Source organism: Solanum verrucosum, unplaced genomic scaffold, assembly GCF_900185275.1.
Source record: "Solanum verrucosum unplaced genomic scaffold, falcon-dt-bn FXZP01000284.1, whole genome shotgun sequence".
NCBI classification, from domain to species: domain Eukaryota; kingdom Viridiplantae; phylum Streptophyta; class Magnoliopsida; order Solanales; family Solanaceae; genus Solanum; species Solanum verrucosum.
The window spans coordinates 2605594-2748212 of record NW_026019936.1 but is presented as its reverse complement, the minus strand read 5'-3'; the positions used below and the strand labels follow the sequence as shown (position 1 = coordinate 2748212).

The 142619-nt window shown below is 33.9% G+C and overlaps 20 protein-coding genes, 3 non-coding genes and 3 pseudogenes across 24 annotated transcripts in view; 22 read left to right on the top strand and 4 right to left on the bottom strand.

The window, feature by feature from the left end:
* The window catches only part of LOC125837305 (transcription repressor MYB5-like), a 1963-nt gene extending 188 nt beyond the window's left edge, over positions 1–1775 (top strand). Inside the window, exons 1-2 of the mRNA XM_049516455.1 lie at positions 1–111; positions 1054–1775. The exon at positions 1–111 is cut by the window's left edge and continues 188 nt beyond it. Of these exons, the coding sequence (XP_049372412.1) occupies positions 1–111; positions 1054–1666 (724 nt within the window). The 3' untranslated portion in view covers positions 1667–1775. The remainder of the gene's footprint in view (positions 112–1053) is intronic.
* Positions 1776–5969: 4194 nt separating this feature from the next.
* Positions 5970–7118, top strand: LOC125837776 (BTB/POZ domain-containing protein At3g05675). Its single transcript, XM_049516853.1, has one exon. It carries the CDS (start codon positions 6015–6017, stop codon positions 6891–6893), a length of 879 nt encoding a protein of 292 aa, XP_049372810.1. The 5' UTR covers positions 5970–6014; the 3' UTR covers positions 6894–7118.
* Positions 7119–12574: 5456 nt separating this feature from the next.
* Positions 12575–17455, top strand: LOC125838181 (cytokinin riboside 5'-monophosphate phosphoribohydrolase LOG8-like). The gene is made up of 7 exons (XM_049517258.1): positions 12575–12775; positions 12892–12989; positions 13784–13814; positions 13905–14004; positions 14644–14714; positions 16443–16586; positions 17154–17455. The coding sequence occupies exons 1-7, from the start codon at positions 12680–12682 to the stop codon at positions 17229–17231; spliced, it is 618 nt and encodes a 205-aa protein (XP_049373215.1). The 5' UTR covers positions 12575–12679; the 3' UTR covers positions 17232–17455.
* A 704-nt stretch (positions 17456–18159) lies between these two features.
* LOC125838166 (uncharacterized) lies at positions 18160–20586 on the bottom strand. The gene has a single exon (XM_049517233.1). The coding sequence runs from the start codon at positions 19997–19999 to the stop codon at positions 18338–18340; it is 1662 nt and encodes a 553-aa protein (XP_049373190.1). The 5' UTR covers positions 20000–20586; the 3' UTR covers positions 18160–18337.
* A 932-nt stretch (positions 20587–21518) lies between these two features.
* On the bottom strand, positions 21519–46136 carry LOC125838147 (uncharacterized). The gene is made up of 3 exons (XM_049517211.1): positions 46087–46136; positions 23580–23992; positions 21519–23493 (listed from the first exon to the last, which is right to left on the bottom strand). Exons 2-3 carry the CDS (start codon positions 23933–23935, stop codon positions 21594–21596), a joined length of 2256 nt encoding a protein of 751 aa, XP_049373168.1. The 5' UTR covers positions 23936–23992; positions 46087–46136; the 3' UTR covers positions 21519–21593.
* LOC125838138 (receptor-like protein 9DC3) lies at positions 27182–29792 on the top strand (annotated as a pseudogene).
* On the top strand, positions 43439–50869 carry LOC125838119 (receptor-like protein Cf-9). The gene is made up of 2 exons (XM_049517176.1): positions 43439–44819; positions 49576–50869. Exons 1-2 carry the CDS (start codon positions 43487–43489, stop codon positions 50850–50852), a joined length of 2610 nt encoding a protein of 869 aa, XP_049373133.1. The 5' UTR covers positions 43439–43486; the 3' UTR covers positions 50853–50869.
* LOC125838192 (receptor-like protein Cf-9) lies at positions 48381–49254 on the top strand. The gene is made up of 2 exons (XM_049517269.1): positions 48381–48915; positions 49223–49254. The coding sequence occupies exons 1-2, from the start codon at positions 48417–48419 to the stop codon at positions 49252–49254; spliced, it is 531 nt and encodes a 176-aa protein (XP_049373226.1). The 5' UTR covers positions 48381–48416.
* Positions 50870–55242: 4373 nt separating the features above from the next.
* On the top strand, positions 55243–58029 carry LOC125835946 (receptor-like protein Cf-9 homolog; annotated as a pseudogene).
* Positions 58030–63840: 5811 nt separating this feature from the next.
* On the top strand, positions 63841–66417 carry LOC125838127 (receptor-like protein Cf-9 homolog). Its single transcript, XM_049517189.1, has one exon. The coding sequence runs from the start codon at positions 63841–63843 to the stop codon at positions 66415–66417; it is 2577 nt and encodes an 858-aa protein (XP_049373146.1).
* A 1632-nt stretch (positions 66418–68049) lies between these two features.
* Positions 68050–71928, bottom strand: LOC125838175 (putative pentatricopeptide repeat-containing protein At1g10330). Its single transcript, XM_049517246.1, has 3 exons — positions 71843–71928; positions 68674–70250; positions 68050–68415 (listed from the first exon to the last, which is right to left on the bottom strand). Exon 2 carries the CDS (start codon positions 70231–70233, stop codon positions 68830–68832), a length of 1404 nt encoding a protein of 467 aa, XP_049373203.1. The 5' UTR covers positions 70234–70250; positions 71843–71928; the 3' UTR covers positions 68050–68415; positions 68674–68829.
* A 4272-nt stretch (positions 71929–76200) lies between these two features.
* On the bottom strand, positions 76201–78995 carry LOC125838155 (IQ domain-containing protein IQM2-like). The gene is made up of 7 exons (XM_049517223.1): positions 78519–78995; positions 78318–78432; positions 78153–78218; positions 77973–78061; positions 77794–77884; positions 77455–77694; positions 76201–77345 (listed from the first exon to the last, which is right to left on the bottom strand). The coding sequence occupies exons 1-7, from the start codon at positions 78950–78952 to the stop codon at positions 76482–76484; spliced, it is 1899 nt and encodes a 632-aa protein (XP_049373180.1). The 5' UTR covers positions 78953–78995; the 3' UTR covers positions 76201–76481.
* A 16373-nt stretch (positions 78996–95368) lies between these two features.
* On the top strand, positions 95369–99781 carry LOC125838199 (uncharacterized). Its single transcript, XM_049517278.1, has 10 exons — positions 95369–95443; positions 95531–95646; positions 95736–95845; positions 96457–96575; positions 96677–96774; positions 97829–97916; positions 98032–98166; positions 98400–98508; positions 99056–99204; positions 99405–99781. Exons 2-10 carry the CDS (start codon positions 95585–95587, stop codon positions 99447–99449), a joined length of 915 nt encoding a protein of 304 aa, XP_049373235.1. The 5' UTR covers positions 95369–95443; positions 95531–95584; the 3' UTR covers positions 99450–99781.
* A 1118-nt stretch (positions 99782–100899) lies between these two features.
* Positions 100900–107098, top strand: LOC125837000 (serine/arginine-rich SC35-like splicing factor SCL30A). The gene is made up of 6 exons (XM_049516138.1): positions 100900–101002; positions 104090–104252; positions 104611–104688; positions 105613–105780; positions 106036–106143; positions 106593–107098. The coding sequence occupies exons 2-6, from the start codon at positions 104110–104112 to the stop codon at positions 106840–106842; spliced, it is 747 nt and encodes a 248-aa protein (XP_049372095.1). The 5' UTR covers positions 100900–101002; positions 104090–104109; the 3' UTR covers positions 106843–107098.
* LOC125838935 (small nucleolar RNA Z102/R77) lies at positions 102931–103010 on the top strand. The gene has a single exon (XR_007443639.1). It is a non-coding gene; the product is annotated as a small nucleolar RNA Z102/R77 (small nucleolar RNA).
* Positions 103251–103331, top strand: LOC125838928 (small nucleolar RNA Z102/R77). Its single transcript, XR_007443638.1, has one exon. It is a non-coding gene; the product is annotated as a small nucleolar RNA Z102/R77 (small nucleolar RNA).
* LOC125838921 (small nucleolar RNA Z102/R77) lies at positions 103584–103661 on the top strand. Its single transcript, XR_007443637.1, has one exon. It is a non-coding gene; the product is annotated as a small nucleolar RNA Z102/R77 (small nucleolar RNA).
* Positions 107099–109129: 2031 nt separating the features above from the next.
* On the top strand, positions 109130–115240 carry LOC125836841 (glucan endo-1,3-beta-glucosidase 4). Of its 2 annotated transcripts, XM_049515998.1 has the most exons (6): positions 109506–109646; positions 109744–109800; positions 110943–111083; positions 112621–113868; positions 114707–114734; positions 114983–115240. In XM_049515998.1, exons 3-6 carry the CDS (start codon positions 111011–111013, stop codon positions 115137–115139), a joined length of 1506 nt encoding a protein of 501 aa, XP_049371955.1. In that variant the 5' UTR covers positions 109506–109646; positions 109744–109800; positions 110943–111010; the 3' UTR covers positions 115140–115240. The 2 variants fall into 2 exon arrangements, with proteins under 2 accessions (XP_049371964.1, XP_049371955.1); XM_049516007.1 differs by having other exon boundaries at positions 109130–109800.
* Positions 115241–116313: 1073 nt separating this feature from the next.
* Positions 116314–120309, top strand: LOC125837087 (constitutive photomorphogenesis protein 10). Its single transcript, XM_049516236.1, has 4 exons — positions 116314–116560; positions 118465–118538; positions 119439–119586; positions 120059–120309. Exons 1-4 carry the CDS (start codon positions 116335–116337, stop codon positions 120154–120156), a joined length of 546 nt encoding a protein of 181 aa, XP_049372193.1. The 5' UTR covers positions 116314–116334; the 3' UTR covers positions 120157–120309.
* A 616-nt stretch (positions 120310–120925) lies between these two features.
* On the top strand, positions 120926–122673 carry LOC125837050 (extensin-1-like). The gene has a single exon (XM_049516192.1). It carries the CDS (start codon positions 121075–121077, stop codon positions 122671–122673), a length of 1599 nt encoding a protein of 532 aa, XP_049372149.1. The 5' UTR covers positions 120926–121074.
* Positions 122674–124390: 1717 nt separating this feature from the next.
* Positions 124391–126620, top strand: LOC125837098 (extensin-1-like). Its single transcript, XM_049516246.1, has 2 exons — positions 124391–125135; positions 126018–126620. Exons 1-2 carry the CDS (start codon positions 124480–124482, stop codon positions 126400–126402), a joined length of 1041 nt encoding a protein of 346 aa, XP_049372203.1. The 5' UTR covers positions 124391–124479; the 3' UTR covers positions 126403–126620.
* Positions 126621–127234: 614 nt separating this feature from the next.
* LOC125835936 (extensin-2-like) lies at positions 127235–129735 on the top strand (annotated as a pseudogene).
* Positions 129736–131708: 1973 nt separating this feature from the next.
* Positions 131709–133356, top strand: LOC125837059 (extensin-2-like). The gene is made up of 2 exons (XM_049516203.1): positions 131709–132755; positions 133218–133356. The coding sequence occupies exons 1-2, from the start codon at positions 131720–131722 to the stop codon at positions 133334–133336; spliced, it is 1155 nt and encodes a 384-aa protein (XP_049372160.1). The 5' UTR covers positions 131709–131719; the 3' UTR covers positions 133337–133356.
* A 1606-nt stretch (positions 133357–134962) lies between these two features.
* On the top strand, positions 134963–136181 carry LOC125837069 (extensin-3-like). Its single transcript, XM_049516216.1, has one exon. The coding sequence runs from the start codon at positions 134984–134986 to the stop codon at positions 136106–136108; it is 1125 nt and encodes a 374-aa protein (XP_049372173.1). The 5' UTR covers positions 134963–134983; the 3' UTR covers positions 136109–136181.
* A 1678-nt stretch (positions 136182–137859) lies between these two features.
* LOC125837076 (extensin-2-like) lies at positions 137860–138813 on the top strand. Its single transcript, XM_049516227.1, has one exon. The coding sequence runs from the start codon at positions 137860–137862 to the stop codon at positions 138811–138813; it is 954 nt and encodes a 317-aa protein (XP_049372184.1).
* A 1903-nt stretch (positions 138814–140716) lies between these two features.
* Positions 140717–141667, top strand: LOC125835928 (extensin-2-like). The gene has a single exon (XM_049515039.1). It carries the CDS (start codon positions 140717–140719, stop codon positions 141665–141667), a length of 951 nt encoding a protein of 316 aa, XP_049370996.1.
* Positions 141668–142619: the final 952 nt, after the last annotated feature.

Genomic DNA, 142619 nt, shown 5'->3' with positions numbered 1-142619 from the left:
GAGTTGTCGCCTTCGTTGGATGAACTACCTCCGCCCTTCCGTTAAACGTGGACATATTTCGCCGGAGGAGGAAGATCTCATCCTCCGCCTCCATCGCCTCCTAGGGAACAGGTCCTTCAAAATTAATTTCAATTCTTCAATATATATATCATCATTTTAGGGCTTATAATTGTTTGTTAAAATTAAAAAGAACAAGAAATGAAAATGAAAACCCTTATCTTGATTTTTTTTTGTTAAGATTTGCTAGTTATTCCACTAGGGTTTCCTTTATCCTGCGCGCTAACCTATGTATTTTGTTTCACATCTGGTGTCTGATACTTGTTGTGGGGCTGATTAAATTTGTATTCGCCTAAAAAAAAAAGTTATTTTTTGGAGAAATTAGGAACTTCTCTAAAAATTGTTCAAAAGTAATTTTTAATATATATATAGATATGTATTTTTTTTCTCCTATATTGCATTGTTTTTTTGGTGTATGTTCAACTGACCATCTTTTAATCTGCTTGTTATTAATTAGGGTTTTTTTTTATCCTTTGTTGTGACCTATATATTTTGTTTCATACTCGGTGTTTGATATTATAGTGGGGCTTGATTAAATTTGTATTCGTGCTGAAAGGTGTCATTTTGGGGGAGAAATCAAGAACTTCACTAAGAATTGTTTAAGATTTAGTATATGTTTATATTTATAAAAGTAATTTTTAATATATATTTTTCGATAAATATATATTAAAACACTCGCCAACAGTATATTTATTTCTCAGATTCGAACTTGAAATATTTAATTAAGGAGCTAACTGAAGGAGTCATTTTGGTGATTAATAATATCAACTTTAGTTATATATTTATTTTTTACACTCTACCATCTGGTCTGTTTTGTTCCTTAATTAGGTGTTATTTTTTCTTGTTGTTATTGTATTTTTCCATGTTACCATATTATATGTGCTATGAAGGTTTATCTGTCATTGTAAGTCAACTTAGCTTGATGGTGTAAGAAAGTTATATATATTAATATTGCACAAAATTTAAACTCACTTTTTTAATCGGAAATATTTGTAGGTGGTCATTGATAGCAGGGAGAATTCCAGGAAGAACAGATAACGAGATAAAAAATTATTGGAATACTCACCTTAGCAAGAAATTAATTAGCCAAGGAATAGATCCAAGAACACACAAACCATTAATATTAAACAACCCTAATTCCTCTAGTGATGATAATCATATTATTACAAACAAAGCTAATTCTTCTTCTCCTTCTTCATCCTCAAAACTAGCAAATGATTATGATCTCAACACAATTAATACTCCAAACCCCATTTACAATCCTAATTTCCAAATGAAAGAACCCTTAGGAAGTAGCATCAACAATAATAACTGTCCTGGAGAAATTACGAGTCTTGATGATGATTATCAGTATCAGAGCAGTAATGTGATGCTTGCCAATTATCGCGATGATGATATGAACATTGTGGTTCATGATGAGGGAGACGATGGAATGAATTGTTGCGCGGATGATGTCTTCTCCTCCTTCTTGAATTCTTTGATCAATGAAGACATGTTCATGAATTGCCAAAATCAACAAATCAATGATACATTGCAAGATTTTGATCTTTTTATGGCTTCATCTACACCTTCATATGATCAAAATAATCTCAAGAGAATGGATCAATAATGAAAGAATGTTTGATTACATATATATATATATATATATATGCCTTGTTAATTAATTATCTTCAAATGTTTATTTATTTATATATATATATAATGGATTCTTATATTGATATTTGTAAGTCAAAACAATTTTTTTTTTCTCTTGGTGATTTTATAGATAGACTATATTGTCTTCAATTTTTTTTTAATGTGATTTATGAGTGATGATCAATCTTATTGATCTTGGGGATCCACATATGGACATATTTTTTTTTTTTTTTTTTTTTATATATATATATATATTATTTGATAATATTAATTACTACCTCCATTCTAAATTAATTGTCATATTTATTCATTTCAAAAATGTATTTGACTGATTTTCAAAACTAAATTATACTAAATCAACTCTATATTTTACATTATTAAGGGGTCACAATATGGACCAATAGCTCATGCATAGGTTATAGGACTATATATCTAGCTAATAATTGCCGGACAATAAAGTAATTCCTAATTTATCTGCTAATAATTCTTCACTATGTTAATTGTTGATCAATTAATATATGATAGCAAAAGTGAATAACTAATCGACAGTTAAGATTTGTTTTAATAAAACTCATACATCTAATAATTCAAATATAAAACTAAAAAATTGAAATATTTTAGATGTGTTTTCGACCTATCAACTTTTTCTTCAATTGTCAAGCATTTGGCTACATCTTCCATTATGTTTGATAACAACATGAAATACTACATTTCGACCAAATACTCACAACTACCAGTCTTTTTTTAAAATTTAATATACTGCACATGTGATTGGTAGGTAACTAACTCTACATACATAATATGCGTTCATAATTTCTTAGTGCAATTTCAGAGTCAATAATAATTCTTAACTCAAAGGCAAACCTAAGATTTTGAATTAAATTTCAAATTTTGAAAAGAAAAAGTTATATAGTAGGTCGCTCAAAAATATTAATAGTCGACTATACACATCAATATTATATATCCGTCTGCTATTTTTTTGTAAATTTTTTAAATTACTATAAAAAAGACATGATTTCCCGATTGATATTATTATTAGAAATGTGGGATTTTCTACAAAAAGTTCATCAGGAACGTTTCCAATGAGCTAGTTTATCTGTTTTTTTTTTAATAAAATAATAAATAAATAAATAAATATATAGTGGGAATGATTATAATATTGAATTGAAATGATTTATATGGAGTAACTATATGGTTAGTAGTTAGAATATATATCCGACACCCGCTTATTTTGGACTAAGACGTAGTTATTATTATTGTAATAATCATAGCGATACGTGTTATATATATAATGGTCTGAAATTAAATATAATTATGTGTAGCATGCACTGCATTTTTTAGTACATATATAATTAATATGATCATATAACTAGTCAAAACTACAAGTTGACATTTAGGTAGCTAACATATGCGTTCAACTAATTGATTTAATCTACTAATTTAACAAAAATAGTAATAAAAGAAGAAAAAAAATGATTACCAGCCAAGCATTTTAAAAAAAATATATAGCTTGAAGAAATAAAAAAAAAATGTAGTCAACAAACACATAATAATATAGAACTATATGTACATGAGAGAATATATGTGTTATCTAGAGTTTAAAAAATATATGAAAATAAAGACATGAAATTTTTTCTTCTAATTAATACCATTTTACTAGCTCTAGGATTAAACAAGATTAGTGACAAACAATTTCTATCAATAAGAACAAAAAATTCATCGTTAATCTTATCTAACAGTGAATAATACAAAAAAATATGTCAGCTATATATAGACTATTTAGAGACAAATATGAAAAACAATTCTAGAAATTAATTAAATTATTTGACTCACCCGGAAAAATTGCAGCAATTGCCATATTTTCAGAGAAAAATACATATTGTAAAATAAAATTGAAAATTTTGTAAATGGAAAAACAAATGAAATTTTAGGAGAAAAATAAGGAATTTTAGGTTTCATTAATTTGAAACCAACTACTAGAAGAGAGAAATATAAGAATGATAAAAAGAGCTTCCAAGTGTTAAACCACTATTTATATTGCATGGGTTTAGTAAAATAACAATAAAATGACAAAAAATAAATAAAAATGGGTTGAGTCAATGATATTTGGGAACTAATTCTAAGTTGAATATTAGTTGTAATATAAAAGATATTTTTGCTATTTACGACCAAGAATAATGGAGCATTGTGAAAGTAGTTCTTATTTTTTTCCTAGAGAAGAAAATAATAATAAAAAAATTATATATATATATTTATTTATTTATTTATTTATTTGTTTGTAATTTTTTTTGTTATAATCAATTAGTGATGTTCCTTTTAAAAAATATTTTATTTCGTTTATTTCGGTTCTTTTATAAGATTGACCGGTAGTTCCCTCTTATATTTAAATGTGGAGATCTTGGTAAAGATTTTTCAGATTGGTGTTTGGTTAAAATCAAATTGAAAGAAATTTATCTCTACTAAACTAATTAGGCCATCTATGTGTAATAAGTTAACCCAATTCAGTAATTTTGCTGTAATTACTAGCCCGTCTTGGGGTATGTTCTATCTAACTCTTATGTAATTTCTTAGCATATATATATATATATATATAGTATACATTAATCTTTATGTTATAACATTTTCTCTATGATTAGGAAAAACATCTCTATCATTTTTCAACTCATAATCCATTTAATATATAATTTTCATGTTTAACAAAAAAAAAACCAATATAATATGGAAGGTGCCTCAAAAATTAAAAAGGGCCAAAAGAAAGATATTGGGGGCCTAATTTAAAAGCCCATACCAATGAACAAAAAAAGGGACTCAAATTTTGACCCGAAAAAAGACCAATTTCAATTAACTCCATAGATTTTTTCTTCAGCTTGAGCTCTACTTAACCTGCAAAAACCCCTTTTACCAAGTTTATTTTTTTTTATCAAATTAAAGCTCCATTTTTTCTTAATTTTTAACTAATTAGTTGCATTTGTGTCCTAATTGGCTCTTAATTGATGTTAATAATAGTGAAAAGTGAAGCTTTGGTGCAACTTAAAGTTATCAGGTCACGAGTTCGATCTGTGGAATGAGTGTAAGCCCCTTTTCTATTATAAAGTAGTGTTTTTAAACATTATTGTTTTGTTGTATGCTATAAAAATTAAATCTTGATATCTTGATTCTGGTGTCCTGTAAAACTGAAGGACTCAATTTTTTTTTTTTTTTGTATATCCTTGTATAGCTGGAGATCTGTTAGGAGATCAAATTTGATTATTGCATGTTTAGTTCATATGTGTTTGTTTTACTCTCTCGATTTCAATTTGTTTGTCTGGTTTTGACTTCGGATGGAGTTTAAGAAATTAAGATTTTTGAATTGCGTGGTCTTAAACTTAAGATATGTAGAATGTATCGGAATGTAGTTCAATCTTGTGGTGTTAAACATATCATGTGTAAAGTTGGAATTAAAGAAGTTTTGACTTGACACGTAGTTTAAGAAATATGTAGAATGTATCAAAATGTACTTCAATTGGAAGGGAAGGAGTATTTTAAAATGTTGATGATAGAAGTTAACAAATAGGTTATCTGAGAGGAAGTTACTTGTTTTCGTTTGTGATTTGTTGTACTCCAGTCTTTTATTATGAGGAAAAATAAAAGTAAAAGAGTGGTCTTTTGCTTTACAGAGTTACCCCCGGTACTTGTGCTGGTGGGAGGTAGTTGGTACCTTGTGGAATTAGTCGAGGTGCGCAAGCTGGCTCGTATACCATGGTTATAAAAAGAAAAATCTTTAAAGATGATTGTTTTTATCTTAGTTGCATAGGTGGATTATGTTATTAGTGTCTAGTGTTAAGTTTCACAACAGGGGATGTGGTGACTTTGACTCCTTATATGGACTTCAGCAATCATCCTTCGAGCTTTTGGGATTGAGTTAGGCTCAAGGTTCATTTTTTTACATCTCGTATATGTTAAGCAGATGATTTGGTCTTGTTTCTCCCATTTATTCCGGATTACACTTGAAGAGTACACTCTAGCTAGTAATCTGGTTATGCTTTAGCTTGTCATAGAACTCCTTTTGCAATCTGCATTTCGTTTTTCGGTTTTGCAACTCCTTCTCACAAGTCTTGTTTCTTTCAAATCTTTGTTTTATTCCTCTAGATTGACCGTTTTCCGGTTCAGGTGGACTACTCTCTTGCATGTGCTTTTGATATTTTTGAAGTCCCTGATTCTTCAAATTAAGGAGATTCTTTGTAGCTCAGTTGTTTGCTTTTCCTCGGAGAATAAGGAGTACAAGATAATCTAATAAGGAGTACAAGATAATAGGAACTTTTCAGAAACTTAGTTCTTATACCATGCCCATATTTTCCGATATACAAGAAACAGAATTAAGTGGCACAAAAGAAGTTTTCCTGTCTGCCATCCGCTATGCCACTTCAACTGGTGATTCATTCCCTCAATTCGAGGATGATCTAAGAGCGTCAGCTCAAGAACAGGTTGAGTTCATGCTCGAGGACGATGAAAAGATTCCCTTGGTCATAGCTGATGATGAAATAAAAGTGGAGACTAGAATTGTGGTGTCTAAAATCTTTTCTTCTTTTGAAAATGAATTATTCTCGTTGATTTTGGAGCCTGACATTGCGAACATGGAGATGGAAAAGAATATAATGCGGAGTCTATCTGACCTCGAATGGATGCATAACACTCTTTTGAAGATGGATCTCATGAAGGACTTTGTCACTCACTGGTCTAATATATCGAGCAATTTACTGAAGGTCATCGAAGATAAAAGACTTGATTCTGTCATGTGGGATTTGAAGATAAAGTTAATAGAAGTGACATCAAAAGTATTGGAAGCAGTAGGTTACGGAACTGTAGTTCTTCCAGCAGAAAGTCGAGTAGAATTGCTCAAGACATGGCTTCCATACATAAGAAAAATGAAGTCCCTTTCCGATGAAATGAGCACAACGGAGGCTGCATTTCCATACAAGATGAGTGATGACCTTTGCCAATGTGTCGAGGGAGCAATAGTTTCATTGGTTTCAGCATTACCGTCAAATGATCAAGCTGACATTCTAGCAGATTGGATAAGTGCTGAACAGGTTAAATATCCAGACCTTAGCGAGGCTTTTGAGATATGGTGCTACAGAACCAAGTCTGCACAACGAAGATTAGACGAGGCTTTGACAGAGTCAGCAATGCCAATGCCATTGCCATTGTCACCCTCTACTTAATTTCTGAAGACGAAACATCGCCTCATAAGCACCTTTGGCTATTGCTGGTTCACGTGGTAGCGTGCTCAACATATTCCCTGGTGAGTTAACGCTTCGAGAAAATATGGTGTTTTTGTATCTATAGTAATTTGATGTGTAATTGTAACCTTCTTATTTAGTTGTAATTGGAAACTTCTTTCATATAATAGACATCTAAAGATAAGAAATGATTTATTTCTCCTCTGATTCCTATTGAGTTGTCCTAAGGCTTCTCTTTTGACTGTGCTCGTTGGGGCGTTAAGCCTAGGTTTGGTACCTTTGCTTGGTGCAAGTGTTTTTTTTTTTTTGATGACAAGGGAAACCCGCAGCCACTATCCTTTGGGTGCGTACAGGGTAAAACCTCCGCTCCTATGCAATAGCTCGCAAACCACATGGGAGAGGTAACCTGCACTAGGCAAGCCCGGTGCGACGAGCTTGACCCAGAAGGCAAACCCCTTGCTTTCGCTGGCAAAGGGTTTTGAACTGGAGACCTCCAACATGGAAGTCCCAAGCCCAAACCACTGGGCCACCCCGAAGGGTGAGTGTTTTTCTATCAATATCCGGTGATCACGAAGAGAATGGGTAAAGAACCTCTAACTTTAGAAGTGTTCAAACAAATGGCTCTAAAACCATTGATCTACTCATTGTGTTAAGCTAATGTTCCTTAATATGTTACTCCATGTATTGCAATGTCCCCATCTTTCTCCTTTGAATTGCTGCATTTGAGTCAAGTGTCTTTCGGAATTAGTCTCTCTATATCCACGAAGTAGTGATAAGGTCTACGTACGTTCTATCCTCCCAGACCCCCACTTATGGGATTTCAATGTTGTTGTGAATAATTTGCAGCCAAGATAAAAAGATTGGGCCTGTTTGGAAATGATTGGGCTTCTGGATGTGGTAGACTATTTTTTTGTTTTCATATAGACCGTCGGTATCTGCTTTGAGATTCGACTAATTTGGATTCGGATTAAAAAGTCGTTATTTGAGGGTAACACTTTCCTATTAAAAGATACTTTCAATTAATTTAAATTTATATCGAAACATTTTATTTTGGGATAAAGTGATTCATACTAAAAGTGATTTTATTTAAAACTCATCGAACTCAAAATTTCTGACTAAGGTTGAAAAAGTACTTATGAGTTACGACTAATAATAACATTTGATAGTAGACTGATTCAGTATAGATATTAGACGCCGAGTGATTTTATTTTTTATTTTTTAGTGAAACTCAATGTTCGAGGGACACATATAGGGTCATATAATTAATTATGGTATACACAGCATTAATGGGATTAATTAGAATTATGAAAGGCTGTGGCTGCACGAGTATCCAGTCATTATCACTAATTCACTATAATTATAATTTTGGTCAAAAAGCACATAATTAATAGTCATGTTTTTACTATTTTATTTACTGTTTTAATTATTTTTTTTATAATTCGTTTAATAAACAATACCCTTCGGGTGGCCCAGTGGTTTGGGCCTGGGACTTCCATGTTGGAGGTCTCAAGTTTGAAACCCCTTGCCAGCGAAAGCAAGGGATTTGCCTTCTGGGTCAAGCTCGTCGCACCGGGCTTGCCTAGTGTGGGTTACCTCTCTTATGTGGTTTGCGAGCTATTGCATAGGAGCGGGGTTTTACCCTGTGTGCACCCAAAGGGTAGCGGTTGCAGGTTTCCCTTGTCATCAAAAAAATTCATTTAATAAACAATGTCTCATTTCTAATTAGTAATTTTTTAATTCTAATTTTTCACGTGACACGTTTAAGATCACAAGATTGAAGGGCGTTTTCATACATTGCACATATTTTTGATTTATTAATTTAAGATCACAAAATTCAAAAGTCTTTTTTATTTTCTTAAACTACGTGTCAAATCAAAATAAGATAAATTAATTGAAACTTATACAAGGCAAGTGACTTATTTTTATCTAATTAAATTAATTATAACATATATATATATATATAATATTTTTCATATGGTATTAGGTTTATTTTGTTAACCAATTTGGTATTAGGTTTACTTGTTCTTGCTCCTAGAAGTGTAAAGTAACACATCTTTAAAATGCATGATCAAATCCAAAATACTTAACTAATTAATCTAAGCTTTTTCAAACACCTTTTTGTTTCTAGAATGCATGATTATACAACTAGGGACGGATCAAGAGGATTGGTTACACAGTGGTGTATACAAAATTTTCATTAAGCGGTGTCGATTTTGGGATACCATCTTCAAACTCCACTTTGTAGGACCATAATGAATATATTGTTATCGTTGGTGTCGGTACTAGAAAAAAAATGGGCACTATATCAAAACATCAAGAGGCGTTCATTGTCAATTAGTGTCATTTTGTTCATTAATGTTGTATCACTCTATGCATAGTATTAACAATACCTCAATTATTATTATGATATTAACTTAGAGATTGCTATAAGAATACGTAAATTTCAAATTCTGAATCCATTCTAATATACAATATAGCAAATTTGTCCATATGTTTTCCACAAGAAATTGAACGAATCATAGCCATACTCATCATTTCATTGGTGAATGGTGGTTGTATGTGGATGCCAATTTTTTTACTTTTTGATATAATAATAAGTTGCTCAAACAAAAGAAAAAAGCAACATGATTATATTTGCAACTAACATAAAGCATGGATTTTTTTTTTAATTTTATTTTTTAGAAGAAAAAAATATGGGATATATATGATTTAATTAGTGGTTGTTGAAGTGGATGATAGGCCCTTCTTATCATCATAACCTTGATTGCACGCTTAGAAATTAGTGAATTCGAGCTTTGGGTATGGAGTCATTTTTGATAAAAAATAATGTAAAATTATTTGAAGCTAATCCAAATAAGTCAAACTCTAAAACAGATATATATACATATATATATATATATAATATCATTCACATAATAATTACGTTAGAGTCAATATTAAAATTTGAAAAATATGAATTTTGAAAATGTTCTTGTAGCTAGGTATACTATAATACTAGTAGATAATAGAAATTGATTGTGTGTGATTACAAAAGGGATATTTTATATGCCCTTTATTAATTATTATTAGTGAGGACTAGTCAAACAAAGATTAAGCCCTAATGATTTAAGGTTTGTTTGCAAAGCCATATATATAATATCACAAAACAAAAAATTAAAAAACATTGAAAAAGACCCCCACCCACTATCCTAGAAGAGAAAAAAAGGTTTTGGAATTTTCTTTTCATTGATTTGACATAATATTAAAATCTTTTTATCTAAAATTAATAATTAGTACGATACATCTTTTTATCTAATTCATTATTAAATAGAATTGTCTGTCACTAATTTCTTATTTTGTTTGTTGTGAATATATAGGAATATTATAAAAATTAAATAGAAAGAGAGTTTTGTGAATACATAGGAACAATGACAGGTATATAATGCCTATAGGAACCAACTTCATTATCAGCATTTCTTATCTATATAATAATATAACAAATTGTATGGTGAAAAGCAAACATGATCTGCTGTTATTGGTACCTCTAATAATTCTACAAAAGAAAAATAATTTTTGGTTCTAAATAATTCTATTTTCATGACTCGAACTCAAAATATTTTATGGTTTAAATTAAAGTTATAATTAGGGCTTTTTTTCTATCTCATCATACCCGTTGATAGTATAAATTATAATAGACTCTATTTTTGTTACCCTTTCGATGTTCAATACACTCTTTAGGCTCCGTTAATTTATATTCATTTGGAAAGCCACACGTGGAAAATAAAATGATGCGGGTCTTGAATTCGAGACTTTTGATTAAAGTTAGAGCAATACTTACAACCCTATCATATACAACCTCTAGTTGATGTATAAATTGCATTTATTTGTCATGGATGATGCAAAAAAAATTATGTTACCTATTTTGTGTTAAGTATCTGCTTTGAGTCTTAACGATATTTTGAAAAGTTTTGTTTTATAATTAAAGGTAAAACACTCCATAATAAAGGTGAATTCGTCCCGATGCATATTCAAAACATTTTCTTAACATTTACAAATTGCATTTACTTGTCATGGATGATGTAACTCTTTTTTTTTTTTAATGTTTTTTTAATAAAGTCAATAGTTGTTAGCACTTGGTATCAATTGGATTCTCAAAATTAAATCTCAATGAATATTCACTACCATTCTACTATTTTATATCTTAAAAGAAATAAATTAAAAATAGCACCTATACATAGAGACTATAGAAAATTATAAAGTATCTACTTTAATTTAGTCAAAATAATTAAATAATATGCTTGGAAACAACATTGCCTTTCCTACTTGTGGAGTTGATTAAACACTTTTAGTAAATATGGTGTTTTTAATTACATGCTTAATTTTAATTAAACATGAGAGTGTATAGTTTAATAAGAGTACATTGACTTTCTTACAAGTAAATGACAAACTTATTCTCAACTTGGATTTATTAAATTAAAGTGAAGAAAATTAATTTAAAAAAGCTATATTGAATATACACAAAGCCAATAGCCACCTCAATAGAGTTCTAAAGGACAATATAAGACTAATTTCAAAGAACTAAAAATAAATAAATAGAGGAGATGAATTTGATCCAAAATTCCAAGAAGGTGCACCCACCCAAAAAAAACAAAAAAAGGTTGAGTTTGAAAAGGATAAAAGTGATAATTTTGTTTGACTTTATAAGAATAAACAAATAAATAAATAAATATTAACAATAAAGAAGAGGTAAAATCCAAAATAGGAACTTTCAGTCCTTATAATTAAAAAAAAATAGTTTATCATAAAGTTCTATATTCCACTGTGAAACTTTAGGATATTATTATTGTTATGTTGTTTTATATGAGGAATTCATATCTCCTTGTAATTGTGGGTATTTTATATATATAAGAAAAATAATAGGAACACCAGTTGATGCAATTTCTACAAAAATAATAATTAATATCTTGGAATTATTTTGCAGAAATTGAATCGAAAAGAAGAAAACCTACGTAAATCTCACTAATTTATGAGCTAATTATTTAGATACACTTTAGTTTAATTTGTAATATTACGAATCTTACCAGATTTTGGTGTATTCATATACGTTCAACTACGTCCATATACATGTATCTCGAGATACATGAGGTCAAGATTATGTGTAATTTGTTCTAGAGACACTGTATCCAAGTAGATTCACGTGTATCTGTGATACAAAACAAATCTCGCTCACCTAGCTCCCCCCATTTCGCTGCCACTCTCCTATGTATCTGGTCAAATACATGCAAGTCACACCAGATACATAGATACATGTATCTAGTGTGATTTGCATGTATCTTCGCTACATATAACAAATCTCGCTCGCCTCTCTCCCTATTTTAATATATCTGGTGGGAAACATACATGTATATCTAGGTGTATCTTCCTTAACATATGATAGAAAACTCAATAAAATACATAATAATTTAAAAGTATAAATAAATAATATATATGATAATGAAGTATGTCTAATTACGTAATTTTTGAAAGAAAAAGTAATCCTATTAGAAAAATGGGCCATGGACCTTGCGTTACCTACATGTCATGCAGGCCTATCATAATAATATAACTTTTTCAATAATTATTTAATTAATATATTTTCTTATTATTTATATATCTAATCATGTGGCGGTTGACCACTTAAAGTGATCAAACTCTATCATAGTACTCAAATAAAATCAATCTCTAGTTGTTTCTTTTTGAAGTACTTTGTAGAATTTTTTTTTCATATACATCATATTATTCATATTCATATGGGTAATTTCAAGAAAATTTGTGTATTTTGTGGAAGTAATTCAGGATATAGAAAAATATTCAGTGATGCTGCTCTTGATCTTGGAAGAGAATTGGTAATTTTTTCCCTCTAATTTTTCTTTATATATTTGTTTCAATCTTTTTTTGTATATTTTATTGAAAAATTATATTTTTTTGTTATAATAATTAATTAAATTATTGTTTTAATTAGGTGGAGAGGAAAATTGATCTTGTTTATGGAGGAGGAAGTATTGGACTTATGGGATTAGTTTCTCAAGCTGTTTATGATGGTGGATGCAATGTTCTTGGGTAAGGCATAATTAGTCCTTCAACCCATCGATCATGTGGAGAATCTCTCTCGTTACTCAGAATTTTTCTCAGTTAATTCAATGTCCGCCCCCTCTCCCCTTTATTTTTTTTCACTACTAGAAAAATGCAAATTTTCATGAAGTTCGTTAGAAACTATATTTTCGATGACCTTCTAAAGAGAATTTCATAATTACTTAAAAAAAAACGATTTTTTCATGACTCGAGAAATTCATAAAAGAAAATTAAATTTTTAGTAGTGTTTTTTCTATATATTTTTTTATTTGTAACTTGTGGAAAGATAGGAGGGAAAGGAGAGGAGGAAAAAACTTATAAGAAAACTCATCACAATTGATGTTTACATCAAATTATAATTTCTTATAGTTACTTAGGTGATAATATTGAAGTGAGAATATATAATTTATCGATTCCACAATAAAAAATTGAAAGGATCGGATTAATTTTTCAACTTCTCATGATCATAATATTTCTTGCACGGAAGTGAAATTCGAGATGAAAAATTTCAAGCAACTTATTTTCTTTCGAGACATAGTACATATGATTAAGACGAATGTCATGTGTTCATTAGATTGATGTAAATATCGCATGAAATTAATTTTAATTTTTTCTTGAAGGAGGATTTATTGATGTTTAGACAAGTGAAAATTTATTTTTTTAAAAATTAGATAGATATGTGTGTGTTTTTGTTTGCATTAATACAAGTATGAACCAAAATTCTATAATATATATGATTAACTTTTATTAATTTTCTCTTCTTTTTTTTTTCAATGGAACAGAATAATTCCAAGAGCTCTTGTTTCAGTAGAGGTATTATTATGAATTTTGTATAATATATGTTTTTTTATATAAAAATAATAAAATTGTTATTATATTATTTTTAATAATTTATTTTAGCAGATTTCAGGCAATGCAGTGGGAGAAGTATTAATAGTTTCAGATATGCATGAAAGAAAAGCTGAAATGGCTCGTAGAGCTGATGCTTTTATTGCACTTCCTGGTAATTATTAAAAACCCTAATTTTAATTTTTCGATACTGGTCGAGCGTCTATCGGAAATAATATTTCTATCCTTTATAGGTAGAAAGATCTGTGTACATGTTGATTACACTGATATATTGTTATTGTTTGTTATATAGAGAAGTAAAATATAACCTGAAAAATATGTTATAGATAAAATTTGGTTGTTATGTTGAAATGATGTTACCGCAATAGGATATTGACTGTGTTCTAGAGAGGTAAATATATATTACATGAAAAATCGGTTTCAAAAAAAAATTAGTTGCTATATATATAGTGAAAAGTTGTTATGGAGTTGTGGTTTGTTGTAGAGAGGTAAAATGTGACATGAAAAAATCGATTCAAAAGGAGAACTTGATAACTATAGTGAAATGTTGTTAGAGAAGATGACAATTTATATAAATTGGTATGATGTGAAAAATAGTGTTATTATAAAAGAGGATTATTGTTATAGCTGAGAAGTAAAATACAACGTAAAAAATTGATTTTATGTAAAATTTAGTTACTACGATATGTAAAATGTTGTCATAGATGATGATTGTTTTATATATATATATATAGTCTGATTGTATATATTATATGGGTTTTTTTTTCATGTTAAAATGATGATGATATTAAAGGAGGGTATGGAACTATGGAAGAATTGCTTGAGGTGATAACATGGTCACAGCTTGGAATTCATGAAAAACCAGTAAGAATACTTAATCATTTGAATATATATATATATATATATATATATATATTCAAATTTCAAATCCATAATATCTTTTCATTCGATGCTTGTTACTTTTTATGATGTCTCAATTAGTCACATACATAGTGTAATAATTAAGGTTCATTAAAAGAGAAGTATCTCGTACGATTTTCTCTATCCTAAATCTGAAACCTCTTGATTAGATTTTTTTATTGAATAAAGAGATATTATTATTGATAATAAAGATAGGACAAAAACAAGATAGAAAATGTTGGTATTATGATGGCCTTTGAGGGGTCTCTTTAGTCCCTACAGATAAGTGGTGGTGTTTCTCTTTTATTTTTTATACATAAACTTCGGTTTTTTGATATTTATTGGCTCGATTAATATGAATTTATGTCACATGAGGTTCATTTGATTAAAAGAAATTGTTTTCTACCAAGAATTTAATTTCTCCATTTTCATAACTCAAATTCAAAATTACTGATTAAGAACATAGAAATCTTATTCATCTCATTACACTTTCGTCTGCATATAAATAGTCAACTTCTAATGCTTTAATTAAATATATTGAGGGAAGATGAAAAAAATATATAATTCTTAAACACTATAAAACTTTAGAATATACTTTTTATTTGAATATTCTCTTGTTTTTTTTAATAAAGAAGAGAACCACCACGTCACGCAAAAGAAAAATTAATTAATTCAAATCAAATCAAATAATATAACCAAGATTTGGGATCCACATATTATGCATTTTTTTCCCTTTTCAATTATTTAACTAACAATAATGTGATATAGATATACATTAGTTAGTACAAATAAAACTTAACTCAAATTAAAAATAAAAGATCCACACACGCCATAAAAGAAAGATATTTATCTGTATTCGGTGTATATACAATAAAAAAAGTGAATAATACGTGTATTTTACATATGGTTAATTTATTATTTAACTTTAACTTTCTTAGTTAATATATATTATTATATCAACTTATTATTACATAACCATGGGAAATTAACATACTTTTAGTTTATTTAATCATATAGCCAAATCTGCCTTCATGTTTCACACCTAATAAACTCACTCAATAAGAAAATAAATTAAATAAATCTAAACCAAATGTGAATCCAAGATTTTGAGAACTATTTTCTAATTATTTTATTTTTATGTCATAGATGTAGTTAGTATGTCACAATTTGTGAATATTATAAAGAATACCATGCATATAAGATTTTTGAATTATAATAATCAAATTGTAATTAAAATAACTAATTTCAACATCCAATATTCAATGATATTGACATTAATCCAATTCCTCAAAGTTAAAGATTTAAATAACATTACCGAAAAAAAAGACATTTAGTGACAATACATTTCTCTTTTGGCAGTAATATTTATTGCAACAAAAATATTTAGCGCTATATTGGTAAGTTAATGTTATTGCATCCAGAATCGCTAAAGACTATAGCGATATTTATATAGAATGCTTGCTGGTTATAAATATTCATATTTATTATTGCTGCTATATCTTTTATCTATTGTAATGAAACTCGACCACTTTATGCTTGGAAGATCATTTAGGATTGAGACATACTTGATTGATCGATTTTTTTTTCACCTCTGTATTTTGAGCATATTTACACTTATTTTATTTTTATTGAGACATAATATAAATATCGAGTACGAATAAATTTTTACCGGCATGATCAATGATGAAACAGGTTGGACTATTGAATATAGATGGATATTATGATTGCTTGCTTGGATTATTTGACAAAGGTGTAGAAGAAGGATTTATTAAGCCTTCAGCAAGAAATATTGTCATATCAGCTACATCACCCAAAGAGCTTTTGGAAAAAATGGAGGTATTTCTTTAATCATAATATTTGGTTAAATAGTAAGAGCGTAATGCATGATGTACAGATTAAACATACGTCACACGTTTGAATTCTGTCATGAACAAAAGTCTTGTATTCAAGTGGAGAAAGATAAAAGGGTTGACCCCTTATCTCCACTGAGTTTCAAACTATGTGTCAATTGGCTCTTGAGAATTCTCAGTTATCATAAAAAAAAAAAACTAGAAGTGCCCTTAGACTTTGGTTCAACTAGTAAGAGCGCAACGCGTAACGTGTGGATTAGACACACGTTACTAATTCAAACCCTATCGCGAACAAAAGTCTTATATTCAAGTGGAGAAAGGATAAAGGGGTTGACCCCTTATCCCCACTAAGTGTTCAAGGAAGAGAAGAAAAAACAAAAATGCAACTATTATTAAATATCGACTATATATACATAAAATTATCCATTTCTCAACCAAAAAGTATTCAGATGAATTCTCTTCTGTCACTCTAGCTCCGCCCCTGGTTATGAGTCTTGTTGCTTACAATAGCAAGAAAGTGTACAAAATCTAATATTGTTCTTTTTTTTTCTAGGAATATGTGCCAATACACAATCAAGTAGCACCAAGCAGAAGTTGGAACACTGATGAACCTGTGACAAGAAGTTTATAATTTTCTGGATTGATCTTGTCATAGTACTCAAGTGTGAAGATTGTATTTTCCTATTGTTTGACAAAAAACTTTATAATTTTACCATTCACATGAAAATTTCAAGTGAAAAAAGGAGCACACAAACGAAAAAAAAAAATAGTTTGGTTTTGAGTAGCAAGAGAGATGTTGTAAATTTGGTAAAAAGAACATCTGATTTGTTTAGAAATGGAATGAGATTCAACAAACTTAGCTCTGTAGTTGATTTCTTAGATGATCAGTTAGCTTATAGTTATTATCTCAGAGTCATTTTCTTTGTTGAAAAAAGTCGAAAACAAGAAGAAAAAAAGTCTTTCTGAGATATAATAACTATTAATTGAGCGAGTATATGAGAATATTTTTGATGATCGCGGTGTCCGAACCAACAACAGATCCCAGGTAAATCAAGAATCACCTAGTATTGTTTGTCTTCGCTGAGTTTTGATCCTGAAACCTCAGGATTCTCAAACCACTTCATTGACCACTAGGTCACACCCTTAGGTGTGGTATATGAGAAATTAACCCCGTGTTCTTGATCACATTTAAATGTATGTTGCTAGACTCTTCAAAATATGTCTGTCGGTCGCGTATCGAATCCTCCTAAAGTAGTGCATTTCTAAGGGATCTAACACAAGCATGACAACATTTTTGAAGAGCCTGAACAACATAGTTTACACGGGCATGACAACATTTTTGGAGAGCCAACACCCTCATTCAAATAGGTAGATAAGTTACTTCTGCTATGAATCAATATATGCACATGAGCAAATTCAAGAAAAAATGGCACTTGTTAAATTTCAGTGTTCCAATTCTTGAACATGATGGTAAAGAACTAGAGCTTCGATACCCGTCCTTGGAGAAAATGAGAGAAAAGAACTTTAAAAAATGAAAGATAAAGTTTAAGGAGACGATATAGAGGCAACGAATCTCAGACGAATGAAGATTTATGGTACTGAATATTGTACAAATATGTTACGAGAAAAGCGTGAAATAGCTCAAACCTCCAATACAGAACAACTAAGCAAATTTAGAAACAGCGGAAACAAGTGTAATTGGCGTATACAGAGCACTAAAGGATATCACCTTCCGGTCTAGCACGTATTAATTCCGTCCTTGCAATCTTTTGTCAAGTTGTAAAATGTCTCGACCCTTGATTTTGCTCGAAAAAGGACTTCTGTGTCAACTTCAACTCTCATATACCCGTCGAATTCAACTGGAGAGCCACCATTCAGTTGTGTTGTTTCATTATACCACTCACTTGTATTACTCCACAAGTAGTTGTAATCATCAAGCAAATGCACCTTGTAGTGAGATCTAAGCTTATCAAAATAGTTATAATACGGCTCGTTTGTGGCAACATACAGATTCCTCCAAGGTGTGATAATTCCTTGAAGCTTCGTGACAAGGGAATCGGGGGATGTATCAGCATCAAGATGGGGCCACAACGCCTTATTCTGTGCTTTCTCTCCACGAACAACATGAACAGCATCGAAATCCCAGTCCATGCTTCCACTGATCTCAGTTACTATATTCATCAGTCGCTTTGATTTCCACACTGCATGCCACGGTCTCTGGATGTATTTGGCAGAAGGCCCTTCACAGACCCGATACCAATAGTTCTCCGGTTCAGGGGCATCAAATTGCCTCCATATAATTGTGCTCTTATCCTTCAACAGTTGGTCAGGGGACACTTTGTAGTCCTTAACCTTTCTTACAGAAATTTTCTTCTTATGTGCCTTATTCCATTTCCTCCAATCTTTATGAAAGTCTCCTTCCTCGACAATGGACGCGGTCTCCTTCAAATGTTCGAAATCAAAATAGAACCTGAAGTCTTTCCCTTCTTCATCCTTGTGACTACTAGTGTGAGAAGATGCCAAACAAATACTTAAATCCATCACGAATGTGCGATTCAAGTACTGAGCCTCACCTAAAGCACACAGAAAACTCCACATGTACTGGTTCATTCCTTTACAGTAATCGCCACCCCGAGAATAGTACAAGTATCTCCCATTCTTGAAATCTGAATCTGATCCCATGATTGGAATGGTATCATTGATCTCCTCATCTATAACTGGTGGAGCAATCTTGGCTCTTGTACTAGTTCTAGTGGAATTAACTCGGATTCTTGGACGACGGGCATTAACTCCTGAATGCCAGCGACCTGCATGTACCACTTTATAACTACAATCATCAGTAAAGCCAATCTTAAACCTCCGGAAATCCCTGTACTTTCTCCAAGATCTCTCTTTCTTGTTCCGGAACCTCCACGCCACATCACATTCATTCGGTTTCGACCCGTTAACAGGCGTTCGATAGTCCAAAAATGCAATGGACTTAAAGATCTTCAAATTAAACCTCTCGATTGTGAACAAGACTCGAGGATCCGAACAATTCACTACATTCACATCCTCACATCCTGATTTCAAAGTCTCATTCGACAGATTCTCTTCCGATTTCTCGATAATAGCTTCAGTAATCGGCACTAAAGTAAAAACTCCAGCAGGAGCTTCAGTAGGGCTACTAGCAACATCCTCACCAGTTTTTAAGACAGAATTATCAACTTTGAATGTGGCGTTTTCGACTTGAGTAAACACCCTAGTTAAGGCTCTAGATGATTCCCATGGATCAGGGGGTTGGTATGTAATAGCAATTACAGTAATTATAAGCACAGAAAACACAAAAACTGAGAAACACACATTGCTTATAACCTTTATCAAATTTTGCCCAATTGGATCTGTTGTTGAATCCTTCATTTCTACAAAAACTCTAAATTCTAACAAAAGATTACCAAGATTAAGCTAAAAAACACATCTGAAACTGACCCTTTACTCAAAACTACAAAAACAACAAGAAAAATTGGATCTTGATCTCTAAAGTCTCCAAATCAAAGTATCAATATTAAGCTAAAAATGAGATTTTAAAGCTAAAATCAAGAAAATAGCTTACTCACCTCTAATCTGAAACTGACCCTTTATTCAAAAACACAAAATCAACAAGAAAAATTGGATCTTGAAGGAGATAAGCACTGTATAAAGAATGTAAGACTAAAGATACAGATATAACAATGAGATTGAGAGGGGAAAAGGGTTAACTTTAATTACCTTCAAAACCCTCAAATTTCACTTGCAGAAAAGATAGGATCTTGAATAAAAATTCAATCTTTATGAAGAAAAACTGGATCTTGAAGAGGGTTTGTAAAAAAAGAGTGTTATTTGGTTTTGTTAGAGGAAATGAAAAATGGGGATTAAAATAGTAAGCAGACGAATGGAACAGATCTGTGTAGATTTTGATATGATAAATCTTGTGTCTTTACTCTGAAGATTTTTGGGATTTTAGCTAAATATTTAATTTTTTAGTTGTATTTTAATTAATATTTAGTATTATTTTTAGTTAGATTAATTAGTGTCTACTTTAGTAGTTTTGTCTGTGTGAAAAGTAGCTGTTAAGTGAGCTGTCACTTGTAGTTTGTTTGAGTGTTATGTCAGCAAGAAAAGGGACCCACAAGAAAAGGAAAAAAAAGAATAATCTTTTCTTTTGTTGGAGAATAATGGAATTTAATTTCCATCACATTTTTAACTACTTTTATAGTATTATTTTGAAAAAATTGTGTCTATGATCAATTATGTTTATCAATTTTTTTAACAAAAAAAAGAGATTGTAAATAGAGATTATGATTATTTTTTTTGTAATGTGATCATGTTTCAATAATAATTTACATTCGATTCATCGATTCAAAAAGACAAACTCCTTATTCTTCATGATTAACATAGTGATAAGCGATACTAGAAAGTTGGGAGAGCAACCCTTAAAACAAAAATAAGAAAAAAAGGGTTATCAAGACAAACATGGAATGTATTCATCTATTTGGATGATTGATAAATGTTTGAATGATGAAAAAATTATTAAATAATTATGAGTCACAAGATAATTTCAATGTGTTGAAAGTTGGAAAAAAAAAGATGGAACTCGATAAGTAATGTGTATTCATTTATCTCAATTGTAAAGAAGTTGAAATCAACCAAATGAATCGTCACTGAACATGTCACTCAATTTAAGCTCATCTCACGTCAATAAAAAAGATAAAAAAATACTAGAAATTCTCTATATTTTCTAATAACATGGAAACACATGCCTCTATAAGCACATCTCGATAATATATTCTGTAGTGTGAGAATTCATCATACATTGACTAGTTTTACTGTGGCTAGCAGCCTATTACAACCTCGGGATCGACAATGTGACCGAGCTCAAACAGGTGGACTCAAAATTCTAACTGCAAAGTACTGCCAACACTCAAAATATGTCTCATAGTTCACTGATAAAGTAGTTGATACCTTGAACAATAATTTACTGTCCTACAGAACTACATTTAGTACGTTTATTATGTCCAACGCCACCACATTTGGAACAACGAATGGGTCTCTTTACAGTTTCAACTTGAAGTCCTTTGGGTTCTTTCCGGGGACGACCAGGAGGTCTTTTAATATGGGGTGAAAGTGGACATAGCACGACGTCATTACCTGAGGACGCAGAAGAAATGATGTCATCTGGATGTGGTATATCAAATTTCGCGAGTTCATCCATAACTTCAGCATATATATGTTCTTGTGTCTCCCTCTTGTACCAATCCGCAACGTACTGATAGATGTTCATACTTGTCATAGTAATCGCGTTGCAGGCATGGCTGCATGGAATGCCAGTCATTTGCCACTCTAAACATGTACATGTCCAGAGTTTGAGGTTTACAACTTCTTCTCTACCCTGCAGTTCCTGTAATTTAAACTCAATATCTGATAGAACCGTCATTGCTAGGTTATCACCGGCCTTTTGGTTTTCAAAAATCTTCTCAGCAACCCGAGGACCGATTGGGAGGTTCCATTGTTCAATCTTGAGCTTGTTACTGTGTAATAACATATAAAGCTTCTCATGATAAGCCTCCATCAACTCTAGGACATGTACAAACTTCTCTTCCTCTATAAAAGAGTTCAGAGAATCCGTAGATTTACAATTCAGATGATCCCACCGAGGTTTCCTGAACAAGGCATTAGACCAACGTTCTGGCTGGCTGGCTATCACCCAATCATACAATTCCCTGCGGAAAGAACAGATCTTGCCTAGAGCTTCATTATAACTATCTAGTGTTCGTGCGTAGGCAATGTCACTCAAGTACTTAAGTGCAATCTCCTTACCTCTACCCTGCACTTTAAAGGCAGTATTACCATCGATGAATTTATTAAAATTCTCTTTCACGCAATGAAAACAAAAACTGTGGTTTTCATCACCAAACATTTTGTCCAAGCTGGAGAGAAAAGGGAGACTCGTGCCAGAAACTACGACGACCTCGCGGTTCTGCACAACGACCTTTAGCTTTTCTAGAAACCACAGAAGATCTTCCTCGTTCATAGACAGGAGAATGCCATAAGATAGAGGATACATCTCATTGTCTGCATCCAAAGCAGAAGCAACTATAAAGGAGCTGTTGTGCAGCCCATTCAAGTTGTAAACATCAACAAATATCAAAGGTCTGCATCCAACATCGAACCCACGTATTGAGCAGTCATATGACACGAAGAGCCTCTTGAATCTGTTTTCTTCGGTGCAGGACCATGTAGCAATAGTTCCGGGCATTGCCTCAATTAAGCGATTGCATAGCCAGGGAATCAGTTTATAGGATTCACCTGACTTCTCATTGATTGCCTCCCTAATCCTCTGCTTCACACTCCAAGCCTGACGGTAGGTCAATTTGATAGCCAAATTCTTCTCAGCATCCTCACACACTTTACGAGGCAAACAATCAGGACTGCCCAATATGTCTTCTTGCATGATTCCCCCCAACCACTTCATCCTGATACGAGGTTTCAGTTGCGATGAATCTAGGGGAGGATGGGAATGAGAATCAACAAATTTCCTAATGGAAACATTTTGAGATTTCTTCTCAATGCCAGCACTTACTTTCCAAGGGCAGCCATCAGCAGCACAATGGATGCTAATATATCTAGGTTTATTGTGCAAAATTCTGTAGTGAAATCTATTCGCAATCGAGAACTTGAAAACTGCAAGCCGAAAAGCATCTGCATTTTCAAAAGCTTGTCCTTCCCCGACAAGTAATTCACTCCAGTTGGCAGCAGCATCTGGAGTTCCATCAGTGATCCATTGGTTCGACGGTGCAGGAATTGGTGTATCAGCACTCACTTGTTCTTCCTCAGCACTTCCGAGAGAAACTGCTTCAACCTCAGTGGTTGAAATCCTGTGATAAAATATATAATCAAACTATAGGTATTCACAGAACTTTGCATGATAAGAACTTGTGGACCATTATAAGATGGCTATTACCTAGTGGTAGCCATATTAGGAGCAACTTCAGAATTAGGCTCCTTCTCCGAACTTGATGCATATACATGGGCAAAACCATCATTAAATTGTAATAGAGTATTTACACCTTCTTGGTCTCTAAGCCGTATCAATTGGGCCCTATCAAACTTCACTGTAAACTGCAGAACCTTATCTGAAGGATCAATGCCTAATCGGTCAAAAACTGCATTCACAAAATCATTGTACTTTATGCCTGTCTTCACAATAATCTGATCCGTAATTCCTCCTACATACGAAGTGGATCCATCTGGAAGCACCTTATTCTTCCCACCCCAATGACAGAAACAAAACAGTGTCTTATCTTCAGTTCCCATCATGTAGTAGTGTACATGACCACAGAGCCAAAAAAGGTAACAATCTTCAAAACTACAAACCTGACCAGGAAATAAAATGAACTGTAACCGAAGTTTCTTATGAAGGCTGAATGTACTCAAATCACAATCCATAGGAAGGTCACAATAGCACAAGGATTAACCAAGCATCTTCAAATACAAGATTAAAAGCAGTGTTTTCCTTGTAAGTAAAAACATCTCAAACTTTACGATCTTGGAACAAAACCAAATTCTAAATACAGGATAGGAATCAACAACCAGTACCTAAAAAACAAGATGATTTTAAAAAAATGGTTGTAGGAACAAAAGCATTACCCAAATATGAGTCACCAAAAAAGGAAACCCACCTACATAGGTTAATCTCAAACAGAATAGTCTCCAATCTCTGATATCATTACAAAACATAAAATAAAAACATATGACGATAGTGTCAACAAACAAAATATGTTTCAAACTTCAACAAAGAATCAGAAATTTTCATATTGGGTTCAAAGATAACTTAATACACTTTTCATGATATTATTTGCTGTGAAACATGAAATAAGCAAAGAAGGCAACCACATTAACCCATACAATTTTATCAAATGCAAAAGGATTAACAAAATCATACCTCAAGTAAACAATAAAGTTCCAAACTTTAACAATCAGAAATTTCCAAAATGGGTTCAAAGCAGGGGCAAAGCCAGATAGGGCCGAGGGGGGCGGAAAATTACACTGTTTTGGCTTCTTCCATTGTTTACTTATTCATATTTTGAACCCCTTAGCGAAAATCCTAACTCCACCACTGGTTCAAAGAATACGTTTACCCCTCGACAAATTTCATGGGAAGCTCAGCATTTTTTGCTTGTAAAACATGAAATCAGCAAAGAATTCCATCGAATACAAAAGGGTCAAAACACAAACCCCAGCAAAGCAAAAAAAAAATCTAAACTTTGAAGCAAAGTTCAGAATCATTCCAACTAAAGATTAAAGGAGAAATAGGAGCTAGTTTTGAGTACCAAGATTCACCCTTTCTGTTTCCGAATTCAATACTTCAACAACATATCATTATACTATCAAAGAAAGACATACAGTTAGCTCATTTTTGAACAGAAAACAGAACAAGAAGATTTTTTTCTACCTTGTAGCTATAGATTCTTGAATTTTAACAAATGGGGTTTCTCTACTATGCTATAAAAACAAATAAAAATCACCTTTAACCTGCAAATTCTTGATTTTTAACCAAATGGGGTTTCTCTACTATGCTTATAAAACATAAAAAATTCACCTTTCAACTGCAGATTCTTGAATTTAAACCAAATGGGGTTTCTCTACTATGCTTATAAGTTATAAAACATAAAAAAAAATTACCTTTCAACTGCAGATTCTTGAATTTCAACCAAATGGGGTTTCTCTACTTAGCTTTTGAAACTAAAAAAGTAAAAAAAATAAAAATTCCCTTTTTGCTTCACTAATTTCACTGATAAATTAGGGCTTCAAACATTCAATTGGGTAATGGGAAATAATCTCCCTGGGGGATGCCGGTAATCTGTTTATGATAGTAATATAAATGCTAAAATGGTCCTCAAACTTTTCTTATGTGAAGTTTGTCCCCTAGATAATTTTTATTTGAAGAGTGAAACAGTTTTTTTTTTATTAAAAAAATTTAGAAATATGTTCTTAATAGTAAATTGGGGGTTTCTAGTACTTTTATGTAATGTTTTAAATATATAAAATTTTGTTCAAGAAGAAAAAAAAGATTATTGTTTGAAGTTAAAATTAAAATGACAACTTTCGTATTTCCACTATTGATTTAGGCAGATCTTTGGAATTTTATTTATTTTTTTGTGTCTTGCTTTGTTTTGGCGCATTTATGTAACATGCTTGTGTGATCTCGAAAGTTTCGTAACTTATAAAGAAAATAGAAAGCATTATTTCTTGTTATAGTTAGGTCAATATGGTCGTGAAATTTTTCATATTTTTTAATTTAAAATTGATGTATTTGAAAATAATATATTTATACAAATAGGATCTATTTCAAAAATGATTATTAAACTTTATCCGCCGTAACAGTAAAGTCATAAAAAATATTTGCCTTAAACTTACTGCACATAGGAGTATATTTGCTTCTGATTAATGTCTATTAGTCTCCAGGATACAAATATTTGACCTTCAAAAGCAAACTTTTTCTCTCCAAAAATACAAGTTTTATTTTCATCTTAGATTGTTATTATTACTTGTTGTTTCTTTAGCCTCAATTTCTATATTATCTTGTTGTATTTTCTGCTTGTTGCTACTGCCTTCTTTTCCATCTTTCTGTGAGTCGAGAATCTATCAGAAACAACCTCTCAGGTCTCTGTACACACTATCCTCCCAAGACGGCCAGACCCCACCAGTGAGACTACACTTAGTTTGTTGTTGTTGTTGTTAGTTTCATGAAGTGTTTGTTAGCCTATGAGTAAAGAGTCATGAGTTTTCTTCCTTTGTGACTCAAACCAAAATTTGTTTCATTTGTCTATAGTATGTAGAAATAAATTCAGCCTAATAATTGGACATAATTTGAATCCTCAGATCATTTAACTACAGTTTCTTATATTGTCATCAAACTACTTGAATTGGACGATATACTTGAAGACTATAGCAACTTGTTTCTTCCGTTCTGCTCTCCGAGAATACAGGAACAACAGTTTCACACTCACCTATAAGTTCCAGGAAGATAGAAAAAAATGTTTTATCTAGTTGGACTTAAATGAATTAGTGGTACTAGAATGTATGAAGAACATGCCATGTAAGGACTCCTGCAATGTCTTCCATCAGCAGGTCAATTCTCCTGGAAAATTGGCTTGAGCTGGTGCACTATGTAAGGCGCTGTATTCAGAGTAGATTTCCAGTCTAACCTTAATGCATTGGCAAAGTGACTGTCCTATTCTTTAAGATATAAAGTTGTTATGTTTCTTTCAGAGTCTAAACAATTGAGTTGTGTGGTGGTCCTATTCCTGGAATCCAATTAAGTTGGCAAAACAAAGATATTTTTTAGTCTGTATCAGACAAAATGCATGTGTAATGTGTTAAGTACAAGTGGTGGGACTTTGTGCATTGACTTAAGAATGTGAACTATTGATAGTTTCCGGCATTCACTTGTGTGACACATTGAATGGGCTTATGTGATTCACAAGTTTAAATTGACTGATAATGACTACGTAACCAATAGTAGATTTTTCTTTTGCTCAATTTGTGCTATATATACCTCATCAAAATTGTTGAATAGACACACAAAGCAAACATTTCTTGATTTCTTCTCTACCAACTTAAATTAGTTTTGATCATTTTTAGTGCAGAAATGGGTTGTGTAAAACTTGTGTTTTTTATGCTATATACCTTTCTCTGTCAACTTGCTTTCTCGTCATCCATACCTCATTTGTGCCCTGAAGATCAAGCTCTTGCTCTTCTACAATTCAAGAACATGTTTACCATTAATCCTAATGCTTCTCATTTTTGTCACGACATAACGGGCCAAGAGACTCAGTCATATCCAAGAACTCTTTTATGGAACAAGAGCACAGATTGTTGCTCATGGGATGGAGTTCATTGTGACGAGACAACAGGACAAGTGATTGAGCTTGATCTGCGTTGCAACCAACTTCAAGGCAAGTTTCATTCCAATAGTAGCCTCTTTCAACTCTCCAATCTCAAAAGTCTTGATTTGTCTTATAATAATTTCTATGGATCACTCATTTCACCTAAATTTGGTGAGTTTTCAAGTTTGATGCATCTTGATTTGTCGCGTTCAAGTTTTACAGGTCTAATCCCTTCTGAAATATCTCACCTTTCTAAATTACACGTTCTTCATATCAGTGGTCTAAATGAGCTTAGTCTTGGGCCTCACAATTTTGAACTGCTCCTTAAGAACTTGACCCAATTAAGAGAGCTCAACCTTAACTTTCTGAACATTTCTTCCACCTTTCCTTCAAATTTCTCTTTTCATTTAACAACTCTACGGCTTCAATCCACATAGTTACATGGGGTATTGCCCGAAAGAGTCTTCCACCTTTCTGACTTAGAATCTCTCCAATTATCATATAATCCCCAACTCACGGTTAGGTTTCCCATGACCAAATGGAATAGCAGTGCATCACTCATGAGGTTATTTCTCCCTGGTGTGAATTTTAGTGGTACGATACCTGAATCATTTAGCCATCTAACTTCATTGCTTATATTGGACATGAGTTCTTCCAATCTTTTAGGGCCTATTCTATGGAATCTCACCAACATAGAGAATTTGTACCTTGGTAATAACCATCTTAAAGGACCAATTTCCCAATTCTCGAGATTTGGAAATCTCAGGTACTTATCACTTAGAAATAACAACTTTCATGGCCGACTTGAGTTCTTATCCTTTAACAGAAGTTGGACCCAACTAATTGAAATGCTAGATTTTTCATCCAATTCCCTAACTGGTCCAATTCCATCCCACGTAAGTGGACTACAAAACCTAAAACAGCTCTACTTGTCGTCAAACCACTTGAATGGGACTATACCTTCCTGGATATTCTCCCTTCCTTCACTGGAAGCAGTTATATTAAAACAAAATCAGCTGGAAGGTCCTATTCCAAAGTCACTCCTAAACCAGCAGAAACTAAAATTTCTTCTCCTTTCGCACAATAATATCAGTGGGCAGATTAGTTCAACTATCTGCAATCTCAAAACATTGATAGTGATAGAATTGAGAAGTAATAATTTGGAGGGAACAATCCCACAATGTTTGGGTGAGATGAGTACAGTTGAGATTTTGGACTCAAGCAACAATAGTCTTAGTGGGACAATCAATACAACTTTTAGTATTGGAAACCGATTCAACATCATTAAATTGGATGGCAATAAGCTAGAGGGGAAAGTTCAACCATCTCTGATCAATTGTAAAAAATTGGAACTTCTTGATTTAGGTAACAATCAGTTGAATGACACATTTCCAAAATGGTTGGGAGACCTACCTCATTTACATATTTTAAAGTTGAGATCAAATAATTTCTATGGCCCTATAAGGACTGATAACTTGTTCGCTCAAATTCGAGTCATAGATCTCTCATCCAATGGATTTAGTGGAGATTTACCGGTGAGCTTGTTTCAGAATTTTCAAGCCATGAAAACAATTGGTGAGAACAGTGGAACCTCAGAGTATTTAGCAGATACATATTCTGATTATTACACAAATTCTTTGATAGTGACAACAAAGGGACTGGATCATGAACTTCGTCGAATTTTGACTACACAAATAATTATCGATCTATCAAGGAACAAATTTGAAGGTCATATTCCAAGCATTATTGGAGATCTCATTGGACTTCGTACGTTGAACTTATCTCATAATGTCTTGGAAGGTCATATACCAGCTTCATTCCAAAATTTATCTGTGCTCGAATCATTGGATCTCTCATCTAATAAAATCAGCGGAGCAATTCCACCACAACTTGCATCCCTCACATTTCTTGCAGTCTTAAATCTCTCTCAAAATCATCTTGTTGGATGCATCCCCAAAGGAAAACAATTTGATACGTTTGAGAACAGTTCATACCAAGGGAATGATGGGTTACATGGATTGCCACTCTCAAAACGCTGCGGCGGTGATGATAGGGTACCACAAGCAATAACTCCATCTGAGTTAGATCAAGAAGAAGAAGAAGAAGATTCACCAATGATCAGTTGGCAGGCGGTTCTCATGGGTTATGGTTGTGGACTAGTTATTGGACTGTCTGTAATATACATAATGTTGTCAACTCAATATCCAACATGGTTTTGGAGGATGGTTGTAGAATTGGAACACAGAATTACTACAAGAATGAAAAAGCCCAAGAAAAGGTATTAGTGTGTAGATACCACCAGGTATTCAACTTGATCCTTATCCTTCAAAAGACTACTTATATATCGATGTATTTTCAACCTCCTTCATCCTTAAAGCCCTTAACTTTAACTCTTTATTTTTGAAAATTGCAGGATTTAAGTCTACATAGTTGCTGAAGATGCACATAAAAGCCTTCATCTTTCATAGTTTGTGATGTTTTCATAAAGTTTTTGTTATCCTATGAATAAAGACATGACTTTTCTTCCTTTGAGACTCAACCAGATTTTGCTTTCATTTGTATATGGCCTGTAGATATAAAATTGACAGATAGACAGAATCGACAGATCATTCAATTGGATGATATGTGCCATCACTAAAAACATTGTATTTCACTCAACTCTTTCACATTAACACAAACATAGAACACTCGACTTTAAGTTCAAAAACAAAATAAAAATATGTAGTTACAGAGTTCAAAAATAGTTTTTTACAGACTCATGATGGTTCTTCATCAAAACATCACAAGAAAGACATTATGATCTCATAAATAGGAATCTTCCGATCCACAACTCAGAAAATCTAGTATCCAACACGGATGCATGGTCTCAGAAGGAGAATCTTCTGTTACTATCATCAATGAATGCCACATTTCATGTTATAGTATCAAACATGGCGTCACGGTCTCAGAAGAAGAATCTTCTGTTACTATCATAAGTGATATCAACAAGGCCTCATGGGCTGCTCATAGGGTTGTGTCATTTAAGTACCTAAAGATGAATTTGAGTGTAAATAAGATGAATAGGTAAAGTTCTACTAATTGATAATATAATGTTTACGGGTCACGTACAACGTCCAAGGACAAGATCATAGTAAAACATGTGATAATAGCAACGACGACCACAATGGGGTTGGTCTAGCAGTTGAAAAGTCGGAGAAACAACATTAGAAACAGAGGTTAGAGTGCTTTAATCTCTGTACAAAATCCATATGCAGGATCCTTTTAACTGGTTTTGATGAGTCGAGATTTCATCACCAAGCTGCTGCAGTTATCAGCTCCGCTAAATTAAACTGTGAGCTGGAACCCACCTCTCTGCGCCAGCATAAATGCTTGAGAGTTGCACATAACACCCTCAATGATTCGGTTACGACTCAAGCAATAGCTGTGCTACTTCATTTCCCAACTCAATAGCTCCATGAAGTCTACAAGCACCCATCAGAGCCCCCAAGACAGTGGCATCAGCTTCAAAAGGCATCTTCTTTATGAAGTCGCACGCTTCCTGTAGTGTAACAGCCCAAAGCACAAAACACTCAAGGCCCAATATGCTCATCGACCCAAACCAGCAAAACAAAAGAAAATCAGAATCAGACATAAAGTTGAATCTTTAGATCATTCAATCAGACGATATGTACCATCACTAAAAACATTGTACATGAACTGTAAATACTCATACGTAGAAATTTTCTTCTCTTTTTTAGTTTTGCAATAGAAAGGCAAAGTTGTGTGGGGCCAGGGTTGTTGAGGGAACCAAAACCTGTTGTGTGGGGGCAGGGTTGTTAATGACTAAAAATATGTTCGATTAATGAAGGAAAATAGAGGACAAAAAACGGCTACAATTCCATAAGTTCTGACCAAGTTCAAATTTTAAAAGATTGTAAACGATATTATTAGCATTCGATATAACATAATTAAGGCAATCAAAAACATTGTGAGTGTATCTACAAATTCTGAAGAGGCTGTAAAAAAAATCTTATTAACATATAGCCTAACTATAAATAAGGCAACAATGTATGGATTTCTTTTTAAAAATTTGAAGAGGCTGCAAAAGATATTATTAGTATTTACTTATTAGCATATATTATTGTCTATAAATTGTTGTTCATCTTGTATTCCTAAGATACTTAGAACAAAACTTTGAAGAACTTGGTAAGAAAAAATTAAGACTAGCAAAGAAAATAGAATCAGAACCTGATTAGAAACAATATAAAAATATTTTTCTCAAAGAAAGAAAATTGGGCCCTCTGAATGCACAGTGTCCCCTTAAGGAAATTATTCCCCTCAAGTACCCGAGGTTAACAGAATATATCCTCCCATGATAGAATGATCTTACTCACTAGTGTATAGATACCTAAAACCACGGTGTCAGCGAACCACTAAACGACAATAAAGTACACTTTGAATACTAGATTTAGTAGTAGTAGAAGAAGTCCAGAAAGTTTTTTTGTTCTTAAAATGAGAGGAAATCCCTCAATTTATAGAAAACAAAGGATAGTGTGAAAAGGTTCTTATTGTGCCTTACCGGAAAGGTCGCAAACCTTTGGAAAAGTCATAATCTTTCAGAAAGGTCAATACCTTTCATAAAAGTCACAACTATTCATAAAAGGCGCAACTTTTCATCAAAGTCACAACTCTTCATAAAAGTCACAACTCTTCATTTTCCATTCACACCTTTTAAAACCCAACATAAATAAGGTACTTATTAGCATATTTCAGTACTGCAAAAACGTGGAGCATTGATGTAACATGTGCTAATTATTAGTACATGTTAAACTTCTTATTTACTCATACATTTAGTAAATGATTAATGTCTTTAAGTCTCCAAATACAAGCTTTATTTTCATAGTTTCTGTTGTTTCATCTTAGATTTTTATTACTGTCTGTTGTTTCTTTAGCCTCAATTACTGTATTATCTTGTCGCTTTTTCTGCTTATATTACTGCATTATTTTCATCTTTCTTTGAGCCGAGAATCTATCGAAAATAACTTCTCTACCTTCAAGGTAGTGGTAAGGTTTGCGTACAGTTTATCCTCCCAAGACGGTCAGGCCCCACTGGTGGTAATCGATTACACTGAGTTTGCTTGTTAGCCTATGAAGAACATGCCATGTCTGGACTCCTTCACTGTCTTCCATCACTTGTTTCTGTCAAGTTGTGTGGTGTGTGTGAAGAGAGCAAAGCAAAGATATTTTTTTGTGACATTCAAACAAAATGTATGTGTTATTACAAGTGGTGGGACTTTGTGTTACGTTGTTTCTTTCATTTGAATCTTTCTATGCTATCTTATTTATTGTCCCTTCCATCACTTGTAAACATACATATAAGTAGTAATTTTCATTTGAAGAGTACGTTTGTGGAACTTTTTAGTTGTGTAAATTTTCTTTCAAGATAAGTAAAAGGAGTCGATATATATCTAAATTTACTATGAAAATTTTAAAAAGTAACCTTCATTTTTTAATTTTCTCTGGAACGAAAATGGACTAATGGACCTAAGATCATGCTGAAAGACAGAGTCGATGGACAACAGGTGAATATCATTACTTTTACTATTTTAATAAAGATTTGAATTGAGCTTAATATTTTCATTGGAACAAACTCTCATTCTTTTGTTAAAAGTTGAATTTGGTAACAAACACAAGGTCAAATACTTAAACATGTGTATCTTGAGGCGTAGAGAAAGCGAATTTTTGACAAAACTAAGCCATTATTTAAATCAATTCACCGAAGTAATATGTTTTTTTGAAAATTTACAGAACTAGTATATATAAACGTATTCCTGAGTAACGTTTTAGGCTATATTTTATTTTAAAAAATCCGGACGTGTAAAATATATGGACTAACGGCGATAAATAAAGAAACTTTTTAAGCATAATATGTTACTGTCAAATACGTTTTATAATTTGTTACTCGAAGGCACATTTTATAGCTAAAACGCTACTCACAATAACGTTTCTTTAAAATCCATTTGCACACACGGTCTTTTAGTTTGCTTAGTACATTTCTTGTTAATGTATCAAGTTGAGTACTTTTAACGGGTTTTAGTTGTGTTTATATCCTTTCAATTAGTTGTTGTAAGGTAACTTCAATCCAAAATACCAACAATGCACAACGTTTATTTTTTTTTTGTTCTTGTTCCTAATTTTGAATAAACTATGTTTGTGTGCATAACCATGTTCTATTGGATTTTTCTTGTGAAAATCAAGTGAACAAAAAGGATAAAATAAATAAATAACAGTGATGATTTTTCTTTCAATTTTCCGCCTAGTGTTCGATAAATTATAGTGATAGATTACCACCTCAAATTAACACCCTAGCGAGAGAAAAATTCTCTCGAGTTAGAAAACAAAACATTATACATGTTGAGAATATATACTAAGAAAAAAGAGAGTAAAGAACCAAACAAATGAACATTTTTAATGACAAATTAAAGCCTTTGTCAATAAGGCAACAAACATTCTATTTTTTGCAAAAAGGTATAGGAATTCAAATGTATGTCTGTACAAAACCAAAGCCAATAAACTCCATTGTATAAAGCATTTTCACCTATGGTAGATTTAACTAATTTATCACAATAATCCAAGAAGCCTAGCTGCTAGAAAATTTGATCAGCTCACCATATTTACAAAAGAATGGATGAAATATCATTAACATGTGCTCACTAGATAATAAGTGAAATTACCACCACTCGTGAATCCATGCCTGCATATATGTACACAAAAAATTCTATTATAACATAAATACTGTGTTAGGATAGGAGGATGCATTCGACAATAGTATGATTTTATCGATCAATTATAGCAGAGTATATTTACTTAACAATTCTGAACAAGAGTATCAAAATTAACAACTGAAGCTACATGGAAGCCAACATTTTAAATGCAACTAAAGCTATGAATTGCATTTTTGTTTTGTAATAGAAAGGGAAAGTTCCAACACGGCCTCATGGTCTCAGAAGGATAATCTCGTAAAGCTTGAAGAGTAAAACAAGTTGATATCTGAATTTACCTCGAAAATTTTAAAATGGTCTTCATACTTGGAACTATTAATTTTCTTTGTAACAAATTGAATGAACGAAAATGGCTTATTATTAATGTGTTAAAAGATGTATTAGAACCATTGGGAGGACTGTTTTAAGCCATTAGAACCAGGTAAAAGAATAAGTTCTGTCACAACAAATTCCAGGAAATAGATGCATTGTTGAGCGTATGTGTTGAAATCTGCCTCATGAGCTGTTAATTGATGTTGAGTTGTCATAATGACATGGCTGCTGATGTGTTTTCTGTTTTCAGAAGATAGATATTTTCTGTTTGTCTTTCAGTTGTGAGTGTCCTAGTCTTTAGGCATGTAGAGTTGTTGGTAGACTTAGTGCCTAGTTAATAGGAAGATTCTGTTTTTCAGTTACTGCATTATTTACTGCAGATTGTTAGGAGTTCCTTCTATTTAAATATTTTGTTCTTTCAGCTTAATTCTCTCCTGGCACTTAGATTTGATGTTCTTGAGCTGAGGGTCTCTTGGAAACAGCCTCTCTACCTCCATGAGGTAGTGGCAAGGTCTGCGTACTATTTACCCTCCCCAGACCCCACCTAGTGGGATTTCACTGGGTTGTTGTTGTTGTTCTTTCAGCTTAATAAAAATATCTCTTTTTCTTCTTCTGTCGTATGTTTTTCTTTAGCTGTTAACACCAACAAATTGGTATCAGAGCTCTCTTCTTAAGGGACTTGTGAGTGACTTGTGAGTGCAGTCTGAGTGAACCATCAACAAAGTCCCTACATGTTGCCCTGAAAAGCCATCAGAACACATGGACTCAAAACACTCTTCTGGTTCTTATGCTATTTCTCCACCAGTGTTTGATGGAGAGAACTACCAGGTATGGGCTATTAAGATGCAAACTCACATGGAGGCATGTGATCTCTGGGAAGAAGTAGAGGAGGATTACGAAATTCCTGTTTTACCAGGCAATCCAACAATGGCTCAGATCAAACTTCACAAGGAAAGGAAGACAAGAAAATCCAAGGCGAAATCTTGCTTATATGCTGCACTTTCACCTACAATTTTTTCTAGAATCATGACGTTGGAATCGGCAAAAGCAATCTGGGATTTTCTAAAAGAAGAATACCAAGGAGATGAGCGAATCAAAGGTATGAAAGTTATGAATCTCATTAGAGAATTTGAGATACAAAGAATGAAAGATTCTGAAACTGTCAAAGAATACTCAGATAGGCTTCTTAGCATTGTGATCAAGGTAAGAATGTTGGGCAATAAGCTTCCTGATAGCAGAGTTATTGAGAAGCTTCTTGTTACATTACCTGAGAAGTTTGAACCAACCATAGCTTCCTTAGAAAATACTAAGGATCTGTCAAAGATCACTTTGGCAGAATTACTAAATGCATTGCAGGCACAAGAGCAAAGAAGGTTAATGAGACAGGAAGGGTCGGTAGAAGGTGCACTTCAGGCCAAGTTGCAAAACCATCCTGGAAACAAATACAAGAAAATCAAAGGGAAGAAGAATTATGCTGAAAATAATCAGGTTTCCGCTGGTAATGGAAGTAGCCAAAATTCAGGCAGCCACAGAGGAGAAAAATTCCCTCCGTGTCAATATTGTGGAAGGAAGAATCATCCTCACTTCAAATGCTGGAGAAAGCCGGATATGAGATGTCGAAAATGCCAAAAACTTGGGCATGCTGAGATCATCTGCAAGGAAAAAGGACAACAGCAACAAGGAGAAGCTCAAGTTGCAAATGAACATGAGGAAGAACAACTATTTGTTGCATCATGTTTTGCATCTAGTATTTCAACTGACAGTTGGCTTATTGATAGTGGTTGTACAAACCACATGACTAGTGATGAAAAGCTTTTCAAAAGGCTTGATAAAACAACAACATCAAGAGTCAGGATTGGAAATGGAGAATACCTTCCTACAAAAGGAAAGGGGACTATGGCTATTGAGAGTTATACAGGTACAAAACTTATTTCTGAAGTTTTGTTTGTTCCTGAACTTGATCAGAATTTATTAAGTGTTGGACAACTACTTGAAAATGGGTTCAAATTTTTTTTGAAGATAAGGCGTGTCTGATCATTGATCCAAGTGGTCAGGAACTATTTAGAATTAAAATGCAGGGTAAAAGCTTTTCTTTGAATCCAATGGAGGAAGAACAAATAGCTTTTCCAAGTCAGTCCAGTGTTGCAGAAACTTGGCACAAACGGTTGGGTCACTTCCACCACAGGGCGCTTTTGTATATGCAGAAAAAAGGGTTGGCAAAAGGTTTACCTCCACTTGAAGAGGAACTCCCAAGTTGTGAGGCATGTCAATTTGGTAAGCAGACAAGATTGCCATTCCCAAAATCAACTTGGAGAGCGACTCATAAATTGCAGCTGATTCATACAGATCTTGGAGGCCCCCAAAGAACTCCATCATTGAAAGGAAGCAGGTATTACATAATTTTTATTGATGATCTAACAAGGATGTGTTGGATATACTTCTTAAGATTCAAATCGGAGGTTGCTGTAGTTTTTTGGAAATTCAAAGCCTTGGTAGAAAATCAAAGCGGCTGCAAACTACAAGTGCTCAGATTAGATAATGGGACTGAATACACTTCGGATCAGTTCAAAGACTTTTGTGAAGTTGCTGGAATAGAGCATCAACTTACTACTCCATATACTCCCCAGCAAAATGGAGTAAGTGAAAGGAAGAATAGGACCATCATGGAGATGTCAAGGTGTATGTTGCACGAGAAAGAGCTTCCCAAAAAGTTTTGGGTAGAGGCAGCCAATACTGCTGTATTTCTGTTGAATAGGCTGCCTACAAAGGCAGTGAGTGGTCAAACACCTTTTGAAGCTTGGCATGGGTACAAACCTTTACTAAAGAATCTCAAGATTTTTGGTTGCTTATGTTTTTCTCACATACCTCAGCCGAAAAGGGATAAACTTGACAAGAAGGCAGAACCTGGAATTTTCATTGGCTATAGCCTGCAGTCAAAAGCTTTCAGAATTTTCCAACCACAAACTGGAAAAATTTTGGTAAGCAGAGATGTGGACTTTGTAGAACAAAAGCAATGGGATTGGGATGGAGAAAAGCAAGAAAGAGAAGCTAATGAGTTGCACAATTTTGAGGAACGAGTAGATCATCCTCCCATTCGAGGAACCAGATCACTCTCAGATATCTATCAAAGATGCAATGTAGCTGTATTTGAACCTGCTGAATATGCAGAAGCTGAAAGAGACAAGAAATGGATAGTCGCAATGCAAGAGGAGCTAACCATGATCGAGAAAAATGACACATGGAAGCTGGTAGAAAGGCCTCCACACAGAAAGGTTATTGGTGTTAAATGGGTTTACAGAACTAAGCTAAATGCAGATGGTTCGGTGAACAAACACAAAGCTAGGCTTGTGGTGAAGGGTTATGCTCAGATTTTTGGTGTAGATTTTTCTGAAACATTTGCACCAGTCGCAAGACTTGACACAATCAGGCTTCTTTTGGCAATTGCAGCACAAAAGGGTTGGAAATTTTACCAACTGGATGTTAAATCAGCTTTTTTGAATGGTTTCTTGCAAGAAGAAATCTATGTTGAGCAGCCTGAAGGATTTGTTGCAGAAGGACAGGAAGACAAAGTCTACTTGCTGAAAAAGGCTCTCTATGGATTAAAACAAGCTCCAAGGGCTTGGTACAGTAGAATCAATGATCATCTTTCCGACTTAGGTTTTCAAAAAAGCCTAAGTGAATCGACTCTTTACGTAAAGCATGTTAACTCTGACATTATTATAATTTCTTTGTATGTTGATGATCTTTTAGTAACAGGGAGTAATGTTGTGCTCATAGAAGAGTTGAAAAAGGAGATGATGAAAGTCTTTGAAATGAAGGATCTTGGAGAGATGGCTTTCTTTCTTGGAATGGAGGTTAAACAAATCCAAGATCAAATATTCATTTGTCAGAAGAAGTATGCAAAAGAAATTCTGAGGAAATTTAGAATGGACGATTGCAAAAGTATGAGTACGCCTATGAATCAAAAGGAGAAGTTAATGAAGGACGATGGTGCTGAACGAGTACAAGAAGGAAGCTACAGAAGCTTGATAGGATGTTTGATGTATCTTACAGCAACAAGGCCAGATATATTGTATGTTGTAAATGTACTATCCCGATTCTTGAATTCTCCTAGTGAATTGCATATGCAAGCTGCAAAAAGAGTACTCAGATATGTCAAAGGCACAATGGACTATGGAGTCAAATTTAGCAAATGCCAGAATTTTAAACTTCAAGGATTTTCTGACAGTGATTGGGGTGGTTCCGCTGAAGATATGAAAAGTACTTCAGGGTACTGTTTTATTTTTGGCGCTGGATGCTTTTCTTGGTGTTCAAAAAAACAAGAGATTGTTGCTCAATCAACTGCAGAGGCAGAATTCATTGCTGTTACAGCTGCGGTCAATCAAGCTTTATGGATAAAGAAAATCTTTTGTGATCTTGGGTTGGAGATGAAGGAAAGCACTGAGATATTTGTGGACAACCAAGCTGCCATTGCTATTTCTCACAACCCAGTTTTTCATAGAAAGACCAAGCATTTCAATGTGAAACTATATTTTCTTAGAGAAGTGCAAGAGGATGGTTTAGTGAATCTGGTATATTGCAGAACAAAAGAGCAGCTGGCTGATATATTTACAAAAGCTCTTCCGGCAAGCAAATTTGAGTTCTTGAGAAAGGAACTTGGAATTTGCAGCTCTTGATGCAAGGAGGAGTGTTGAAATCTGCCTCATGAGTTGTTAATTGATGTTGAGTTGGCATAATGACATAGCTGCTGATGTGTTTTCTGTTTTCAGAAGATAGATATTTTCTGTTTGTCTTTCAGTTGTGAGTGTCCTAGTCTTTAGGCATGTAGAGTTGTTGGTAGACTTAGTGCCTAGTTAATAGGAAGATTCTGTTTTTCAGTTACTGCATTATTTACTGCAGATTGTTAGGAGTTCCTTCTATTTAAATATTTTGTTCTTTCAGCTTAATAAAAATATCTCTTTTTCTTCTTCTGTCGTATGTTTTTCTTTAGCTGTTAACACCAACAGTATGCTTGAAACCAATTAAGGGTACGAAAAGTTCCGTCACAACCTTTGAATATGCTAATATATCTAGGTTTATTGTGCAAAATTCTGTAGTGAAATCTATTTGCAATCAAGAACTTGAAAACTGCAAGCCTAAAAGCATCTGCATTTTCAAAAGCTTGTCCTTCCCTAACAAGTAATTCACTCCAGTTGGCAGCAGCATCTGGAGTTCCATCAGTGATCCATTGGTTCGACCGTGCAGGAATTGGAGTATCAGCACTCACTTGTTCTTCCTCAGCACTTCCAAGAGAAACCGCTTCAACCTCAGTGGTTGAAATCCTGTGATAAAATATATAATCAAACTATAGGTATTCACAAAATTTGCATGATAAAACTTGTGGACCATTACAAGACGGCTATTACCTAGTGGTAGCCATAATAGGAGCAACTTCAAAATTAGGCTCCTTCTCCGAACTTGATGCATAAACATGGGCAAAACCATCATTAAATTGTAACAAAGTATTGACACCTTCTTGGTCTCTCAGCCGTATCAATTGGGCCCTATCAAACTTCACTGTAAACTGCAGGACCTTATCTGAAGGATCAATGCCTAATCGGTCAAAAACTGCATTCACAAAATCATTGTACTTTATGCCTGCCTTCACAATAATCTGATCCGTAATTCCTCCTACATACGAAGTGGATCCATCTGGAAGCAACTTATTCTTCCCACCCCAATGACAGAAACAAAACAGTGTCTTATCTTCAGTTCCCATCATGTAGTAGTGTACATGCCCACAGAGCCAAAAAAGGTAACAATCTTTAAAACTATAAACCTGACCAAGAAAAAAAATGAATTTAACCGAAGTTTCTTATGAAGGCAGAATGTACTCAAATCACAATCCATAGGAAGGTTGTTAGCACGAGGATTAACCAAGCATCTTCAAATACAGGATTAAAAGCAGTGTTTTCCTTGTAAGTAAAAGCATCTCAAATTTTACGATCTTGGAACAAAACCAAATTCTAAATACAGGATAAGAATCAACAACCAGTACCTAAAAAACAAGATGATTTTAAAAAATGGTTGTAGGAACAAAAGCATTATCCAAATATAAGTCAGCAAAAAACGAAAACCACCTACATAGGTTAATCTCAAACAGAATAGTCTCCAATCTCTGATATCTTTACAAAACATAAAATAAAAACATATGACGATAGTGTCAACAAACAAAAAATGTTTCAAACTTCAACAAAGAATCAGAAATTTTCATATTGGGTTCAAAGATACTTAATACACTTTTCATGATATTATTAGCTTTTTGCTGTGAAACATGAAATAAGCAAAGAAGGCAAGCACATTAAACCATACAATTTTATCAAATGCAAAAGGATTAACAAATTCATACTTCAAGTAAACAAAAAAGTTCCAAACTTTAACAATCAGAAATTTCCAAAATGGGTTCAAAGCAGGGGTGGAGCTAAATAGGGCCCAAAGGGGCTGAAGATTACACTGTTTCGTCTTCTTCCATTGTTTACTTATTCATATTTTCAAGCCCTTAGTGAAAATCCTAGCTCCGCTACTGGTTCAAAGAATACGTTTACCCCTCAAAAATTTCATGGGAAAGTCAGCATTTTTTGTTTGTAAAACATGAAATCAGTAAAGAATCCCATCAAATGCAAAAGGGTCAAAACAGAAACCCCAGCAAATAAAAAAAATCCAAACATTGAAGCAAGGTTCAGAATCATCCTAACTAAAAGTCAAAGGAGAAAAAAGAGCTAGTTTTGAGTACAAAGATTCACCCTTTCTGTTTCCGAATTCAACACTTCAACAACATATTATTGCAGTAAGCTCATTTGTGAACAGAAAATAGAACAAGAGGAACTTTTTTTTCTACCTTTTAGCTGCAAATTCTTGATTTTTAACCAAATGGGGTTTCTCTACTTTGCTTTTGAAACTAGAAAAGTAAAAAGAAAATAAATCCCCTTTTGCTCCACTGATTTCACTGATAAATTAGGGATTCAAACATTCAATTGGGTAATGGGAAATAATCTTCCTTGGTGATGCCGGTAATCTGTTTATGATAGTAATTTAAATGCTAAAATGGTCCTCAAACTTTTCTTATGTGAAGTTTGTCCCCTAAATAATTTTTATTTGAAGAGTGAAACAGTTTTTTACTATAAAAAAAATTAGAAGTATGTTCTTAATAGTAAATTGGGTTTCTAGTACTTTTATGTAATGTTTAAATTATATAAAATTTTATTTAAGAAGAAAAAAAATTATTGTTAGAAGTTAAATTTAAAATGACGACCTTCGTATTTCCACTATTGATTTAGGCTTAAGATCTTTGAAATTTGATTTATTTCTAAGTGTTTTGCTTTGTTTTGGTGCATTTATGTAACAGATTTGTGCGATCTTGAAAGTAATCGTAGCTCATAAGGAAAATAGAGAACATTTCTCTTTATATTTTTTTTAATTAAAAATTGATGTATTTGAAAACAATATAGTTATACAAATAGGATCTATTTCAAGAATAATCATTGAACTTTATCCGCGGTAACAGTGTCATAAAAATTAAAAAATATTTACCTTAAACTTACCAAACTTTGCACATTGGAGTATGGGGAGTATATTTGCTTCTGATTAATTTCTATTAGTCTCCATGATTCAAATAATTACCCTCCAAATACAAGCTTTATTTTCATAGTTTCAAATGTTTCATCTAAGATATTTATTACTTGTTTCTTTAGCCTCGATTACTGTATTATCTTGTTGTATTTTCTGCTTGTTCCTACTTCCTTCTTTTACATCTTTCTTTGAGTAGAGAATCTTTCAAAAACAACTCTCTACCTTCAAGGTAGATGTAAGGTCTACGTACACACTATCCTCCCAAGACGGTCAGATCCCACCAGTGGGACTACATTGAGTTTGTTGTTGTTAGTTTCATGAAGTGTTTGTTAGCCTATGAGTAAAGTCATGAGTTTTCTTCTTTTGTGCCTCAACCAAAATTTGTTTTCATTTGTCTATAGTATGTGGAAATAAATTCAGCCTAATTATTCGTTGAACAGAAATTGGATAGAATTTGAATCTTCAGATTATTTAATCTAGTTTCTCATATTGTGATCAAACTACTTGACTTCAACGATATATGCCATCCTAGATATCCTCCCTTTCATCACTAAACTTTGAGGACTATAACAACATGTTTCGTTCTGCTCCCCGATAAGACAAGAACAGCAGTCTCACACTCACCTATAAGTTCCAGGAAGTTAGAAAAAATATGTTTAATCTAGTTGGACTTAAATGAATTAGTGGTATGGAATCTATGAAGAACATGCCATGTCTGGACTCCTGCACTGTCTTCCATCAGCAGGTCAATTCTCTTGGAAAATTGGCGTGAGCTGGTGCACTATGTAAGGCGCTGTATTCAGAGTAGATTTCCAGTGTTAACTTAATGCATTAGCAAAGTGGCTGTCCTATTCCTAAGATATAAAGTTGTTATGTTTCTTTCAAAGTCTATACACCAAGTAATACTCTTATGGTTCTAAACAATTGAGTTGTGTGGTGGTCCTACTCCTGGAATCCAATTGAGTTGGCAAAACAAAGATATTTTTTTGTCTATAATAAGGTAGCACACAAAAATACATGTGTAATGTGATTATACAAGTGGTGGGACTTTGTGCTTTGACTTAAGAATGTGAACTATTGATAGTTTCAGGCATTCACTTGTGTGACACATTGAATGGCCATATGTGATTCACAACTTCAAATTGACTGAAAATGACTCGTAACCAATAGTAAAATTTTCTTTGCTTAATTTGTGTTATATATACCTCATCAAAATTGTTGAATAGACACACAAAGCAAAACATTTCTTTATTTCTTCTCTACCAACTTAATTAGTTTTGATCATTTTTAGTGCAGAAATGGATTGTGTAAAACTTGTATTCTTTATGCTATATACCTTTCTCGGTCAACTTGTTTTCTCCTTATCCTTACCTCATTTGTGCCCCGAAGATCAAGCTCTTGCTCTTCTACAATTCAAGAACATGTTTCCCATAAATCCTAATGCTTCTGATTATTGTTTTGAATTTACAGAGTTTCATTCATATCCGAAAACTCTTACATGGAATAGGAGCACAGATTGTTGCTCATGGGATGGAGTACATTGTGACAAGATGACGGGACAGGTGATTGAGCTCAACCTCACTTGCAGTGGACTTCAAGGCAAGTTTCATTCCAATTGTAGCCTCTTTCAACTTTCCAATCTCAAAAGCCTTGATTTGTCTTATAATAATTTCTCTGGATCGCTCATTTCATCTAAATTTGGCGAATTCTCTAGTTTGACACATCTTGATCTATCAGTTTCAAGTTTTTCAGGTCAAATCCCTTCTGAAATATCTTATCTAACCAATTTAAACGTTCTTCGTATCACGACTGTTGATCCATATGGGCTTAGAGCTGGGCTTCACAATTTTGAATTGCTCCTTAAGAACTTGACCCAATTAAGAGAGCGCAAACTTGACTCTGTGAATATCTCTTCCACCATTCCTCTGAATTTCTCTTCTTGTTTAACAGTTCTATCGCTTCCATACACACAGTTACGTGGGGTATTGCCCGAAAGAGTATTCCACCTTTCCAACTTAGAATTCCTTCATTTATCATCCAATCCCCAGCTCACTGTTAGGTTTCCCACAACTACATGGAAAAGCAGTGCATCACTCATGAAGTTATATCTCTATGATGTGAATTTTACTGGTAGGATACCTGAATCATTTAGCCATCTAACTTCACTTCATGAGTTGGACATGGGCTATACTAATCTGTCAGGGCCCATTCCTAAACCTCTATGGAATCTAACCCACATAGAGATTTTGTACCTTGATACTAACCATCTTGAAGGAACAATTTCCCAGTTCTCGATATTTGAAAAACTCAAGACGTTATCACTTGGAAATAACAACTTTGATGGCCGACTTGAGTTCATATCCTTTAACAGAAGCTGGATGCAACTTGAATTGCTAGAGCTTTCATCCAATTCCCTAACTGGTCCAATTCCATCCAACGTAAGCGGACTGCGAAATCTACAATCACTCTACTTGTCATCAAACTACTTGAATGGGACTATACCTTCCTGGATATTCTCCCTTCCTTCACTGGAAGCGTTAGACTTGAGCAATAACACTTTCAGTGGAAAAATTCAGGAGTTCAAGTCCAAAACATTATATATCGTTACTCTAAAAGAAAATAAGCTGGAAGGTCCTATTCCAAAGTCACTCCTAAACCAGCAGTTCCTACTACTTCTTCTCCTTTCACACAATAATATCAGTGGAGATATTTCTTCAGCTATCTGCAATCTGAAAACATTGTTGCTACTAGATTTGAAAAGTAATAATTTGGAGGGAACAATTCCACAATGTTTGGGTGAGATGAGTACAGTTCAGATTTTGGATTTAAGCAACAATGGTCTTAGTGGGACAATTAATCCAACTTTTACTATTGAAAACCAATTCAACATCATTAAATTGAATGACAATAAACTACAGGGGAAAGTTCCATCATCTTTGATCAATTGTGAAAAATTGGAATTTCTAGATTTAAGTAACAATGAGTTGAATGACACGTTTCCAAAATGGTTGGGAGAGCTACCTCATTTGCAGATCTTAAAGTTGAGATCAAATAAGTTCTATGGCCCTATAAGGACTGACAATTTGTTTGCTCAAATTCGAGTCATAGATCTCTCATCCAACGGATTTAGTGGAGATTTACCAGTGAACTTGTTTCAGAATTTTCAAGCCATGAAAAAAAATGGTGAGAACAGTGGAACCCCAAAGTATGTAGCAGATATATATTCTTATTATTACGAAAATTCTTTGATAGTGACAACGAAGGGACTGGATCATGAACTTCCTCGAGTTTTGACTACACAAATAATTATCAATCTCTCAGGGAATAGATTTGAAGGTTGTATTCCAAACATTATTGGAGATCTCGTTGGACTTCGTACGTTGAACTTATCTCATAATGTCTTGGAAGGTCACATACCAGAATCACTGCAACATTTATCTGTACTTGAATCATTGGATCTTTCATGCAACAAAATAGGCGGTGAAATATCACAACAATTTGTGTCCCTTACGTCACTTGAAGTCTTAAACCTCTCTCACAATCAACTTGTTGGATGTATCCCCAAAGGAAACCAATTTAATACATTTGAGAACAATTCATACCAAGGAAATGATGGATTACGAGGATTACCACCCTCAAGAGATTGTGGCCGTGATGATAGGGTACCACAAAAGACAATTCCAGTTGAGCTAGACCAAGAAGAAGAAGATTCACCAATGATCAGTTGGCAGGCAGTTCTCATGGGTTACGGTTGTGGACTTGTTATTGGACTATCTGTAATATACATAATGTGGTCAACTCAATATCCAACATGGTTTTCGAGGATGGATTTAAAATTGGAACACAAAATTAGTACGATAATGAAAAGGCACAAGAAAAGATATTAATGTGCACTGACCTGCAGGTATTCAACTTGATCTTTATCCTTCAAAAGATTACTTCTTATATATCTATTTATTAGTGTGTAAGTTTAATTCTTTATTTTTGAAAATTGCAGGATTCAAGTCTACTGATCAGTTGCTGATGATGCAGATAAAAGCCTTTATCTTTCATAGTTTGTGATGTTTCCATAAAGTGTTTGTTATCCTATGAATAAAGACATGACTTTTCTTCCTTTGAGACTCAAATCAGATTATGTTTTCATTTGTCTATGGTTTGTAGAAATAAATTCGACTGATAAACAGAAATCGGACACAAACTGCTTAATCTGTGTCTGTATTTACATTGACTCCTCTAACACCTTTCAATTCCAAACCTTCCAGATATGACATATCATACCACCCCAAACACCTTCCAGTTCCAAATAAATTTTCTACATATCTAGCTAGATAGAGTTTTGGATGTGGAAAATCCACTCGAGCTGGTGCGCTATGGAGAAGGCGTTGTGTTCAAAGTAGATTTTCATCACTACCCAAGTTTGCATTAACAAAGTGACATCCTACTCCTAAAATACAATGAATTCCATTGCAGCATAGAGTGATCCCATAGCTATTGGTTGAACTATTTTGAGACATTTGATGTAGACTTTGTAGGAAAACAATAACGAATTAGCTCAAGGAGTACTAAAAGTTCCGTTAAAGAAAATTCTTAAAAACTACATGTGACAACTCGTACTATAATAGCATGCAAGTTTGAGTCCTCTTCAAAGCATAATATTTAGGGTACTCATCAAATGAGCGTTCTCAACAACAGAGCTCAGATCATTAATTAACAGTATCATTTCACTTCACATCCTAGTGCACTATCATTCTCTGGAAAAACTTAACAGCAACTTCAGACCACCCGTTCTTCATGTACCCATGAATCATACGAGTCCATGAATAAACATCTCTAGAAGGCATGTAAGAAAACATCAAGAACCCCAAACCCATTTTTTCCCTCAAGCATTGCATTAACTAAATTCAGTATCATTATTATCAGTTAACTATCTCCTGGGGCCTATTCGACTGATAAACAGAATTTGGAAACTACTTGAATCATTCGATCAATTTCCAACTGAGATAATAGCGGAAGTCGTATGCTTAATTTATGGGTTGCTCATGGCTTTGTGTCATTTAAGTACCTAAAGAAGAATTTGAGTGTACATAAGACTAATTGGTAAGGTTCTACTGGTTTATAATATAATGTTTAGGGATCACGTACAACGCGCAAGGACAAGATCTTAGTAAAACATGTGATAATCTGCTGTCAGGAAATTGGAATCACATTAAAGTTCCTAAAAGACTTAGCTTCCAATGTCTTTTCTGGTGAAGGGCTAAAGATTATTGGAAATGCTGATAAGTAATTGATTACTTGTCTGTATATTTGTAACATTGTTCCCTGGCCAAAATTTTAGGAAATAGATGCATTGTTGAGCGTATGCTTGAAACCAATTAAGGATACGAAAAGTTCTGTCACAACAAATTCTTAAAAGGGTATATGCATAGTACACTTATCCCAACTATCAAAACCTTTTCTTTTTTTTTTACCTTTTAAGTTAAGGTCTATACACAAAGTAACACTCTTATCCTGACTAATCAAGACTTTAACGGATTTTCGATTTGGGACAGGATGTAATACCTTAAAATCACCAGAACTGCAAATCCAAACAAATTTACATGACAAATTGAGAGAATAAACCGACATCAATTGCACAAAATTTTAGACAAGAAAAACTCTTAAAAATGGTGTGATATAATTGGCTTTGGGTAAAACTTACACAGTTTCCTCCTAAATGTCTCACATAATTAATTAACAGTAGCAGTTCACTTTATACATATCTGCTGTTTTTCTTACCAACTTCTAATGCAAGACTTTCTGCATACACCCAACCGACATAAGAGAGCCAAAACAACTTTTGTGTGTGTGTGTGTGGTGTGGAGGGTTGTTAAGAGAGCCAAAACAAATACCTTTTTTTGTGACATCTTTGTGTTGACTTGATAATGTGAACTATTGATAGTTTTCGGCTTTCATTTGAATTACGGCGCAATGGCTTGAGATAGTCTTTACATATTGTGCGACACATTGAATGTGAATATGTAATTGACAACTCTGAAATTGACTGAAAATGACTAGGTGACCTTCCTGAAATTGATTACTCCAAAGCAACAACTAGATGTATATAGTAAATTTCTTTTCTTAGTTTGTGCTATATATACCTCATCAAACTTACTGAATCTAGACACACAACAAACATTTCTTGATTTCTTCTCTACCAACTTAATTAGTTTTGATCATTTTAGAGCAAAAATGGGTTATGTTAAACTTTTATTTTTTATGCTATATACCTTTCTTTGTCAACTTGCTTTCTCGTCATCCTTGTGCCCCAAAGATCAAGCTCTTTCTCTTCTACAATTCAAGCACATGTTTACCATTAATCCTGATGCTTCTTATGATTGTGAGTTTTCTCATCCAAAAACTCGTTCATGGAACAAGAGCACGGATTGTTGCTCATGGAATGGAGTTCATTGTGACAAGACGACAGGACAAGTGATTGAGCTTGATCTCCGTTGCAGCGAACTTCAAGGCAAGTTTCATTCCAATAGTAGCCTTTTTAACCTCTTCAATCTCAAAAGGCTTGATTTGTCCTATAATAATTTCTCTGGATCACTCATTTCACCTAAATTTGGTGAGTTCTCCAGTTTAACACATCTTGATCTAACAGTCACAAGTTTTTCGGGTCAAATTCCTTCTGAAATATCTTATCTTTCAAAATTACACGATCTTCGCATCTCTAATGTTTATCCATATGAGTTTAGATTCAGACCTCACAATTTTGAATCACTCCTTAAGAACTTGACCCAATTAAGAGAGCTCCACCTTTACGATGTGAACATCTCTTCCACCATTCCTTCAAATTTCTCTTCTCATTTAACAACTCTAGAGCTTTCAGACACACATTTACGTGGGATATTGCCCGATAGAGTTTTCCACCTTTCCAACTTAAAAACTCTCGATTTATTAGACAATCCCAAGCTCACAGTTAGGTTTCCCTCAACCAACTGGAATAGCAGTGCATCACTCATGTACTTATATCTCAATAGTGTGAATATTACTGGTAGGATACCTGAATCATTTAGCCATCTAACTGCACTTCATGAGTTGGACATGGGTAATTCTAATTTGGCAGGGCCGATTCCTAAACCTCTATGGAATCTCACCCACGTAGAGATTTTGTCCCTTAGTGATAACTATCTTGAAGGACCGATTTCCCAGTTCTCGAGTTTTGGAAAGCTTAGGGTGTTATACCTTGGAAATAACAACTTGAATGGGACTATACCTTCCTGGATTTTCTCCCTCCCATCACTATATTCGCTACACTTGAGTGATAACCATTTCAGTGGAAAAATTCAGGAGTTCAAGTCCAACACATTGTCTCATGTTGATCTAAGACAAAATCAGCTGCAAGGTCCTTTACCAAATTCACTCCTAAACCAGCCAAGCCTAGAATTTCTTCTCCTTTCGCACAATAATATTAGTGGACAGATTGCTTCAACTATCTGCAATCTGAAAACACTAATAGCTCTAGATATGGGAAGTACTAATTTGGAGGGAACAATCCCACAATGTTTGGTTGAGATGAATAAATACCTTTGGAATTTGGATTTGAGCAACAACAGTCTTAGTGGGACAATCAATATAAATTTTAGTATTGGAAACTCTTTCAGGGTCATTAGCTTGCACGGGAATAAGCTAACGGGGAAAGTCCCACGATCTTTGATCAATTGCAAGTATTTGACACTTCTTGATCTCGGTAACAATCAGTTGAATGACACATTTCCAAACTGGTTGGGAAACCTACCTGATTTGCAGATTTTAAGCTTGAGATCAAATAAGTTTCACGGTCCCATTAAATCTTCAGGGAATACAAACTTGTTTGCGCGGCTTCAAATTCTGGATCTATCATCCAATGGATTTAGTGGGTATTTACCAGAAACTCTTTTTGGGAATTTTCAAGCCATGAAGAAAATTGATGAGAGTACAAGAACCCCACAGTATGTTTCTGATGTATATGCTGGTTATTATGATTATTTGACGACAATTACAACAAAGGGACAGGATTATGATTCTGTTCCAATTTTGGTTTCTAACATGATTATCAATCTCTCAAAGAATAGATTTGAAGGTCATATTCCAAACATTATTGGAGATATTGTTGGACTTCGTACGTTGAACTTATCTCATAATGTCTTGGAAGGTCATATACCAGCATCATTGCAAAATTTATCTGTACTCGAATCATTGGATCTCTCATCTAACAAAATCAGTGGAGAAATTCCGCAGCAGCTTGCATCCCTTACATTTCTTGCAGTCTTAAATCTCTCTCACAATCATCTTGTTGGATGCATCCCCAAAGGAAAACAATTTGATACGTTTGAGAACAGTTCATACCAAGGGAATGATGGATTACGAGGATTGCCACCCTCAAGAGATTGTGGCCGTGATGATAGGGTACCACAAGAGACAATTCCAGTTGAGCTAGATCAAGAAGAAGAAGAAGAAGAAGATTCACCGATGATCAGTTGGCAGGGGGTTCTCATGGGTTATGGTTGTGGACTAGTTATTGGATTGTCTATAATATACATAATGTGGTCAACTCAATATCCAGCGTGGTTTTCGAGGATGAATTTAAAATTGGAACACATAATTACTACGAGAATGAAAAAGCACAAGAAAAGATATTAGTGAGTAGCGACCTCCAGGTATTCGATCAACTTGATCTTTATCTTTCTTAAGATCATTTTTTACGTCAATGTATTTTCGACCTCCTTCATCCTCAAAGCTCTTAACTTTAATTCTTTATTTTTGAAAATTGCAGGATTCAAGTCTACTGAGTTGCTCGGGATGCAGATAAAAGCCTTTATTTTTCATAGTTTGTTATGTTTCCATAAAGTATTTGCTATCCTATGAATAAAGACATGACTTTTCTTCCTTTGAGACTCAAATCAGAGTTTTCTTTCATTTTTCTATGGCATGTAAAAATAAATTTGACTGATAAACAGAAATCAGACATAAAGTTGAATCTTTAGATCATTCAATCAGACGATATGTGCCATCACTACAAACATTATATTTGGGAAAATGCACAAGTACCCCCCAGCCTATGCCCAAAATCTCTGAGACACACCTAACCTTTACTAAGGTCCTATTACCTTCCCCCCTCCCCCGATCTTATTTTATATATAATTTTCTACCCTTTTTCGGCCTATGTGGCACTATCTTGTGGGCCCAACGCCTGTTGATAATTTTTTCAAGGATAGTGCCACGTAGGCCGAAAAGGGGTAGAAAATTATATATAAAATAAGTTCGGGGGGGTAATAGGACCTTAGTAAAGGTTAGGTGTGTCTCAGGGATTTTGGGCATAGGCTGGGGGTACTTGTGCATTTTCCCTAAATGAAACAGTGCTAAATCAAGAAAGGAAGAAAGCTGTAAAGTATTCCGCTGCTGCTTATTAGAATAGGCTCAGACTCTTTTGAGACATTAGATGGTGAAATTGTTGCTACAGCAAATTAATTAAAGTTCATTAATTGAAATATTTTTTCTACAATCATTTACATTATAGACATGATCATGGAGAAAAAAAGTTGGACTTTTGACTTGGAAGACAAGGTCTATACACCAATCAACACTTTTAATGATCCCTAGCTAACCAATCAATTTCTTTTTGGAGTTTTGACTTGAAATGTCTTATCTCAAAGTCTATACACCAATTATCCTTCGTGAGTTTGTTTCATCCAAAGGCGATTAAGGAGTAAGTAATTAAAATGTAGGAAAAGAAATTACAACTAATTAATTTTAAAAATGTAGCTTCTTACAATGGTATTATTGGAGTAACTCATAACAAAACCATATTTTCATTAAATCTTTTTATTTTCATGAAACAAGCAATTTTTTTCTATATATGTCTACCTGACAGTTGACACTGAACTGTCTTCCAGCAGCTGCTACATTCTTGATTCTTGATTTGCTTCTGAATAATGTCTGCTGCAAATAAAAATTTGCATCTGATTAATGTCTTTAAGTCTCCAGGATACAAATATTTGGCCTTCAAAAGCAAACTTTTTCTCTCCAAATACAAGCTTTATTTTCATAGTTTCTGATGTTTCATCTTACATTTTTATTACTATCTGTTGTTTCTTTAGCCTCAATTACTGTATTATCTTATTGTTTTTCTGCTTGTTGCTACTGCCTTCTTTTACATATTTCTTTGAGCATGAGAATCTATCGAAAATAACCTCTCTACCTTCAAGGTAGTGGTAAGGTCTGTGTACACACTATCCTCCCAAGACGGCCAGGCCCCATTGGTGGGAATCGATTACACTGAGTTTGTTTGTTAGCCTATGAAGAACATGCCATGTCTGGACTCCTGCACTGTCTTCCATCAGCAGGTCAATTCTTGTTTCTGTCAAGTTTGTGTGGTGTGTGTTAAGAGAGCTAAACAAAGATATTTCTTGTGACATTCAAACAAAATACATGTGCTATTACAAGTGGTGGGACTTTGTGTTGTCGCTTTCAGTTGAAATCTTTCTATGCTATCTTATTTATCCTCCCTTCCATCACACATAAACATACATATAAGTAGTAATTTTCATTTGAAGAGTACGTTTGTGAAACTTTTTAGTTGTGTAAATTTTCTTTCAAGATAAGTAAAGGAAGTCGATATTTGAATTTACTATGAAAATTTTAAAAAGTATCCTTCATTTTTTAATGTTCTTTGGAACGAAAAATGGACTAATGGACCTAAGATCATGCTGAAAGACAGAGTCGATGGACAACAGGTGCGTATCATAATTTTTACTCCCTCTGTCCCTATTTACTTGTCCACTTTAGAAATGACACACCTATTAAGACAACAATGATTAGCATAATGAAGTTACCATTTTGCCCGTATTAATTATGATTCCAAAATCAATTTACTCATTAAAGCCATTATCCAAATTTCAAAGATGAGATAGCTAATCAATGTTGTGGGAAGTTCATCAGTTTATTTATTTATTTATGGCAACTTTTCATATTTTAATGGGTTCATGCGTAAGACCCACAAATGACAGGGAGAAGGTTAGCACTAAACTAAAAAAATTACAACCACTTATTTGAATTCAAGTGAAAAAAATGGAGGGAAACAACATACACTTTTGCAATTTTTTGTGACATTTAAAAATTTCCCACAAAAATATTTTGTTTTAAAAAATGCTTCAATGAAATGAGAAATCAAACAACCAATATATACAATACAAAATAAATCAAGTTTAATGAATGGAATAGATTTAAATATTTTTGTTGAGGTGGATGATTCTTACGGTGTTGCACATTATATACCCAATCTCAATATTATTGTTGATTCATTACCTAGTCCTAATTTCAATTCAATTAATTCAATAGATGAGCCTTCTTCAGTCAATCAAATTTCGTTTGATCTAAATACGGAGCCATCTGCAGAAGATGATATACCATTAGATTCAAGACCACAAACAACATATGAAGAACCATATATAACACTCTTATCTTCTTTTTTCCTTACCAACTTCTAATGCAAGACTTTGTTCATACACCCAACCGACATAAGGAGCCAAAACAACTTTTGTGTGTGTGGAGGGTTGTTAAGAGAGCCAAAACAAAGACCTATTTATTATAGTAATTTAAATGCTGAAATAGTCCCCAACCTTTGAATATGTGAAGTTTCTCCCCTAAATAATTTTTATTTGAAGAGTGAATCAGTTTTTTTTTATTAAGAAAATCTAAAAATATGTTCTTAATAGTAAATTGGGGTTAAGATTATTGTCTGAAGTTAAAATTAAAATGACGACCTTTGTATTTCCACTCCTAAGATTTTTGAAGTTTTATTTATTTCCGAGTGTCTTGCTTTGTTTTGGTGCATGCTTGTGCGATCTCGAAAGTTTTGTAATTTACAAAGAAAATAGAAAACATTCTTTCTTGCTATAGTCAGGTCAATATGGTCGTGAAATTTTTCATATTTTTTAATTTAAAATCGATGTATTTGAAAACAATATATTATACAAATAGGATCTATTTTAAAAAAGATCACTAAACTTTATCCGCTGTAACAGTGAAGTCATGAAAAATATTTGCTTCTGATTAATGTCTATCAGTCTCCAGGATTCAAATATTTGTCCTTCAAAAGCAAACTTTTTCTCTCCAACTACAAACTTTATTTTCATCTTAGATTTTTATTATTACTTCTTGTTTCTTTAGCCTCGATTACTGTATTATCTTGTTGTATTTTCTGCTTGTTGCTACTTCCTTCTTTTTACATCTTTCTTTGAGCCGATAATCTATTGAAAACAACCTCTCTACCTTCAAGGTAGAGATAAGGTCTGCGTATACACTATCCTACCAAGTCGGTCAGACCAGTAGTGGAGCTACATTGTTGTTAGTTTCATGAAGTATTTGTTAGCCTATACTTGAAGACTATAACAACTTGTTTCTTCCGTTCTGCTCTCCAAGAAGACAAGAGCAACAGTTTCACACTCACCTATCCAGGAAGATAGAATCTATGAAGAACTGCCATGTCTGGACTCCTGCACTGTCTTCCATCAGCAGCTCGATTCTCGTGGAAAATTGGCCCGAGCTGGTGCACTATGTAAGGCGCTATATATTCAGAGTAGATTTCCAGTCTAACCTTAATGCATTAGCAAAGTGACTGTCCTACTCCTAAGATATAAAGTTCTTATGTTTCTTTCAAAGTCTATACACCAAGTAATACTCTTATCCTAAACAATTAAGTTATGTGGTGGTCCTATTCCTGGACGTTGACAAAGCAAAGATATTTTTTGTGACATCTTTGTCTATAATATGGTATCAGACAAAATGCACGTGTAATGTGTTATATACAAGTGGTGGGACTTTGTGCATTGACTTAAGAATGTGAACTATTGATAGTTTCCGGCATTCACTTGTGTGACACATTGAATGGCCATATGTGATTCACAACTTTAAATTGACTGAAAATGACTACATAACTATTAGTAAATTTTTATTTGCTTAATTTGTGCTATATATACCTCGTCAAAATTATTGAATAGACACACAAAGCAAACATTTCTTGATTTCTTCTCTACGAACTTAGTTAGTTTTGATCATTTTTAGTGCAGAAATGGGTTATGTAAAACTTGTATTTTTTATGCTATATCCCTTTCTCTATCAACTTGCTTTCTCCTCATCCTTACCTCATTTGTGCCCCGAAGATCAAGCTCTTTCTCTTCTACAATTCAAGAACATGTTTACCATCAATCCTAATGCTTCTGATTATTGTTACGACACAACAGACCAAGAGATTCAGTCATATCCAAGAACTCTTTCATGGAACAAGAGCACAGATTGTTGCTCATGGGATGGAGTTCATTGTGACGAGACAACAAGACAGGTGATTGAGCTTGATCTCCATTGCAGCCAACTTCAAGGCAAGTTGCATTCCAATGGTAGCCTTTTTCAACTCTCCAATCTCAAAAGTCTTGATTTGTCTTATAATAATTTCTCTTGATCTCTCATTTCACCTAAATTTGGTGAGTTTTCAAGTTTGACGCATCTTGATTTGTCGCATTCAAATTTTACAGGTCTAATCCCTTCTGAAATCTCTCACCTTTCCAAACTACACGTTCTTCATATCAGTGGTCTAAATGAGCTTAGTCTTGGGCCTCACAATTTTGAACTGCTCCTTAAGAACTTGACCCAATTAAGAGGGTTCAACCTTCACTATGTGAACATCTCTTCCACCTTTTCTCTGAATTTCTCTTCTCATTTAACAACTCTACAGCTTCCAGGCACACAGTTACGTGGGATATTTCCCGAAAGAGTTTTCCACCTTTCCAACTTAGAATATCTCGATTTGTCATACAATCCCCAGCTCACAGTCAGGTTTCCCACAACCAAATGGAATAGCAGTGCATCACTCATGAAGTTACATCTCTTTGAATATTACCGGTAGGATACCTGAATCATTTAGCCATCTAACTTCACTTCATGAGTTGGACATGGGTTATTCTAATCTTGCAGGGCCTATTCCTAAACCTCTATGGAATCTCACCCACGTAGAGAGCTTGTCCCTTAGTGATAACCTTCTTGAAGGGTCGATTTCCCAGTTCTCGAGATTTGGAAACCTCAGGGAGTTATCACTTGGATATAACAAATTCAATGGGCAACTTGAGTTCTTATCCTTTAACATAAGCTGGACGGTGCAGCTTGAAGTATTAGATTTTTCGTCTAATTACCTAACTGGTCCAATTCCATCCAACATAAGTGGCTTACAAAACTTACGATGGCTTAAATTGTCATCAAACCACTTTAATGGGACTATACCTTCCTGGATATTCGATCTTCCATCGCTGATAGTGTTATACTTGAGAAATAATACTTTCAGTGGAAAAATTCAAGAGTTCAAGTCCAAAACATTGTTAGAAGTTGCTCTAAACCAAAATAAGCTGGAAGGTCCTATTCCAAAGTCACTCCTAAACCAGCAGAGCCTACAACTTCTTCTCCTTTCACACAATAATATCAGTGGACAGATTGCTTCAGCTATCTGCGATCTGAAAACATTGTTTCTACTAGATTTGAGAAGTAATAATTTGGAAGGAACGATTCCACAATGTTTGGGTGAGATGAGTACAGTTTGGATTTTGGATTTAAGCAACGATAGTCTTAGTGGTACCATTAATACAACTTTTAGTATTGGAAACCGACTCAACATCATTAAATTGGATGGCAATAAGCTACAGGGGAAAGTTCCACCATCTTTGATCAATTGTAAAAATTTGGAACTTCTTGATTTAGGTAACAATGAGTTGAATGATACATTTCCAAAATGGTTGGGAGACCTACCTCATTTGCATATTTTAAAGTTGAGATCAAATAAGTTCTACGGCCCTATAAGGACTGACAACTTGTTTGCTCAAATTCGAGTCATAGATCTCTCATCCAATGGATTTAGTGGAAATTTACCAGTAAGCCTTGTTCAGAATTTGAAAGCCATGAAAACAAATGGTGAGAACAGTGGAACCCGAGAGTATGTAGCAGATATATTTTCTTATATTTACACAAATTCTATGATAGTGACAACAAAGGGACTAGATGGCGAACTTCTTCGAGTTTTGACTACGCAAATAATTATCGATCTCTCAAGGAATAGATTGGAAGGTCATATTCCAAATATTATTGGAGATCTCATTGGACTTCGTGTGTTGAACTTATCTCATAATGTCTTGGAAGGTCATATACCAGCATCATTGCAAAATCTATCTGTACTTGAATCATTGGATCTCTCATCTAACAGAATCGGAGGAGAAATTCCACCGCAACTTGCATCCCTCACATTTCTTGCAGTCTTAAATCTCTCTCACAATCATCTTGTTGGATGCATCCCCAAAGGAAAACAATTTGATACGTTTGAGAACAGTTCATACCAAGGGAATGATGGATTACGTGGATTTCCGCCCTTAAGAGATTGTGGTCGTGATGATAGGGTACCACAAGAGACAATTCCAGTTGAGCTAGATCAAGAAGAAGAAGAAGATTCACCAATGATCAGTTGGCAGGCGGTTCTCTTGGGTTACGGTTGTGGTCTAGTTATTGGACTATCCGTAATATATATAATGTTGTCAACTCAATATCCAGCATGCTTTTCGAGGATGGCTGTACAATTGGAACACAGAATTATTACGAGAATGAAAAAGCACAAAAAAAAGATATTAGTGTGTAGCAACCTCCAGGTATTCAACTAATTGATCTATATCCTTCAAAAGATTACTTCTTAACTATCGATGTATTTCCATCTCCTTCATCCTTAAAGCTCTTAACTTTATTTCTTTATTTTTAAAAATTGCAGGATTCAAGTCTATTATGCAGATAAAAGCCTTTAGCTTTCATAGTTTGTAATATAGTTGATTTATTAGCATTTTAATATTAAACTTGTAATTTTCACAAGTAGTAAAGTCACGACTTCTCTTCCTTTGTAGAAATAAATTCGATGGATAAACAAAAATCAGACATAAACTTGAATCTTTAGATCATTCAATCGGACCCATTGTATTTCACATGACATCATAAGATAAACATAGAACACTCAAATTTAAGTTCAGAAACATAAAAATCTGTATAAAGCTCTAGAGCAGCATATTTTCACCTAGAAAGTTCATCATCTATCATATAAATTGACCTTGTACATAAAGTGTGATTATTTGGCAAGCGGGGTTCAGATGAACACCCCTTTAGTTCCTTCCTTAGTACCAATCATCACTTTCTAAAGTGAAAATTGCTCCATAACAACACAAATGCTCAACAGACACTAAAGAAACAGAAAAAAAAGAAATGGCTACCATCTTATCTCAAGTATATGTGTTGATTCTACACAAAGCATACAAATCAATGATCATTTTAAACACTTCTTGATCATCAACTTGTGGACTAACACCAACGTAATGATGTTGTAAATATTTCCTTTGTTCGTGGCTGCCAACGTAGTGGTTGTCTAACGAGATACAATGCAGAATAAGATCTTCAGGAACATCAGCTGGAAGGTTACACTAAAACAAAATCAGCAGGAAGGTCCTATTTCAAAGTCACTCCTAAGCCAGCAGAGCCTACAGTTTCTCATATTGTCATCAAACTACTTGAATTGGACGATATACACCATCCAGGATATCCTCTGTTCCATCACTAAACTTAGAGGAATATAACAACATGTTTCCTCCGTTCTACTTGTAACATCCGACAATTTAAAATGAATATGAAGAAGCTTGAAATTGGAAGTAGTCATTTTTTTGGAAAAATTCAGAATCTGGAAAATTTGGCAAAGTGTGGAAATCAGTGAGTTTTTGGCCAACTTTGAGTAGTCGTAACTCCTAGCTCAGGATGATTTACGAGTATTTCCAATTATGGTTGTGAAGCTTGTGGAATGATCTTTCCAACGCCACAGAGTTTGCTCGATTCCGAGTTCGTATGAGCGAGTTATGCCCTTTGAAAGTTGGGGCAGTTGACAGGGAGTCCGTCCGGAAATTTAAGGGCATTTTGGTCTTTTCACAAATCATTTCTTTTGAGGTTATATTGTTGTGTTAGGCTGTTTGTGAATCATTTTTGTTCCATTTTAAAAGAGAGAAAGTTAGGATTCTTGAGAGTGAAGAAGAGAAGAAGAAGAGAAGAAGAGGAGAAGAAGAGGAGAAAGAGGAGATCAACAAGTTTCCGTCGTGGAATTTCGTCGGGGGTGATCCCAATCAAGGTATGTGAGTTCTTTAGTGTGGGTTGATCCTTTCCCCCACACACCAAGCTCATTTTATGATTTGAGAAAAGATTGGATTTGTTGTTGAAGTTGTTAGTTGTTGTTGATGTTATTAGTTGTGTTGTGGAAGTTATTGTTGGTTGTGGGACATGATTTGGTTGTGTTCTTGAGCTGAAATCTATTGTATATTGAGGGATTTTATGATCCTTAGTGTTGGTTGGTTCATACCCCCACACACCAACTCGTTTTTAATTCCAAGAAAAGATCTATTTTGGTTGTTGAAGTTGTTGGTTGTGTTGTTAAAGTTCTTGCTGATTTGGGACAGGATTTGGTTGTGTTTTTGAGTGGAATCCACTGTATGTTGAGGGGTTTATGACCCCATGTGTTTGGGAAAAGAACCCTTGAAGTTAAAAGGGTTTAGAATTGGCAACATGAAGGAGAAAAGTCAAGCTGCTTTCAGGAAACAAGTCTGCGTTGCAGCTGTGTTCCCTCTATGAACAGAATTTGTTCTGTTTTCAGAATTAAATTTCGAAATTTTTCTTAAGTCTAGCTGTCCTAAATTATTCCTAATCATCATGGGGTCCTTCCAAACACAAATCATTACCCTTGAGTTCATATTCCAATTCAAGGAGAGTTAGTTCCAAGTCAAGTAAAGTTAGAAGTCAAGTGATGTTAAGAGTTAAGCTTAGAAGTGAAGTAAGTCAAAGCAAGTTTTTAAAGTTGTTCAAGAGTCTTTAGTGAATGTTTTAGCTTCATTTTTTAGACTCAAGTTTCAAGTCAAGTCAAAAGTATTGAGTTTCAAGTCAAGTCAAAAGTTAAGAGTTTCATGTTAAGTTAAGAGTTTCACATCAAGCCAAGAGTTCAAGTAAAGTAAAGAGTTTAAAGTTGGGTTTATTTCTCAAAGTTATTAGGGAACTATGCATTCCCAAAGAAGTTTTAAAGAAATGTTTTTACATTTAAACAAGGTTGGAAACTGAGATTTCCAAAAGAGCCTTCGGGCTAGTTTTTGAGTAATTATCTCATATCAGCAGGAATAAATATGTTTTAAAAATATAAGAGCCAGTACATTTTTGGGAGTAGTATCGAGCACCGAATTGGTGGAGCGTTCAAAGAACCCACAACCCCCATAGAACCATGTTAGCCACCATGGGTAGAAAAGGATCATACTTTTTAGATGAATCCTTTTCAGATTAGACTAGTGGATCCATTAGGCAGTTCAGGTCTTATACCTTTGGCCGGGTATAAGATGCTCTGGCAGCGTGAGGTCGATCGTTGTATCATCACTATAGCTCTTATGTGATGGTTGTCGGTTAGAGAAACTCCCACAGCAGTTATTGTATTTTTCATACACAGAGATTATTGTATTTTTATATACATCAGTTCATTGTATTTCTATATACATTTCAGGCTTATTGTATCTTTGTATACACACAGAGTTTATAGCATGTTTTAAACAGTCTTTCTTTATATCGCACTTGTTTTAAATTGCCTTATATTGAAAGAAGTCAGCCAGGTTGAGTTGAGTTGAGCAAGGTAAACTTTTCAGTTTCTTCCAAATTTCCTTCTAGCCTATGTTGCTTAGTTTTCCAGCTCGCATACTCATACATTCCATGTACTGATGCCAGTTGGCCTGCATCGTCTTATGATGCAGATATAGGTACCCCGGATCAGCATCCTGCAAGTCGTTGATCCAGCTGAACACTCCAGAGTCAGTGGTGAGCCTCCTTGCCTTCCGGAGGACTCAATTATTTTGTGTTCTTAGTTTTTGTTTTATTAGGATGTTGCGGGGTCTGTCCCAACTTCCATCTCAGTATTTTAGAGGCTTCATAGACAGACAGTCAATCAGTTAGTTTTGAGTCTCTCATCTATATATATATATATGTAAAATTCTATTTTGAGATTCGAGTTGCCTTTATGGCCATATTTTATAAGTTAAGTTGTTTTGTAATATAGCATTGCATTGAGTTATTCTGTTGGGTTAGGTTTTCGCTGAGTTAAGAAAGCCAGGCCAAGGGTTCGTTTGGGGCCAGAAATGGTCTCCGGGTGCGGGTCCCGCCCAGGGTGTAGGCTCGGGGCGTGACACTACTCTCCAAGAAGACGAGAACAGCAGTCTCACACTCACCTATAACTTCCATGAAGATAGAAACTATCTCAATGAATCAGTGGTACTGAGTCTATGATTAACATACCATGTATGGACTCCTTCACTGTACTCTTCCATCAACAGGTCAATTCTCGTGGAAAATTGGCTCGAGACGGCGCACTACGTAAGGCACTGTATTCAGAGTAAATTCCTAAGATATAAAGTGATAAACGAACCACACATTCTTGATTGTTCTCAGAGTTGGCGCTATTGTAGTGTTTCTGTTAAGTTTTGTGGTGACCCTATTCCCGGATAATTATCTTCTTCTTTTTTTTTGGTAAATAGAAAAGGGAAAGTCATGTGGTGTGTGTGGAGGGTTGTTAAGAGAGTAAAACAACGATGTTTTTTGTGACATGTTTATCTATAATAAGGTATCAGACAAAATGAGGTAGTCGAGCTCTTTCTAGAACCAGGTAAAAGAGTAATTTAAAGATTCTTCTTCTTTCCATATAACAATTTATCATATTGTTTTGAGTATTGGGAGAGATTATAGTGGTAGGAAGTTGAAAGGAAAGTGTAAAAATATGCCAATAATTGTGAGATATGTAATTTTATATGCTAGAAGAGATTGATTCTTAACTTTAAGATATTGAATACGTAGAGTTAAGAAATTTCGTTAATAACTTTCAACAACTTTAAAAAGTCGACGCTACTTAAATAAAAGGGCTTGTTATGGACTGGGGGAGTATCAATTTGGGACAAAAAAGTAAGACCTTAAAATCACCAGAAGTGCAGATCCAAGCCAATTAACAAGACGAATTGTGATAATAGACCGACATCATGCACAATTTTCTACTTAATTCATCACTTCCCTGAGATGTGGGAACACAAAGTAGACAAATTAATTCACTTCCATCACTTGTAAACATTCATTTCAAAGGGATCAAATTCTCCTACATGCCTAAATTCCTTTATGGTTGTGTTATCAACTCTAAATATTCATACATAAGTAGTAATTTTCATTTGAAGAGATAAGTAAAAGAAGTCGATATTTGAATTTACTATGAAAATTTTAAAAAGTGACCTTCATTTTTAATTTTCTCTGGAACGAAAAATGGACTAATGGACCTCAGATCATGTTGAAAGACAGAGTCGATGGACAACAGGTGAATATCATAACTTTTACTATTTTAATAAACATTTGAATTGAGCTTGATATTTTTATTAGAACAAACCCTCATTCTTTTCTTAAAAGCTGAATTTGCTAACAAACACAAGGTCAAATGCTTTAACATGTGTATCTTGAGGTGGAGAGAAAGTAATGTAGAAATTTTCTTCTTCGTTTTTTTGTTTTGTAATAGAAAGGGAAAGTTCTGTGGGGGGTGGGGGCAGGGTTGTTAAGGGAACCAAAACGAAGATATCAGAAACGGAAATCTTTTGGTCCACAACTCAGAAAATCTAGTATCCAACACGGCCTCATGGTCTCAAAAGGATAATCTTCTGTTACTATTATCAATGAATTCAACATTACAATAGTAGCCTCTTTCAACTCCTCAATCTCAAAGAGCTTGAAGAGTAAAACAAGTTGATATCTGAATTTACTTCGAAAAAATTAAAATGTCCTTCATACTTGGAACTATTAATTTTCTTTGTAACAAACTGAATGGACGAAAAGGTCCTATTATTGTGTTAAAAGGTCATATCCATTGGGAGGACTGTTTTGAGCCACAATTTGCACCTGTATGAAACAGTCCAGAAGCTGTTGTTGATTTACTAATGTTGAAACGGAGATTGCTTATCTTTCTAAAACAAAAATTGATAAAAATCCCTTCAAGTTGGATTTTATACCCTCCTCAATGAGGTAGCTATTCAGGTAAAAGAATAAGTTCTGTCACAATAAATTCTAGGAAATAGACGCATTGTTGAGCTTATGCTCGAAACCAAAGTAGACAAATAAACTCAGGACATGTCATTTGTGTGTGTGTGTGTGTGGAGGGTTGTTAAGAGATCGACAAAACAAAGACCTTTTTAGTGACATCTTTGAGTTGACTTGAGAATGTGAACTATTGATACTTTCCAACATTCATTTAAATTACGGCGCAACGGCTTGAGATAGTCTTTACATATTGTGTGACACATTGAATGTGAATATGTAATTGATAACTCTAAAATTGACTGAAAATGACAAGGTGACCTTCCTGAAATTGATTACTCCAAAGCAACAACTAAATGTACATAGTAAATTTCTTTTCTTAGTTTGTGCTATATATACCTCATCAAACTTACTAAATATAGACACACAACAAACATTTCTTGATTTCTTCTCTACCAACTTAATTAGTTTTGATCATTTTAGAGCAAAAATGGGTTGTGTAAAACTTTTATTTTTTATGCTATATACCGTTCTTTGTCAACTTGCTTTCTCGTCATCCTTGTGCCCCAAAGATCAAGCTCTTTCTCTTCTACAATTCAAGCACATGTTTACCATTAATCCTGATGCTTCTTATGATTGTGAGTTTTCTCATCCAAAAACTCGTTCATGGAAAAAGAGCATGGATTGCTGCTCATGGAATGGAGTTCATTGTGACAAGACGACAGGACAAGTGATTGAGCTTGATCTCCGTTGCAGCGAACTACAAGGCAAGTTTCATTCCAATAGTAGCCTCTTTCAACTCTTCAATCTCAAAAGACTTGATTTGTCGTATAATGATTTCACTGGATCGCTCATTTCACCTAAATTTGGTGAGTTTTCAAGTTTGACACATCTTGATTTGTCGCATTCAAATTTTACAGGTCTAATCCCTTCTGAAATATCTCACCTTTCTAAATTACACGTTCTTTGTATATGGAACCCCTCGGGTGGTTTATATGACCTTAGTCTTAGTCTTGGGCCTTACAATTTTGAACTGCTCCTTCAGAACTTGACCCAATTAAGAGAGCTTGCCCTTTATGGTGTGAACATCTCTTCCACCATTCCTTCAAATTTTTCTTCTCATTTAACAACTCTAGAACTTTCAGACACACATTTACATGGGGTATTGCCCGAAAGAATTTTCCACCTTTCCAACTTAAAAACTCTCGATTTGTCATACAATCACAAGCTCACAGTTAGGTTTCCCATAACCAAATGGAATAGCAGTGCATCACTCATGTACTTGTATCTCTATCATGTGAATATTACTGGTAGGATACCTGAATCATTTACCCATCTAACTTCACTTCATGACTTGGACATGGGTTATTCTAATCTGTCAGGGCCTATTCCTAAATCTCTATGGAATCTCACCCACGTAGAGTGGTTGTCCCTTAGTTATAACCATCTTGAAGGACCGATTTCCCAGTTCTCGAGATTTGGAAAGCTTAGGGAGTTATACCTTGGATATAACAACTTCGCTGGCCGACTTGAGTTCTTATCCTTTAACAGAAACTGGACGCAACTTGAAGCATTATATTTTTCATCCAATTACCTAACTGGTCCAATTCCAACCAATGTAAGTGGACTACAAAACCTACTATGGCTCGAATTGTCATCAAACCACTTGAATGGGACTATACCTTCCTGGATATTCTCCCTTTCTTCACTAACTTATTTAGACTTGAGTGATAACCATCTCGGTGGAAAAATTCAGGAGTTCAAGTCCAACACATTGTCTCATGTTGATCTAAGACAAAATCAGCTGCAAGGTCCTTTACCAAATTCACTCCTAAACCAGCCACTCCTAACATATCTTCTCCTTTCGCACAATAATATCAGTGGACAGATTGCTTCAACTATCTGCAATCTGAAAACACTAATAGCTCTAGACTTAGGAAGTAACAATTTGGAGGGAACAATCCCAAAATGTTTGGTTGAGATGAATGAATACCTTTGGAATTTGAATTTGAGCAACAACAATCCTAGTGGGACAATCAATACAAATTTTAGTCTTGAAAATTATTTCCGGGTCATTAGATTACATGGGAATAAGCTAACGGGGAAAGTCCCACGATCTTTGATCAATTGCAAGTCCTTGACCCTTCTTGATCTAGGTAACAATCAGTTGAATGACACATTTCCAAACTGGTTGGGAAATCTACCTGATTTGCAGATTTTAAGCTTGAGATCAAATAAGTTTCATGGTCCCATTAAATCTTCAGGGAATACAAACTTCTTTGCTCGGCTTCAAATTCTGGATATATCATCCAATGGATTTAGTGGTAATCTACCAATAAGTCTTTTTGGGAATTTGCAAGCCATGAAGAAAATTGATGAGAGTACAAGAACCCCAGAGTATGTTTCTGATCAATTTGCTGGTTATTATGATTATTTGACGACAATTACAACAAAGGGACAAGATTATGATTCTGTTCGAATTTTGGATTCTAACATGATTATCAATCTCTCAAAGAACAGATTTAAAGGTCATATTCCTAACATTATTGGAGATCTCGTTGGACTTCGTACCTTGAACTTATCTCATAATGTCTTGGAAGGTCATATACCAGCATCGTTGCAAAATTTATCTGTCCTCGAATCATTGGATCTCTCATCTAACAAAATCAGTGGAGAAATTCCGCAACAACTTGTGTCCCTCACGTCACTTGAAGTCTTAAATCTCTCTCACAATCATCTTGTTGGATGCATCCCCAAAGGAAAACAATTTGATACGTTTGAGAACAGTTCATACCAAGGGAATGATGGGTTACGTGGATTGCCACTCTCAAAACATTGTGTCAGTGATGATCAAGCGACAACTCCAGCTGAGCTAGATCAAGAAGAAGATTCACCAATGATCAGTTGGCAAGCGGTTCTCATGGGTTACGGTTGTGGTCTAGTTATTGGACTGTCCATAATATACATAATGTTGTCAACTCAATATCCAATATGGTTTTTGAGGTTGGTTGTGCAATTGGAACACAGAATTACTACAAGAATGAAAAGGCACAAGAAAAGATATTAGTGTATAGTGACTTCAGGTATTCAACTTGTTTTTTATCTTTCTTAAGATCATTGTTTATATATCAATGTATTTTCGACCTCCTTCATCCTCAAAGCTCTTACCTTTAATTCTTCATTTTTGAAAATTGCAGGATTCATGTCTACAGAGCTTCTGAAGTTGCAAATAAAAGCCTTTATCTTTCATAGTTTGTGATGTTTCCATAAAGTATTTGTTATCGTATGAATAAAGACATCACTTTCCCTTCCATTGAGACTCAACCAGATTTCGTTTATATTTGTCTATGGCATGTAGATATAAATTCGACTGATAAACAGAAACCGGACATAAACTTGAATCTTTAGATCATTAATCAGATGATATACAGAAACTGGACATAAACTTGAATCTTTAGATTATTAATCAGATGATATGTGTCATTACTAAAAACATAGTATTTCATTCAACTCTTTCACATGACATCATAACACAAACATAGAACACTCTACTTTAAGTTCGGAAACATAAAAATCTGAAGTTTCAGAGTTTGAAAATATATTTCTTCCGACTCATGATGGTACTTCATCAAAAGATCAAAGAAACGTTAGGAAAAAGATTTGCATTATTCTCTACTGCCTGAGCCTCACATAGACAACATCCTGTGTTTTCAACATTCTTTGAAGAGTTGTAGAAAGAGCCTTCAACTCTTCCCATCCAACTCTCGGATGACAGAGTTACCCGATATCTCTATTGGTGGAAGGTAGACAGTACCAGTTGAATTAATCGAATAGAACACTAGTTGACCTGAGCATCACTGTTATACAACAACAAACTACGCTTCAGCCCCAAACAATAACTTGCATAGAGACCTGCAATAATGTTCAAAGCCCAAAATAAGATGGACATAAACACACAATTGATTGATAGAATTTCTAGTGATCGAAATCCATATGGATCTCAAACTTCATTTGGGAAGAAATCGAGCAGAAGCTCTTGACTATAGGTGAGGTTTATCGTGATCAACTATTGTTCAGATTCATTAATTAATCAGCAAACCGCTCCATAATTTCAAAGTTTCGGGGCAAACAGACTTTGGAACCAGATCTGTCAAGCTATGACTTAGTTGATTTTGATGAGTCGACATTCCATCACCAAGATGCGGCAGTTATCAGCTCCACTAAATAAATCTGTGGGCTGGAACCTTGTGTGTATTCCAGCATCTAACTACATGAACTCTAAATAATCATACATAAGTAGTGATTATCATTTGAAGAGTACTTCATGGAACTTTTTAATTGTGCAAATTTTATTTCAGAAGTTAAAAAAAGAAAAGGCGAATATGTGAATTTACTCCAAAAATTTTAAAAAGTGACCTTCATTTTTTAATTTTCTTTTGTACAAAAATGGACTAATGGACCTGAGATCATGCTGAAAGTATAACTTTACATTTTAATAAACATTTGACAGAAAGCAAAGTAGAAACTTTCTTCTCTTCTTTTGTTTTGTAATAGAAAGGCAAAGTTGTGGGTGGGAGTGGGGGTAGGGTTGTTAAAGGAGTAAGAAAAGTTCTGTCACAGCAACCAACACTATATAACGAATTCAGCATTACACGCTATAGTATCCAACACGGCCTCATGGGCTACTCAATGCATTGAGTGTAAATAAGATGAATTGGTAAAGTTCTACTGGTTGATAATATACTGTTTAGGGATCACGTACAACGCCCAAGAACAGGATCATAGTAAAACATGTGACAATCTGTCAGGATATTGTTCAACATACAATAACTTGAATAGCAACGACAACCACAATGGGGTTTCGTCTAGGAGTTGAAAAATAGGAGAAACAACCTTAGAAACCAAGGTTAGAATCCTAGCAGAACACAAGCTGACCTGTGTTGGTGGTTGAGTTACCCACTATCTGTGTTGGTGGGAGGTAGGCGGTACCGATTGAGTTAATCAAGTATTACTGCTACACAACAGCAACTATGCATCAGTCCCAAACAACCACTTGCATAGAGACCTGCAATAATGTTTAAAGCCTTAACTAAGATTAGACATGAACACGCAATTAAGTGATAGAATTGCTAGTGATCCAAATCCATATGGATTTGACATTTCATTTAGGTAGAAGTCAAGCAGAACCGCTTGCCTATAGGTGATGTTTATCGTGATCAACTATTGTTCAGATTATTTAATTAGCAAACCGCACCATAATTTCAAAGTTTTGAGGCAAAGATAAAGATTCAGAAAAAGAAAAGTAGAAAACAAAAAGAAATACCTCGCCAAACAGACTTTAAAACCAGGTTTCTTTAATGTATCCTCCTTGATCTGAAGCAGTGCTTCAATCTCTGTGCAAAATCCATATGCAGAATCCTTTTAGCTGAATTTGATGAGTAGAGATGCCATCACTAAGCTGCTGCAGTTATCAGCTCTACTAAACTAAACTGTGGGCTGGAACCTTGTGTATTCCAGCATCTAGCATTGCTTTTCTCAAGGCAGCAGCATGATCCCACCTCTCTGCGCCAGCATAAATGCTTGAGAGTTGCACATAACGGCCAGAATGATTCGGTTGCGACTCAAGCAATAGTTGTGATACTTCATTTCCCAATTCAATAGCTCCATGAAGTCTACAAGCACCCATCAGAGCCCCCAAGACAGTGGCATCAGCTTCAAAGGGCATCTTCTTTATGAAGTCGTACGCTTCCTGCAGTAACCCAGCTCTCCCTAAGAGATCAACCACACAACCATAATGTTCCATCTTAGCTACAAGTCCAAATTCATGTGACATTGCTTCAAACAATTTAAAACCGAAATCAACAAGCTTGGCACGCGCACAAGCTGATAGAACAGCCACGAAGGTAATCTCATTTGGTTGCAGCCCCTTTGCCCTCATCTTCTCATACATCATTAATGCCTGCTTCTCTCTTCCATTCAAAGCTAGGGAAGAAATCATAGCATTCCAAGCGCAAACCTGCTTGCTAACCATTGCATCAAATATCTTTGAAGCATAAACCAAACAACCCATCTTTCCATAAAACGCGATCAATGCGGTCGTCGTGAAGACACTCAACTCCTCATTCTTTACCATGTAAGCATGTACTTGCCTCCCGAGATATAATGCCACACCAACATCCAAAAATGTGCAAGAAGAAAGAATACTAACAAAAGTCGCCTCATTTGGCTTCAATAAACCACACTTCACATCCTCGTGTACCATCATTCTCTGGAAAAACTTAACAGCAACTTCAGAGCACCCGTTCTTCATGTACCCATGAATCATACTAGTCCATGAATAAACATCTCTATAAGACATGCGAGAAAACATCAAGAACCCCAAACCCATATCCCCATTTTTCCCACAAGCATCAAGCATTGCATTATACGAGACAACACACGGTTCCGGAATTTCATCAAACACCTTGCGTGCACTCCCGAGTTCACCCGTGTGCGAATACAGCCCAATGAAAGATGTACACACATACGGGTCACCCAAGACCCCTCTTCTCAAGACTTGACAGTGAAGGTTCTTGCCTATATATGAAGCCAAACGGGGAGGGAAAGACGAGGCTGCTTTGATAAGGGAAGGGAAAGTATGGCTATTCGGCTGAGCTTGATGAAAGAGCATGTGGGTGAAAAGGATGAGAGCTGTTTGAGGCTGAGAAATGTTGAGATAAGCCCTGATGAGAGTGTTGTAAAGAAGTGTGTTGATCCATTGAGAGGTAAGGAGGAGACGGCCGCTCGTTGTGAGCAGGGAATGTATTTGTCTAATTTGGTTTGAGTGTTTGATAAAATGCTGCAGAAGTTGAAGCATTTGTTCAGGTTTTTTTGGCTTTGGCATTCCAACATTGTCAGCACCTAAGATCATGGGGAAGTAATTTATAAGCAGTCATAGACATTTTTCACTGTCCCACGCAGTGGCGGAGTTATTAAAATATAAGAAAATAAACGCACAAAGAAATCAAGGGGATTCAACATCTATTAAATATACAACAACAACAACAACATACCCAATGAAATCCCAAAAGTGGAGTCTGGGTAGGGTAGAGTGTACGCAGACCTTACCACTACCTTGTGGAGGTAGAGAGGCTGTTTCCGGAAGACCCTCGACTCGAGTATAGCAATCAGAGTAAGTATGAAAAGGAAAAATGACAGAGAAGATAATATAGCAACTACTATGAAAAGAGTAACAACAACAAAATAATGCAATAATCGGAACATCATAAAAATAGATGGTGGTAGAAAGCAAAAGCAAGTCACTACAAGAATAACGTTACTACTACGACAGACACCACTTAAGCCAAAACTCTTTGGAAAGTAAGAGAACACTCCACTACCTATTAATCTTCTTAACCTAATCTGCAACCTCCACACCCTCCTATCTAAGGTCATGTCTTCAGTTGGAGCTGAGGTCCAGCTGAGTACATAAAAAAAAAAAAATTATGCAAATTCTTTTGGTTTGACTTAGCTATTAGAATTTTCATTTGATCATTACTTGTTACACTATCAATTAACATATGTCCTAGTCCATAAGAAGGCATTTACTAAAATCTTGTTGTTGACTTATTGAAACCTTACCATTGGGCTAACTATCTAAGAAAATGGCTGTTAGTTATTTGTTATACATCAATTTCTATTCGACCTCTTTTATCCTTGTAGCTCTTAACGTCAACTCTTGATTTTTGAAAATTGCCGGTTTCGAGTCTAACTAGTTGCCGGAATGCATATACAAGCTTTTACTTTCATAGTTATTGATGTTTCATGAAGTGTTTATTACCCTATGAATAAAGACATGAGTTTTCTTCCTTTGCAACTCAACCAGATGAAATCTGTCTATAGTATGTAGAACAAAATTCAGCATCATAATTATTAGTTAACTATCTCCACCTATTCCTTACCATATTAGTGGACTACATAACCTACTATTTCTCTTATTGTCATCAAACTATTTGAACAAGACAAAATGTTCCATCCTGGTTATCCTCCCTTCTTCGGTTTTGAAGAAAAACCATCAATTTCATTGGCGAAATTGAGGAACTCAAGTCCAAAACATAATCTTGGACTGATTTAGGGGGCAAAAATCAATTCCTAAGAATGTCATCAAATGCAATAAGGGTCAAAACATCTTTTGAGCCGAGCATCTATCGGAAACCGTCTCTCTAGCCCCAACAAAGGTAGGTGCAAGTGCCTCCACTTGTAAAACTACACTAAGTTAGTTGTTGTTGTTATTACAAAAGGGACAAAACAGAAACCCCACCAAAGCAAAACAAACTTTTTCCCACAAAACTTAGCAAATAAATCAAAAAGAAGCTATCTTTGAGTTTCAAGATTCAACCTTTTTTCACTTACAAATCTAATACTTCAAAAACACCTCATTATACTATCAAAAAAGAACATACAGTTTACTCATCTGTAAGTAAAGAATGAAGCAAAGGAGAAAAAAATTATACCTTTCAGCTGCAAATCCTTGAATTTTAGCCAAATGGGGTTTCTCTATTATGCTTTTGAAACTTCAAAACAAAACAAAAAAATTATTAGTAAAAAAAAATCCCTTTTTGCTTCTGCTGATTTCACTGATGAAATTAGGGCTCCACTATTCTCTCGGGTAATGGGTAAAATGATGTAATTTAAATGCTGAATTGGTCCCTAAGCTTTTCTTTATGTGAAGTTTGATCCCTTTAGTATCTACAAGTACAACTTTTTAATTGAAGAGAAGTTATATTAAAAGTGTATATATATTTAATTATATACTTCATCCGTCTCAAAATATTTGTTCTTCGTTTTTTTAAAAGTTAATTTGACTAATATTCAAAACTGAATCAGATTTAATGACTAATATTCGGAGCTGAATCAAATTTAATTAGTTTAATATTCTATAATTAAAATGTTAGTAATAGAAAACTTCATGAAAAGTATTATAAGAAGCAGTTTTTCTCATATCAATATGAAGAAAAATATATTTTAAAATATTGGTCAAAATTTATGTAGTTTAATTCTCGAAAAAAAAATGTGACAAGTAATTTGAGACGGAGGGAAAAAATGATTTTAATGACCATCAACTGAAAATTGTATCAAAAGAATGTGAGATGTGTAATATTCTTGTTCTTATCCCAAACACGTTAATGGAATAGGGGTTAAAATTCACAAATATCTATTCATATCACGTATTAAATTTGAAATTTTATGACATTAACTATTTTTTTAAAGAAGTGCCTGAAAAATGGTCAGTAATCACTATTTATTATGGAATAGAAGTATAGATTATTGCTTGTGGGATGCAGTTCATTATGACGAAACAATATAATAAGTGAACGATTTTAACCTCACTTTAAAATAATTTCAAGAAAATTTACACTCACAGATCATTCAAAAATTATCTATAACAGGTAAAGATGATCTAATTTACATAGAAAAAATTTGTATAATGATAATATATATAACTTAAACTTGATAAATAACACACAAAAGTCCAAATTAATTATTTTAAGGCAAAGATTAGTCCACGTAGTATACAAATTATGCAATAATTCAATCAACAAATTAAATGCATGGATCTTAGATTATTATTATAATTATTACAACTAAATATTATATCCGTACGAGTTCAAAGTGCAAGTTTAAATTTAAAGTTTACTATTAATTGTTTAAAATAAATGTGCCAGCTCTAATTAACAAGGCTAATCATATATTATAATTAAGCAAAATCTTTTTATTCAATGAAAGTGCTTACATTATGATTTTGTCTTATGGTTGTTGTGTCTGCTCAACTAATTAATGCCACATGTAAGAATTTGAACTTAAAAAAATCAAATTATTTTACTCTTACTTGAAATTTAACAAATTTAATTAAAGTAATAAGAGTAAAGAAAGTATGTTGTTTGTGGAATTTGGAATAGCAGAAATAGGTTTGTGTTCTGATTTCAAAAATTATAATGAATTTTTTTCTTGCTATTAAAAATAGATAATAATAATGTTATAATATTAATTGGAATAAGTGATGTGAAACTAAAAGGTTAGAATAATTGTAAAAAAAAAATGGCTTAAGCATGTATTTCTATAATTCATTCTTTTCACCTGTCATTGATATATTCATATTAAAGTTCGATTAAATTCAGATTCGCGTCGAAAATCTTATGTTTGAAGTGAAGCACTCCAGAACAAAGATACTGCATACTCAAAGCTCGAACTGAAAATTTCTTATGAAGAATAAAGGAATACAGAAAATTTCTTATTCATATTATAAGGTTCGATAAAATTCAGATTCACACCGAAAACTCTTATATTTTAATTAAAAACACTCCATAACAAAGATAAACTTCATACTCAAAGCTCAAACTTGAAACATCTAATTAAAGATAAAAGAGTATAGACATATCTATAAGTTACAAGTTATATTTTAACTATCAAAAATAACAAGTTACATTGAATTTGTTTTTCCCCAATAAACTCTTAAGATATTTGGATATTAGTTAATATGCAAATCTTCCATAGATCTTTTAAACAATAATTTAAGAAGAATTATCCATAATTGAATAAACTTCCTAGATATGAAATCTTCATATTTAAGATCACAAATCTTTCAATTAACACTTAAACCAATTGTTGAACTCCAAGTATTCTAATGAGCTGGAAGTAGATATCAAACCTTAGACTTTATACTCTTAATGTTCTTTTTATCTCAAATAAAACAAAAAAAAAAAACATTAAAAGGAAAGTTCAAAAAAGAAAAACACATGATGGCCTTTACAAATGGTACAACAATTATTTAAACCACTAATGTGTTGGACCAATAAGTAATCCCTCCACCAAAAACGATCATGGTAGCAGATGTCTCGAGTTCGAGCACTGAATATAAAGTCGGCTTTGCTAGAGAGTAATTTACCTAGTGAACTTCTCGACGCGAATCTAAATTTAACCGGGCTCTAGTACTAATTCATTATTAATCAGATCGATATCTCAGATTCGAGCACTAAATATGAAGTTGCCTTTGTTAGAGACTTATTTACCTATCAATGTGAACTTCTCAGTGTGAATCTAAATTTAGTCGGGCTCTAGTACTCATCCATTATTAATCAGATGTCTCAGGTTCGAGCACTAGATAGGAAGTTGCCTTTGTTAGAGACTAATTTACCTATCAATGAGAACTTCTCGGCGCGAATCTAAATTTAATCAAGCTCTAATACAGGTATGGAACATTGGTGGAAACCAAGAATACTTACATGATAGCTCATGTTGCAAGTTTTTAATGTGTATATAGCATGATATATAAGTGCATGCAACCTTTAGGAAAATAGAATAAGCATTTACTTGTCAATATTCCCTAATTATTGACAAGTTCATGAACTTATCCAACAAACATTAAGGTCTATAATTGAAGATTTTGCAGAAAAAAAGATGTATTTTGTTTTTTTTTCTCCAGTTTTGTCTGTACTTTTAACAATCCCATGTTTTGAATCTCATAGACAGTAACAATTGGCTTTTGAAATAATGCAATTTCTCATCCAACATATAGCCATCATATTGTCTTTACATATGTTAGATTAGGTTCCACTTCTTCTCATGTCTCAAGAATGATTTCTAGTGTCGAGTCAGCTTGCGTGCATGCATAGATATCGAGTAACTCTGCCCCACAAATGCTTAGGTAGATGGTGAGAAATCATCTACTATTGTTGTTTCATTTCACATGTCTTAGTTTGACTGTGCACGAAGTATAAGAAAAATGTTTGCATCTTGTTGTCTTAAACTAAAGATATGTATAATGTACGAACATCTGATCCTTTGAATCTTGATCTAGGTCAAGGACATGTGCTTAACATATTTCTTAAATATTGGGATTTCATTAATAATCATATATTTTTTTCACTTCCAAGAGGTTGTAAGCACATCATAATGATTGAGTATTAAAGAAATTAATTAGTAGTTATGCTAATGACCTGTGATTCAGTCTTATCAAAACTGCCTCTATTATTTGCTTAACAACAAATTGTCAGAAAGAAATAATGTTAATTTCACTTGACTTTGTTAAAGAGGCATGTTTTATGTCAGTTTATCATGTCAACAGTACCTAATCTTAACATAAACTAGGAAATTAACAAAACCAAACAACCCCTAGTGTTTTGGTTCAATGTCCAAGGTAGTACAACACATGATGTGTGATAAGAGCAGCTTATGTTGCTCGGACTATTCAAAAATGTTGATGGTCATGTGTCTGATCCTCCAAAAGTAGTATAGTTTTCGAGTATTCAATACAGCTACAGAAACATTCCTGGCAAATCCGAGCAACACAAAGAGCAGCACGTCGGGGCTCAAACCTTACTGGAAAACCAGGTCTTACATGGAAAAAGGGCAGAGGAACGGACCTTTATCCACCTAGTTTATATGTTGTAATCAACAACTAACCGGTTATCAAGAACAACAAGAACAATGCAAACTAATTATAGAACAAGGGAACTTTGTTCAAAACTAACTTTTTCACTCAAAAGCTTGTAGTCTTCAAAGGCTCAATCCACAAGTGAGATAACACCTAAAGTGCTAAACTCAGATTTTAACTTGGTTTCAATTTACTCATGGCTAAATATTTACCATGTGTACTAAGGACTTGCTCGGACTCTTCAAAAGTGCAACTAAGTTTGTGTTAGATCCTCCAAAAGTAGTGCATATTTGCATATTTGGAGGATCCGACAGCTATGCAGCATCATTTTTAGAGAGTCCGAGCAACATAAGTGGGAGCTCAGCCCTTTGTGACTGTCAGAGTACAACAACAAGATCAACTTCTCAAGAAAAAAAAATTAAGCTAAGAATACCATAGTTAAAGAATGAATGATTTCCTTTCTTTTTTCTGTTTCTCATTTCTTTCTTTTCCACTTACAAATAAGTATTGGAATTCAAAATTTTACAATTTGCATATTGCAATCTACCACTAGGATGAACAAAACTTGTGTACAGTTGAATAGGAAAAAAAAATACTATGGAAGTTTTCTTATGTAAAGAATCAAGGAAAGAATCTCTATGTCATTTTGTCTATTCACAGTGAAAGAACAGACTAATGAAAGAAAAAAAAAACTAATCCTAGTTCAAATGAACATGAAGTTAGGGTTCTTTATGTGGTGGAGAGGAATATTTGCTATTGAGGCAAGATAAAGTTTTGTTCCCCATAGGAGAAAGGGAACAGGAAACCTGCATTACGCGGCTCAGGCTCGTTGGAGTTGATGCTCTTGAAGGGAAGTTCATTTTGAGACGGCAAGCACTTCTCGGGGACAAGCTCACTTGTTCTAAAGCATGGGATTGCAGCTGTGAGGGGTAATCCCTCAAACATCCGATACGAGGTCCAGCTCCTGTGCTCCATTTGCAAGACAGTTGCTTTCCCAACTGATACGATTTAAGATCCTTGTGTGAATTTATCCTTTGGATGATAGATTCATCTGGAATTATCTCTTCTTTACTTTCATCAAGTTCTTCAACAGAAGAGCTGTGTTTTAAATCCATTTGATCTTGTTCAGGAGCAAACAATTCTCTTGCTGTTTTGTATCCGTCGGTTGGTGATTCTAAGTTGGAAATAGATTTAGCAGCTTCACTTTCATTCTTTAACTTCTCTATGAAACCATCATTCCGGGGAATTTGAAGATTAGGCAATTTGATACTGAAGTTATGAGATGGTTTTGAATCGGAAAGTTGTATATCAGCAGCTTGCTCTTGCACTTTTAAGTCTCTTTTCTCTGAAGTTGACTCTTCTAGATCATTCTCCTCTGTCTCCAAACCATCTTTTTGTAAGTCGTCCTCAGAAGAGTCGCCTCTGAGGAAAACACCACTCTTCTTGCCAATCGATTCTTCCTCGTCTTCATCAGAATCAAGCTTAACATCATTGAGGTCGACATTGTTCTCTGTCATGAATGAAATGAAGTCCTGGAAGTTTTCTGGGGTAGGTCGGTAATGTCCGCTATGAGGCCAGACAGCCTGTAGAATTCAATTAACAAATGCAAAAAGAGTTAGATCGAAATTACAAATAAGCTGCTATATGAGTCGAATCAAAGTGTGAAAATGACTCGAAGGTATATTAACATACCTTCAATACTCCTCGTTCTGCAACTATTCTCCCAGCAGCTAATGTAGCTCCTCCAGCCAAGAAACTAGAATGCTGAAATGTGCCTTTAGTTTTCTTGCCAACATATAAGGTTTTCGAGGTGCTGAGGACAAAAATCCACTTAGTTCCTTTTGGTCCATCAGTCGTGTCAAGGAGCTTCCCGGTTTCCTTGTAGAAGAGTTTTCCATCTTCCACCTCAACTTCATAAGCCTTTCTTTCCATCTGTAGTTTTAAAAAAAAAACGATGAGTAAAGTTTCCAAATTCCCACAAGTGCAACTAGCAAAGATACTAATGGACTGATAAATGGAGTAAGGACTTACCGGACCGAGGTACTTAATGCACTGCTGCTGAAGTTTCCATCGAGGGCATTTATCAACAATGTTCACTTCTTTTCCTTCTCCAATATCCAACCTGATTCAGAGAAACACAGTTAGCAAACAAGAAACTTTCATGATGTATTATCGTTAAAACTCAAATCATTCGTTATCTAGACAATTACCAGTAGAAGAAGGGTTCTTTGCTTTGAGAATGCAACCACTGGACATAGTAGAAATGCAAGTTGTGTCCATACCGATGTCGTGGGTCGATCTGTTACACAAAAAAAGCCTTACCCTTATTAGCAAAATTGAAATTTGGCATAAAACACAAGTTCAGTATACCATTAAAAAGATCTACTTACAGCTTCAAGCCAGTGCTGTAGAGCTAGTTTCTGGGCTTTGCCATTCTTAGATAAGCCCTTGCCAACCTGCATGAAAAAGAAAAAGATCAGCAAAGATCTTAAAGAGTAAATTCAAAATCTTTGCAATAACTTTCATCAGCATTTACGAAATGATCCAAAATTTACCTTGGCTGCTCTAGTTCTTGCTCTCGACCAACGAGAAACTGCTGTCTCGTGTTTATCAAGATCAAAAAATGAAATAGAACTATGCTTGAGTTCAGCAAAATCTAATAGCTTCCACCTGAAATTTTCCGAAAAATACATGTCAGGAACATTCAAATCAATAGAGTTTATCGATAGGCTGTTTTTTCGGCATAGAAAACGTACCAGCTTTGCTCTATAAGTACTGCACAGTCAGCTAATTTTCTTCTAGTCCTAAAACTCTTGTACACTTTCTGCAACTTTAAAGCTGCTTCATGTTTGGGGCTGCTAGTATATGCTAGAGGAGATTTTTGAGACTCTCCATTCATGCTTCCTAACCTACGAAACTCGCTAAACTCAGGTTTCTCTTCTGATGAAGTTCTCTTGAACTCCATTGCACTTCCCATTGTCCTAAAGCTGATAGTTTTTTCTATCGACATCCTTCCGGAGCCATCTGATTGCAATATTGTTGGTTCTGTGTCATGGCTCTTAAAGCTAACTGACCGTAGTGGCGTCTTCCGCTCATCATGTCCGAAATCGATAGATTTCACAACAACAGAATCAACGCCTGTTTCCGTATCACTTTGAGAGGCAAGTGGGCTCGAAAAGGATAACCCCATACGATTTCAAAATCGAATCTTGAATAGCTTATTGAGACCTTAAAATCCTGTCAATAGTAACATACATTTAGAGTTGATTCATTCAAATTATATTAATCAAATTGCCAAATGGAAACACATCAACAAGTAAAACTTTTGTACATCACATTATGAGCTGTACTATAAAGTATAAAGTATAAAGTATAAACTAATATTACCATTTAATCTCCAAATGTAGACAATCAATAAGTATCATTTGCAAGAACCAACTTTTTGCAAATTTTGACTAAGAAGATATTCTTCAAGAAAAATTTATAATCACTTCATATTTTACATTTTTATATTTGAACAAGTCAAAGCAAGAAGATACAGATTCTCAAAAAACAGAAGAACATTTCCAAGGGAGAATGAATATTACAAAGCTATTAAAGTATGAAACAAAGGCATAAACTTTAAAATATGAATCTATTGGCACTTTCTAATTTACTCAAATCTCTAAAAATCTCAAGAAACACATTCAAAGTGGGAAAAAACAGAAAAGAATCCACATTTGGCAGATCATAAGAAAAAGAAGCAACCCCATAAAAACAAAAAACAAAAAAAGACCACTTTTACAAGATTCTTGAAAACCCAAGTTGCAAAAAACCATAAAAAGAACAATAAAGATTCAAACTTTTTTGTTTGTTTTCCCACCTAGTGTCCGATACCCACATTGGAGCCTAACTAAATCTGAATTCACTCACATTAGGATAAAGACATCTCTAACAAAGGCGACTCTATAGCCAGAGGACTCAAACTCATACCTCTAGTTAAAGATAAAAATGAGTATTTACCGCTCCACCGCAACCCTTTACAATCCTTTGTTGGTAAAGATTCAAACTTTACCTCCATGCAAGAATCTTTGAACCAAGAACCCATTTTTTTCAATGTCCCAAACACCTCAGAAAACAAAAATGCATAGATTTTTCTAATTAACTCAGCTCAATCTCTCAAAATCCCAAGAAACACATTCAAACAAAGAGAGCAAAAAAACAAAAAGAACCCACATTTGACAGATCATAAGAACAAGAAACAATCCAACAAAAACACAGAAAGACCATTTTCACAAGATTCTTGAGATTCTTGAAAACCCAATTTGCCAAAACACAAGAAATCATGAAAATGGACAATAAAAATTCAATCTTTACCTCAAATGCAACAATCTTTGGAACCAAAAATTGCAAAAAATGGGTATTAGTTTGTTTTTTTGGCTATGATTGATACACAAAAAAAAACTGTTCTTTTTCACTTTTGTACTTTATGGGTATTTTTCTGAATAGGTGTGCTATAAACAGAATGAATATGAATATACTGATGGCTATTAGCTGATTTATATACATATATATATATATAGATATATAGGAGGAAAAGAGAAGACATAGGAAAGTGTGGGGTTGTTGGAGGGGGGTGTGAGGTGGTGTTGGTGAGGGGGTTGGGTTGGGTTGGCACGTGGATGGACTTTTTAGTGAGGCTGTAATAAAATTTGTATTTAAAAAAAAAAAACTTTTATTCTTTCAAAATGAAAAAAAAAACATAATTGTTACGCGATAACGTAGAATTTGAGATGTAATATAAGTAGTTTATGTTGATAATCATACGTATGATGCAAGTATTAGTGACTGTATTTTAAGGTATATAATAGGAAGTTTAGTCTGATAAAGGCATTAGTGTATGATTTCACATCTCAAACTCGTAACTCATAGATCATATACACGATGATAATTTTTATCGGATTTTAATTAAATTCAGTAAGTGCTTAGTAAGGCAGACAATTTTCATTATTTTGTATTTTAACCCTTGTACTCTTCCAAAATGAAAAAATAAAATAAATTTGTTACGCGTTTATGGAGGATTCGAGACGTAATATAAGTAATTTATGTAGATAGTCGTCTATATGATGCAAGCATTAGTGATTGAGCTTAGAGTGAAATGTAGGAAACTTACTTTAACGGGTAATTCATAGATCACAAGATGACAATTTTTATCGTTACTCCAAGACTCTTCTTCGATTTCAACCAGATTTAGTAAGTACATAGATTTACCATTTCTTTCTCATTATTTTCTTTTTAATTCCTTATAGTCAATGTGAACAAAATCTAGTTCAAACTTTATTAAGTATGCAAGATTATAAATCATACTCCTATAATTCTTTTAAAACTTGTTGAGCACGAATGGTTTTCATATAGCTTTTTGAAAAATTCCACCCTACCTTATTTTTATTGGAATAAATAAAACCAAGAATTTTTTTTACAGAGAATTTATTTTTATTAAAACTTGAATCTAAGTTCACATTTTATCATATAATTGGAATTTCACTCGACTCAAATCCTTGATTTTCATTTCCATAATATACTTTATTTTCACTTCTAACGCATCTATTTTTTAAAATTATGAAATGAGTCTAAGGTCTATCGAAAATCTTCTTACTAAGGTAGGGATAAGGCGTACAATTCACTTTTTGCAGATTCACTTGTGAAATTTTATTAGATATGTTATTGTTGTTGGTGGTGGTGGTGGTGGTGGTGTCGTCGTTGTTGTGTTGGTAGGGCTGGATCCACGTGTAATATGTGATTTCACGTAAACATAATACTCCCTTCATTCCTTATGAACTGAATTTATGAGACAATGCACACATATTAAGAAAAACATTCAAGGACATAATTTAAGTCGTAATTTCTACTATTGTCCATTTATGAAATCATAAATATAATTTTGTATGTATTGTATTTTATCTCCTAGAAAATATAAAACTTCAATAAATGAAAGGACAAATATGAAAAAAAATTCAAACATCTATATTGAACTTTGAACAATTCAATTATTTTGAACAATATTAAAAAAAAAACTCAAAAATTCACTTAATATGAAATAGAGGGAGTAGTTTTATATTGTTTTATATGTATTAAGAAATATATTACATATTTTTATGAATATTAATCAATTGTGAGATAAATTATTATTATTTATTAACTTAGTATTTTTATAAAAAATCATAAACTTCAAACGTTAAATCTGCCTCCGTGAATTAATTAAAAGCAATGTAGGCAAATGAAAGGTGACAAATAGACCATCAAAAGTCGTGGCATAATGAATAGGATATTTCTTATACTGCTTTTATCAAAAGTTTCAAATTTAAGTCTTGAATATATAAAAAAAATCTCAATAAAAAACATGTTCTCCTTTAATAAGCCTTACATGATAAATTCAAATTAGTCAGGACATTAATATAGATATCAAACACTAGTCAGGATAATAGGAAAAGAGATGACAAATAGGAAGACTTGGAAGAAGAAAAAAACAGCTTCTTGTGTGGAAGTCAAATTCTAGTATATATTTAATAATAAAATTCCACACTAATGACATTGACCTAGTATAGATATGAATAAATCTCAATTGATGATGTAAATAGCTAGGTAGTTTCACTAACCAAACATCATAAATAACTTAGCCTCCAAGCTTTTTTAAAAATCAAGAAAAATCTTACAACAATCACCATTAATGTGTTGTTTCATGATCTACAAGAATTAATATATACCCTCCTAAAAAAAAAATTTAAAAAAAATCAGCTAAATATTCATCAAAAATATTTTCAACGATTGTTTTTTTGATGAATCGTCAAAAATTGATTAATTTCTAGTAGTCGAAAACATTTTCAACGATCATTTTTTTCTGATGAAATGTTATGATTGATTTCTAATAGCGATATATCTTTAAGGCGAGATTTAGAGATGTTTCATACATCATGTATTATAAGGTCATATAGATAATTAATAGTACTAATAAAATGTTGATTAGTCATAACTCATAATGATGTATTTGCTTAGGTTGGAATTTGGATAGAGGATGTTGATTTTTTATTTTTTTGAGTTGGTAAATATTTGGGAATAAATAATAATATTATTAGAGAAAAAGTGAAAGCTCAAAGTTATTTGAAACTTCCATGTATACTTCTTAGATGACCCACAAGTTGACTAATTAAATCCCATAATAATTTTATTTTAATAATAAAGAGGGGGTTTGATGAGTTAATAACAACAAAAAGTTTTTTAGATAAGTCTAAAGAGACAGATATTTTTTAAAAAAAATATTTATTTAATGCAAAGAATTTAACATTAATCAAGCCTACACATTTTTGGTGTCATTTTGTTATAACTCATACTACCTGTCAAAGATTTAATATTAACTTATATATAGGAGTATTATTTTGATTTTTTATTTATCTAGTACATAAATAATTGAATGTAAGAGCGATTTTGGAGCAACAATAAAATTGTCTCTGAAGATTCAAGCCGTGAAGCAATTACTAATGTTTATATTAGGATAGGTTGTCTACCTCACATACACCTTAAGGTGCGGTCCTTTCCTGAATTCTACGTGAACGCGGGATATTTTGTAATTGTCCATTTATATATAGTTGAAGGTTGTGGATTAAATGAGTGGCTACCAAGCATAGTCGTTGCCAATTTAGTTATTTTTATTATTTAATAATTTATATGTTTCTTTTTAATTTCTTTAACATATTATTAGACCAAATTAAATACCATTTATTGGAGTACTTTTTTGAAGAAATTTTTTTGGAGCACTAGAAAATGTCATGAAACCAAATCTTACGTACCCAAGAAGAAATGTTTGTTGAATTGGTGTATTCTTGGACACAAAAAAAGTTATTTTCAACAACACCAACTTACTATATCTTATTTTTATATAATATTAATATCACTGACTCAAATCTTAATAGGACGGGTCGACACTCTGCTAGCTCCTTCATTCTTTTGATGAACCCTATTTCTGTGATCAGGACAAATCCATAACACGTATATTGTCCACTTTAAACCTATATAAGTGGCACAATCTATAACGAACCATACAAATTGATTCGTGAGAATTAATATATAGATCGATCGATGGATCGGATGAAGAAATACGATAACTGAACTAGTAAAGATTGATTATGTTTTTAATTTTTTTAAAAAAGTCTTCATATAGAGTGTGAACAGTAAAAACTTTACACTTCAAATCAACATGCACGCACACATAAAAATGTGTAATTATTCATTAAACAAATAATTAAATAGACAAAAAATAAGTGTAGTATTTTATAGAAAAAAAAATACTTTATAGCTAACGCGTAGCCCAAAAAGAAGAAAACAATAAAACTCGATTAATTAAATTATATATAGTAATATCTGTATTTTTATTTTTTATTTTTTTGTGGAAAGTATTAAGTCAAATCCTTATACTTTATTAGCAATGAAAATAATCTTTCTTTTTATATTGATAAATAATATAAGAAACTTACTCCATTTCAAATATTTCATGCATAATTTTTCATTCAAGAAGAAGCAATCGTTAGTGATTTGAAAGTATTTTTGAGCTACCTAATTAACAACGAATGTGTTCTAAGCTACTTTATTTACTGTAAGAATATGCATTTTGTGGAGAAAAATAAATGGAGGGAAAATTATCTAATTTCAATCAATTTAAGGATAAAATTGATACTTTACATTTTTTTTAAAAATTATAAAAAAGTTATGATGCAAAGAGATGTTTTTCATTAAAGTTTTGGTTATATATTTTTTTTCTTTTTATATTTTTATAAAAAAGAAGAATTTGACTTTTACCCTTTTGCTTAGGAGGGATATTTGACCAAACCAAAAATTGCAACAAAAATAATAAAAATAATAGTCCTGCACAAAATGTAGGTGTTTCCCACTAAGCTAATTTACATATTTATTTATTTAATTTAATTATATGTATTTTTTTCTACTAAATGCCAAAAAAAAAAAAAAAAAGAGGATAGGATTCAAATAAAAGTTAGACATGCTTTTGAAGTTTGGAAACTACTCCCTCCACCCGAAATTAATTTTCATTATCCATTTTCAAAAGTCAATCGACTAATTTTCGAAACCAAATTAGATAATCATATTAATTCAATATATTACATTAATATTTTAATATTCAAAAACTATACGATAAGTATTATAAATCACAACTTTTGTCATGCTAATTTATATATAAAAAATTAAATTTACATAGTATGATTCTTAAGAAACGAAACATGACAACTAATAATGGAGAGCAAGAATAAATGAAAAATTCGTAAATATTAAGGCATTTACATAAAATTATATTGGTCATAATAATGTAATAAGCAATGAAAAGAAACAAGAAACCTACACAAAAAAAAATTTCTTTTAAAAAAGCATTATATATATATTTTTTTTTATTTTATTTTTTTCTTATAACAACTAGTTACTAATATATTATAATTATAAAGTGTCTCACATAAATAAAAAAACTCAAACATGAAGTCAAACCCTAAAAACCTCTATTTTGAGGTATGCAGTGTCATTTTCTCTAGACATTTTTTTTTAATACTACTAGTAATAAAATTGCAACTTCCAATTTTCTTTTTAACAATATAAAAAACAAAAATTCTTACACCATAATATAAAATTATTATTTGACTAAAAATAATAATCAGACATTACATGACATATCCAACTGTCAAATTTCAGATCTCCATGCAAACCTAACAATTGCTCCTATTATTATTTTTAATAAAACTTTATTTTAAAATATTTTTATTTTAATTTAAAGTAGTACTTTTAAGTACAATTAATATAAGTAGATAATTCGTTTCCCATTTTGATGGGTACTTTGTACCGTACAATGAGCCTGCCTTGGCTCACATATCCACGTCTCCGCATGCAATTGGACCACGTGGTTTTGTCTCTTTTTAATATTTTTTTCGATTCGTATTATCTGTCTTTATAATTTTTGTAAATTATTTTTTGATCGTTAGCTAGTGTGATGATATGAGAGTGAAAAAAGAAGAGAGAAGAATGAGACAGTGAACGCTAACTACGTACGTACTTGGTCATGAGTGTAATCTTTTTTAGGACGTAAATCCTAAATCCCTAAACTAAATAGTGATATTATTGTTACCCTTTCTTGATCACATGAATCATTGGCTCTAAAATATGTAGATCTAATTTATGAGAGAGAGAAAAAGATGAATGATAAAGTTGATTCCGATCTAATGAGTCAACGATTTATTCGTATCGATAATTATATGAAATAAAAAACTCCTTATATCAGACATAAGTTATTTTGTATTATTTAAAAAAACTCAAAACGACTCATATTTTACGATCATGATGAGACAAGTGTATCTCATTGAGATACATTGACGTTGTTGGTTCTTATCATATTAATGGTGCAATTTCATATTGCCACAAAGCTTTAATTAGATCACTTAATTAATATATATTATTCATAAAGTTAGGTGTCATTATGTAAAACCGACACAAGAACACTATATAAAAATAAAAATTAAAGACACAAGAATTGTGGTCACTAATTAAGCTCGTAATGCATATAAATTATCTATAAACATGTAATACGTGTTTCAATTTATAAAGCATATAATACAATAATATATATATATATATACACTCAGTATAATTTTATAAATGGAGTTTGAATAGATTAGAGTATATGCTGACTTTACGCTTACCTGGTAAAAATAGAAATCTTATTTCTAATAATCCTCCGACTTAAAATAGAACATTTTCAAGTAATTTGAAAAGAGAAATACAAAATTGAGAGCAGTAACATCAACGAAGTAATTTGAAATAGAGAGCAGTAATAGCAACAAAATAATATGATAACGTACTAAAACACAAATAATAACTAAAATCGAAGAATATGAACTACAAAAATAGTGCTTTTTTTTTAATAACAAAAATAGTGCTAATACTATTGATAACAAAAAAATAATAATTAAGTCCTAGTATTAAAAAGTATATACCACCAATTCAATTGACACAATAATCTTCATATTGTAATCAAAGTTGGAAACCCTGAGGGGTAGCTCAGCTGGTAAAGGCCTGGGACAAAGTCCTTCAGGTCGCCGGTTCGAGCCCCAGCAGGGCCACTGGAGGCATTACAAACTGGCCGCGTCTCCAGGGCCCCGTGGAACTAACCGTGGTGGACCCGCCTTGAAACAGCGGGACCCGGTGGGTACAGCTAGTCGGGTTCGCAAAGCGATGCCCGGAAACCACGGTAAAAAAAAAAAAAAAAAAAAAAATAAAAAATCAAAGTTGGAAACACAATATATTTTAATCAGATTTACTGTTTACCAATGTTTGCATATAATGATACAAAAGAGTTAGCTGTACAAAGTCATTTTTCAAAAATAAAAATAAAATGGGACTTTGTCTAGCTAAGCAAGACTATATTTTGTTTATTAATTGAGATTATTTAATTAGATATGTATGCAAAATGTATTAATCAAAAGTATCGAAATCAAGACTTAAAAGAATGAAAAAGTTATGCTATCTTGTTTAAAAGACCGTGTTAGATTTGTATACAAAATGTATCAATCATAAGTCTCAAGTTCAAGACTTGATGAAAACACCGATCTGGTAAGAAACGCTACTAATAAATTAATGACATTCTCTTATTAAAAAATGTATGGCATATTTAAACCCATAATCATTTTTACAAAATTAACTTAGTTATTAAATAAAGTTATTTTAATTTTTTTTTTTATAAACAATGTACTAGCTTAATTCATACTTTAAATATATTTTATTCACTACATTGATTTATATCATTCAATTCGAAAAAGAAGTTTTGCCGGCATGAGGTTGTGAAAATTGAAAAAGAATGAGTGAGTAACCAGCACAGCAGTAGCTGGAGACCACAACAAGCTCCTATTTTTATTTTTATTTAAAGTTTCCGTTCGATATTCGATATTTGTATTACGATTCGATTAAATTCTGATTCACATACATTGTAGAATTCATTTCCGAGGACACACGCACTCCCAATAGAATTTTTCTTATTTACACAAGTTCAAATCCAAGAGCACTAATTAAGAATGATAAATTTCATCTCACACCAGAACTTATATCGATAATAACTAGAGGTGCACCAAAATTTAAACATTATCATGATCTCGAAATCGACATTATCACACTTAGTTTTGAATTTACCTTTAACTAATTATCTCAAATTTAAAATCTGAGAATAATCTTTACTACGATAGTAAATTATTACTATACAAATTTAAATCAATCAAGTCAGTAAATTTCGAATATTTCGAAACGAGAATGACTAAGTACATTATCTTGACATGCACCGACGGTCAAAATCATAAACAAAAACGTAACGCCGACGAATATTTTTACATGGTGTTGTTGTAAAGTTTTTGGAAAATATATTACTACTAAAGTCCACTACACATGTATCAAAGTAGAGTAAATAATAATTATTATTATTATTATAATAAGTCAGCGCGTTTTTATCTGTATTTTTTGTACTATTATTATTAACACACTTTTTTTTTTGTTTATGTGTTTGACTCTTGACTTTTGTGTGTACTTGATTTTAGAGTAATGGTCTTTTAATTCTAAGTCTTACTATTATTAAGTGTAAATTGTAATCCTACGAAAAGAAGTTTGAAGAGGGTAGAGTGTACTATAAAGAGAGACTTGAAGAGGACAGAATATACACATATCTTATTTTTATTTTCGAGATAAATAAGCTATTTTCGAAAGATTCGAGTTCATTAGAACTTAGGAGATAGTTTTTTTTTTAGTGAAAATGGATCTGCAACAACTATAATCCATCATATTGTGGTGAAAAAGTCCTCTCAAACCTACATCTATTATAATATAATAATTAATAGGTAAGATTTACACCCCTTCTAGGTGAATCCGCCGACTAATCTATGCTCATTTTTTCAAGCCTTAATGAATAGAAATATCTAATAATTTTATTATTTTTATTTTTCACTTGATTTTCGTATTCAACACGATTTGAATTTGAAACCTCAGATTAAAGATAAAGAAGACGTATTTATTAGTTATTAGTTATCACTTCATCATATTTTTTATCGATAAGTTAAATACTCATAAAATCAATCAAAGTGTGCATAAATTAATCCGAACGTGTTATTTTAAAAACAACATCTCAGCAAGTTGTAACTTGTAACTACCCAAAACAGCGTTACAACTCACATCCTTAATTTGGTGCAATTTGTCAAACATTTATGTATACTTTTTTTCCACACACTTTTTTGTCTTCATCAAATGGATTTTTTTTTTTCTATTTTGATTTATTGTGTTAGATTGGTCGGTGACAGATTTTTTTTGGCTAACATGAGTGGTAAGAAAATATTAATTAAGAAGAGTTTTGACGATCTTTATCTTTATTTATGTCTTAAGATATAATTTCTCTTCATTAAATATATATTACTCTATTTACAAGTCATTACCCCACAATTGAAGTGTTTGTAATCTTCACAACAATTATATGCTAAGGGTAAAATGGGAAAAGAATAATTAATTTTATCTTAAACTTTTTTAAAGTGACTAATACAATTTAAGATCGATAACTTTTTTTAAACATTACGACATGTAATTTGAGACGAAGGAAATATATATAGAACAAATCACAATTATCATGAATAAAGTCGTAAGCGACCCTCTTGAGTCTTGACACTTAAATTTAGACTTATTCCTATTAAGCATTTACATTGTTCGAAAATATGTATCTAAATTAAAAATTTAAGTGATTAATGTGAATAAATTCAAATTTCAACGTCAAAATAAAAGATGTAGACAAATTTAGAAGACCGCAAATAATCGACTTTTAAGTCACAAATAATAATCAAACTAAAAATAGCTATAGCTAGTTATGAAATGATTTAGAGAAACTCAAATCAAACTAGGCCAAGTCTCCAATGACTATTATTACTTTGATCATACAATAAGATTTTTCATATGATGTAGAACCAAATTTTGACTAAAAAGGGAAATTTTACTTGGCATTATAATTCCCAATTCCAATAGAAATACCACAATTCACACAATACATATGTTTTTGTAATAATCTTTTTCAATGTCACACATTGAATTAGGACTTGTAAAACATTAAGATTTCAGAAAAAAAGTCTTTGTGTTATTGTGTAGGACTTGAAGTCATCCACGTGCAACTAAAGGACTAATTGTGTGTTTATATTTGGCACTCTCTACACATATAAACTCATTCATATGTACTTGAAAACCGTCCAAAATCGCAATGGAGCAGTAAAAATTCTTTCATCGTTAAGTATCAAAGAATACTTTTGGTTCGAGTTTTAGAATTAAAATCACCTTTAATTTAAAAAAATTACTCCTCAATTTGAGATATTTCAACATGAATCCACATAGTCAATCTCAAAGTGAGCACTTTGAATACCGAGTAAGAAAATAAAAACAAAGGCTTTCTTGAGAATTATCCAACATTGTTGTAAGGTTGTTAAGTATTTTTTTTCATTATTAATTAAAGATTTGATTTTAAAAAAACACGTTCTACTTCTCAAAAAAAAAAAAAAAAGCGATACAAATGTTATTCAAACTATAATCAAACACAATACTCTATAACAAACAAGAAATAAAACCTTTTGAGCAAGCTGATTTATAGAAAATCATTATGGAACTTTTTTGTGACATGACAAACATAAGGTCCACATCTCAAAAAAAAAAAAAAACTTTAGGAATAAAATCGCCCTTGACAGAAAGCGTGATTCACTGAAAATGAAAAAGTATTGACATAAATTTTTATTAGACCTAAATATAAATATCAAACACCGAATAATAAACCAGAAACGAAACCTTTTGAATAAGATTTATGGGAAATCATTATGGAATTTTTTTTGTGACATTGACATACATGAGGTCCACATCTAAAGAAATAAAAAGTAAACCTTTTTACGTGTTTCTCAACGTGTTGCATTTTATCTTTTCTTTTGTTCCCAAATCCCAATTATATGCATGTTTTATAAACCTTTCAATGTGACATAAATAATATGTTACATGTATTGTGTGAATGATGATAATTTCTACACTAGATTGATGCTAAATGCAACAACTTTTGTCGTTAAACAAAAAAATGTACTATTAATCCTATTTAACTAAGGATTATTAGAACATCACGTTAGTTACGAGCTATTTATCAACAATGAACATAAACCCTTTCACTTAAAAAGAAATAAGAATTAGCTACAATATATTGTTGAACTTTTTTTCATTCGATGTTCGATATTTATATTGGGAGTCCGATTAACACGGCATGAACTTGGATTGGTCGGGCTCTAACACGGTACCAGACACTGGATGAAAAAAATAATCAACAATGAATATTGTAGCTATTATTTTTTTAAGTGAAAAGGGTCAATGTTAATTCTAGTTATTGACTTAAAACATTCTTGTTACACTTCATCAATTTATTTAATAGCATAAATATTTGTTAATTAAATCATTATGAATTTTTTTTTGGCCCCTCAGACCTTATTAATTAATTCTGATTTTAATCCTCAAATGGTATATAATTAATCACATTTAGTTTTTAATTAATTGAAATATGCACATTTAATCTCTGTATTTGCAAAATATTTAAAAATCTATCATGATTATCAATTATTCCACTATTCAATTACATCTCGTATTGTTACATTGAGAACAATTATAAAAATAGTTCAAAAGATAACATTTTTTATATATAAAAAATCACAACACACTATATTAAAATTATCGATAACTAAGGAAAGGAGGTACTACTATGAAGTATGAACTATCCAATATACAAATACATTTCATAAAAGTCAAAATATTTTAAGATCAATGTGTTTCCTTTTGGGAAACAAAAAGAAAAAATATGTCAAAGAAAAAATGTCATTTTAATATAAAGAAAAAAAAGGCTTTGAAAATCATTTTTCATAGTTAATGTGGGACCAAATACCCATAAACCGTGTATGGTAATAAAAGCCCAAATTTGACCCATCTACTTTGTAAAGGATGTGGGCCCATGAACGGTTCAGAGGACGGTTCGTGGGTCCCGTTGAATCGTTAATCTAGAGTAATTAGGTCGTATACGGTATCAGTGTAGTTTAACTTATTATAACCGACAATGTTACGATAAAGTTATAGATATTCCTATATATCCTTAATTAGAAATCGTGAGTTCAAGCCTTAAGTATGAACTCGTCTTTATTAAAGAGCGGTTTACCCTCGATACAAATTTTCCGACACAAATATGAATATATGAAAATAGTCGGGCCCTGATATGGTAGTTGAATACTAGATGAAACCAAGAAAACATATTAAGATGTCTAAGACTTGTTTATATTGGACTTAAAAGTCAATCTTTCTTTGTTAAATTTTATGTATATTCAAATAGAATATTACAATGAGGTAGACATGAATTCAAAATTTATGAATTTTGAATCATAATTTTTTTTACTATACATATTAGGCGAATATCTTAGAAAGTTGAATTAAAACTATTAAATTCTACTGATCGCATAAATTTTATTATGACTCATTCTTACAAAGAGGGAACTATAGCTAGTATATAACCTACCAACAAGGGTTGTGGTGGAGTGGTAAGTACTCTTTCATCCTTAATCAAAATGTCTCGGGTTCGAGCCCCCTTAGGTACGGAATCGCCTTTGTTAGGAAGCGTTTTGCCCCTCAATGTGGGACTTTCCGGTGCGAATCCGGATTTAGTCGAGCTCCAATGTGGGTACCGAACACCGGATGGGAAACAAAAAAAAAAGTATATAACCTTATAGGGTTGTGTTTTAAAAGAATAAATTGAAAGGGAAATATTTTTTCCGAAAAAATGTTTTGTTGGAAAATAAGTGGACTTATTATTATTTTTATTTACTTTTTTGTGTTTGATAAGTAAATAAAAGTATATTATCTTGACTATTTATATATAGTCTAGTAAAATACTATGTGGATGGATCGGAATGGCATGGAGAGTGAGGGTTCGGTGGTGGGATGATCAAATGGCGGGTTTTGGGGATGTTGGGTCGTTGGGGAGGAGACAACAAACTTGAAATGTCACTAATGAAACTTGTTTTTTCTCCTTTCATTAAAAAAATCATTTTCCTCAGTTTTGAGAAGCTTGTTTCCCTAATGTTTTGATCCACCAAACATTTTTCTCCATACCAAATACACTTCAAAGAAAAAAAGACTTTGTCTAGCAAGTATTTTTAGTTGGTCAAACAAACAAAGAGCTTGTCAAGCAAGTTCTTGAAAATTTCTATCTAAAGAAAAAGAAAATGCAGAGTAAATGTGGACAAACTTACAAGAAAATGATGGCCACCAATACATAAGTAATATTTTAAAATATATATATACATATGTTATACACATTCTAACCTTTTTACTATAAGGTTATGAACAACCAACCATAATACTACATATTTTTAAAATTTATATATGTATATGTACAAATAGATATGTGTGTTGGATTATGTTTTGTGTGCTATTTCAGATAAAATATATATATATATTTATTTATTTAACATTATATAATATAAATATGATCTACTTATATATGTTCAAAATTAAAGAGCCTAAATATGAGTTGAAGGAAAAATTAAAGTGCCTTTCCTTTCATCAAATTGTGTGGACAATAACTTTACAAAGCTATCGAATTATTTGTTTTCTTCTCTTTTACGTTTTTTTTGTATTTTGTATAATTTGTGTTTATATAAAGCGAGAAAGAGAGAAAAGCAAAAGAGAACTGGGCAAAGGAAGATTTGTATTTGTATAATTATAAGTGTGTAGGACAAAGAGATGTATTCGTATTTGTGTACACAGTTCTCTCTCACTTTATACAAACACAAATATAATTTATACACTTGTGTTTGTAGAAAGTGATAGAGGCGAGCTAGAGTGTGGCGAGAGAGATTTCTAACACATGCCAATTTGAGATTTCTTTTTCTTTGGCTTTTCCTTGCCAAACAAATCCTTATTTGAAAAATGCCAAAAAATCACGTATATAAGAACATGCATGCATGTGTGGAGAAAACATTGAGCAATTAAAACTCAAAGAAAAAAAGACTCTGTCTAGCAAGTATTTTTAGTTGGTCAAACAAACAAAGAGCTTGTCAAGCAAGTTCTTGAAAATTTCTATCTAAAGAAAAAGAAAATGCAGAGTAAAAGTGGACAAACTTACAAGAAAATGATGGCCACCAATACATAAGTAATATTTAAAAAAAAATATATATATATGTTATACACATTCTAACCTTTTTACTATAAGGTCATGAACAACCAACCATCATACTACATATTATTCAATTATTTTCTCTTCTTCCATGACTAATTATAGTAAAAACAATTATTTTTGTTGGTATTGCACATATAAAACTTCAATAGATTTACCCACTATGGGTGAAAATTGAAAAAATATAGAATAAAAAAGTCCACCCCACTATGTAATTCACTAAAACAACAATTTATGAACTCTCACCCTATAAAAAGTTTACCTACTAGCTAATAATCTAAATTTATTATGAATAGACTATGATAAGGGGGTGAAAGAGGAACGTAGACGTAATTGATAAAGTTGTTATCACGTGGTTAGAAGATTTTGAGTACAAGTTGTATAAATAACTTATTGCAGAAATATAAAAAAGATTGCGCACAAAAGATGTGGTACGATCTTTCCTTGAACTCTGCAACTATTATGCCCCTTCTCCGAATCATTCACATAGGGGTTGTTGATTAGCAACTTGCCCATGTGAATTCCAATACTGCAAATTATTAATTTGTTTATTAGACTAATAACAAGTAAATAAATAAATATAACCTTAGTATTTATTGAAATTAGGTTATGAACTTATGATGGGGAGACACTTTTTCACAAGTTGCAAATAATACATTGGTTTATTCCTCTTTTTGCAAGTAGTTGACTTTGTGTTGTCTTCTACTTATTTTTTTTGGGACCTTTTTATACTATTTTGAATGATGAAAAGTCAAATCATTTCACAATGTAATTTATATTAGACGAATTTAAAATTTAAACTTTACGAGTTTCTACATAATCTTTAGTAACAGTTAGATTTATAGTTAAATATTTGTGAATATTTTAACTCAGTGAAAGCATGAAAGGTCAGACCACAATTACAAAAGAGTATACAGGAAGAGTTAAGCCTCCGATTGATTAACAAGAGATACAAAGTAATAATTTAAAGGGATAAAACAAAGTACATATTTAAAATGTTCAATTAAAGACAAAAGAGTCGATCATCTATTATTATTCAAAACTGAATGAAGTCCTTTCATTTCAACGCAAACTCGTAAAATGGAATAGCTTTTCATTGAAGGATAGATAAAAACCAAAAGATAAAAAAATCATACCGAACCAAATTAATTCAGTTCTTCGATTTTTCGTCGGTTTTCATTTTAATTTTTTTAAGTGTTGGGCCAAAGCCCAACACCCTTATAGCCCAAATATTAAATTCCTAATATTTTAGCCCATACCCGTTAGGGTTTAACTCCATTTGAACCAATTAGGTCATAAACTATTTCCCCTTTTCAATTTTCTCTTTTTTCTCTCTGTGCAAGTAGAGCTGCAGTAATTGGGGAGAAATTCACCTCGAAATTGAGCGATTCGCTATAACTGGTAAGTTTTTATGTATTTCTCCAATTTTCAAGCTAAATTTTGATGTAATTTTCAGCGAAAGTGATAACTTTTTGTGTAATTTGCTAGAGGTTTGAATTTGAGTTTGAATTTGTCTGTAACTACGTTTAGAAGTGATAAAAGATGCAACATGATGAGGTTATATGGCAAGTTATCAGACACAAGCATTGCAGTTTCATGGCCAAGTGAGTTCTTTTTTAGTTTTTGAGTTTTCACTTCATATGATATCTGTTAGAGGTTGTTATTTGATTTTTTTTTGTTGCGACATTTACAGGATTGAGACTGGGATATTTTGTCGAAACCCATATAATGTAACTGGGATTTGCAACCGTAGCTCATGTCCTCTGGCTAATAGCCGGTACGCCACCATTCGGGATCATGATGGTACTGATTTGCAGCTTATTTTACTGTAATTGTTGAAATGTTATAAAGATGTTATAGCTTTTGTTTAAATAAAAGAACCCACAAAAAGGTAGCTGCTTTTTTCAAGTTTCAGGCAACAAAAGAGTAAGAATAAGTAAATGGTTGTCACAGGAATTCTAAGGAATACAGGATATGAGTTGAACGTTCTTCCGTCTGTATATTATAAAAGTTTTTTTTATGTTATCTCATTAAATGAATAACTTGGCTGCTACAGGAATGGCCATATATTTGGATTATACTGATTTAATGTTTTTCTTCTGGGTTTTGAGTTATGAATCATGAGGTTAACTTGAAATTTTGTTGATGCGGTAAGTCAATGTGGTCGTCTAAATGTTCTGATATTTATAGTAATCTGTCTAAGGAATCTAGTCTGGTTTCGAAGGCTTCTCCAAGACTGTTTCTTTCTGTATATTTTCTGTGGAAACTGGTACTCTGTTAATCATAGGAGTGATTGTGGGTATCTCCAAAGTTTAATCATAAATCATGTACCTTGGTAGAGTTTCTTTTGGATCCTCCGATGAACTCTAGTTGGTGTGCATTTACTTATTTACTTGTTTTTTTGTGCTATGCAGGAGTATTCTATTTGTACATGAAAACAATAGAAAGGGCTCACATGCCAAACAAACTTTGGGAACGAGTTAAATTGCCAAGAAATTACGAAAAGGCTCTTGAAATCATTGATAAACATTTGGTAATGAAATTAGCTTCTTTTTTTTTACTTACTGCTGTATACATTTTGTTCTTCAATGCAATAACTTCCCTCCTCCATCCTCTCTTTGTCAACTACCACAGATGTATTGGCCTAAGTTTCTTGTGCACAAGGCAAAACAACGTTTAACAAAAATGACTCAGATGCGAATAAGAATGAGGAAACTTGCTTTGAAAACAAGGTTCGACTTCCCTTCTAAGACACTTAATATACATACACTTATCAATTTATTGGCTTAAATTTTCTTTTTATGGCCTTGAGCATTACTATTGAGGAGTTTAAAGGTGCATGCTTCAAAGTTTTAGATTCTCGTTTGTTTAATTGATCTGCGTCTTCATTCCATTTCACCTTCTCTCACCCTTCTTCCAGAAGAATGAATATAAAACAATTAATTCCCTGGATTCTTCGTTAGTAAAGGTTGGGAGGACGCTTAGATGCAGTACAAGTAGACTTGCAGTTAGATGTTCATCTAACAATCCAGAAGTGAAAGGGGGTGCCCTGCTTTGATTAAAGAAGGTGGGGTTGTGGGGCTTCATCAAAGAGCATTTATTTATTACATCTTCGATAACTATACCAATGGCCTGCGATATTGGATAAGGACATACCCAGTGTATGCAGAATCATAACTATCACAGCTTATCCAGTTGCCCTTTAGTTCCTGGATATACAGCTAATCATCCGGGAAAGAATTTGCTCTGATACGTTTCTTTAAATTGCCTAGTTATTGGTATGGCCATCATTTAACTTGAGTTAAATAGTTCAAGTAACCTTCCTCTATGATCATATCAACGGTCATTGCTTTTGGCAAAGGCCTGGACATCCTTTTATTCCTTCCCATCCAGATTATGTACAACATAATTGCCATAGCTGTAATAGCACTATGTTCGTCCTATAAGTATTTGATATGACAATGAACTTTTTAACAGCTGGGTGGTTTCAAATTCGTTTAGTGGGCTTAATCTCCCATGTCAATTAGGTGTTGCTAGGAGAATATTTCTGTTTCTCCTAATTCAAACTAGTACTTACAAAAAAGCTTGCTTTAAACCAATGAATTAATGGTACCAGTTGTGTTTTTGAGATCATAAACACTCCTATCAACTTTCAATAAGGGGCTTGTTTACTTCCATTTGGTGGTACCACCTCCCCTTTAGGAAATAGATCTTTGCTTATGGATGTTTGGCTGTTCACATTTTTCTGCACTAGCTAGTATATGTTTTAATTTGTTGTGTGTCCAGGGAGAAGATAATGACCACACCAAGGAAAGAAACAAAAAGAGAATCTCGGCGACAGGAAAAGGCTGAAAAAGCTGCTCTTCTCGATAAAGTGAGTTTATGCTTGGAATTCGTTCCCTTTTGTTCATGGTAGCTTGTTGTCTTCTTCCTACTTGGTAGATCATCTGGCTATATCCTTTACAATTTATGCCATTTGTATTCTGCAGAATATTGAGAAGGAACTGCTTGAACGCCTTTCAAAAGGAATGTATGGCGACATATACAATTATCCTGAGCAGAAGTATCAAGAGATTCTTGCTAGAGAAGCAGAGCAAGTGGCTAGTGAAGAAGAAGACGAGGAGGTCTTTCTCAAAAGCTTTGTGATATTTTCTCAATATTCCTTGTTTTCCTAGTTTTGCCTTCCTCTCTTGGTTGCTACCCACCCTCCATTTTTTTTATTTCTTTTGGGAGTTTGGTGTGAGGGTGTTGTGATTCTAGCTAGTAACTTGGGATTACCCTCCTCTGGTGAAACTTTGGCTGATACAATGAGATTGGTCAATTTATTCATTCTTCTGTTAATGACTGAAATAAACAGGAATTTGAAGTAGAATATGTTGAAGGCTATGAAGATCTTGAAGAAGAAGATGATATTGAAGATTTTGATGGTTTTGGAATTAGAGACAATGGCTTGGATGCTGATACCGGTAAATTTCTTGATGGATATGCTCTCCTTTGCTCATCCTGTCTCCCCTTCCCACCGTTCTGTTAGTGCAATATATTAATGACACTTCATCCTTTAGTGAGGAGGCAGTGCGCATATTCAACTCATAACTAACAGCCCCCATAGGTTTACCTAGACACCAGGAAGAAAAAGAATATGCATTTGTATTCTTGTGATGTTTAGTAAGCGTTTAGACAATACTTGGTTCAAGTAGAAAACAAAGAGCATTTGAAGCTGAAAAAGAGTACTAGCTTGTATACTTTATGAAGTTTTCTGCTTTTGAAGTAGAAATCACAAATTTGTAGCGGTCGCATTCTTCTGGTGTATTGTGACTGATACATATATTATATCTTTGGCTGAAGCATGTATTCATGTCTATTATTGTGACAAAGTTGATTTAAAATTAATAATTGTGAACTAGTTGTGTATGATCAGAATCTTGTGTTTCTTATCTAAAGCTTGTCTGGTAATGTTAATCCTTGTCTATGCTTTATATATATACTCGTCTAATGTGGGAATCACTCCACTAGGAGACGATGACGATGATGACGACGATGACGAAGAGGCTGTTACAGTTCATCGGAAGAGTGGTGGAAAAGATTCTGCTTTAGCTAGAAGAAGAGCTGAGAAAGATGATCCAAGTGCCAAAGCAAAGAAAAAGGCGAAAGTACTCGTGGAGGTAAAAATTACTAACACATATTTGTTTCCTAACATATAATAAACTGTTGTGGTTGGGTTCTTCCCAAGATCCCGTGCATAGCGTGAACTTAGTGCACAAGACTTCCCTTAATTTTGTTTCCTATAGTGTACTGCTTTACTGCACACTTAATTCTTGTTTTTGTTTTGAAAAAAATCATTTTTTTGTTATTTATCTCCTAGGTTGAGCACGACGATACAAGTGCAAGACAGACAACAGTACAATGAGAGCTTGCTTTCTAAGTGGCACAGCAAAAAGATTTGGTTGGACACAAATGTTACGCGAAGAGATAGAACAAACTGGATCGTACTAAATTTTGATGTTGTAGTAACAATTTTTGTGGTAATTGTTCGTATTTTCGAGTAGAAAATAGAGAAAAAAACTCTTGGGCTGGGCCAAATCTGATTTGGTTAGAGTCCCATAATCAGCTTGGGTTGTGATCTTTAGGCCCATAACACAATGGCTGGAAGAAATGATTTTGTATTACTCAACTCATTACCTTATTTTCCCCTTCATCTTGCCATTGCTCTATGAAAAGTTCCATTTTATTTTGGACAAATTATAGAAATACACGCCTTTTGTTTCACTTATTTCCATTATCCCCTATTACTTTTAAAAATCTCCAAAATCCCTTATTTCTTTAATGTATCCGAGCGGCATATTAATGTATTCGAGCCACATATTATGTATCCGAGCTAGTTTTTAATGTATTCAAGCTACATATTAATGTATTAGAGACATTATTTAATGTATCCGAGCTTCAATTATTGTATCCGTTTTTTTTAATTTCTAAGGGATTAATGTAATTAGAAACTTATTAGGGATATATTGTAATTTCATATTAAAACTATGAGATTTATGTAATTTACCCTATTATTTTTAATAATTGACTTGATGTGATCGTATCGTTAACTTAATTTTTCATTACCTTGACAATTATTTTATTTTATTGAATTCATAACTACCATGACTCTATCCCTAGATGCAATTTATTGAAACATTGTAGTTATTATCAAGACAATACAATATGATACATTATAATATTGTACGAAACAACAATTCAAACACTTTCTAACATGTTGATGTTTGTTGCCCATTGTATTGTTAGATAAAACACAATGTTTGTTTTTATTATTATTTAAATTTAATTGCATCGTATAGTTAAATTGATCGTCAGTTAACATTGAAAAGTTTCGTTTTGTGTAACGATCAATTTGGTGTGATCGTATCGTCATCTTAATTTTTCTTTTCTTTTGAGCTGATGATCTTTCAAAAACAACTCTCTAATTCACAAAAGTAGTTGTAAGACCTTCATACATTATATCCTCCTCATACCCTGCTTTTGCAGAATTTCATAGAGTATATTGTTGTTATCGTGATCCAATTCGATTCTGAACTTTTCTTTTCTTATAGTTTTTATCATTAAAATTATTAATATGTAACATGATGTAACTACAGAGAGAACGTATATCCAAACATTGTATTAATTAAAACAATACGATACAATAAAACACACTAAGAATTGCAAAAACATTTTTTGTATAAGAGCAAAGAGGGGGGTTGGATTTAAACATAATAACACTTTTGGGGTACAAAAATGATTTTCACCTAAATTGGAGACCATGAAATGAAAACTATACAACTTTATATAGCCCCTTTTTCCCTTCTCATCTGCCAATAAGAAATCGTTGTTTGCCCTAATTAGGTGCAAACTTTTCTCTATCCGCCGTCACCTAATTTGTGAATCTATACTCAAATTCAGCTTGTTGTTTCTTCATAGGTATAAGAAAATCCTCTCAAATATCATTCTATTGAATGTTTTAGTTAAGTTTTGTTGAAAACTATCATGGGTTTCTTTGAATCTTGATGTACTGAGTTTTTTTTTTTTAAAGCAATTTCTTTCTCTTTTTCTTGTGGGTTTTGCTTATTATGATTGTTTGTTATGTGGGTATGTGTTAGAATTGTTAATTAGCTTTTGGGTTGTTGCAAGTTGGGTTTTTTGTTAAGATCTTGTGAACTGAAATGGACTAATTACCTATTTCTGTACTTGTTCTATATGGGTTTTGCTTAGAATAATTGTTTGTTATGTGGGTATGTGTTAGAATTGTTAATTAGCTTTTGGGTTGTTGCAAGTTGTTTTTTTAAGATCTTGTGAGCTGAAATGGACTAATTACTATTTCTGTACTTTGTTCTATCTGGGTTTTGCTTAGAATGATTCTTTGTCATGTGGGTATATATTAGAATTGTTAATTAGCTTTTGGGTTGTTGCAAGTTGGGATATTTGTTAAGATCGTGTGAACTGAAATGGACTAATCACCTATTTCTATACTTGGTAGGAGTCTTTTAGTCTATCTAGTGATTTGTATGTCATTAGGAAATGTAGAGAGGTTCTAGTGTTACAAAACCTCAAATTATTTGTGGTGGAATCAGTCTATATAGAGCAAAATGGATTGTCCCCGACTAGTTGGGGTTGAGGGGTAGGTGTTCTTGTATAGTGGATGTATAGCGGATGCACAAGAGAGGTCACGGGTTGGAGCTGTGGAAACAGCCTCTTGCATGCAGAAATGCAGTGTTCTTTTTGGGGTTTTAGTTTTTGCTATATCAGTGTGTGGTTAAAATCTTGATTCGATGGAAGTTAGAAAGCTAGGGTGTTTCTGGAAGATTCTGTTTATAGACTGAGTCCTTAGTGAAGAACCTGTGGTGTGTCAAATATTGGGAGTAACTTTAGGTGCTAGAAGCTCGATGCTTCCAAACTTTTTGCTTTCTCGTCTTTGCAGTGGTTTAATTACTTTTTGGTGTGCACATTGAAATTGAAATAGTGAGTTTTTATGCTGGGATTGTCTAATGGGGAAGTGCCAAATCTTACCTTATTTTCCTTTTTGTTGATTGTAGCTATGAAGGAGTTGCATAGTGAGCCTGTTTGTTATTTGATGATTGTGAATTTAAATGTTGTTACTTAACTAGTTATTTGTGTGTACATTTTACACATACTTGCAAAAAATTGCATTGGCTTGATTGTTTCTCTTTAAAGTCGTGGAAGACAGCCATGAATCCACATGCACACTGATTTTCTTTAAATACTATTTTATGCTATAGTTGTTTTTTCACTTTTTTTGTAACTTTATTTTGCTCTGAGCACACCTTTTATGAGGTAATGATGTCCATTTTAATTTTTTTTATGGGTGTTGGAGAAGTATATGATGATCATTACAACTTGGAATGCTGATATGACAGCAACTTGTTTTGTATTCGTACTGTCTGATCACTTCTGCAGCTACCGCCAAGATTGTTTATTGTCAATTATTCTTAATGTTGCTTTGAAGTGATTTGACTACATTTTTTATCGTCTTTGCACTTATACATATGTTTTAGTTTCAAACTGAACCAGAAACTGTCAGTGGACTCCTTGAGTTTCCTGTTATTTGTTGTTCAAAATCTTCTTTTTTTCTTATTACTCAAGAGAACGAGATGATGAATATTATACTGTCATGACTGTTGTATGATACTATTCATCATGTATTCGTACTGGCTGATCGTTCTTCTTGAATTATATTTTCGTCTTGGAGTTTTTATTAATATCTGGTTTTGATTTTTATTTTAGGATTTAAAATGTATTCCTTGAACTATTACTTTTTGAGTATTGCTTAACTATTGAAATCTTTTCAGTCATATTTACGTATCACATTCTGAACCAACCATCAATTTGGAGAATGAGATGATGAGTGTTATACAAGTTTGATAGCTGATATGATGGCGTATTATCATGTATTAGCTCTAGCTGATCATTCTCTTTTGGGCGACTTATATTGGTTCTTCCTGTGTGTTGAGTAGTCTTGTTAATGCATTTGATTGACATGCTTTAACGACCGGTCGATCTCTACCTTATACAAGTTAAAATATTAAATGAATTGTCCTTCACACTTTTACCTTTTGACATTTTATCCTCCTAATGTGTAGTTCTTAAGCCAATTTTTCGCTCGTTAACACACTTCTTTAACATGAAATAGGTCAATATGGTTGTTGATTGAGAATGATATGATGATCTTCATACTAGTGATTGCTGCTGATATGATGGCATTTTATCATGTATTAGCTCTAGCTGATCATTCTCTTTTGTGTGACTTAAATTGGTTCCTCCTGTGTGTTGAGAGTAGTCTTGTTATTGCATTTTATTGATATGCTGCAATGACTGGTCAATCTCTACCTTACACAAGATATACACAATTTAAAATATTAAATGATTGTCTTCATACTTTTACCTTGACATTTTATCCTCCTAATATGGAGTAGTTCTAAAGGCAAATTTTTGCTTGTTGTCGCTCTTCTTTAACATGAAGTAGCTCAATATGGTTGTGGATTGAGAATGATATGATGAACTTCATACTAGTGATTGCTGATATGATGGCATTTTATCATGTATTAGCTCTAGCTGATCATTCTCTTTCTGTCCACTCTAATTTTGTTTCCTTGAATTGGTTTCCTTTTTTTTACCTAACATTATAGTATCTTAGCTCTTGACTTGAGTAATTAATTTCCTGGTTTTCTTCACATCTGATGGGAAATGTTGGGCTTTTTCCCTCCATTGTTTTGTTGTTTGCCTTGAAAGAGAATTTTCTATGGTGCAATCTCATGTTTATTTGAGTAATTTAACTAGACTGTAGCAAGGATGTGAGTAGTTGGGGATATTTACTGTATCTTCTCTTATTTGAAATATCTGAGTAGACATGCTTTGGGTCTTCTCAAGGAGTGTAGTTGCCTTTTGTTATCATCCTTCTTTTGCATCCTCAGTGTTGTTTATGTATTGGTTTATCTAATGAATTTTATTTTTGTACAAGAGCTTCCTCACTCATTTCCGTACTGTGGACAGATTAAATTGATTCTGTTGGAATGAGGAGGAGAAGTTACAGCCCATCACCACAGAGAGGTTATGGCAGAAGAGGAAGGAGTCCGAGTCCCAGAGGTCGATATGGTGGTCATAGTAGAGATGGTCCGACTAGTCTTTTAGTTCGAAATCTTCGCCATGATTGTCGGTATGCACTAATGAGTGTCCTCAAATTTATGATATGTTTGAAGTATTCCATGTCTTCCTTTTGCCAGTTCATTCCTGAATTGCTATATCAGTTTTTAGTGATTTTGAGCTTGTAACTGATCATGTAGATATATTACTTTTATAGAAAATTCTCAGATGATTCTTATCTTGAGGCTATGTCCATAGTGAAGCGGGCCAAGATGACAAATTCTTGGTATAAGCAGAAACAGTTGTTGAAAAATCATGCTGTTAGGATTCAAGAAATATAATTGAGTTACTTTCCTTCATTGTATTACATTACCAGTAGACTTGTAGTACTTTTATAAATTGGTACCCCACAGTTTACTGCTTGCATGCAGGCCAGAAGACCTCAGAAGGCCGTTCGGGCAATTTGGCCCTGTGAAGGATATTTACTTGCCAAAGGACTACTACACTGGGTGAGCTTGTTTTGCATGTGATTATTCATCTACTCAATTCTTCTGGTCTCAGAAGGAAGAAGAAAGAAAAAAAGAGCGGAGTCTCTCTCTCTCTGACCAGATATTCTTTATTTACAGTCAAGCTCCGCTCTGCTGAAAAATAAATATTGAAGATTTTATTTTTCTAGCACACATTGTTTGGTACCAATATCCCCGTTAATGGATTTGGCTAAATTTTGTTTGTCGGTGATACCATAAAGGCATAAAGTTTTTTCCTTCTTAAAATTTGTTGGTTAATTTTTTTTGTTGTTAGAAACCGGCCTGTGCTTTTATTAAATTGTGAAATTTAGCAGCGAAACTAAGAGTCTTGAAGACTTCAATCAAGTAATAAGCATTCTGTTGACACATTGAAGTAGTAAGAGTTCTTGACATCAATCAGGTAGTAAGAGTTGAAGGTGATGTTAATGGTAGTGAAGATTTGAAGGAATTTGGATTTGAATACAATGTGAAGATTTCAAGATTTCAAGTCTTGAAGAATTTCAAGTCATCTTTAAACTGATACATTCAAGGTCAGCAGCCATGTGCTTGCTTATGTGCTTATGAAGACGTTATTTTTTGGTGGGATTATTTGAATTTGTGCTGTTTTTAACTTTGTTACTGTTTAGGCTAGTTCTTTGCTTTCCTCAATATATCTCTTAGAATCTAGTTCCCCAATATTTGTTCTTGATCAGTCCTTATGGGGATTTGGTGGAATTGCTAGTGCTCGACAAATTTGATTCTTTAACCCTTATTGGCCTTATATTCACAGATTGGGTCTTACCTTTTAAACTCCGATCAGATGACTGTAGCTAGGGTGTCTTATATTCTGATCGCCTGCCAAACACCATATTGTTTGAGAAATATCTGTTCTAAATCTGTTCTTGTGTTCCCACCTCTTTTTCACAGTGAACCACGAGGCTTTGGATTTGTCCAGTTTGTGGATCCTGCTGATGCTGCAGATGCCAAGTATCAGATGGATGGACAAGGTTTTCAAGGTCGGCAACTGACTGTGGTTTTTGCCGAGGAAAACAGGAAAAAACCTACTGAAATGAGATCTAGGGAACGCAGTGGAAGGTAATACTTTGTATTTCATTTGCTAATATCATATTAGTCCATTTAAATTCTGTCTTGAGTAGTCCCTTATTGTCTCGTGTAGTGGTGGAAGTTTCCTGCGTCTTTCATGACAGTATTCTACTTTGGCTTTGATGTTTGAAAGTAAAACATTAAGTAGTCTACATTGTTATAAAATTATCTGTCCCTTTTGACTTTGTAAATGATTGGCTGATTATTTTGGATTTGGATATTCATTTAGTTTGATTTTCTTGCCAGTCATAGGAGTAGCCGCAGCCATGATCGGAGACGTACTCCACCTTCACGGTATGCAAGAGCAGGATCACACAGCCGTGATTACTCTCCCAAGAGAAGGCAGTACTCGAGGTATGCAATGTTACTTATATTTGTTGTTTGTTTAATTAAAGGGGCTCTAGATTGTAATAATGATGCGCTTCCAACAACCAGCCAGGCATATCAGACACTATCTTTGGTATTAAGTTCATTTTTTTTGTTTTATTGCATGCATAGTCTGATTCATTTAGCTGACAAGGCATGCTGCCTGTTTTATGATACTATCCATTGTTTGCTTGTTAAAAATCATATTTTGAACTTGTTTACTGCCTGCAAGTTGGTCCTAGGAAGTTAGCCTGCAAGTTGGTCCTAGGAAGTTAATCAGACATTTTAGAAATTCGCTTGCCCATGTACTACCTTTTTAGCTATTGTTTTAGCTCTTTTTTCACATCTTTTGAGACAACAATAAGTAATACAAGCTATTTGTCTGTGTATCTCTATCCCATCTAATTTCCACTTGATGATTTACTTCTACTTTGCAGGTCTGTCTCACCTGAAGAGAAAAGATACAGTCGTGAGAGGTCATATTCACGATCCCCTCCTCGAGACCTTTCTCCTCCACCACATAATGGGTCAAGGAGTCGCAGTCAAACTCCAGTCAGAGAGCGCCCACCATATAATGGCAGTCCAAGGAGCCGTAGCAGAAGTCCAGTTAGGAGGGAGCGTTCTCCGGTTAGGGGTCACAGCAGGAGCCCTAGTAGGAGCCCTGGTTGTGCTCCCTACTCGCCATGATCCAAACTGCTATGTGTCCATGATACTGAGCTCTATATCTTAAGTAGATTAATGCTGTAATATGGATCTATCTATTTGTACGACTCTCTGGTGTTGTTTCTAAACTCGAGTAGAACTTAAGTTGGCATTGGCAACAGATTTTAGACTCGTGCATTTTACTACATCAATTTGGATTGTTCGTGCCATTGGATGGTCTTTGAAATATGTTGTGTGCGCTCATTACTGTTGAGTTTATGCATTTAGTGCTGTTTGGACATGTGTGTTTGTGGTCAAACATGTGCATTCAACATCTATTGTATTTAACCTAGATTTTTGAAGGTTTGGAGTTGCTACTTAAAACTCATTATTATTGAGATATAACACGTTCTCAAACGAAATTTACCCATGAAACTTGCGACTTAGAAGATTTTTGAATCTTGTGCGCTCTTTGTTGAAGTAGTTAGTAAATTGTATATATTAAATGAAGTTTTTGTCACTATGTTTGAATCTTGTGAAATGATATATGTTGATTTTCATAATTTTGACACTCCAATTAATCTTAATTTTGTTTGGACAATTGGAAATGTCCTGGTGATTGATACTGACCATTGATGAATCTCAAGTTTTTTGGTGATTAGAAGTCTACAAAAATGAATTCCTGATTATAGGTGTTCTTTGTATGTATTTTTACATGCTGATTTTTTGAATTTGGTTGATACACTCCAATTAACATGTAATTTGATTGGTCCATCAAAAATGATTTGGGGTTACGAAATAAGATTTCAGGATTATCTAGACTTGTAAGATGTATTATAAGACCGGTTCTTCTTTACCCCAAATATTATGAGCCATTTGTGACAATCTAGAAAATGATATACATTACCTCTGCAGGGCCGGCGTTACACTTTTGGAGTTTCAAGATCACAAAACACTCATTAAAGATTATCTAAGCTCTTCATGTGTATTAGATTGATGAATTTACAGAGTATGACTGATTAACTCTGTTTGACCTTAATTTTTTGCGAGTTTATTTGAAATGATCTAATGAATGATACTAAAAGTGTTTCTTAAGAACCATCGTTTACCTTTTTTTTCTCTTTAGAATCTTTAAATCACAAGACAAGAATTTAAGATTATCTTAATTTGTCGTGTGAAGCACATGGTTTCTGATAGAAAGAAGAAAGGAAATAGGTCTAGAATTTGAAAAAAAAAAAAACATATATCAACAAAATGTGAATGATGTTGGCCATTATTGAGAAATTGTCACTTTCCAACTTGTATTATTTGTTCACCTTGGCTAACTTTTTGCAAACATTTTTACCAAGTTAATGAATTTCCTCTCATTATTAATCCAATCTTATAAAATAAAAAAAAGTCATAAAATTACTTGGCCGTTTATTAAAATTTTAAAATTAAGAAACAAAAATGAAGGTAGTAGTAATATAGACTAGGCTAATTAGTGATTTTTTATAATTCTAGTTTCATCACTCTAACGGAGGATTAAATAGGGACACATGACACAATCTTATTTGTCGATCCAGTATTCAATAAATGTCGGGTCGGTGGATAAGATTATGACATGTGTATGTCCGTTAATATATGCTATAATTTTTAAACGATAGGGGCACCAGTATTCCAAAAGTATGACGGAGAATATCTGCATATCATTTACGATAGTTCGGGTAGGTTTGTTCTTTTTCCCTTTTTGAATTTATATTTGAATTCTAGAGACCATGGCTCCATAGGTCCCCACACATGCTTAGTTGTCTTCAACTAAAGAAAAGAAATAAATAAAAATTTTATTCATAAAATATTCAATCATTCTTCCACATAGACTTTTCACATTTTTTTTTTAACCTCAACCTGAAATTATTGATTCATTTCTTTTGAGAGGTAAATACACCAAAAGTCATTATACTCTGCCAGTTTCAAAATAGTTATCATGTTTTATTTTTTAAAATATGAATTTAAAATTATAAATTGAAATATCAATTATCAAAAAATTATAAAAAAGATATTATTTATAAATTATGAATTTTTAATTTTATACTATTTAAATCTCAAAAAAATATTATAATAAATATTTTGAAATAAAGGGAGTAGTACTTATATTTTTTACTTACTTATTAAAAATATAAAATAAGAGAGGTTTAATTTATACTATTTAAATCTCAAAAAAAATATTATAATAAATATTTTGAAATGAAGGGAGTAGTACTTTTTACTATTTTTTACTTATTAAAAAATAATAAAATAAGAGAGGAATTTAAGGGAATTTAAGCTAGATACGCGGCTAAAATCTTGATGTGTCATCGAAATCTGTCACATTTTTCAAGAATCTTCAGATCTAGAGAAGAAAAAAAAAGTGAAAAAAGTTTTTCTTTTTTGTACTTTTTTCATATTGCTAGTAGAAAAACAAGAATTGTATAGTGTGTATAGATAGATGTGTAAAGTTCTAGAATTGAGGTTTGATATAGCACAAGTGCTACATTTAAGGCTTCTTTATTACTTTCTTGTCTTCTTCTTTCCTATGTGTACCCAAAAAAAGTAATCTTTTTAATTGTGTATATGTACAAAAACTTGAATAAAATAATTATTTGGAACTATACTGTATATGGGTGTTTATGTTTTTTAATTATAAGTATAGTTTAAGGTTAAAGTTTTAATCTTTATCAATAATTATGTAGTAATTGAACAGTCATTTTTGGGAGTCTCTTGAAGTTACTGCTACAGTAGACTAGTGTCTTGTGCTGTTTCAGTTTTCCTCTTTGTGACCACTCATTTCTCTGTTATTTTGTACTCAACAAAGTGTAGTGTGAAGTGGGGTAAGAGGGTTTTCTTCAAATTTTTGGTTTTTGTGTTGTCAGCTTTGTCCACTTAACTATTTGGTGTTTACATTTGAGTTTTACCAACTCTTAATAGGATCTTGGTTAATAGATTTTCTTGGTTTTGCTATAGTGGAGCAGAAGTTGAATTCAGGTACTTTGTTTCTTTTCCTTTTGTTCCTTCATTTTCTGCTTCTGGTTGAAATGTTTTGTACTTCTAAATCAGTTTTGAGATGTGGGGTTTTTGAGTGTTGAGGCTAAACTTGTAAAGGGTTTCTTAATCTTTAGATATTTCTTGGGATTTTGGTGTTGTCTATGCTATTTAAGGTGTAAGGTAGTGTTAGTTTTTGATAAAGTTTGGTTCTTTGAAGTTTCTTAAGCATTTCTTGCTTTGGAGATGTGGATGAGAGTGACTGTTTTGCTCTTATGAACTGATAAAACACATGTCATAATCAATGTTACCTCTGTAGTGACAATGTTTTTTGTTTTTAAGCTGCCATGAAGTGGAGTGATAACTATATGTCTTAATTTGTGTACTACTATGAGACAGAAATGTTAAATTCTTGTGAATCTGTGACCTATTGTTTTGGTAGACAAGCATGCTAAACTGCGTAAAGTTTGAATCTTTTGTTAGGTTCTTGTTAAATGGAACCAGACTGTATTAGGTGCTGTTCACTGATGTAATTCTGGGTTCAGCTAGACATCTTTTAGTGGATTACTATGCTAAGACTTCTTTTGTTTATGGGTGTGTGGTTTGCGTTTTTAATATCACACGGGGTGGGATGGGATGGGAATATGCTGTATATTCTTCTATATAGTTCATGTTGGTAGTACAAGATCCTATACTTGAGCAGCGTCAACAAGTTAGACAGCAAACAACCATTTCCACTTTCTGATACTGGTTTTGTTTTGAATTACTTTGCTATAAACACGATCCTCAGTAGATATCATGTGGTGACTCAGCCATTTCCCTTGAGGTCATGCACGTGTATACTTTGTTTCATATTCATTTGGTGGGTTCTTCATCCTTAGTTAATATGGTTAGGAGAAACCCAATGACATAGAAGGACACTGTTAATTTAAGTTCGAGCATCTTTACTGAACAGTCTCATTTTCTATTTGTCTACTTTACTCGGTTTTTAGATCTCTGGGGTCAGTATTACTGGAAGAATGAACTTTTTGCCTGTTAAGTTTTGCAGTTCTGCTTATCATTCAATGTTATAGTCATACAACTGAGCTCATTTTCTCTCTATTCAATCAAACTAGCTTTAATTTGTTGTAGTCTTTTTCCTGTAGCACCGTCTTGACAAATACCGTTTGAAGCAACAGTTGCCGGCTGATTGATATTAGAGTTGAAGTTTTGGATGCTTCTGATGACGCTTAAACCGTGGCTTGCCATATCTATTCTATTTTTTTTCTTTATCTCAAATGTAATAGGTAATGCAGTAAGTTTCTCCCTGTCAGCTCTATAATGTTATTGCTGTGTATTGATTCAGCACTCTAGTTAATATCATGCAAGGGTCCTTATTTGGTTATATGATATGCCTTATAATGGTAAATATCAGTTCGTATCAATTGATAGATAGGGTATGTTTGGAAACAGACCATCAAATTTGAATTATTAAAAACTATGCATCGTGTTGTCTGTATCATTTATTGAATGCTTAATGGAATTCTTCTTGTTTATTTGTTTATTTTGTGGTGTCATGCAACTTAGGTATAAATATCAATTATTTCCTCCTTTATTGGCTTTCTACGTTTAGTTTATCAAACATTTCTTTTGGGCGATAATGCATATGCTAATCATGCAAGATAAGTTGTAACATGTACTAGTATACAGTACTAAATGCTTGTTGAACAAAAAAATGTTCTAATTTATAAGATAGATCTATAAGCTTTGAGTAAAGTATGTTAACTTTTCAAAGATGAAGTTATTATAAGAAATTTCATAGATGAAATAGTTAACTGAATATAGTAAAATTGCTTGGAGTAGCTTGATTGTGCTACATGATTAGAAGAGGGCAAAAGAGGTAAGGAGTTCACCAGATAGTGGCTGTGTCATGGAGTACAAAAAACCATTATGGGAGACTGCATGGTGATTTGACAGTGAAACGCCAGGTAGCGTTGTGACATTTAATAGTTCTGCCAATCAATTAAGGTTTATCGATCAAGCCTCCCATTGATGGTCTAAAATTCTTCTTTGCACTCTTTGAAGGATTAGGTATTGAGTATTTGACCCAAAAAGTGCTTCTTGCTCCGCCATCAACTGGTCCCTGAAGCTTCTTCTGGTCCCTCTGCCTCCAAAACTCAAGCTCCCTCTCCCACTTTAGAGAAATTTTTGTAATTACACATTTGGTGATTACCAGAAAAAGTTAGTTACCTAAAAAATATGACTAAGGTTTAACTAAAGGATCATCCTTCACAAGTCATTGATAGAACAATGAGTTAGGAAAGGCTACAGGAAGAAGCATTGTAGCTGTCTTACAAAATCTTGGTGTTTCGTAGCGACTTGATGAAGAAACTAGTGGCATCATATTATCGTTGTAAGAATGCAATTGGAAAAAAAGACAAACCAATAATGGCAAGTCAGAAGAAATCTAGTGTTATCTTCTTATTTTGTACCTAGAAAGTTGTTTGGTATGCTTTCTCGTGAATCGGTTTTAGCATTGGTATTTTGATAGTTGTTCCACTGAGGGTCCATCAGAAACAACCTATCTACCTTCACAAGGTAGGGGTAAGGCTGCATACACACCACCCTCCCCATACCCCACTTGTGGGATTACACTTGGTATATATGTTGTTGTTGTTTTGATAGTTGGGCCAGTATTGTGTTGTGATTTCTGCTGTTTATGTTATATACTTACATTTTTATTTATAATGGGATCCAACCGTCTGAGCGGCTTACATAATGGCCTTGCATGATGGTGCTTTGATTCATTTGTAGTGCTAACGTGCATGTTCTTCAAAATTGTAGGTGCATTTGTTGGAATAAACATCGGCACTGATGTAACAAATTTACCCCCAGCTTCAGATGTGGTTGCACTCCTTAAAGCTCGTCAGATAACTCATGTGCGCCTATTTAATGCTGATGCTCATATGTTGAAAGCTTTAGCCAACACTAGTATCGAAGTTATTATAGGCGTTACAAATGAAGAAGTCCTAGGGATTGGAGAGTCTCCATCAACTGCAGCTGCTTGGGTAAATAGAAATGTAGCAGCTTACATGCCCGGAACAAATATTACGGCTATTGCTGTGGGAAGTGAAGTTCTCACCGCAATCCCAAATGCTGCACCAGTTTTGGTTCCTGCTATGAATTACTTACATAAAGCATTAGTAGCTTCACGACTAAATAACCAAGTTAAAGTTTCAACCCCACAATCAATGGACGTGATTGCTAAGGCATTTCCTCCTTCCACTGCCACTTTCAATTCTTCATGGAACTCAACGATCTTCCAGATCCTTCAGTTTCTAAGAAATACAAACTCGTATTACATGTTGAATGCTTATCCATATTATGAGTATGTTCACTCTGATGGAATCTTTCCAATTGAATATGCTCTTTTCCAACCACTCTCTGCGGTGAAGCAAATTGTTGATCCGAACACCTTGTTTCATTACGTAAGCATGTTTGATGCTTTAGTTGATGCTACATACAACTCTATAGAAGCACTCAACTTTTCAGATATCCCTGTTGTTGTGACGGAGACTGGTTGGCCATGGGCTGGCGGTTCAAATGAGCCAGATGCTACTAAGGAAAATGCGGAAACTTTTAATAATAACCTGATTCGGCGTGTTTCAAATGATTCCGGTCCACCCAGTCAACCCAAAATTCCCATTAACACCTTTATTTACGAGATGTTCAATGAAGACAAAAGACCCGGGCCAATCTCAGAAAGAAGTTGGGGGGTCTTTTCTACGAACGGGAGCGATGTTTATACCCTTGGTCTGGGTTCGTCAGACAGCATTTCTGACAATTCTAGTACAGCTTTTTGTGTAGCGAAACCGGGTGCAGATGAGAACAAATTGCAAGATGGAATTAACTGGGCTTGTGGCCAGGGACGTGCTAATTGCAGTGCAATTCAATCTGGGCAGCCTTGTTATTTCCCAGATACTATACAAAGTCATGCTTCGTATGCTTACAATGACTATTATCAAAGAATGCATAGTCTTGGTGGAACATGTGATTTTGATGGTACAGCAACAATGACAACACAAGATCCAAGTAAGTTTTAGTATGTAATTTTCTTTTTCATCTTTACATGGAGTTCCAGGAGATGACTTGATTGGTGTCTGGATCATTTTGGCTGATAATAGTGATTCGGTAAATTAACAGTCAACGACATGTTGATATCCCTCTTTTATTTTTCACTCCCATATCAGTAAGAATCTATTTTGCCTATCTGGCTGAAAGCAAATATGCTCTTAGAGATCTTATTTTCCCTTGCTGAAACAAATAAATATCAACTCCCGTCATGTTTGACATGATGTAATATCACATATTCTAGTTCATATTACTTGATGAAGCTGGAGTACAAGTGTGTTTCTATTGCATAAGTAGAGTTTTATTGCTCCTTACTGACGTCTGGGGTTAAGTTGATAGAAATGTTTTAGTTGTTCAATATGGCAATATCTTTATTTTTTACGGCTATATTAGATGAATGACATTAATTTCTTCAAATGTTTGTGTATGATATATGGGACTGAAGCATCGCTTATTTACAAGAAAGCCTTGTTGTGTCTACTTAATTTCATACAGTTTAAGCAATGATTCTCGGAGTTGTGACGCTTTAATTAACATGCAAAGTATGCGTTTCTACATTATTGCGAAATGCTTCTAGCTGTATGTTTCTTAGTAACATTTCAACATGCTGAACCTTGCATTTTAGTCTATACGAAGCTCTTTTGCTCTTCCGTTCTCTTTTGCTTTTCAAAATCGTCAATAACAATCTAGGAAGTATTCATTAAAATTGCTACCTTTTTCATCCTCTGTGTATGTTATCTGAACCATTTTTCGTTTTCTTTCTCGAAACCTGATTCATTTAATGGTTTTCCTGGTGCAGGTTCCAGATCATGTAAATTTACCGGAAGGTGAGATATCTAAACCAAGTACAATACATAAATTATCTTTACGAGTACAGTCAAGCCTCTCTATAATAATTATCCTCTATAACAACCACATTTTTGTTGGGATTGATTCTTCATGTTATATTATATGTTCTCTATTACAACATTTCGTTGTTGACGCTGTCATAGAGAAGCTTGACTATACTAACATGTTGCATTTGCACAAATATTGCCTCTATTTGGACTGAATTTACTTCTTTTTCATCCGACAGTTCGAATTCAGGTGGTGGGGTGTTCCCTCCGGCAGCATTTGGACCTATCGGTGCGACTTCTCAGTGTTCAACGATTCGATTGCCGGTTATTGCTTACACAATGGTTGTTTTTTTGGCTTTGTTGATTCTTGATGTGAATGCACATTTTGTTTTCTAGCATATTTAGGAAGATTGAGATCTTTGCATTTTTGGATTCCCTTTGTGTATTTTGCAGGAAAATTGAACCAACTCTTTTAGTTTGTTAGTTTAGATGATTGATATTTGTCTTTTAACACTCAACTAGATGATGATTTAAATCCATTTTTTGCATTATTTTACTTGTTGGTGAAAAGCTTCCTTACCATGACCCCCACCCCCACCCCATCCGTGATCGTTATAACAGTGGTGTTCAGGTCAGCTTGACACATGTTTACTCCCATTAGTTCAAGTACACGCAGAATTTTGTCCATCAATGTTTAAACATATAAGAAGAAACCACTTTCTATAAAAGCTGAGACATACGAGGAAAATTTACTTTCCATCAAAGCTTATACAAATGCGAAAAAATCACTTTTTTCTATTAAAGCTCAAGACATACGAGAAAAAATTACTTTCCATCAAAGTTTATACAAATACGAAGAAATTACTTTTTCTATTAAAGTTTAAGACATACGAGAACAAGTTACTTTCTATCAAAGCTTATATTAACGAGAAGAAATCACTTTTTTTTATTAATGCCTAGACATATGAGAAAAAAATTACACTTTTTATTAAAGCTTAAACAAACACGAAGAAATTACTTAATCAAGATAGAATCTATTTGTAAAAGTTGTGGATTTTTTTTAAAAAAATGTTCTTTAATCTTTATTTTTGAAGATGAAGATATGTTTGGATAACAAAATTTGCAAAGTCCTTTTAGATGGATAAAATTCTTTGAATGTTGAGATTCTTAAAGGATAGAATTTGATAATTGATTCCACCATATTCAAAGTTGATATTTTTTTGTTGCAAAAATCATTATCTTGAGTAAAGAAAGCTAAAAAAAGTTTAGAAGAAAAATATAAGTGTTCGACTCATTTTCTGACATCGAATTCATCTGAATTCATTCTGTACCAAACACAAATTCATTGTTAAAATTTGTTACAACGAGCTCAATGCAAGAAATCTATACAATTGAATCAAATATAATTTAAATTGTGAATTCGCCTCTGACTCCGACCAAATGATTCTAAAGTTAATTAATTTGTTTTTTTTTTTTTAAAAAGTTGGAATGAAACTCCAAACCGACGTCGTATTTGAACAAAGCAGAATCAGCAAAAGGCTTCCACTTGGATAAAGCTGAAAGATTATCTTCTAGGCAGGATAAAGTAAAAATGTACAGCGGCGCTCCGTCCGGCGGAATAGCAATCGGCGGCGGCGGCGGAGGGAGAGGAAGAGGAGGAGGAAGAACATGGCCGTCGACGACGTCGGTATCAACATCAGGGAAGAGAATACAGAAGGAAATGACAGAATTAAGCATGGAAGCACCACCAGATTGTGCAGCTGGACCTAAAGGAGATAATATTTACCATTGGGTTGCTACTCTCTTTGGACCACCTGGTAATTTCTCTTTGATTAGCTATAAAGATTTAATCTTTCTGTTTTTTGCGAGTTTCATATCTCAACTATCCGTTGTTCCATTTTCCTACTTGAGTGAGTTAAACTATCACTATTTATGTGTTAAAACACTTTTCAACTATAAGCTATTTCCTTTTCCTATTACAATTATCACACACATTCATGTAGAAAAAGAGAACATATGATAGTTGATGTGTGTTCTAATACATAGAGAGTGATAGTTCAGGTAGGAAAAAGGAATAGATGATAGTTGGGCTGTGAAATTTACGAAAAAGTGATAACTCAGGTGTGTTTTTGATCATTATCTCTTTTTTTCCGTTCTTCTAAGAAAAAATGATCTTTTTTTTCTTCATTTTCTATGAGGATGAGTACTAGTTGTTGAGTTTGAAGTATAAATGTACATTCTTTATAGGCGTTTGGACATAAAAATTGTGATATTTGAAAAAAGTGTACTCACTCTGTCTCGATTGATGTGATTGCGTTCGACTAGACTAGTGCTCTAAAACAAATAATAGATATTTGTGTGACTATAACCAATTTTACCTTTCGAATATGTATTGAGTATTAGTGTTGTCAAAGGAGCGCTTAAGCCCTGAAGCGAGACTCAAAACATATTGAGCGCTTCGCTTTGCTTAATGTGTGCTTCAGTGTTGCATCAAGACTTTAAGACGTACTTTTCCTTGCCAATGAGTGTCCCCCGAATTGACGACCCTACACATTGAATATTTCTCTTTATTGTTATTGTTTATTCAACTTTTTTGTCCATATATTTGTTATTCATGCTTATAATTATTAGTTTTGGAATAACATATATATTTGTATTTATTCTCCATTAGCTCCTGTATTATTAAAGCGTGCGCTTTATTTGCTTTTTGCGCTTTAACACCCCAACAAATCTTAGAGCTTTTTTGTGCATTTTTCTTACGTATTCGAAATTGTTTGAACGAGAGGAGAAAGAGTAAAATAGATAGTTTTTACAGTTAAATTATTACTCCCTCTATCCCAATTTATGTGACACATTTTGTTTGTTCGAGAGTCAAACAATTTAAGTTTGACCGAGAATTTGCTCATGGAATCTTCAATAATGAAATTTATATATCCGTAAACTACGTAAAAAGTACTATAAGTCACAATAATTGATAATTCAAAATATTTAAAAGATATATGAGAAATTTATGATCAAAGATAGACTTGTTTGAATCTCAAAATCTGAAATGTGTCACATAAATTGGGACGGAGGGAGTATTAAATATAAAAAAGTGTCAATTCATTTTTAGACCGACTAAAAAAGAAAGAGTCACATAAATTGAGACGGGGGAGTAGTATTTGAAGTTGAGTAGGGAAAAGATATTTGTAAATTGAAGTTGCATCTGAATATGAATTTAAGTGTTAGCTTGAGGAGCCATTTGAAGAATCTGTTCTGCTGAATCAGTCAATCCTTTATCAAATGAACAAAGAGAATAATAGGATGTTAATTCATTATGCATGAAGTAATAGTTAGGATAAGGATTTCAGTTATAAAACAACATATACAGTGTGTAATCCCACATGTGGGGTCTGGAAAGGGTAGAGTGTACACAAACCTTACACTTGCAATGCAAGTTAACTGGCTACAACAATTTATTTCTTTATTTATCATGTTACCATATTGATCTGCCAAGAAGAGTTGCGTCCTGCAATATGTTAAACTAATTTGAGGGTGTAAAAGATTTCTCAATGTACCGAACTTGAACTTTTTAAGTGCTTGATTTAAATGAATTGTCATACTTCAAATTTGGTTGTATTTCTGCTTGATTTTCCGATATTTAGATAACCAAGTTTATTGCTTTCAGTTTACTGAAGAGTTTCTGTTACTTCTCTAACTGAAATCTTCCTGTTTCTTGCAGGAACACCTTATAAGGGTGGAATATTTTTCCTTGATATAACCTTTCCTTCTGATTATCCATTTAAACCTCCAAAGGTATGTTGAAGGTTACACAGTGAATCTCCTATGCATCTAGCGTTGTATTTTTCCTGATCCAGGCATCTACTTTTGTATTTTATCTGAACAACAAACTTCCAATATTCTCCATCAGTTATACCATTTGTTCTGATATAAACTTTAAAACTAGGATGAAGCGCAAGGATCCTTGTTCACCGTCTTCTGATAAAATGTTTGTGGAGTTCTTTTCTGCTGAATAGAACTTAGCTAAGAAATGGTAATTGCTATGAACTAGTTGCTTCCCTTACTTATGAAAACTATCACTTGTGCTCTTTTGAATTTTAGGTCATGTGTACATGCATGGTCATTGTGGGAACTTGTTACTCTTGAGGTTTATGAGTTCTAGATTATTGCCTTTTGAGTTATTGGATTCTAAATTAATAATTTGTGCACATTAAATGTGTTTTCGAAGGCAACGACAGGGTTTGGATCAAAGTGACTGGTTTCTGCCGAACTCTTACATTCTACTCTAAGTTCGTTTTCCATTATTAATGGGAAAAATCAAGCATGTCATTCCCAAATCTCTTATTTCTTACACCTTTTGTTGATTAAAAATAGAAGAAGAGTACTTTGCTCCTTCCTGAACTTTGTTTTGGTGTACAGTAAATGAGTAAATTGAGTAAACAATTTCGTAAGATCTGGTATCTATGTTGTTACTTTCATCTTTATGCAGTACCATGCTTCCGAATAACAGTCGTTATTGTATTAAATTAAGAAAATAAAAGCATGGCTTCCTTTTGGTTGAAATATTTCACCATCAAGCCGATAAACAAGAATCATCTTCACAGACTTGGTTATAGTTCTTGTTTGTTGGCTGAATTTGGTGGAAATTAACTTTTTCTTCCCTTTTCTTTTCGTTCTGATCTCAGGCTTTTGCAGGTTGTATTCAAAACTCGCATATATCATTGTAATGTAGATCCTTCCGGCAATGTTAGCTTGGACATCCTAACAGAGAACTGGAGTCCAGCGTTAACAATCTCAAAGGTGTTACTTGCTCTGAGATCAATGTTCACCAATCCTGAAACTTGTAAGTACATCTTCTATCTTCGGTCCTATGTCCTCTCTCAAAAGAAGTGAAATAGATGAAAAATATTAATTTTATAAAGAGAGGAAAACAACGACAACAACAATACCCGGTGTAGTCCACAAGTGGGATATGAGGAGGGTAGTGTGTATGTAGCCTTATCCCTATCTTGTGAAGGTAGAGAGGCTGTTTCCAAAGGACCCTCAGCCCAAGTAACACATAAAAATACAATATGAAAAGACAAATATAGCAGTGAAAAAGTCATTCTGAAAATAAACAGTAGAAAAATGAGAGGAAAACATATAACCATAAAAAGAGTCTTCATATATTGCTTGTTGAAGGTATTTATAGATTTATGCCGTCTCCCTATTTGGTTTGCATGGGTTAAGAGTAATGAATAGTTGAAAATAATAACTGTAGAACAGAGTGTACAAAACTACCTTTTTTTTGTATCTTACAGTTCCGCTTCTTGCAGATAAGCCGGTTGTTCCTGGTATTGCACACTTATACTTGGGAGATAAAGCCAAACATGATGAAATAGCTGCACAGTGGACACTGAGATTTGCAAGGTGAAAGAAGAACTTGATGTGGAACTTTTTTAACAAGTTCAGGTCAGCCATTGCTTAGGTTGAAGTTTTACAAGCATAGAAGAGCTGTTGTAGACGATATTTAAACTTACAACCTGTATATAATTCATATAAATAAATTCAACTTCTGTTAAACTAATTTTCCAAATTTCACATTTAGACCTGTTGCTTTATTTGTTTGTTGAATAGTTCTTTCCTTCATTTACAAGTCCTTGAGGCTGAACCAATAAAACAGAATGAAACTGGAGGACAGGTTTTACCCTAAAATTCGATTAATCTTGCATCATGTGAAGTGTTTTTTTTTTTTTGGATCTTTTATTGAAAGCAAGTAGAACTAGTCAGAGTCATTACAAAGAGGAACTGAACACCATGTTAGAACATGACGTTGTGTCCGTTAGTTGTAGTTGCATCACAGTTCCTCCCAAAGCTTGCTAAGGGATTCCACCACAACATTGTCATCTCGATAGACATGGCGAACTTCAGTAGGCCCATTGCTCCCAGGTTGAACCTGCAGTTAATTCCATACTTTGTATGTTGTGTATTCATTGTTTTTTTGTTTCTTGAACTCCATGTTTAACATCTAATGTTATGATGTAGATCCAGGAAGAAAGAGAATTTCCCACCCTCTTTTTCTGGTAATATTACTTTAAGAAAAAGTCAACCTTATACTTAGTAGGATGCCATAACTTAGGGGTATTCTGCCTTTTTAGTGGGTAGCCATGAAGGCTCTTAGTACTGACCTAGTCTTTATTTGAACTTTGCTATCATCTTAGTGGCTAACCATGAAGCAAATACATAAATGTTAAGAAGGATGTCACAATTGGACTATAAAAACCAGAGATCCTAACTCAACTATGCAACACAAGTCTTAGTTCTATCCTTTCTTTTCTCTCCAAGAATCACAATGAGAAGCTTTTGGAATTTGGGGCAATTGCCTCTTCTAGCATTTGCTTTGGCAATTTGCTTTGTAGCCAGCACTGTTGTTGCTGATTACTCTTATGGCTATACTTCTCCCTCACCTTCTAACATCTCTAAGAAGTACTACAAATCACCATCTCCATCTCCATCCAACTATCATGAACCAACTCCATACTACAAGAAACCGGAGAAACATGCTGAACATTCTCCATCACACTATTACAAGTCCCCTACTCCTTCAAAGCATTACTACAAATCACCAGTAGTAGTGAAGTATTACAAATCACCAGTTCCTTCAAAGAAGTACTACAAAGCGCCTTCCCATCCAAAGAAGTACTACTACAAGGCACCTTCCCATTCAAACAAGTACTACAAAGCCCCTGCTCCTTCAAAGAAGTACTACAAGTCCCCTGCCCCTTCAAAGAACTATTACAAGTCACCATCTCCTGCAAAGTACTACAAATCTCCTTCACCTGCAAAATACTACAAGTCACCTGCTCCATCAAAGCACTATTACTATAAGTCACCATCCCCTACAAAGTACTACAAATCTCCATCGCCTGCAAAATACTACAAGTCGCCTGCTCCATCAAAGCACTATTACTACAAATCTCCATCACCTGCAAAATACTACAAGTGGCCTTCACCATCAAATCACTATTACTACAAGTCACCATCTCCAACAAAATATTACAAGTCACCCGCTCCTTCTAAATACTATAAATCTACCCCTTACTACAAGTCCCCTCCACCTCCTCCATACTACAAAGAATCTACCCCTTACTACAAGTCCCCTCCACCTCCCCCATACTACAAAGAATCTACCCCTTACTACAAGTCCCCTCCACCTCCTCCATACTACAAAGAATCTACCCCTTACTACAAGTCCCCTCCCCCTCCACCATACTACAAAGAATCTACTCCTTCCTACAAGTCCCCTCCACCTCCCCCATACTACAAAGAATCTACCCCTTACTACAAGTCCCCTCCACCTCCTCCATACTACAAAGAATCTACCCCTTACTACAAGTCCCCTCCCCCTCCACCATATTACAAAGAATCTACTCCTTCCTACAAGTCCCCTCCACCTCCCCCATACTACAAAGAATCTACCCCTTACTACAAGTCCCCTCCACCTCCTCCATACTACAAAGAATCTACCCCTTACTACAAGTCCCCTCCCCCTCCACCATACTACAAAGAATCTACTCCTTCCTACAAGTCCCCTCCTCCTCCCCCATACTACAAAGAATCTACCCCTTACTACAAGTCCCCTCCACCTCCCCCATACTACAAAGAATCTACGCCTTCCTACAAGTCCCCTCCCCCTCCACCATACTACAAAGAATCTACACCTTCCTATAAATCACCTCCACCTCCCCCATACTACAAAGAATCTACTCCTTCCTATAAATCCCCTCCCCCTCCCCCATACTACAAAGAATCTACCCCTTCATATAAATCCCCTCCCCCTCCCCCATACTACAAAGAATCTATCCCTTCCTATAAATCCCCTCCCCCTCCACCATACTACAAAGAATCTACACCTTCCTATAAATCTCCTCCACCCCCATCAACCTACTAATGAAATAGTTACTAATTCTATCATTTCCACCATTTCCATGAATTGTAACTCCTACTTTTAGTATCTCTATTTCCTCAGCCAAAATTTTATGTATTCTTCAAGAAGGTTTTGCTTGTTTTGTGTGTTCCTTTCTTTTAATAATTTGTAATATGCATTGTTTGAGATCCTCAAGATCTCCTTCAGTTTGGTTCATTGTATCAAGATTCTTTTTGATGTAATCTCTTGAGAGTTCAACTTTGTGTAATACTATCTTCTTCTTTATCAAATATTGCGTTCTCTTATTGGTTGAGTTCTTGACTTCTTTCATTGTTCCATAAGCATTCACCTTCTGGACATCTATGCTAAACTCTTATATGAAGAGAAACCACTTCTGAGTATAGTTTGGTAACTGTACTCATTAACTTTTGAGAAAGTAAAATTATGTAAAATAAACAGAATAAGAAAGAAATAAGGAGGCATTTAAACTAAGAAAATGCATCATTTTGACAATTCTTTTCTAAGATAGAGAAGAGGAAAAGGCAACATAGTCAAGGTTTATCGACATTTTTCTCTTCAAAGATTACTCTTTTCATTATTGATTTTTCCATCTGTGAAGATGTAACCAAGTTTCAGATTTGTTAGAAAAGTATTCTTAGTTTTATAGGTTAAATTAAAAACTATATGTGCAACTCCAACATTATTGCCTCCATTAAGTTACTAATAAATTAACAAACAATTCGTACGGAAATGGGATCCCAATAGCAAGAGACAAAAGATTCTTATGAGAAAACATAAGTAAACGAGCCTCTACTTGAACCTCCAAGGATAAAGGTACATGAACAACCAATTGATCTCCGTAAAAATCGGTATAGAATCCCTTGAAAACTAATGGATGTAAACAAATAGCGTCCCTCCACTAAAACAGGCTGGAATGCCTGTATGCCTAATCTATGCAGATTGGATGCTCTATTTAGCAATATAGGATGTCCCTGTGTAACTTCTTGATCAGTAAAAAAGAGTAATCTTCTTATGTAGTTATTCATAAGTTGTTATCCCCTTACATCTAACTATTAAATAAATAAGTTTCATACCCCAAGAACACGAAAAGAAACATACTGATATTAATCCGACTTAAGTAGGAAAACATATTTGAGGGTGAACCAATAAAGCAGAATGAAACTAAGGACAGGTTTTACCCTAAAATTCAATTAATCTTGCATCATGTGAAGTTCTCATTTTTTTGGATCTTTTATTGAAAGCAAATAGAACTAGTTGGAGTCATTACAAAGAGGAACTAAATGCCATGTTAGAACATGACGTTGTGCCCGTTAGTTGTAGTTGCATCACAGTTTCTCCCACTGCTAAGGGATTCCACCACAAAATTGACTTCTCGATAGACATGGCGAACTTCCGGTAGGCCCATTGCTCCCAGGTTGAACCTGCAATTAAATCCATACATTGTATGTGTATTCACTGTTTTTTCTTGAACTCCATGTTTAACATCTAATGTTATGGTGTAGATAGAGGAAGAAAGAGAATTTCCCACCTTCTTTTTCTGGTTATATTATTTTAAGAAAAAGTCAACCTTATACTTAGTAGGATGCCATAACTTAGGAATATCCTGCCTTTTTAGTGGGTAACCATGAAGGCTCTTAGTACCGACCTAGTCTTTATTTGATCTTTGCTATCATCTTAGTGGTTAACCATGAAGCAAGTACAAAAATGTTAAGAAGGATGTCACAATTGCAGTATAAAAACCAGAGATCCTAACTCAACTATGCAACACAAGTCTTAGTTCTATCCTTTCTTTTCTCTCCAAGAATCACAATGAGAAGCTTTTGGAATTTGGGGCAATTGCCTCTTATAGCATTTGCTTTGGCAATTTGCTTTGTAGCCAGCACTGTTGTTGCTGATTACTCTTATGGCTATACTTCTCCCTCACCTTCTTACACCGCTAAGAAGTACTACAAATCACCATCTCCATCCAACTATCATGAACCAACTCCATACTACAAGAAACCGGAGAAACATGCTGAACATTCTCCATCACACTATTACAAGTCACCGGTGCCTTCCAAGCACGACTATTACAAGTCCCCTACTCCTTCAAAGCATTACTACAAATCACCAGTAGTAGTGAAGTATTACAAATCACCAGTTCCTTCAAAGAAGTACTACTACAAGGCACCTTCCCATTCAAACAAGTACTACAAGGCACCTTCCCATTCAAACAAGTACTACAAGGCCCCTGCTCCTTCAAAGAAGTACTACAAGTCCCCTGCTCCTTCAAAGAACTATTACAAGTCACCATCTCCTGCAAAGTACTACAAATCTCCTTCACCTGCAAAATACTACAAGTCACCTGCTCCATCAAAGCACTATTACTATAAGTCACCATCCCCTACAAAGTACTACAAATCTCCATCGCCTGCAAAATACTACAAGTCGCCTGCTCCATCAAAGCACTATTACTACAAATCTCCATCGCCTGCAAAATACTACAAGTGGCCTTCGCCATCAAATCACTATTACTACAAGTCACCATCTCCAACAAAATATTACAAGTCACCCGCTCCTTCTAAATACTATAAATCTACCCCTTACTACAAGTCCCCTCCACCTCCCCCATACTACAAAGAATCTACTCCTTACTACAAGTCCTCTCCACCTCCCCCATACTACAAAGAATCTACTCCTTACTACAAGTCCCCTCCACCTCCCCCATACTACAAAGAATCTACCCCTTACTACAAGTCCCCTCCACCTCCCCCATACTATAAAGAATCTACCCCTTACTACAAGTCCCCTCCACCTCCCCCATACTACAAAGAATCTACTCCTTACTACAAGTCCCCTCCACCTCCCCCATACTACAAAGAATCTACTCCTTACTACAAGTCCCCTCCACCTCCCCCATACTACAAAGAATCTACTCCTTACTACAAGTCCCCTCCACCTCCCCCATACTACAAAGAATCTACCCCTTACTACAAGTCCCCTCCACCTCCCCCATACTACAAAGAATCTACCCCTTACTACAAGTCTCCTCCACCTCCTCCATACTACAAAGAATCTACCCCTTACTACAAGTCCCCTCCCCCTCCACCATACTACAAAGAATCTACTCCTTCCTACAAGTCCCCTCCTCCTCCCCCATACTACAAAGAATCTACCCCTTACTACAAGTCTCCTCCACCTCCTCCATACTACAAAGAATCTACCCCTTACTACAAGTCCCCTCCACCTCCCCCATACTACAAAGAATCTACCCCTTACTACAAGTCTCCTCCACCTCCTCCATACTACAAAGAATCTACTCCTTCCTATAAGTCCCCTCCTCCTCCTCCATACTACAAAGAATCTACTCCTTACTACAAGTCCCCTCCACCTCCCCCATACTACAAAGAATCTACGCCTTCCTACAAGTCCCCTCCCCCTCCACCATACTACAAAGAATCTACGCCTTCCTATAAATCCCCTCCTCCTCCACCATACTACAAAGAATCTACTCCTTCCTATAAATCACCTCCACCTCCCCCATACTACAAAGAATCTACTCCTTCTTATAAATCCCCTCCCCCTCCCCCTCCCCCATACTACAAAGAATCTACCCCTTCATATAAATCCCCTCCCCCTCCCCCATACTACAAAGAATCTACTCCTTCCTATAAATCCCCTCCCCCTCCACCATACTACAAAGAATCTACACCTTCCTATAAATCTCCTCCACCCCCACCAACCTACTATTAAAATAGTTACTAATTTTATCATTTCCACCATTTCCATGAATTCAAAATCCTACTTTGAGTATCTCTATTTCCTCAGCCAAAATTTTATATATTCTTCTAGAAGGTTTTGGTTGTTTTGTTTGTTCCTTTCTTTTAATAATTTGTAATATGCATTGTTTGAGATCCTCAAGATCTCCTTCAGTTTGGTTCATTGTATCAAGATTCTTTTTGATGTAATCTCTTGAGAGTTCTACTTTGTGTAATACTATTTTCTTCTTTATCAAATATTGTTTGCTCTTATTGGTTGAGTTCTTTCATTGTTTCATAAGCATTCACCTTCTGGACATCTAATGCTAAACTCTTATATGAAGAGAAACCACTTCTGAGTTCTGAGTATAGTCTCTGGTAACTGTATTCATTAAATTTTGAGAAAGTAAAATCATATAAAATAAACAGAATAAGAAAGAAATAAAGAGTCATTTGAACTTTAAGCAAATGCATCATTTCAACAATTTCTTTTCTAACATAGAGAAGGAGAAAAGGCATCATAGTCAAGGTTTATCTACATTTTTCTCTTCAAAGATGCAACCAAGTTTCAGATTTGTTAGAAAATTATTCTTAGTATTATAGGTTAAACTAAAATTATATGTGCAACTCCAACATTATGGCTTCCATTAAGTTACTAATAAATTAACAAACAATTCATATGGAAATGGGATCACCAACAGCCAGAGACAAAAGATTCTTATGAGAAAACATAAGTAAACGAGCCTCTACTTGAACCTCCAAGGATAAAGGTACATGAACAACCATTTGATTTCCATAAAAATCGGTACGGAATCCCTTGCAAACTAATGGATGTAAACAAACCCCTCCACTAAAACAGGCTGGAATGCCTATATGCCTAATCTATGTAGATTGGGTGCTCTATTCAGCAATATAGGATGTCCCTGCATAACTTCTTGATCAGTAAAAGAGTAATTTTCTTATGTAGTTATTCATAAGTTGTTATCCCCTTACATCTAACTATCAAATAAATAAGTTTCATACTCCAAGAACATGAAAAGAAACATACTGATATCAATCTGACTTAAGTAGGAAAACAGATTTGACGAGGAAAATGTAGAGTCAGAATAATGAAGACTTGGAAAAAATTAAAACATCAAGATTTTTCCGACAGAAGTTCTGGAAACCTCACTGTAGTTGGCGTTGTTAATGGAGAATATGTGACATTGGACTGTAATTTTCTTAGTTGCAATTTTCTCAACCTTTGTTCTGTGATCTGTCATCTGTAAAGGGGGATTTAGAGTGAAGGTTTATATAAATATTTTTTGGGGTTCATAAGACTAGTTACATACTATATTGCACATGAACTATTGGGATGAGCTTGTGGGATCATGTCAGGTGTACTTCTGGACACTTGAGGTGTAAGTATCGCGAGACAACTATCTGTACGTCTGTCCCAAAGTATCTCATCTCTATATGAGTCCCTGACGAGTTTCAAGTTTGCCTTCCATACATAATCCTCAGACCAAAATGTTATATAAGGTGTAATCTGGTATGATTATCCACTGTTCAATAGTAAAGTCAACTTGTAGATTCTTGTTCTGGAAAAAGATGAGAGAACTTCCCCATTCCCCATTTCAAATTGCCATTCTTTTACTTTGCCAATGGGATGACAGTTGTGGCATTCCTCTTCTTCTCATTTTTCATTTTTGTTCCTAAATTATTTCTTCATCAGGATTTTTTTTTTTAAAGAAGTCATGGATAAATGCTTCCCACTAAGTACTGACCTAGTCTTTATTTTGACTTAGCTATCATCTTAGTGGCTAACCATGAAGCCATTACATGACTGTTAAGAATACTATCAATTTGTAGTATAAATCTAGAGGTTCCTACTCAACTATGCAACACAAGTCTTAGTTCTATCCTCCTCTTCTCCAAGTTTAGTTGGTTGCAAAAGCAAATGAGGAGCTTTGGAAATTTGGGGCAAGGGCCTCTACTTGCATTTGCTTTGGCAATTTGCTTTGTAGCCAGCACTGTTGTTGCTGATTACTCTTATGACTATACTTCTCATTCACCTTCTTACAATTCTAAGAAAGACTACAAATCACCTTCTCCATACTACAAGAAACCGGAAAAACATGTTGAACATTCTCCATCACATTACTATTACAAGTCGCATGCTCCTTCAAAACACTACTATAAGGCACCTGTTGTTGCGAAGTATTACCAGTCACATGCTCCTTCAAAGCACTACTACAAGGCACCTATTGTTACGAAGTATTATAAGTCCCATGCTCCTTCAAAGCACTACTACAAGGCACCTGTTATGGCAAAGTATTACAAGTCACCTGCTCCTTCGAAACAATACTACAAGGCACCAGTGGTAGTGAAGTATTACAAGTCACCAGCTCCTTCAAAGAATTACTACAAGTCACCAACTCCTTCAAAGTACTACTACAAATCGCCAGCTCCTTCAAAGTACTACTACAAGTCGCCATCACCTGCAAAGTACTACAAGTCACCTGCTCCATCAAAGTACTATTACTACAAGTCCCCATCCCCTTCAAAATATTACAAATCACCCGCTCCTTCTAAATACTATAAATCACCAGCACCACAAAAATATTACAAGGCACCTGTTTACTACAAGTCTCCTCCACCACCACCAACTTATTATGAGAAATCCCCTTCTTACTACAAGTCCCCTCCCCCTCCACCATACTACAAAGAATCTACCCCTTACTACAAGTCCCCCCCTCCTCCCCCATACTACAAAGAATCTACGCCTTCCTACAAGTCCCCTCCACCTCCACCATACTACAAAGAATCTACCCCTTACTACAAGTCCCCTCCCCCTCCACCATACTACAAAGAATCTACTCCTTACTACAAGTCCCCTCCACCTCCCCCATACTACAAAGAATCTACCCCTTCTTATAAATCTCCTCCCCCTCCACCATACTATGAAGAATCTACGCCTTCCTATAAATCTCCTCCACCTCCACCATATTATGAAGAATCTACACCTTCCTATAAATCTCCTCCACCCCCACCAAAGTACTATGAGCAATCTCCTACAACCTATAACTCACCACCTCCACCACCACCAGCCTATTACAAGCAAGCTCCCACCTATGCCTCACCTCCACCACCTCAGAAGTACGAGCAATCTGTCACCTATGCTTCACCTCCACCCCCGCCAGCATCTCCCCCACCGACATACTACTAAACATTCAATAACTCTTATCATTTCCATGACTTCTACATCCTATTTTGATTTCATTCCCTCTTCCAAAATTTAATGTATGCTTGTCAAAATGATCAGCTTTGCTTACTGTATGTTCAATATTGTTTTGTTCTAATGAATTGTATTTTGTATTATGTCTTCATTAGTTTTTCTCATTGTATCAAGATTAATAGTTTGTTACCTATCTTCTCTTCTTTGTGTAATATTCTGTGGTTTTAATCGACTTAATTCTTTCAAGTATAGTATACCTCCATAACATATATTTGATGATACGGAAAGATACAAAAGGTTAGTTGGGAAACTAAACTACCTTACAGTGACCCGTCCAGATATTGGCTATGCAGTTAGTATTGTCAGCCAGTTCATGTCTGCACGAACAGTTAAACATTGGGTAGTCGACGGAATTCTATTTCGAGACTCGGAACTTCAAATGTTGACTAAAGTCAATCATTTCAACTTAAAAGCTTCCAAAACTTATAAAAATCTCAACTTTACGATTTGGTTTCAAATTTAACCTCAAAAGCTTATCAAACATGACTTGGGGTAACTATTGAGAGGGATAAAACGGTAATTTTTCCAAAAAAATAAATCCAAATATGACCTTCAGGGTCATTACACACTTTGTTCCCGAGAAGATAGAGAACATGATTTCTACTAGCTATGTAAAGACGAGAGAAATCGGGTAATATATTAAAGAAGGCTATAAATGGTACCCGTGTGGAATATCTTTGTAACACGTTGGACATGATTAATATCTATACTACAACTTGAGGGGGAGTGCTACATAATGTATATAGACGCATCTTCATACAATCGTAGGTTGAGATATTAGGGATTTTGTGACTTTGTTTCCTTAGATAGATTTACTTGTACACCTATAAATAGCTCACTCTTGGAATAATATGATAAGGAGATTCGTTCCATTGCCTCTTTATTTTACAATAAGCCTTCTTTGACATACTATCCATTTTTTGGATTGTAATTATACTAATCAACTTTTGAAAAAGAAAATTATATAAAGCAAAAAGAAATAAAGAGTCATAAGTTAATAAATTAACCAACAACTCATAACACTATGATACTCATTAGTAAAAGATTAATCTTCTTATGTAGTTATTTGTAAATTGTTACCTCTTACAAGAGGGGCGTACCCATTATCCACCGAGTTTAGAAGGCTGTAATTGGTCCAAAGGGTGGGTCACAGGCATATTTCTCGGTTATCAAAAAAAAAATGGTTACCCTTTACATGTTTTAACTAATAAAATAAATGTCATACCCCATGAACATGAAGAGGACAATATTGTTATCAATCTGACTCAAGTAACTAAAAAAACAGATTTTGAAGACGAAAATATAGAGTTTGATTAACGAAGACTCAGCTAAAAATAAGACATATCAAGATGTTTTCGATAAAAGGTGTTGTGAAACCTCTCTGTATTTAGCATTCTTGACGAAGAATATGTGACATTTGACTCTAATCTTTTTACTTGCAATTTTCTTAACTCATTGTTTTTTTTATTATCAGTGAAGGGTGATTTAGAAAGACTAAGTACATAGATTGCACAGGAACTATTGAGACAAGCCCCGTGTGTTGGACGTTTGATGCCTCTCAGGTATACATGCTGACACTTGAGGTGTAAGTCTCGCGAGGCAACAGCCTCCACATCTGTCCCAAAGTACCTCATCTCGAGTCCCTAACGCGTCTCAAGTTTGCCTTCCATGTGTGATCCTCTGTAAGTTTTTGAACTTCTTGTTCAGTTTTTGTACAAGTGAACATATAATTCTTGTTCTGCAAATGGTCATTAATCTTTTACTTTCCCAATGGGATGGAAGTTGTGGCATTCCTCTTCTAATCTTCTCATTTTTTTATGTTTCTAATGATTTGTTCAATCATTAGAATAAGGTTTAAGAAAAAAAGTTGTGGAAAAATGCTTCCCACTAAGTATTGACCTAATCTTTATTTGGACTTTGCTATGATATTAGTGGCTAACCATGAAGGATGTCACTTTGCTACTATAAAAACTAGACATCTCAACTCAACTATGCAACACAAGTCTTAGTTTTATCCTTTTTTTTTACAATCAAAATGAGAAGCTTTGGGAATTTGGGGCAATTGCCTCTACTAGCATTTGCTTTGGCAATTTGCTTTGTAGCCAGCACTGTTGTTGCTGATTACTCTTATGGCTATACTTCTCCCTCACCTACTTACACCTCTAAGAAGTACTACAAATCACCATCTCCATCTCCATACTACAAGAAACCGGAGAAACATGCTGAACATTCTCCGTCACACTATTACAAGTCACCGGTGCCTTCCAAGCACGACTACTACAAGTCCCCCACTCCTTCAAAGCACTACTACAAATCGCCGGTAGTAGTGAAGTATTACAAATCACCGGCTCCTTCAAAGAAATACTACAAGTCACCTTCCCCTTCAAAGTACTATTACAAGTCGCATGCCCCTTCGAAGAAGTACTACAAGTCACCATCCCCTTCAAAGAATTACTACAAATCTCCATCGCCTGCTCCATCAAAGCACTATTACTACAAGTCACCATCCCCTGCTAAGTACTACAAATCTCCATCACCTGCAAAATACTACAAATCTCCATCGCCTGCAAATTACTACAAGTCGCCTGCTCCAGCAGAGAACTATTACTACAAGTCACCATCCCCTGTAAAGTACTACAAATCTCCATCACCAGCAAAATACTACAAGTCACCTGCTCCATCAAAGCATTATTACTATAAGTCACCATCCCCATCACAATATTACAAATCACCCGCTCCTTCTAAGTACTATAAATCGCCGCCACCACCAACATATTACAAGTCACCAGTTTATTACAAGTCCCCTCCCCCTCCACCATACTACAAAGAATCTACCCCTTACTACAAGTCTCCTCCTCCTCCTCCATACTACAAAGAATCTACCCCTTACTACAAGTCCCCTCCACCACCCCCATACTACAAAGAATCTACCCCTTACTACAAGTCCCCTCCACCTCCCCCATACTACAAAGAATCTACGCCTTCTTATAAATCCCCTCCCCCTCCCCCATACTACAAAGAATCTACGCCTTACTACAAGTCCCCTCCCCCTCCCCCATACTACAAAGAATCTACACCTTACTACAAGTCCCCTCCCCCTCCCCCGTACTACAAAGAATCAACCCCTTCCTACAAATCCCCACCACCTCCCCCATACTACAAAGAATCTACACCTTACTACAAGTCCCCTCCCCCTCCCCCGTACTACAAAGAATCAACCCCTTCCTACAAATCCCCACCACCTCCCCCATACTACAAAGAATCTACCCCTTACTACAAGTCCCCACCACCTCCCCCATACTACAAAGAATCTACCCCTTACTACAAGTCTCCACCACCTCTCCCATACTACAAAGAATCTACCCCTTCCTATAAATCATCTCCACCGCCCCCATACTACAAGGAATCTACCCCTTCCTATAAATCACCTCCACCTCCCCCATACTACAAGGAATCTACCCCTTCCTATAAATCACCTCCACCTCCCCCATACTACAAGGAATCTACACCTTCATATAAATCTCCTCCACCTCCACCATACTACAAAGAATCTACCCCTTCCTATAAATCTCCTCCCCCTCCACCAAAGTACTATGAGCAATCGCCTACAAAATACAACTCACCATCTCCACCATCACCAATCTATTATTAGCAAACTCCCACCTATGCCTCACCTCCACCCCCGCCAACATACAACTAAACATTCAATAACTCTATCATTTCCATGAATTTTACATCCTATTTTTATTCCATTTCCCTTCCAAAATTTAATGTATGTTAGTCGAAATGATCGACTTTATTTATTGTGTGTTCGATATTGTTTTGTTCTAATGATTTGTATTATGCATTACTTGAGAATTAATTAAGTTTTCCTCATTGTATCAAGATTAATAGTTTGTTACTTGTCTTCTCTTCTTTGTGTAATAATATTGTATCCAAATTGTTAATTGAAATGAGGTGGTATTTTCCCTACATAATTTCTTCCCTGCAAAAAATTGTAACCTATCTAATTAAAAAAAATTGGTAAAATCTACTAAAATTATTTATAAATTCACAAATTAAAATCTAATATCATGATGATATGCAACTCAACAAAAAACGCCTAAAATACATTAACATTATAAAATTTTAAAATAAAATAAAAATGTGAAAAAGTTGGCATAAATTTTAGAAATGCTAATATATGACTATGAAATATACAATCAACTTTATATAATATCATGATATACAACTCTAATTACAACGCCTAACAATCCAAATATTAGAAGGAAACAAAATATCATATGTTCCTCTTGAGAAATAAATATATTAATATTATTACTTGAATTTCTCTCTTTGATTAAACGAGTTGTGTTTGGACCAATTTATTCATACCGCAACTATTCCATCATGTACTTGCTATCTAGCGGTTAGCTCCCACTATAATACATGTACCAAGTAACTTTACTCACTTTAGGCAGATGGAAAAATATCATATAATGTTCGAAGACAACTCTTTCCATTATTGAATTTCTTGCTTGACATAAAACCAAGTTTTAGATATAAAAAAAAAAATGTTACTTATAGTCTTATATAGGAAAGTTACAATTGCATAGTACAACTCCAACACCAACACTGTTTGGGTAAATATTTATGAGCATTGGGTATTTACACCAAATTTATATAATTTATTGTAGTTAGATAATTTAATGGAGTGAAATATATTAATTAACCATGATTAAGTGAAGTTATTGTATATTTATACACATGACATACATTCATTAATTTGATTTAAACACCCGATGCGAAAGTTAAAATAACAGGACTTGAAAAAAAATATGGAGGTTGTATAATGAAGATCTTGAAAAAGTAAAAAATACATCATGATTTTTCTTATGGAAATTCCATCAAATTAACCCACTATCGTAACAATGGTGTCTGGGTACACTCTACCCTCCCTAGACCTTACTTTGTGAATTTATACTGAATATATTGTTTGTTGTTGTTGTAATCCGGTGTGTGTATATGATCTTTTTGCCTTGTTTTTGAACTTCATGTTCAATATTCAAGTCAACTTATCTATTATTTCTAAATTAGCCCACTTGCAAATTATTTTTTCAATCACCAAAATAAATGCTTGCCACTAATTACACTAAACTAATCTTTATTTGGACTTTCCTATCATCTTAGTGGCTAACCATGAAACCATTACATTAATTAATCTCAAGAAGTATATTACTTTGCTACTATAAAAACCAAAGATCCCAACTCAACAATGCAACACAAGTCTTAGTTCTATCTTTTTTCTCCAAAAATCAAAATGAGAAGCTTTGGAAATTTGGGGCAATGGCCTCTACTTGCATTTGCTTTGGCATTTTGCTTTGTAGCTAGCACTGTTGTTGCTGACTACTCTTATGACTATACTTCTCATTCACCCTCTCCATACTACAAGAAACCGGAAAAACATGTTGAACATTCTCCATCGCATTATTATTACAAGTCGCATGCTACTTCAAAACACTACTACAAGGTACCTGTTGTTGCGAAGTATTACAAGTCACATGCTCCTTCAAAGCACTACTACAAGGCACCTATTGTTACGAAGTATTACAAGTCACGTGTTCCTTCAAAACACTACTACAAGAGTACACCTGTTGTAGCGAAGTATTACAAGTCACCTGCTCCTTCGAAACATTACTACAAGGCACCGGTGGTAGTGAAGTACTACAAGTCACCTGCCCCTTCAAAGAAGTACTACAAGGCACCAGTGGTAGTGAAGTATTACAAGTCACCTGCTCCTTCGAAACACTACTACAAGGCACCGGTGGTAGTGAAGTATTACAAGTCACCTGCCCCTTTAAAGAAGTACTATAAGGTGCCAACTCCCTCAAAGTACTACTACAAGTCACCATCACCTGCAAAGTACTACAAGTCGCCTACTCCATCAAAATATTACAAATCACCTACTCCTTCTAAATATTATAAATCACCATCACCAACAAAATATTACAAGTCGCCAGTTTACTACAAGTCTCCTCCACCACCACCACCAACTTATTATGAGAAATCACCTTCTTACTACAACTCCCCTCCCCCTCCACCATACTACAAAGAATCTACCCCTTCCTATAAATCCCCTCCTTCTCCACCATACTACGAAGAATCTACACCTTCCTATAAATCTCCTCCTCCACCATACTACGAAGAATCTATCCCTTCCTATAAATCCCCTCCCCCTCCACCATACGTAGAAGAATCTACGCCTTCCTATAAATCCCCTCCACCTCCACCAAAGTACTATGAACAATCACCTACAGCCTATAACTCACCACCTCCACCTCCACCAACCTATTCCTCACCACCACCACCTCAGGAGTACAAGCAATCCGTCATCTATGCTTCACCTCCACCCCTTCCAGCATCTCCCCCACCAACATACTACTAAACGTTCAATAACTCTATCACTTCCATGACTTTTACATCCTATTTTAATTACATTTTTTCTTCCAAAATTTAATGTATGCTTATCGAAATGATGGGCTTTGTTTTTTTTGTGTGTTCGATATTGTTTTGTTCTAATGATTTATATTATGTATTACATGAGAATTAAGTAAGTTTTTTCTCATTGTATCAAGATTAATAATAGTTTGTAATATTGTATCTGAATTGCTATCTCTAGAGAATTTCTTCCTGCAATAGTTTGTAGCCTATCTACTTAAAAAAAGAAGGTAAAATCTACTATTTTTAAAAATAAATTCACATGTAGTGTAAAATAATTATAAATATATTAAGATTGTAAGATTTTATAATAAACTAAAACGTGAAAAAGGTTGCATAAGTTCTTAAAACTTTAATATAACATGATTATACAACGCTTAACGATCCATCGATATGAAGGAAATCAAATTTATTTGGAAATGGAAACAAAATGTCGTATGAGTTAAATTAGGTCTTAGGCCTAACTCACACCCCAAAAGCTAGCTCATGAGGGGAGGTTTGTCCAAGTCCGGAGACCAGTTTCCCATCCCTCTATCGATGTGAGACTTCTTAACACTCCCCCACACGCTCAGATATCAACTGGAGCGTTAACACTTATAATTGAGGGCCCAACATCGGTAAACAACACATTGAGATGAGCCTAACTCTAATACCATGTTAAATTAGGTCTTAAGCCAAATTATATGTAACCTTGTCTCCTGAGAAATAAATAATCAAGATACATTTTCTAGACCAACTTGTGTGTGCGGCAACTATATATTCCACCACATACGTACTTATTATCTAGCTCCTATCAATACAAATATCGAGTGACTTTACTCCACAAAAGCTCAGACATGAAAATAGTTTTATCTAGCGTTTGAAGACAACTCCAATTGTGTGCTTCCAACAAGTCAATAGATTAACATTACCTCACAATATTATAACAATGATTCTTGATCAATAAAAGAGTAATCATTAGATATGATTATTTTTAAGTTGATATTCCCAACACTTCTAGTTTTCCATACCCCAAGGAAACAAGGAAAATATGCTTACCCACATCAGGATCTTACATCAACCTGAGTGAATATTATTGTATATTTATACACATGACACGCACACATCCGTTTATTTGGTGTAAACAATCAATGCGAAGCAGAGTTAGAAAAACAAAAATTAGTTCCTAATGGACATGCCCCAAGCCTTGCGTATTGAACGCATACTTGAAGTGTTGATTTCGCGAGACGAGCCCCACACATATGCCTCGGAGCATTTTACTAACAATGCCTCGTCCAAGATGAGTTCCTAATGAGTCTTCAGGTGTGTTTGGTAGGAAGGAAAATATTTTCTACGAAAAATAATCCGCCTTAAAAACTTATTGAAGTTATAATCTAGTGTGTGTATATCTTTCTTTTTGCCTTGTTGTTTTTGAACTTCATGTTCAATATACAAGTCAACTTATATATTCTTTCTAAATTAGCCTACTTGCAAATTATTTTTCTATCATACAAAAAGAAATGTTAGCCACTAATTAAAGTAAACTAATAATATTTATTTGGACTTTAATTAATATCATGATCTTAGTGGCTAACCATAAAGTCATTACATTAATCTCAAGAAGGTTGTTACTTTTGCTACTATAAAAACCAAAGATCCCAACTCAACTATGCAACACAAGTCTTAGTTCTATCTTTTTTTCCCCCATAAAAAATCAAAATGAGAAGCTTTGGAAATTTGGGGCAATGGCCTCTACTTGCATTTGCTTTGGCAATTTGCTTTGTAGCCAGCACTGTTGTTGCTGACTACTCTTATGACTATACTTCTCATTCACCTTCTTACAATTCTAAGAAAGACTACAAATCACCTTCTCCATACTACAAGAAACCGGAAAAATATGTTGAACATTCTCCATCGCATTACTATTACAAGTCGCATGCTCCTTCAAAACACTACTACAAGACACCTGTTGTTGCGAAGTATTACAAGTCTCATGCTCCTTCAAAGCACTACTACAAGGCACCTGTTGTTGCGAAGTATTACAAGTCACACGCTCCTTCAAAGCACTACTACAAGGCACCTGTTGTTACAAAGTATTACAAGTCACCTGCTCCTTCGAAACACTACTACAAGGCTCCAGTGGTAGTGAAGTATTACAAGTCACCAGCCCCTTCAAAGAATTACTACAAGGCACCTGTCCCTTCAAAGGAGTACTACAAGTCGCCAGCTCCTGCAAAGTACTACAAATCTCCATCACCTAGAAAGTATTACAAATCACCTACTCCTTCAAAATATTACAAATCACCATCACCAACAAAATATTACAAGTCGCCAGTTTACTACAAGTCTCCTCCACCACCACCACCAACTTATTATGAGAAATCACCTTCTTACTATAACTCCCCTCCCCCTCCACCATACTACAAAGAATCTACCCCTTCCTATAAATCCCCTCCTCCTCCACCATACTACGAAGAATCTACACCTTCCTATAAATCTCCTCCTCCTCCACCATACTACGAAGAATCTACCCCTTCCTATAAATCCCCTCCCCCTCCACCATACTACGAAGAATCTACACCTTCATACAAATCTCCTCCTCCTCCACCAAAGACCTATGAACAATCGCCATCATATTACTCACCTCCACCACCACCACCACAAGTCTACTAGAAATATTTATCAAACCATTCACTTCAACCATTTCACCATTTCTTTTACTCTTAAATCCTTTTCTTCCTCCTAATTGGAGAAATTCCATTTCAACTGCTAAATTTGTATGTGTGTTTTCCCAAAGGGTCGATTTTTCTTGTTATGTGATCTTTTGTACTAATAATTTATAATATGCAGTTTTTTATATTTATGTAAGATGTTGAGACCTCCAACATTTTGGCTCAATATTGTATCAACCTCCTTTTGATCTAATCAACTGATGTGATCTTTTGTATTAATAATAATTTATAATATGTGTTTTTTTATATTTATGTAAGATGTTGAGATCTTCAACATTTTGGCTTATTGTATCAACCTCCTTTTGATCTAATCAAATGATGATAATTGCATTCTTAAAAACATATATGATTCTAGTCAATACATGATTTGTTTTTAAATGTGTGTATATAGCTTATAAGATAGTGTTAATAGTTCCTATAATAACTGCCTCGCAAAACAAAGCATTTTCAAAACTAAAATTGATAGAATCTTAGCTAAGATCAACAATGTCTCTAGAATGATTAAACGGATTGATTAATTGACTATAATTTTTAATTGAAAAAGATCAATTAATAAAAGAATTCGTTTTTGACTTTCTTTTAATGATTTTTCATTTCAAAATACTAGAAATGATGAACTCTTTTCACGTAGAGTCCTCTGATCATCTTGAATTTCTTGATGCTTGTGATACAACCGATAAATAAATTCAAAATGATAGTTAGCCTAATAAGTTATAGGATCAGTTACACTTATAATTACATGATATAATACAACCCAAACATTGTGTGTTTCCAACAAGTTAATAGATTAGCAATACCTCACAATATTATACAATTATTCTTCAATAAAAGTGTAATCATTAGATATGGTTATATCTAAGTTGTTTGTTATTCCCTAACATTTCCATACCCAAGGAAACAAGGATAATATAGTTAGGTAAATACTTACTCGCATCGGGTGTTTACATTATATTGATGTAACTTACTGTAATTAGATATATAATTTAATAGAGTGTGTGTATATATATATACATCATTAATCATGGTTATATGATATTACTGTATTTTCAAACACATGACATGCATTCATTGATTTGATATAAACACTCACTGCGGATGAGATCGTTAAAAAGAAACAAAGAAATATGGAGGTTGCATAATGAGGATCTTGAAAAACTTAAAACATCAAAATTGTAATATTCCTAGAGTAGAATATAAGATATAAGAACCTCTAATTTTGAGTTTCAATGTGTTCAACTTCTAATTTATGATCAATAAAGATGGCTTTTGAAGATATATAAATACTAAAAAGATTGTTTTCGATATATACTCGATTGCACAAAAATGATGGGACGATACCCAAGCCTAATACAATTGCGCGTTGAACACATTCTTGAAGTGTTGATTTGCGATGCCTCAAATGTTTTACTAAGAATGCATCGTACAAGGTGAGCTCCGAGTCTTAGGATGCGTTTGGTAGGAAGGAAAATATTTTCTACGAAAAATAATTCGCCTTATAAATGACTTATTTAAGGTATAATCTAGTGTGTGTATATCTTTCTTTTTGCCTTGTTGTTTTTGAACTTCAATGTTCAATATACAAGTCAACTTATATATTCTTTCTAAATTATCCCACTTGCAAAATATTTTTTCAATCACCAAAATGAAATGTTAGCCACTAATTAAAGTAAACTAATATTTATTTGGACTTTAATTAATATCATGATCTTAGTGGCTAACCATAAAGTCATTACATTAATCTCAAGAAGGATGTTACTTTGGCTACTATAAAAACCAAAGATCCCAACTCAACTATGCAACAAAAGTCTTAGTTCTATCTTTTTTTTTCCCCATCAAAAATCAAAATGAGAAGCTTTGGAAATTTGGGGCAATGGCCTCTACTTGCATTTGCTTTGGCAATTTGCTTTGTAGCCAGCACTGTTGTTGCTGACTACACTTATGACTATACTTCTCATTCACCTTCTTACAATTCTAAGAAAGACTACAAATCACCTTCTCCATACTACAAGAAACCGGAAAAACATGTTGAACATTCTCCATCGCATTACTATTACAAGTCGCATGCTCCTTCAAAACACTACTACAAGACACCTATTGTTGCGAAGTATTACAAGTCTCATGCTCCTTCAAAGCACTACTACAAGGCACCTATTGTTACGAAGTATTACAAGTCACACGCTCCTTCAAAGCACTACTACAAGGCACCTGTTGTTATGAAGTATTACAAGTCACCTGCTCCTTCGAAACACTACTACAAGGCTCCAGTGGTAGTGAAGTATTACAAGTCACCAGCTCCTTCAAAGAATTACTACAAGGCACCTGTCCCTTCAAAAGAGTACTACAAGTCGCCAGATCCTGCAAAGTACTACAAATCTCCATCACCTGGAAAGTATTACAAATCACCTACTCCTTCAAAATATTACAAATCACCATCACCAACAAAATATTACAAGTCGCCAGTTTACTACAAGTCTCCTCCACCACCACCACCAACTTATTATGAGAAATCACCTTCTTACTATAACTCCCCTCCCCCTCCACCATACTACAAAGAATCTACCCCTTCCTATAAATCCCCTCCTCCTCCACCATACTACGAAGAATCTACACCTTCCTACAAATCTCCTCCTCCTCCACCATACTACGAAGAATCTACCCCTTCCTATAAATCCCCTCCCCCTCCACCATACTACGAAGAATCTACACCTTCATACAAATCACCTCCTCCTCCTCCACCAAAGACCTATGAACAATCGCCATCATACTACTCACCTCCACCACCACCAGTCTACTAGAAATATTTATCAAACCATTCACTTCAACCATTTCACCATTTCTTTTACTCTTAAATCCTTTTCTTCCTCCTAATTGGAGAAATTCCATTTCAACTGCTAAATTTGTGTGTGTTTTCCCAAAGGGTTGATTTTTCTTGTTATGTGATCTTTTGTACTAATAATTTATAATATGCAATTTTTTATATTTATGTAAGATGTTGAGACCTCCAACATTTTGGCTCAATATTGTATCAACCTCCTTTTGATCTAATCAACTGATGTGATCTTTTGTATTAATAATAATTTATAATATGTATTTTTTTATATTTATGTAAGATGTTGAGATCTTCAATATTTTGGCTTATTGTATCAACCTCCTTTTGATCTAATCAAATGATGATAATTGCATTCTTTAAAACATATATGATTCTAGTCAATACATGATTTGTTTTTAAATGTGTGTATATAGCTTATAAGATAGTGTTAATAGTTCCTATAATAATTGCCTCGCAAAACAAAGCTTTTTTCAAAACTAAAATTGATAGAATCTTAGCTAAGATCAGTAATGTCTCTAGAATGATTAAACGGATTGATTAATTGACTATAATTTTTAATTGAAAAAGATCAATTAATAGAAGAATTCAATTTTGACTTTCTTTTAATGATTTTTCATTTCAAAAAAATTAGAAATGATGAACTCTTTTCACGTAGAGTCCTCTGATTTCATCTTGCACAAGAAGGGTAATCGTCGATATCTATCATAGTTACATCCAAAATGTCCTTTACTATCATATATCAGTCGATATATCGAGTCATATATTTGTGTACAAGCTAAAGTTTGACATTAATTACAATATTATTTCTATTAGGTTGCGAATTAATGTACAACCATAAAAAAATTTTACTAGTTATTACCTTATAACTAACATGAATATACAAATATTCTTTTAGGTTGTTAATGCATAAACCATAA

Excerpts from the sequence above, each read along its gene's own strand:
- LOC125837776 (XM_049516853.1), top strand. The coding sequence starts at position 6,015 with ATGCCCATATTTTCCGATATACAAGAAACAGAATTAAGTGGCACAAAA.
- LOC125838181 (XM_049517258.1), top strand. The coding sequence starts at position 12,680 with ATGGGTAATTTCAAGAAAATTTGTGTATTTTGTGGAAGTAATTCAGGA. Across the intron at positions 12,990-13,783 it reads GGTGGATGCAATGTTCTTGG|AATAATTCCAAGAGCTCTTG; the intron begins GTAAGGCATAAT and ends TCAATGGAACAG. Across the intron at positions 14,715-16,442 it reads TTGGAATTCATGAAAAACCA|GTTGGACTATTGAATATAGA; the intron begins GTAAGAATACTT and ends ATGATGAAACAG.
- LOC125838166 (XM_049517233.1), bottom strand. The coding sequence starts at position 19,999 with ATGAAGGATTCAACAACAGATCCAATTGGGCAAAATTTGATAAAGGTT.
- LOC125838147 (XM_049517211.1), bottom strand. The coding sequence starts at position 23,935 with ATGATGGGAACTGAAGATAAGACACTGTTTTGTTTCTGTCATTGGGGT. Across the intron at positions 23,494-23,579 it reads CCTAATATGGCTACCACTAG|GATTTCAACCACTGAGGTTG; the intron begins GTAATAGCCATC and ends ATTTTATCACAG.
- LOC125838119 (XM_049517176.1), top strand. The coding sequence starts at position 43,487 with ATGGATTGTGTAAAACTTGTATTCTTTATGCTATATACCTTTCTCGGT. Across the intron at positions 44,820-49,575 it reads AAAAGAAAATAAGCTGGAAG|GTCCTTTACCAAATTCACTC; the intron begins GTCCTATTCCAA and ends ATCAGCTGCAAG.
- LOC125838192 (XM_049517269.1), top strand. The coding sequence starts at position 48,417 with ATGGGTTATGTTAAACTTTTATTTTTTATGCTATATACCTTTCTTTGT. Across the intron at positions 48,916-49,222 it reads CATCTCTAATGTTTATCCAT|TGGTAGGATACCTGAATCAT; the intron begins ATGAGTTTAGAT and ends TGTGAATATTAC.
- LOC125838127 (XM_049517189.1), top strand. The coding sequence starts at position 63,841 with ATGGGTTGTGTAAAACTTTTATTTTTTATGCTATATACCGTTCTTTGT.
- LOC125838175 (XM_049517246.1), bottom strand. The coding sequence starts at position 70,233 with ATGCCAAAGCCAAAAAAACCTGAACAAATGCTTCAACTTCTGCAGCAT.
- LOC125838155 (XM_049517223.1), bottom strand. The coding sequence starts at position 78,952 with ATGGGGTTATCCTTTTCGAGCCCACTTGCCTCTCAAAGTGATACGGAA. Across the intron at positions 78,062-78,152 it reads TACAGCACTGGCTTGAAGCT|ATCGACCCACGACATCGGTA; the intron begins GTAAGTAGATCT and ends TTTGTGTAACAG. Across the intron at positions 77,346-77,454 it reads CAGAACGAGGAGTATTGAAG|GCTGTCTGGCCTCATAGCGG; the intron begins GTATGTTAATAT and ends TGAATTCTACAG.
- LOC125838199 (XM_049517278.1), top strand. The coding sequence starts at position 95,585 with ATGCAACATGATGAGGTTATATGGCAAGTTATCAGACACAAGCATTGC. Across the intron at positions 95,647-95,735 it reads CATTGCAGTTTCATGGCCAA|GATTGAGACTGGGATATTTT; the intron begins GTGAGTTCTTTT and ends CGACATTTACAG. Across the intron at positions 98,509-99,055 it reads TGGCTTGGATGCTGATACCG|GAGACGATGACGATGATGAC; the intron begins GTAAATTTCTTG and ends TCACTCCACTAG.
- LOC125837000 (XM_049516138.1), top strand. The coding sequence starts at position 104,110 with ATGAGGAGGAGAAGTTACAGCCCATCACCACAGAGAGGTTATGGCAGA. Across the intron at positions 104,689-105,612 it reads CCAAAGGACTACTACACTGG|TGAACCACGAGGCTTTGGAT; the intron begins GTGAGCTTGTTT and ends TCTTTTTCACAG. Across the intron at positions 105,781-106,035 it reads TCTAGGGAACGCAGTGGAAG|TCATAGGAGTAGCCGCAGCC; the intron begins GTAATACTTTGT and ends TTTTCTTGCCAG.
- LOC125836841 (XM_049516007.1), top strand. The coding sequence starts at position 111,011 with ATGCTTCTGATGACGCTTAAACCGTGGCTTGCCATATCTATTCTATTT. Across the intron at positions 113,869-114,706 it reads AATGACAACACAAGATCCAA|GTTCCAGATCATGTAAATTT; the intron begins GTAAGTTTTAGT and ends TTCCTGGTGCAG. Across the intron at positions 114,735-114,982 it reads TCATGTAAATTTACCGGAAG|TTCGAATTCAGGTGGTGGGG; the intron begins GTGAGATATCTA and ends TTCATCCGACAG.
- LOC125837087 (XM_049516236.1), top strand. The coding sequence starts at position 116,335 with ATGTACAGCGGCGCTCCGTCCGGCGGAATAGCAATCGGCGGCGGCGGC. Across the intron at positions 116,561-118,464 it reads TACTCTCTTTGGACCACCTG|GAACACCTTATAAGGGTGGA; the intron begins GTAATTTCTCTT and ends TGTTTCTTGCAG. Across the intron at positions 118,539-119,438 it reads ATCCATTTAAACCTCCAAAG|GTTGTATTCAAAACTCGCAT; the intron begins GTATGTTGAAGG and ends AGGCTTTTGCAG.
- LOC125837050 (XM_049516192.1), top strand. The coding sequence starts at position 121,075 with ATGAGAAGCTTTTGGAATTTGGGGCAATTGCCTCTTCTAGCATTTGCT.
- LOC125837098 (XM_049516246.1), top strand. The coding sequence starts at position 124,480 with ATGAGAAGCTTTTGGAATTTGGGGCAATTGCCTCTTATAGCATTTGCT. Across the intron at positions 125,136-126,017 it reads CACTATTACTACAAATCTCC|TCCTTACTACAAGTCCCCTC; the intron begins ATCGCCTGCAAA and ends CAAAGAATCTAC.
- LOC125837059 (XM_049516203.1), top strand. The coding sequence starts at position 131,720 with ATGAGAAGCTTTGGGAATTTGGGGCAATTGCCTCTACTAGCATTTGCT. Across the intron at positions 132,756-133,217 it reads TCCCCCATACTACAAAGAAT|CACCATACTACAAAGAATCT; the intron begins CTACACCTTACT and ends CTCCTCCACCTC.
- LOC125837069 (XM_049516216.1), top strand. The coding sequence starts at position 134,984 with ATGAGAAGCTTTGGAAATTTGGGGCAATGGCCTCTACTTGCATTTGCT.
- LOC125837076 (XM_049516227.1), top strand. The coding sequence starts at position 137,860 with ATGAGAAGCTTTGGAAATTTGGGGCAATGGCCTCTACTTGCATTTGCT.
- LOC125835928 (XM_049515039.1), top strand. The coding sequence starts at position 140,717 with ATGAGAAGCTTTGGAAATTTGGGGCAATGGCCTCTACTTGCATTTGCT.